At 46.4% G+C, this 142,923-nt stretch overlaps 5 protein-coding genes across 7 annotated transcripts in view; 3 read left to right on the top strand and 2 right to left on the bottom strand.

Annotated features, from left to right (window-relative positions):
* The window catches only part of LOC114594752 (transmembrane protein 247-like), a 6,614-nt gene extending 1,917 nt beyond the window's left edge, over nucleotides 1-4,697 (top strand). The window contains exons 2-3 of the mRNA XM_028724839.2: nucleotides 1-91; nucleotides 4,252-4,697. The exon at nucleotides 1-91 is cut by the window's left edge and continues 302 nt beyond it. Coding sequence (XP_028580672.1) covers nucleotides 1-91; nucleotides 4,252-4,434 — 274 coding nt within the window. The 3' untranslated portion in view covers nucleotides 4,435-4,697. The remainder of the gene's footprint in view (nucleotides 92-4,251) is intronic.
* A 25,505-nt stretch (nucleotides 4,698-30,202) lies between these two features.
* On the top strand, nucleotides 30,203-65,846 carry RHOQ (ras homolog family member Q). 2 transcript variants are annotated; one of them, XM_028724843.2, is made up of 5 exons: nucleotides 30,203-31,265; nucleotides 32,313-32,371; nucleotides 57,481-57,645; nucleotides 61,994-62,089; nucleotides 64,870-65,846. In XM_028724843.2, exons 1-5 carry the CDS (start codon nucleotides 31,118-31,120, stop codon nucleotides 64,900-64,902), a joined length of 501 nt encoding a protein of 166 aa, XP_028580676.2. In that variant the 5' UTR covers nucleotides 30,203-31,117; the 3' UTR covers nucleotides 64,903-65,846. The 2 variants fall into 2 exon arrangements, with proteins under 2 accessions (XP_028580676.2, XP_028580675.1); XM_028724842.2 differs by having other exon boundaries at nucleotides 30,212-31,265; nucleotides 64,866-65,846.
* PIGF (phosphatidylinositol glycan anchor biosynthesis class F) lies at nucleotides 65,215-99,633 on the bottom strand. Of its 2 annotated transcripts, none has more exons than XM_028724841.2 (6): nucleotides 99,496-99,633; nucleotides 97,495-97,752; nucleotides 95,804-95,895; nucleotides 94,798-94,914; nucleotides 78,740-78,848; nucleotides 65,215-65,592 (listed from the first exon to the last, which is right to left on the bottom strand). In XM_028724841.2, the coding sequence occupies exons 2-6, from the start codon at nucleotides 97,720-97,722 to the stop codon at nucleotides 65,479-65,481; spliced, it is 660 nt and encodes a 219-aa protein (XP_028580674.1). In that variant the 5' UTR covers nucleotides 97,723-97,752; nucleotides 99,496-99,633; the 3' UTR covers nucleotides 65,215-65,478. The 2 variants fall into 2 exon arrangements, with proteins under 2 accessions (XP_028580674.1, XP_077781647.1); XM_077925521.1 differs by having other exon boundaries at nucleotides 99,238-99,585.
* Nucleotides 99,634-99,706: 73 nt separating this feature from the next.
* CRIPT (CXXC repeat containing interactor of PDZ3 domain) lies at nucleotides 99,707-106,128 on the top strand. The gene is made up of 5 exons (XM_028724844.2): nucleotides 99,707-99,853; nucleotides 101,186-101,251; nucleotides 102,332-102,386; nucleotides 103,750-103,853; nucleotides 103,965-106,128. The coding sequence occupies exons 1-5, from the start codon at nucleotides 99,838-99,840 to the stop codon at nucleotides 104,027-104,029; spliced, it is 306 nt and encodes a 101-aa protein (XP_028580677.1). The 5' UTR covers nucleotides 99,707-99,837; the 3' UTR covers nucleotides 104,030-106,128.
* LOC114594756 (GTP cyclohydrolase 1-like) lies at nucleotides 105,858-123,919 on the bottom strand. Its single transcript, XM_028724846.2, has 6 exons — nucleotides 122,136-123,919; nucleotides 117,233-117,342; nucleotides 115,547-115,602; nucleotides 113,606-113,637; nucleotides 111,617-111,701; nucleotides 105,858-109,187 (listed from the first exon to the last, which is right to left on the bottom strand). The coding sequence occupies exons 1-6, from the start codon at nucleotides 122,473-122,475 to the stop codon at nucleotides 109,061-109,063; spliced, it is 750 nt and encodes a 249-aa protein (XP_028580679.2). The 5' UTR covers nucleotides 122,476-123,919; the 3' UTR covers nucleotides 105,858-109,060.
* Nucleotides 123,920-142,923: the final 19,004 nt, after the last annotated feature.

Below are 142,923 nucleotides of genomic sequence, written 5' to 3'. Positions count from 1 at the left end.
GACCAGGTACCGCTACGAAGACAAGGAGAAGCAGCGGCAGCATGAGGAGAAGATGGAAGCCATGCGCCAGCAGGCACTGTCAACGGCACAGGTAAGGGCTGGCAGGTGGAGGTGAGAAAAGCAGAGGAAGAAGACGGAAGAAAAGATACAGGCCACAATTCAACTTGCATTTTCTGTACAGTGGTACCTCGGGTTACATACGCTTCAGGTTACAGACTCAGCTAGCCCAGAAATAGTACTTCAGGTTAAGAACTTTGCTTCAGGATGAGAACAGAAATCGTGCTACTGCGGCGTGGCGGCAGCAGGAGGCCGCATTAGCTAAAGTGGTGCTTCAGGTTAAGAACAGTTTCAGTTTAAGAACGGACCTCCAGAACGAATTAAGTACTTAACCCGAGGTACCACTGTAGGGTTGTTGTTGTTTTTTTTTAAAAAAAAAACACAACCTTTTTTTTTACCATTTCTGTGTTGTATTTTCTGTGGCAGGTACAAAGCAGTGCAGGGCTTTCAGCGCATTTAATAGCTATGTCTCCTGAAGGGACGCGAGTGGCGCTGTGGGTTAAACCACAGAGCCTAGGACTTGCCGATCAGAAGGTTGGCGGTTCAAATCCCCGCGACGGGGTGAGCTCCCGTTGCTCGGTCCCAGCTCCTGCCAACCTAGAAGTTCGAAATCACGTCAAAGTGCAAGTAGATAAATAGGTACTGCTCTGGCAGGAAGGTAAATGGCATTTCCGTGCACTGCTCTAGTTCACCAGAAGCGGCTTAGTCATGCTGGCCACATGACCCGGAAGCTGTACGCCGGCTCCCTCGGCCTACAGAGTGAGATGAGCACTGCAACCCCAGAGTCGTCTGCGACTGGACCTAATGGTCAGGGGTCCCTTTACCTTTACTAACCCCTGCTGAAGTTTCCTTTTCTATATACAGTGGTACCTCGGGTTACATACACTTCAGGTTACATACGCTTCAGGTTACAGACTCTGCTCGCCCAGAAATAGTGCTTCAGGTTAAGAACTTTGCTTCAGGATGAGAACAGAAATCGTGCTCGGCCAGCGCAGCAGCAGCAGCAGGAGGCCCCATTAGCTAAAGTGGTGCTTCAGGTTAAGAACAGTTTCAGGTTAAGTACGGACCTCCGGAACGAATTAAGTACTTAACCCGAGGTACCACTGTAAAGGTGCCACAGCCCTGTCCTCTTATGAGATTCTACCCTACTTCCACAGCCAGGAACAGGGCCCACCTGGCTGTTCTGAAGAAGTTGAAGTGATGGCCAAACTGCGTTTCGCAAAGGGACCATAATCTCTTGACACTTTAAGAAACAACAACCCCAAAAACCTAAAAGGCAGCCAGGGAGATGGGGGTAGGATGCGAAATTGCTCACAGCAGCATGGAAAGATTTCTTTCTCCTCCCCTGAGGTCTTTTCCTGATCAAAATTCCCTCCCAAGGCTGCTCTTTGCTGTACTGTATTTGTAGCATTTTTCCTTCCCAGGGAAACCACAGTTGGGGAGGGGGGGGGCAATAGTTTGATCAAGTAAACAGCAAAGGGAAAGTGTTCAACATCCTTCTCTGCTGCTAGCAACTCGCTAGTTTCGGTTTTTGAGAGAGAATTCCAGTAACAGATCTCATGCAACATGTAAATTTGACCCTTAGTAGGGACGCGGGTGGCGATGGGATGCGGGTGGCACTGTGGGTAAAAGCCTCAGCCCCTAGGGCTTGCCGATCGAAAGGTCGGCGGTTCGAATCCCCGTGGCGGGGTGCACTCCCGTTGTTCGGTCCCAGCGCCTGCCAACCTAGCAGTTCGAAAGCACCCCCGGGTGCAAGTAGATAAATAGGGACCGCTTACTAGCGGGAAGGTAAACGGCGTTTCCGTGTGCTGCGCTGGCTCGCCAGATGCAGCTTTGTCACGCTGGCCACGTGACCCGGAAGTGTCTGCGGACAGCGCTGGCCCCTGGCCTCTTGAGTGAGATGGGCGCACAACCCCAGAGTCTGTCAAGACTGGCCCGTACGGGCAGGGGTACCTTTACCTTTACCTTTAGCTTCTTTCTCCCGCTGCTGCTTCCAGAGATTGAATTCCTCATAGACTCCAGTCACTCACCACCAAGTTCCCAATTCAGTTTGAGAACTGAGAAACTACAGGAAAACGGAGCCACTTGGTTGGCCAGCAGATAGAGCAGGAATGATTCTGGCTACTGCCCTTCACAATCCCAGAACAAGCAAATAAGAATAAAGTCACAGCCCACCCCTGCACCCCAAAAAACCCACACAGAGGCTGGTGCATTTCCTGTTTGTCAACTCACAAGGCCACTGCCAGTGACTTCATATAATCAAAACTTTGCCAGCCTGACTGATATCAAATGACTCAGCTGGTGAAAGGGGCCACCCTTGAAATAATTAAGTAGAAAAGTGCTCTGAACTTGAACAGATGGAAAGACATCGTTGGCTTGGTAAGCTCTCGGGAAGAGTAATTTGTAATACTGCTCAGGGACTGAAGGCAGATAATGGTTAATTTCTTCCTGAGAGCAGAACACATTGATCATTATGCAATGTTCCTGTAGGACATAGGTGTCCCATTCCTGTGAAAGAGGCTGGAAACCAGAATGACTGGAAAAGGTTTCCTCATGGTCAGGACCCAGGCATGCCAGTTTCATCTTTTGTTAAGATAATCACAGGCAAATGGTCCAAAATGGGTAGGAAATAGTTGCATCATTTGGAGAAGGCAATTTGTCCCACCCACTTCCAACAGCATGGGCTGGGTGTTGACTTGAGGTCCGTATGTGAAGGCAGGAAACGACAGGAGAACTCCTGAACAGAGAAACCAAAAGCAGATCCACACTAGCCATTCAAAGACCACGACTTCCCCCAAAGAATCATGGGAACTGTAGTTTGATAAGGGCACTGGAAATGATGGATCTTTGAGGGGGAACTGCAGTCCCCAGGATTCTTTGCGGGAAGCCTTGTGCTTCCAATGCGCACTGAATAGGCTTTAATGCATAGCGTGAAGGATTCAGAATGAGGATTGTGCTATCGGGGAAGAACTAGATGCAGGGCAAAGACAAGGGTGTGTTGCAGTGGAGATTTGGTGAGTGGATTCAGCTCGGAAACTATGAATCAGAATATAATGCAAACTACATTGAACATAAACCCAAATTCTGCAGCCATAGAGAGCACATTCTGCTATTGGGATAAATTCTGCAAGTCAAGCGGCTGGCTGAGGCATAATAATAATAATAATAATAATAATAATAATAATTTATTTATTATTTATACCCTGCCCATCTGGCTGGGTTTCCCCAGCCACTCTGGGCGGCTTCCAACACAATATTAAAATACAGTAATGCATCAAACATTAAAAGCTTCCCTAAACAGGGCTGCCTTCAGATGTCGTCTAAAAGTCTGGTAGTTGTTGTTCTCTTTGACATCTGGTGGGAGGGCGTTCCACAGGGCAGGTGCGACTACCGAGAAGGCCCTTTGCCTGGTTCCCTGTAACTTGGCTTCTCGCAGCGAGGGAACCGAAAGAAGGCCTTCGGTGCTGGACCTCAGTGTCCGGGTAGAATGATGGGGGTGGAGACTCTCCTTCAGATATACTGGACCGAGGCCGTTTAGGGCTTTAAAGGTCAGCACCAACACTTTGAATTGTGCTCGGAAACGTACTGGGAGACAATGTAGGTCTTTCAAGACTGGTGTTATGTGGTCTCAGCAGCCGCTCCCAGTCACCAGTCTAGCTGCCGCATTCTGGATTAGTTGTAGTTTCCGGGTCACCTTCAAAGGTAGACCCACATAGAGCGCATTGCAGTAGTCCAAGCAGGAGATAACCAGAGCATGCACCACTCTGGCAAGAAAGTCTGCAGGCAGGTAGGGACTCAGCCTGCGTACCAGATGGAGCTGGTAAACAGCTGCTCTGGACTCAGAATTGACCTGTGCCTCCATGGACAGCTGTGAGTCCAAAATGATTCCCAGGCTGCGCACTTGGTCCTTCAGGGGTACAGTTACCCCATTCAGGACCAGGGAGTCCTCCACCCCCTCCCGCTTCCTCTCCCCCAAAACTAGTACTTCTGTCTTGTCAGGATTCAACCTCAATCTGTTAGCCGCCATCCATCCTCCAATACACAACGCAGGAGGGTTTCACTATGGAAGTGTAATGTGGGAATTACTGGCGCTTGCAAAGGAGAAAGAGAGTGCATCTTTGTTCAGCGAGCCTTTTGGTGACCTGCAACAACATGGCTGGAACTTCACACCTTTTCCCTTTGCTCTCTCCACAGCCTTCTGGGGGAAGCCACCATTTCCTTTTACCTCAGGACCAGTTCACCTTGTTCCTGTACTGCTTCATCTTCATACACGTCATCTACATAGCGAAGGAACTGGTGTTCTTCTTCATTAAGAAGCACGAGATGTTCGCCATCGGTGTCATCCTCATATGTGCCATTAAAATATTCTGGAAGTAAGAGTCTTTGGCATGTATGGCTCACAGGGCCCCGGCAGTGCACCCAGAACCAGCATTTTCACAGACTTTATTTAATGCAACCTTCCTCTTTGCAGCCCTGTCAATACCCACAACACATGCACAAAATGTAAGCCTACCCCATGCACCGCAAAAAAAACCCAGTTCTGTCAATCTTTCTCTGCCCCTACTTTACACACATGTGCGACACAATAAAGCATGCAGACGAAGCACCCTGATGTACTTTTAATTGAGTTTTAATAAATTATTTTAATAACAGAGTTAAAAAAAATTCTCGTTGCTGAATTTGCTTAGCACCGCATGGAGTGGGGATCCTTACCTCTCCCTTCTTCTTCCCCAGGAAGTTCACTAACTTCCTAAAGGGTCCACAAATATGGTTTTCATTTTTAAAAAATGACCCCATTTTTATATCCTTTGAAGCCTAAAAGTCTGTAAACGGAGGAAGTAAACAGATTCCTGACAGGGAGACAAAGAGACTGGACAAAGCTGCAGCTGCTAAGTTGGTTTGCAGTGCTCCTTTGCACATGGTCTAGCTTGTCAATACCCTTCTTAAATTGTGGTGCCCAGAACTGAACACAGTATTCCAGGTGCGGTCTGACCAAGGTAGAATAGGGTGGTACTATGATTTCCCTTGATCTGGACCATGGATAGGCAAACTAAGGCCCAGGGGCCAGATCCGGCCCAATTGCCTTCTCAATCCGGCCCGCAGACGGTCCGGGAGTCAGTGTATTTTTACATGAATAGAATGTGTGCTTTTATTTAAAATGCATCTCTGGATTATTTGTGGGGCATATGGGTTTATTGTTGTTTCCCCCCAAAATATAGTCCGCCCCCCCCCCACAAGGTCTGAGGGACAGTGGACTGGCCCCCTGCTGAAAAAGTTTGCTGACCCCTGATCTGGACACTAGACTTCTGTTGATGCAGCCTAGAATAGCCTTAGCATTTTTGCCGCTGTATCACACTCTGGGCTCATGTTAAGATTGTGGTCTACTGAGACCCCTGGATCCTTTTCACACATATTACTAGCAGTCCAGGTGTTCCCTGTTTTATATTTGTGCAGCTGGTTCCTCCCACCTAAGTGTAAAACCTGAGATTTGTCCCCTATTGAAACTCATTTTGTTAGGGCCCAGCTCTCCGATCTGCATCTTGAATCCCGAATCTGTCTTCTGCAGCATTTGCTAGCCATCCCAGTTTAGTGTCATCTGCAGATTTGATGAGCATTCCTTCATCCCATCAATTAACATCTTCATAAATGACTTGAATGAAGGAATTGAGGGGATGCTCATCAAACTTGCCAGGGGGCGGGGGCAGGTAGCAGTACATGTGAATTACTAGCAGTACATGTGGAAAGGATCTGGGGGTCTTAGTGGACCACAAGCTTAACAGGAGTCAACAGTGTGGTGCAGCAGGGGGGGAAAGACTAATGCTATTCTAGGTAGCATCAACAGAAGTACAGTGGTACCTCGGGTTACATACGCTTCAGGTTACCATACGCTTCAGGTTACAGACTCCGCTAACCCAGAAATATTACCTTGGGTTAAGAACTTTGCTTCAAGATGAGAACAGAAATTGTGCTCCGGCGGCACGGCGGCAGCAGGAGGCCCCATTAGCTAAAGTGGTGCTTCAGGTTAAGAACAGTTTCAGTTTAAGAACGGACCTCCGGAACGAATTAAGTACTTAACCTGAGGTACCACTGTATAGTCAGACCACACTTGGAATTCTGTGTCCAATTCTGGGCACCACAATTTAAGAAGGATGTTGACAACCTGGAATGTGTGCAGAGGAGGGAAACCAAGATGATCAAGGCTCTGGAAACTAAGCCTTATGAGGAACGGTTGAAGGATCTGGGTATGTTTAGCCTGGAAAAGAGGAGACTGAGAGGAGATATGATAGCCATCTTCAAATATCTTAAGGGCTGTCACATGGAGGAGGGCGCATGCTTGTTTTCCCCTGCTCTGGAGGGTAGGATTTGAACCAATGGCTTCAAGATGCAAGAAAGGAGATTCCAACTAAACATTTGAAAAAACCTTCTGACAGTAAAAGCTGTTCAGCAGTAGAACAGACTCCCATGAGAGGTGATGGACTCTCCTTCCTTGGAGGTTTTTAATCAGAGATTGGGTGGCCATCTGTCATGGATGCTTTAGCTGAGATTCCTGCATTGCAGGGGGTTGGACTAGATGATCCTTGGGGTCCCTTCCAACTCTAAGATTCTGTGATTCTATGAATTGAAAACATTTTGATCAACTACTTCGGTAGTCTTGATTCAGATGGTGAAATATCATATAATTAAAAATATTGTATTTTTTAAAAAAGTACAAGGACTTAAAAATATGCAAAGAGAGCATGAGGTGATACTTTAGACTAAGCATGGGTAGGCGGACGGTCCAGGAATCAGCGTGTTTTTACATGAGTAGAATGTGTCCTTTTATTTAAAATGCATCTCTGGGTTATTTGTGGGGCATAGGAATCCGTTCATATTTCCCCCCCTTCAAAATATAGTCCGTCCCCCACAAGGTCTGAGGGACAGTGGACTGGCCCCCTGCTGAAAAAGTTTGCTGACCCCTGGTTTAGAAGTACGTATGTAAGATAATGCATGAAGAAGGGCGTGGAGCGTTTCTCCCTCTTTCTCATCGCATTGGAATTGAGGGCTGAATGAAGCTTTCGGTATTACGCGCTTTGACTTGGGGCTGAGGGGGAAAGTTGCTGTTTGCTGCTCCACCTCAGCCAGAAGACACGTCTTGGGCTGAAAAGAGCCTCTTTGCAAATGTGCAGAAATCTGCCCCCCCCCTTTTTTTTCTGCCTTTCACAAAGCTTCCGAAAACAAAAATAGCAGCCAGCAGGCGCAGCTCTCTCTTCACAAACACACACACAGACACACGCTTTTGTGAAGTTGAGGGTTCCCAGCGCAAGCCTCGCCTCCGGGAGCCCCCGACAAAACTTGGCGGGGGCGCGGGAGAGAGGGAGGCGAGAGACGCGAGACGTGCCACGTGAGGCGCCCGGGCTGCTGCTGCTGCTGCGGAGCCTCCTTTGGTACGTGCAGACTGGGCCTTCCGCTTCCTGAGGCCTCGGTCGCTCCTGCGGCTCGTACGTGATGCGAGGCAGCCGCTCAGGCGCATGAATTATGGACGGGCTCCGTGCGTCCCCGGACACGAGGCGCGGAGACTTTCCACATGTACTGCTAGTGATTCAAATGCACTGCTGCCGCCGCCCCCGCCCCCCAGTTTGATGAGCATCCCCTCAATTCCTTCATTCAAGTCATTTATAAAGATGTTAATTGATGAAGGAATGCTCATCAGATCTGCACATGACACCAAACTGGGGTGCAGAAGAGTCGGGATTCAAGAGGCAGATTGGAGAGCAGTGCATGTGAAAAGGATCTAGGGGTCTTGGTGGACCACGAGATTAACAGGAGTCAATAGTGTGATGCAGCAAAAAAGGAAAAAAAGAGCTGCTATTCTAGGTAGCATCAACAAAAGTATAGTCAGACCACACGCTCCCCACCCTCAACTCCACTTCTGAATAATAATAAATAATAATAATAATAAATTTTATTTATATCCCACCCTCCCCAGCCGAAGCTGGGCTCAGGGCGGCTAACAACAATCAAAATAATCCGACATTCTAAAACATTCATTATAAAATTCATTAAATCAAATTAAAATCAAATTAATGGCAACCATCAAGCCAAATTCTGTGCAGATTGCCGATTGCCAGAGGAGGGGGTCAGGCTGCGCCCTGACCAAAGGCCTGGTGGAACAGCTCTGTCTTGCAGGCCCTGCGGAAGGATGTCAGGTCCTGCAGGGCCCTAGTCTCTTGTGACAGAGTGTTCCACCAGATTGGAGCCGCGACCGAGAAGGCCCTGGCTCTAGTTGAGGCCAGCCTAACCTCTTTGTGGCCTGGGATCTTTAGGATGTTTTTATTTGCAGACCGTAGATTTCTCTGTGGGGCATACCAGGAGAGGCGGTCCCGTAGAGCAAATAAGATTGCTCTGCACAGTCACTCCTGTTGCTGCTGTTCTCTCTCTCTCTCTCTCTCTCTCACACACACACACACACACACTGCATAAATAGTGCCTGCTGCTACTGGAGAAATGAAAAACATGCCTACCAGGCTCTCCGTGTGTGCGTACTCCAGAGTTGCCAACTGATCAGGCAAAAGCCCCTGGCCTGCTGCTCCTCTGCCTATGAGATTAAAGGTAAAGGACCCCTGGATGGTTAAGTCCAGTCAAAGGCGACTATGGGGTTGCGGCGCTCATCTCGCTTTCAGGCCGAGGGAGTCAGCGTTTGTCCGCAGACAGCTTTCCGGGTCGTGTGGCCAGCAGGACTAAACCGCTTCTGTGACGGAAACCAGAGCGCACGGAAACTCCGTTTACCTTCCCACCGCATCAGTACCTATTTATCTACTCACACTGGTGTGCTTTCAAACTGCTAGGTTGGCAGGAGCTGGGACAGAGCAACAGGAGCTCACCCCGCCGTGGGGATTCGAACTGCCGACCTTCTGATCGGTAAGTCCTAGGCTCTGTGGTTTAGACCACAATGTCACCCGCGTCCCTTTCCCCCTGCCTATGAACACAGGCTTGAACAACAAAAAGGGGGCCTCTACGGCACCCCTCCTCCTCATGCAAGCGTCGCAGCTGAGAGATGTCCTCATCTCTACATTCTGACTTGCAGAATCAGAGTTGCAGAAAATCCAGGCCTACTGCATCCCAAATAGATGGCTGTCCTATTGAGAATCAAGCCTACTCCTTTCTGCATTGCCCTACCCTAGGTTCTGTCTTTGGATCACGCCTGGAGTCAGCAACCTAAGGCCCGTGGGCCGGAAGTGGCCTGCAGAGGTCGTTTGACCAGCCCATGAGCCACCCCCGAACTGAGCCGCCCGCTCTCACGCTGTGCTAAACTGGTGCAGTGTGGCGCGGGGACTCGCTTCCGCGGAGCTGAAAAGTGTGTTTGCGCAGACACCAAAAATCACATCTACGCATACGCTGAAAATCGCGGGGGCGCACGCTCATGTGCGCACAAAATCCAGCCCATGGAGGGATTTCCGTGGGACCAATCCGGCTGAGGCAAGATAAACTTTGCTGACCCCTGGATCACGCTATAGCATGACAGGATACTAGGAACTGGCTTACTCCTTCCAACAGAAGACTTGGCTCATGAGTGCTGCCATCTGCCAGAATTTATATAGCCAAAACAACAGGAAAAAAGAGGGAGGTATTAGCAGCCTAGGGATGCGGGTGGCGCTGTGGGTTAAACCACAGAGCCTAGGACTTGCCGATCAGAAGGTTGGCGGTTCGAATCCCCACAACGGGGTGAGCTCCCGTTGCTCGGTCCCAGCTCCTGCCAACCTAGCAGTTTGAAAGCACTTCAAAGTGCAAGTAGATAAATAGGTACCACTCTGGCGGGGAGGTCAAAGGCGTTTCCGTGTGCTGCTCTGGTTCGCCAGAAGAGGCTTAGTCATGCTAGCCACATGATCCGGAAGCTGTACGTCTGCTCCCTCAGCGAAATAAGCGAGATGAGTGCCGCAACCCCAGAGTTGGCCACGACTGGACCTAATTGTCAGGGGTCCCTTTACTTTTATTAGCATCCTTGGGGGGAAATCTAGCTTTTGCAGCTGTACAAAAGCACTTTAGAGGGGAAACCTAAGAAGGTAAAATGGCAATAGAAAAACAGCTGAGTAAGGACTAAGCATGCCAGTTGCCACCGACTGCTAAGTGCCTGTTGGGGTGGGGGAGTGGAAACCCAAGGAATGAAGCACTCTGCACACTGCAACATTTTGTTGCAGGTCTCCCTTGTTTAATAATGTTGCAGGGATGCCAGGGTTCTCTGCCACGTGAGATTTATGCTGGGCAACACAACTTAGCATTCAGGAAGTACCGTGCTGCTGTTGTTGGCAAAACCTCTGTGTTTTCACGGGTGGAAGAAGGAGATGTGCCCAGGGAGATGCTGCAGAGCTCAGGATGCTGAAACAGCGGTGGGAGATGACCCAGCGGGTTCTTGGATGTGTCTCCATAAAACAGATTAATGGGTGAGAGACTCTGATGGGCGATTGGCTGCTCAGTTATATCAGGCTCTCTTATATATACGGAAATCAGGCCAAATAATGTCTAGTTTCAGTCTGGGGGAAAGGGTCCCTATTGCAGTAAGAGGTGATACAGCTTACCGTATGGTTTCCTGAGCGTCTGGGTCATTAATGACTCCTTGATAAGTGCATTTGTGAAGATGCCTTTTGGAGTGTTTGTTCCTGAGCCGTGGAAACCACAATGCACAACAGCACCTCTTAGCTCCCCCCCCCCCCCATGATGCAAATGATGACTAGGATTGCCAGATTATGAATATGTCCTTGTCGATGTCCCTTCAATAGCGGTTTGCTCTAGCAGTTGGCAGCGGGTCCCGCTTGGCGGTTTTCCCCCATGCTAAGCATCGCTTGCTGAGGTCTGCGGATCAAATCGGGAACAGGAATGGCTTTGAGGTGTGCGGTTTGTCCTAGCCAGTTGGCAACCCTTCGTGATGCTGATGTAGATTTGAGCACTTGGGTACCTGAGAATTTTTTTTAAAAAATATGCCACGTTGCTGTATGTGGCAGATGCTTTGAAAACAAAAACTAAGGCTGCTATGCTCCATGCACAAGATTTCGTTGCTTTCATAGAAAGGTGTATTACGGCTCACATGTGCAGTGGACAATGGTCTCGTGTATACACGTAACATCATAAAATTGTAGAGTTGGAAGGGACCACAAGAGTCATCTAGTCTAACCTCTAAAATGCAGGAATCCTTTGCCCAATATGGGGTTTGAAGCCACAAACCTAAGATTAAGAGTCTGTCCAAGTGTGTTATCCTGACTATCTCAGTATCATTAAGCTTATAAAAGGTGAAGGGACCCCTGACCATTAGGTCCAGTCGTGACCGACTCTGGGGTTGCAGCGCTCATCTCGCTTTATTGGCCGAGGGAGCCGGTGTTCAGCTCATGTGGCCAGCATGACTAAGCTGCATCTGGTGAACCAGAGCAGCGCACGGAAACGCCGTTTACCTTCCCGCCGGAGCGGTACCTATTTATCTACTTGCACTTTGACGTGCTTTCAAATGGCTAGGTGGGCAGGAGCAGGGACTGAGCAACAGGAGCTCACCCCGTCGCGGGGATTCGAACCGCCGACCTTCTGATCAGCAAGTCCTAGGCTCTGTGGTTTAACCCACAGCGCCACCCGCGTCCCTTTCATTAAGCTTATATGTGTGTGCTTTTCCAGATAATGCGCAAAGCAGCTCACAAGAACAGTAAACAATATATAGGTGTAACAGAAACATAGGCACAAATATACAATAATATATCCTGTAATAAGCATAATCTATCCAAACCTCCAGTTTTAACACCACAAACTTAGAAGAGCTTAACTACATGAACCTTGCAAAAACTGCTTGTCTCTAAGGAAGACACTAGGGGTCCCCAGTAGACAAATGTTGCGATTCTTACAAGAACTACAATTCCCAAGGCTTCCTGGAGAAAAAAGGAACAATTGCTGTCAAGGTGGTGGTGATGTTGTAAAGCGTAGCTGAGGCTAATGATTTATGGCTCTGTTTTGGCTTTTCCTTCCATAGGAGTGAAAGAACTAAGCAGTGATAAATGTAAAGGAAAGTCTCTTTTCTCTCGCAGCTGTTGACACTGTTCTAAACAACTAGCAGTAGAATATAAAACTTGTCTGTATGCCATCGTAGCCACAAGAATTTAAAGCCAGGAATAAGTCTGCCACCATTTTCCCTGGCAGGGCTCTGGTGCCTTTAACATCTAGATGAAATTCTGTGGATGCAGCTTCAACAGATACAGCTTCCCCCTTGTGGGAAGGGATGGAGGGGGTTCACCAACAGCTATCTGTCAAGCGAGGATTGGTGTTGTATGCTCAAACCGTCTTGTCCCAGTGAGCAACCTGGCTGCTGAATTCTGCACTAGCTGAAGTTTAATAATAATAACAATAATAATAATTTTATTATTTATACCCTGCCCATCTGGCTTGGTTTCTCCAGCCACTCTGGGCAGCTTACAACACACAGAAAACCACAGAAAAACAACCATTAAAAACTTTCCCATACAGGGCTGCCTTCAGATGTCTTCTAAAAGTCGTGTAGTTGTTTATCTCTTTGACATTGGTCAGGAGGGCATTCCACAGAGAGGGTTTCCGAACCGTTTTCAGAGGCAGTGTCACGTATACAGTGGTACCTCGGGTTACGGATGCTTCAGGTTACAGATGCTTCGGGTTACAGACTCCACTAACCCGGAAGTAGTACCTTGGGTTAAGAACTTTGCTTCAGGATGAGAACAGAAATTGCATGGTAGCAGCGGTGTGGCGGCAGCGGGAGGCCCCATTAGCTAAAGTGGTACCTCAGGTTAAGAACAGTTTCAGGTTAAGAACAGACCTCCAGAATGAATTACCATATTTTTTGCTCTATAAGACTCACTTTTTCCCTCCTAAAAAGTAAGGGGAAATGTGTGTGCGTCTTATGGAGCGAATGCAGGCTGCACAGCTATCACAGAAGCCAGAACAGCAAGAGGGATTGCTGCTTTCACTGTGCAGCGATCCCTCTTGCTGTTCTGGCTTCTGAGATTCAGAATATTTTTTTTTCTTGTTTTCCTGCTCCAAAAACTAGGTGCGTCTTGTGGTCTGGTGCGTCTTATAGAGCGAAAAATACGGTAAGTTCTTAACCCAAGGTACCACTGTAATGTGGACTGCAAGAAGATCAAATCTATCCATTCTTAAGGAAATCAGCCCTGAGTGCTCACTGGAAGGACAGATCGTGAAGCTGAGGCTCCAATACTTTGGCCACCTCACGAGAAGAGAAGACTCCCTGGAAAAGACCCTGATGTTGGGAAAGATGGAGGGCACAAGGAGAAGGGGACGACAGAGGACGAGATGGTTGGACAGTGTACTTGAAGCTACCAACATGAGCTTGACCAAACTGCAGGAGGCAGTGGAAGACAGGAGTGCCTGGTGTGCTCTGGTCCATGGGGTCATGAAGAGGCGGACATGACTAAACGACTAAACAACAACAACAAATCTAACATAGAGATACAATTTACCACTTGTGTTTCTCTAACTTGCCCTGGGATCATAGGGTGAAGGCAGGGGCGTCTTACTCATAGAGGCTAGTGGCGCAGGGCGCCAGGGCGCCAAGTTCTGGGGGGTGCCAGGGAAGAGGCAGAGGCTGGACGTGGCGCCTCCCGGCATCAGCTCACTCCCCTCGCCCACCTCCGCCATGCCACGCTGAAGCAGCGCTGCGCCCAGAACCTTTGTCTGACATGGCCACCGTGGCACAAAGCGGCCAGCTGAGCTGGGAGGAGCCGCGTCCAGCCTCCGCCTCTTCCCTGCCGGAGGAGCTGCCCTCCAGCTGCTGCCCGCCTCCTCCAGCCCCGCCGGCAGTGCCATTCTCCTTAAAAATACTCTGGGAAATGGGGGGGGGGGCAGAGGGGGCTTTGCACCATGGTGCTGGATATGCTTAAGACGGCCCTGGTGAAGGGTAGCTAAAAAATCTAAATGATGATGATGATGTTAATAATAATAATAATAATGGCATAGGGTTCTTCTTCATCCCTCCACACAAAAAAAGTAGCGACCAGATTTGAGGTAGAATCTTATATAGTGGTACCTCAGGTTAAGAACTTAATTCGTTCTCGAGGTCCGTTCTTAACTTGAAGCACCACTTTAGCTAATGTGGCCTCCCGCTGCCGCCGCCACGTGATTTCTGTTCTCATCCTGAAGCAAAGTTCTTAACCCGAATTGCTATTTCTGGTTTAGCAGAGTCTGTAACCTGAAGCGTCTGTAACCTGAGGTACCACTGTATTTTAAATGCCTGCTGGAACGAAGTCCTTACACATAACTCAATAGATGTGTTTCAAACAGATGCATACTATACTCCTTTTAGAATTACAGAATGCGATGCAAAATGTTTATTTTTTACTAAAAGTACACAAAGAAGCGGCTTTGTAAAGAACCAGTTTCCTGCTTCAGTGAGAGCATTCTCCTTGGGAAATCCTTGGCTTTTATGTGTTAATTTTACGTTAATCTTTTCCGAGCCATCTTGCCGTGGCCTGCATTTTGTAACAGGGTGCGCCTCCGAATGATTTTAATATTCTCCATTTGGTGGTTTGCAAATCTTGCTCCTAATCTCCTGACTCGTTGAAAACAAATCCTTGTATCTTAAATTAAGCCTCTCCATTAGGATTATGCATTCAGTTCTCGATGCTACATCCCCCAAAGTATCGCTTTCCTATAATCCTCAATTGTGCATCTCAGATTCGCAAGGCCATCTTAGGGGACAGTGATTGCTCTGGGACCTCACTTAGACTCTGAAGTCCAAATGGGAACACTTGGCTGTGGAAGGAGTGCAGGAAAAGGGCAGATCCACTGTTTGCTTAGATCCACTTCACATGTTACTGCAAAAACACCACTCTGTGTTTTTCTACCCATATAGGATATTTTTCTACCCACATAAGCCTAGCTAAGGAACTGATCTTTGAAATAAGCCTATGTTTCCAAAAATGACAATGCTATTAGAATGCTGGAGCCTCACCCCTGCACCGGAAATAGAAAGGTCCTTTGTTGCTGTGTAATGTGTGAAACAGAATAATAATAATAATAATAATAATAATAATAATAATAATAATAATAAAATTTATACCCCGCCCATCTGGCTGGGTTTCCCCAGCCACTTTGGGTGGCTCCCAACAGAATATTAAAGACACAATAAAACATCAAACATTAAAAACTTCCCTAAATAGGGCTGCCTTCTGATGTCTTCTAAAAGTCAGATAGTTGTTTATTTCCTTGACACCTGAAGGGCAGGTGCCACTACCGAGAAGGCCCTCTGCCTGGTTCCCTGTTACCTCAGTTCTCACAGTGAGGGAACCGGAGCTGGACCTCAGTGTCCGGGCTGAACGATGGGGACAGAGACATTCCTTCAGGTATACTGGGCCTCCTTCAGGAGGACTGCAGCCTCCCCACTTCCCCTGGATTGCAGTATTTAATATCGGCCAACGGCATCCTCTTGATCATACAATCCATGCAGCCACCACATTGTAATAGCATAAAGGCTGCCCCCCACTACTGTGGGACACCCTTACCCTGCAGACTTGCCAAAGTCCAAGTCTGGGCATTTTCCAGCTGCACATTTATCTTGGCAGCTCTTGAGCACAAGTTAAGCAGGTCAGGGACAATTATAATTAGGACTGAGGTATTCAGTTTTGTTTTCTATGAGATAACAGCACACTTCGGGTTTTGGCACACCTGTCTAACATTTCTTGGCGAGTGGCACGAAATTAGCTGAGCCGGGAGGGATAAGGGAGGAGCAGCATATGGCCCTCTTTTAAATGATGAACTTATCTTCAAGCAGGCATCTTAGCCTTCCAAGCCTTAACAGCATGCTCCTAACCATCTCTGCTGAGAAGTAAGCCTCATTGGAAATCAGTGGCGTTTCCTTCTAGCTAAGTTCTCCACACCCTAAAAGGACCATTGTCTCCTGGCGACGCACATGGTTTTAAAATTATTATTATTATTATTATTATTATTATTATTATTATTATTATTATTATTTTGTGGTGCTTTATATTTTTTATATAAATGATTTTTATTGGTTTTCCATATAATAACATTACGTAACATCATACCCTCTTATTTTATCTCTTTGGCTCCACTGAGCCTAACAACTTCCCTCCCTCCCGTCCGATGGTTTACAAAATTAAACTTTACATCTTTACATTTCGCTTATTTCCTATCCTTGTTATATCATTACCTAAAATATTATATTGCTCAACCTGGATAGGTAGCAATTTCATGTTACAAATCTTCAGTTAACCCTGCTAATGATGTTAATTGCTTACAGTTGTCTTTCAAATACTATGTAGGCAGCCCATGGAACATACGGTGACAGCTCTTTTTCAACTTTCTGATGCTACTTCCCAGCTTCTGTTGCCTGAAGCAGTCACCTCACTCTGCCCAATGGTAGTGCTGAGCCAGCAGACACATGAACAAACATAAAAGGTAAAGGTAGAGGGACCCCTGACCATTAGGTCCAGTCGCAGACGACTCTGGGGTTGCGGCGCTCATCTCGCTTTACTGGCCGAGGGAGCCGGCATACAGCTTCCGGGTCATGTGACCAGCATGACTAAGCCGCTTCTGGCGAACCAGAGCCATTTACCTTCCTGCCAGAGCGGTACCTATTTATCTACTTGCACTTTGACGCACTTTCGAACTGCTAGGTTGGCAGGAGCAGGGACCGAGCAACAGGAGCTCACCTCGTCGTGGGGATTCAAACCGCCGACCTTTTGATCAGCAAGCCCTAGGCTCTGTGGTTTAACCCACAGTGCCACCCGCATCCCATATATGAACAAACAGAGCTGCCCCCTAATTGTGTTTAGTTTGACCCTAAGAACTGGGCTTGCATCTCAGACCCTCCAAGTGTCCCTATTTTCCAGGGGCGTCCCTGATTTAAAGAAGCTGTCTGGGTTTCTGATTTGATCCTGGAATGTCCCGCTCTTCCTTAGGACACCCCTGTTTTCATTGGAGAAATGTTGGAGGGTATGGAGTTATCCAACCCCCAAGTCGTCTGAAGGCATTCCTGTATAGGAAAGGGTTTTTTTTCTTTTTTTCATGTTAGATGTTTTATTATGTTTCTATATATGTTGGAAGCTGCCCAGAGTTCTTGGGCAACCCAATAAGGTGCGTGGGGTATAAATAGTAAAATTATCATTATGGAATGGGACGTCCTTATTTTCAGCAGAGAAATGTTGGAGGGTATGGCACCTTCCAAGCTTGCATTTCCACTTGAAGCAACTTCCAAACTTGTATCATTCCTCTTTCTGCTCACTTAAATCCTCTCTTCCCAGCACTCCTTCCTGCACGGGACTTGGAGAGAGAAAACAGAAGTATGAGGTCATATACTGGTCATATGGCAGCTGCAGAGTCCACCAACAGAGCTACAATTACTAGGGCACAACTGTGCGTTTATGACATTCAAGCATGCAAAAAGAAGTCTCTCCCCCCCCCTTCAGCCTGTGAGCCTTTTCTGGACTTAGGGATCGTCATAAAAATTACTTAAGCAATGAGCAAGACACAGTTCCTTAAGACTAAATTCCATTTTGTAAATGTTCAATGATTTCCAAAAGTGTTCTCTTAGCAAACATGGTTTCCACTGAAATGGAAATGATAGATTTCTCTCTGTGTGTGTCTATTTCTTTCTTTCTTTCTTTCTTTCTTTCTTTCTTTCTTTCTTTCTTTCTTTCTTTCTTTCTCTCTCTCTCTCCCTCCCTCTCTCTCTCTCTCCTTTCTTGATGAAACAATACATGAACTAAAGCATTGCTATCCTGCAAAAATTGCACTTCCTCAAATCTTGCAGTGCAGTTCTCCAGCTGAGGTATGTGTACAAGAATGCATATCTTAGGGTAAAGCATGCACATCAATGCTTCTATTAGTAAAAATAGCAGACATCTATGCTTTATAATGGACGCGGGTGGCGCTGTGGGTAAAAGCCTCAGCGCCTAGGGCTTGCCGATCGAAAGGTCAGCGGTTCGAATCCCTGCGGCGGGGTGCACTCCTGTTGCTCGGTCCCAGCGCCTGCCAACCTAGCAGTTCGAAAGCACCCCCGGGTGCAAGTAGATAAATAGGGACCGCTTACTAGCGGAAAGGTAAACGGCGTTTCCGTGTGCAGCTCTGGCTCGCCAGAGCGGCGATGTCACGCTGGCCACGTGACCCGGAAGTGTCTCTGGACAGCGCTGGCCCAGGCCTCTTGAGTGAGATGGGCGCACAACCCTAGAGTCTGTCAAGACTGGCCCGTACGGGCAGGGGTACCTTTACCTTTATGCTTTATAATAGGGGAAATTGCAGACAAGGATGTCTGTATTAGGAGAATTTGACGCTAAGGTGCTGATTAATTTGCATGAGGTTGTTGTTTTTTTTAATTAAAAAAAAATCACAAGCTGATGTTGAAATGCGAAGAGCTGGACTGCATAGCTGTCAACTTTCAGATTTGAAAATAAGGGATCAGCAACCTGGAAAATAAGGGAATCAGCAGCCTCACCTGTCCCGGGGACAGTCTATGGGATATCTGACAATCTGGGATACCAGCAGGGAGCAGTGGGAAACGGCGATGGAATAAGGGAATTTCCCGCAAAAAAAGAGAAGGTTGACAGCTATGCTGGACTGGAAAGCTGGACTGGAAAACAAGAAACCGAAATGGACATATTAGCCCATCCCTGCTTCTGAGTAAACATGTTTAGGATGGTCCTGTGAGGTTTCAGTTCCACCAAATCTGCATTAGCACTGTGACTTGCATCAAAAGAAGAAGCAGGTCTGTATTATTACAAACAAGGGGGTGTAGAGCATTCTGTGCGCTGTGCTTCCTTAACTTTCTTTTTTTAAAAAAAAAAAATCAGAACAGCAATCATGCAGCAAAGTGACAAGCAGGCACTGCAGTGGGTGACAAAAAAAATGCCTTTTCTCTCGTAACACTTTCCTTCGCGCCTTCTAACAAAGTGCAAATTAATGCAGAAAGAGGAAATCCTGAGACTGTGAGGAACACTTACAGGAGGACAGGAAAACCTACAATGGTTATAGTCACAGAGGGTCCCGTCCCCCCTCTTTTTTTGTCTGTTGGTGGTGAAAACGTGTTTCAGGACAAGATTACCACCAGCACAACTCTCAGAAAACTGCATCAGTCCCCATCTGCAGGAGATTCAAGGTTTTGCTCCTGTATTAGAGACTCATTTCTCTCCATGTTCCTACCCCTTTTATAACAGCCACTTGATCTGCAGTTGCAAGTAGAGGCTAATGCTTATATCAACGTTGCAATCTTCAAATAGTGCTAAGAAGCCGGGGGTAGCCTACGGATGGCCTCCAGGTGTTGTGGACTACAATTCCCATCAGCCCCAGCCCATAGGGATGATGGGAGCTGTAGTCCCCAACATCTGGGTAACATCGCATTGGCCGCCTTAAAGTCCCAAGGCATGTTAGGCTTTGTGTACTAGTACTTACACCTTGGATTGGGCCAAGCAGCTCACTGGCAGTGCAGTTCTTTAAGGATCAGGGCTGTACGATCCTCTCTCATTGCTCCACGCAACAGCCAGGCAAGCGTCATTCTGCACCAGCTGAAGCTCCCATGCCGTTTCCAAGGGTAGCCCCACCAATAGTGCCTTGCAGTTGTCTAGCCAAGGAGGGTATCCATGCTCTATGGATAGCCAAGGTCAGGCTATTTCAGTCCAGGAACAGGCGTGACTGTTATGTCAGCTAACCCAATTCCAAATTTCAGGTTTAACTGAAAAGGAGAACGACACCGAACAGGATTTGCTTAAACTTCATACAGCCTGGAGTGAAATAAAACTGGACAGAAAGATACATTGTCAAACTGTCATTGCCCTGGAGGTGGAACAGCTAACTTACCAGACACAGAGCCAAACTGGACTTGGTGGGAGCAGCTGTATTTATTCCTCATGTGTCCATCACATTCTTTCATAAAAGCAGGGGAGGCGGAATGCCAAGAGCTGCTGTATTTATGTGAAGCTTCTGCATACGGCGAGCCATTGAATGACAGGTGGCAAGTGAAGAACCTTCAGACGGCGGACTGACTCTGCCCACCTAGGCTGGCCCTTGGAAACTCCAGGAAGAGGTAGAAGAAGGCTGAGCTATGAACTTGAGTGACATGGGGCTCCTGAGCTGGGTCATGTTTGTGTGATTCTTCCAGACCCTCCAGGTGTCCTTATTTTCCAGGATTTGCATTTCTGTGACCCTCGAACCAAGGAGATAAGTAACAGTACAACCTTTAGAAGACATCTGAAGGCAGCCCTGTACAGTGGTTCCTCTGGTTATATACTTAATTCGTACCAGAGGTCCATTCTTAACCTGAAACTGTTCTTAACCTGAAGCACCACTTTAGCTAATGGGGCCTCCCGCTGCTGCCACGCCGCACGATTTCTGTTCTCATCCTGAAGCAAAGTTCTTAACCCAAGGTACTATTTCTGGGTTAGCGGAGTCTGTAACCTGAAGCGTATGTAACCTGAAGCGTCTGTAACCCGAGGTACCACTGTATAGAGAACTTCTTAAATGGTTAACGTTTTACTATGTTTTTATATATGTTTGGAAGCCACTCAGAGTAGCTGGGGCAACCCAGTCAGATGGATGGGGTATAAATATTATTATTATTAATATTATTAAATAGGATGTCCATATTTTCATTGGAGAAAAGTTAGAGGGTATGTTATTCTTCCATGCTGATGTCTGGCTTGTCCACAAATTCTGATGCATGCTGAAAATCTAAACCTTAGCTAGGGAGAAGCCCCAATGAACTCAAACGGACTTACTTCTGAGTAGACGTGGCTAGAATTGCACTGTCACTCCTCAGTCCCCTGACTGCTGCTCATGGGCCAGGCCTGACAGGATGTGGGCAGCTGAATCTTCCCACATGGTTATCTTCCCATATTGCATCATTTCAAGCTCCTTTTTCTTAGCGCTGAGCCGGGGTTGAATACAGCGAGACTTCTTCCCAACTGTGCTGGCCACTTCTGGAAAACTGTTACTTCACTGGGGCATGATTTATCAGGTGATTTCCAGCAGGAAGATGGCATGGGGGGGGGAGGATTTAAACCCCTCTCCCCCAGGGCAGCAGTCCTGATCTGGATGTGCAGATTCCCACAGCTGTGATTTGCAAAAGGACAAAACATACCACATGCCATGTGGAGGGCCAGGCATGAGTCTTCTGCATAATGTCACAACTTAATCACACCTCCCTCCCTCCCTCCCTCCCTCCCTCCCTCCCTCTCTCTCTCTCTCTCTCTCTCTCCCCCCAGGAATCCTGGGACTTGTAGATGGCTTATACTGAATCAGACCATTGGTCCATCTAGCTTTGTTGTTGTTGTTTAGTCGTGCCCGACTCTTCGTGACCCCATGGACCAGAGCACGCCAGGCACTTCTGTTTTCCACTGCCTCCCGTAGTTTGGTCAAACTCATGCTGGTAGCTTTGAAGACACTATCCAACCGTCTCGTCCTCTGTCGTCCCCTTCTCCTTGTGCCCTCCATCTTTCCCAACATCAGGGTCTTTTCCAGGGAGTCTTCTCTTCTCATGAGGTGGCCAAAGTATTGGAGCCTCAGCTTCAGGATCTGTCCTTCCAGTGAGCACTCAGGGCTGATTTCCTTCAGAATGGATAGGTTTGATCTTCTTGCAGTCCATGGGACTCTCAAGAGTCTCCTCCAGCACCATAATTCAAAAGCATCAATTCTTCGACATCTAGCTTAGTACTGTCTATAATAATAATAATAATAATTTATTATTTATACCCCGCCCATCTGGCTGGGTTTCCCCAGCCACTCTGGGCGGCTTCCAACACAATATTAAAATACAGTAATGCATCAAACATTAAAAGCTTCCCTAAACAGGGCTGCCTTCAGATGTTGTCTAAAAGTCTGGTAGTTGTTGTTCTCTTTGACATCTGGTGGGAGGGCGTTCCACAGGGTGGGCGCCACTACCGAGAAGGCCCTCTGCCTGGTTCCCTGTAACTTGACTTCTCGCAGTGAGGGAACTGCCAGAAGGCCCTCAGTGTCCGGGCAGAACAATGGGGGTGGAGATGCTCCTTCAGATATACTGGACCGAGGCTGTTTAGGGCTTTAAAGGTCAGCACCACCCCCGCCCGCCTCCTGTTCCCCCAAAACAGTACTTCTGTCTTGTCAGGATTCAACCTCAATCTGTTAGCCACCATCCATCTGCCAACCGCCTCCAGACACTCACACAGGACCTTCACCGCCTTAACTGGTTCTGATTTGAAAGAGAGGTAGAGCTGGGTATCATCTGCATATTGATGGACCCCCAGCCTAAACCCCCTGATGATCTCTCCCAGGGCCTGCATGTATATCTCGAAAAGCATGTCTACACTGACTGACAGCAGATTTCTGGGGTTTTAGGCAGGAGACACCCCCAGACCTACCAGGAGCTGCCAGGGATTGAACCTGAGTGAGGCAGTTTCCAAAGTTCCTATGTTCCGCGCTACTGGCACAAATGAAAACACTACACGTTGTAGTTAAGTGCTACTGCTGTTGTTGTTGCCATTTATAATAAAATATAATTTCTCCTTTCCTCTTTTGTGCAGGATTATGTAATGCAGAATATGATTATAATTTACAGCTCCATATAGCAGAAAGGAATGGTGCACCAGACATGACACCAAGCAAACTGTCTGGCTACAGAGCCCCACTTGATCACCAACATTTATTCTGTTAAGTAAGATCCTGGCAACACTTCCCTGAACTTCGCATCCCTTCTCCCCTTGCAACAGAATGCCTTCCACGCTGGGCTTGCTTATCCCACCAAGCATGACCTCAGGGTATATTCTGATATCACAGTGCAGCAGCAACCGCCGTGAAACCATGTGACAAACCAAATTCAAAACAACCCAAGACAAGAGATGATGAGATACATTAGCTCATGTCCAGTAATCATCACCCCTGCCAGAAAATCTCTTATCCTTTTGTCCTGAGCTTTCCAGTCATCTTCCATTTCACCCCAAAAGGAGTAGCTGGAAATACTTGCTGCTTTTGGGTACCCAGATGATTAGACATAGCCATCCCAGTGCAGGGGGGGGAGCTCACTGCTGCTACTTTCCCTGCCCCCCTTTTTTTCCTTGCTCAACATTTTGAGCAGTGGCAGGAGGAGGCTGAATTTCCCACAATGCCCCTGGCCAACAGTTGCTGTGGGGCACCGTGGGAAATTCAAGGGTGGGTACATCCGGGCACCCAGTCCGCCAGGGACTCCTGACAAAGGAGGGGCCTCTCCTGGGGTCACCTAGCCCATGGCTGTGCATTCCCTTGACATCAGAAACTTGGACTGTCTCAACCAAGTGGAACCACGTAGCACCTGTTCTGAAGAACCTGCATCTGCTATATGCTATCAAGCCCAATTCAAGAAGTTAGCACGGACGTAAAAGGTCCTAAACAATAATGTAAGACTCAGATATCTGAAGGAACTTCAGTCTCAACAACAATTGATCGAGGTATTTCATGTTTTCCTTGGAGTACACCACATTTGATAGAATCTAGTGCAGGGGTCAGTAAACTTTTTCAGCAGGGGGACAGACCACTGTCCCTCAGACCTTGTGGGGGGCTGGACTATATTGGGGGGGGGAATGAACAAATTCCTATGCCCCACAAATAACCCAGAGATGCATTTTAAATAAAAGGACACATTCTACTCATGTAAAAACACGCTGATTCCCGGACCGTCCACGGGCCGGATTTAGAAGGTGATTGGGCCGGATCCGACCCCCGGGCTTTAGTTTGCCTACCCATGATCTAGTGCTATGCTCAATTTTTCTTCATTCCCCGCCCTTCACCATTCTCCATAAATGAGAAAAGAAATTACTTTTTAAAACTATGAAACAGGAGAGAAAATGTCAGAGGTGCAGGGAGTGCAGCCTTGTTATTGTCCTTACCTTACTTTTGAGGCGAGGGGTGCCTTTCCTTTCTTTCACTCTGCCAATCATCTCACTGGTGGTCTGCACTCTGCAGCCTTCCTAGGTGCCTGCAGTTCAAAGAAGCATTGTTGGGTGACTCCTCCTATTAGTTCCCACGCAGATGAGGAATTGTGGGCAGCCGGGTAGGCTGCAGAGTGTTGGGTAAATGTTTCAGGGGAAGAAAAAATACACACCAATTTGGCCACCTTGCAGTGAAAGGATAACCTCTCTGCACTCACAAAAATCCTAAAGAAAGAGGCCTGAGAATGATGCATTTTTTTAAAAAAACACCTCCCAGCATTAAATACACAGTAATTTCAAATTAAATAACTAACAATTGCTTTGCCTGTGTGTTTGGGCTATTATTTATTCAATTGCAGTCCTGGGCTCATTGAATTCACCTAGGACACCTTCCTCAATAATGTTCTTGTCTTCTCTTCGATGCACCTTTTGAAAACACTGGGCATTTCCTGACTCGCTGTCATGCATCACTCTCCTTTATTGATTTAACGCTCAAGCTCCTTTTATAGAATGGAAGCATTTTGGCTACCTCTGGAATATAGCTCATTCTCAATATATGCTTTGTGCTCTTCTCTCTGTCTTCCAGTTTGCATGAAGGTAGCAAGGGGCAGTGGTAATACAGTGAAAGTTGTAACATGTCCCAAGTAATATTATTATTTCATTCTTGTAGGCTTCAGAGCTGCAGGAAAACAGCATGAAATATTTCAAATGAATATAAACAGGGGGAAAGAAAATGAAAGGCCACTCCTATGTGAGTTTACTCAGAAACCACTCCCACTGAGTTTTATTTGACTTACATGTTAATTTTTGGAGACTTATAGCCTTGAAATCAGAATTTTCCACCCTCAGTAAATTTCTGTCACCTCAAGAAAGTTTAGTTTAAAAATAGGCTTATAATCCTCAATGCAATCATCTCTTATTATCTTTTGCTCATGCCAGGCTAATAGGAGGTTCTGGCCGGTACAGATATACTTCTTAAAATGATTTTTAAATGCAAGACATTTTTCTTCCATATATCGTGCACTGATTTCTAGGTTCCTTTGTGGCACGTGTTGAGAGTCCGCTACCACAGTTCAGTAATTGTGTAAACTCTGTAGAAAGTATTTCCACAATAACCTAGTGAAAGGCCACTATTTTGCACAAGGGTAATTGCACCTAAGGGACGCAGATGGTGCTGTGGTCTAAACTACTGAGCCTAGGGCTTGCCAATAGGAAGGTCGGCAGTTCAAATCCCCACAACGGGGTGAGCTCCCATTACTCAGTCCCTGCTCCTGCCCACCTAGCAGTTCAAAAGCACATCAAAGTGCAAGTAGATTAATACTGTAGGTATTCCTCTGCTTAGCTTATTTGGAAGATTTTCCCTCTGAGAAAAGCCATTTGGCATATAGAGGATTGGCAGATAGTGCCCCAGGAGATGACATCATAGTCGCTGCTGCGAAAGAAGTGGTGATGCCCATCCCTGTTCCACTACAGGAGGGATAGGGGAGCAATTTGATTCAGATTGCATTAAAAGGCAAATCTGCCCAATTCACACTTTCTGAAATGATACATGAACTGAAGCACAGCCAGTCCTTTGAAATTTGCATTTCTCTGGATTTTGAGCTGCAGTTTTCCAGAGAAGTAATGTGTGCATTTCATAGGGTAAAGTGTGCATAGAAATGCACATATTCGTAACAACGATATACATGATTATTTATTTATTGCATTTCTATCCCACCTTTCCTCCAAGGATCTCAAGATGGTGTGCATTTCTGAAGCAGTTTGCAGGCTTTTCTTTTTTAAAAAAAAAACCCTTACGAAAATGCATCAGCATTTTAGCGATAATTTCTCCCAATAGAGACATTTTTATACGCAGTTTTGGCAAATATACACATTTTTTTGCAAACACTTTCCACTAATTTAATGCGACTGTGTTTGTTGTTTTCACATAGGTGCATTCACACGCACACTTCCGAACCCTGATAAATATATTTTAGTACATGTTCCTCGGCTGGAGAAACACATTGCAAAATTCAGGAAAGTGCAAACTTGTAAGAATGGGGGTGTTTGGTTCATACACTGTTAAAGAAATTGTGGATTTGGTAGCCTTTAAATGTGAACTGAATCTAATTGCTCCCTTATCCCCTCTCCCAGCAATAGCAAGAGATGTTGGGGATTGAACCTAGGACCCTCTGTACACAAGGCAGATTCTCTACCACTGAGCTATGGCACTTCCACAAATTAATGCTGCTCCCACCACCATGACTTTATAGTGCTTCAATCTGTCACACATGCACACCATAACCAACCTCTGTTTCGACACTCATTGCTTCTTGTGTAATACTGGTGTCAAGATCCTCTGCTGCTGCCTTTGGGGCATTTTGCTAGTTAATAAATATAACTGAAAGCACTGATTAATTCATTGGTACAATTTTATGGTTAGTAATCATGGATATTAAAGTGATTTGTGAACAGGCTTTAATCAGGGCTGTTTGGCTTTGGAACGGATACACAGTGCTGATGAGTTTTCGGCAAACAGTCTCTCGATTCGGGAGTTTCATAGGTTTTAATTCCATGCTGCCTTCCTACCCCAAAATGATACATGATAGCTCAAAAGAATATCTTCATTGGTTAACCTTAAAAAAAAAAGATTACCTGGATGGAGACATTGTGTATTAGTAGCAACGACAACAATTATAACCCAAGCAGGTTATAGCCAAAAAGCAGAAAATAAAAGAGGTAAACAAACGATCAAGGGGTGCGGGTGGCGCTGTGGGTTAAACCACAGAGCTTAGGACTTGCTGATCAGAAGGTTTGAATCCCCGCGAGGGGGTGAGCTCCCGTTGCTCGGTCCCTGCTCCTGCCAACCTAGCAGTTCAAAAGCACCTCAAAGTGCAAGTCGATAAATAGGTACCGCTCCAGCGGGAAGGTAAACGGCATTTCTGTGCGCTGTTCTGGTTTGCCAGAAGCGGCTTAGTCATGCTGGCCACATGACCCGGAAGCTGTACGCCGGCTCCCTCGGCCAATAAAGCGAGATGAGCGCCGCAACCCCAGAGTCTGTCATGACTGGACCTAATGGTCAGGGGTCCCTTTACGTTTACCTAAACAAGCAATCTCGGAAGCATATTAAGTGTAATAGTGCTAATTTTCTTTCAAAGATTAGCTCTTTGAAAGCTCACCACAGCCAATCACAAATGAACAACCACACCCTAGGCCAGCGGTTCTCAACCTGTGGGTCCCCAGATGTTGTTGGACTACAGCTCCCATCATCCCTGAGCTCTAGCCTTGCTAGCTAGGGGTGATGGGAGTTGTAGTTCAGCAACATCTGGGGACCCACAGGTTGAGAAAGGCTGCCCTAGGCCAACCCCAACCTCTCTCACCACCAAAGGAACACAAGCGAATAGCAGAGAAGCTGCACAAGCAATGCTGACACAAAACCCCACATATATATTAAGTAAAACAGAAACATTGCCACCTGACCCCCACCCCCACTCACCTTTCCCCCCTCCACCTCTTCCCCCTTTTCTTCCTAATATAACACTAATGTCTCAACAAATGAAACTGATCTGTAAAAATGTTACGTGGGGGGGGGGGGAAAGAGAGAGACATTGCTCATACTTTTGTAAACCAATAAAATCTTTAATAATCATAATAATAGATTAGCTTGTGTGGCGTCACAGTTCTAAACATACAGTAGTGGTCATGATCCCAAGGAAAGGGAGTTGAGTGCAAATGAATGCTGCACTCAAGTTTTCCATAGGGGGCAGGGAATCAGATCCCAGAGCTGGGATTGTGTCCAGTTATCTCTGTTACATGGATCGTCTGCTTTTGGGTAAAGAAGAAAGATGCCAATGGTTGGGTTCAGCTCCCCATCCCTAATTCCAGATTCACTTTGGAAGAGGCGCCAATCAGCACCATTTAAGAGAATCTTACTGCAGTTGTTTGATCACAGTTCAAGCCCATGCACCATAATCTATGCATTAGAATTTGTACATTTAATGCAGCTCTTGTGTCTTCTTATCATTCTTTTTAGTGATGGGTTTTCCATATTTTTGGAGACGAGTAAGCGGCCACCTCAGAAATGAAGGAAGAGGAGGATGTGGAGAAGACAGCAGGATTACAAGGCAGCAAAATGACAACGGTCACTGAATAGAAGAAACCAAAATGGTAACAGAAAACAATTGAAGTCTGGGTTGTATTCAGCCAAGTCCTACTCAGAATAGAACCAATGAAATAAATCAACCTAACTTAGTCATATCTGTTAGCTTAAATGTTAGGACTAACATTGACTACCAATGTTTGTGGTAGGAAGGGCCCAATAGCTACATAGAAATTGCCAGTCCAAATGCAAGAAATTGTGTGGTGTGTGCGTAGAGGTGCAGGGGAGCAAAGTTTTATTTGAAACACCTCCTTAAATTTAAAATTAGCAAACTGGTGTGTTATGTTCCCATGACGGATTGTTTTCTTTTCGTGCAATCCATAGGGGAAAGAACTTGCAGACTAAGGAAGAAAAGTTCCAGGAGGAAGTCAAACACACAATTAGCAGAGAGATTGATGATGGTCTCTAATCTGCCAGCTCCCATTCCTTGGGAAGGGAAACGCACAGTTTGGTTTAAAAGTGATCTGGGAAACATTTGCGAAGAGATCGTATTGGATGCACCGCCAGAGCCATTTTAGCACTTAGACTAAGGTTGTTCCCAATACTTCTGTGATGAAACATGTGGATTGGACTGGAACTTAAATGCTAAAGAAATGTTTTGAGGGTGGAGCTCTATTGGCAGACGCACGAATGTCTTTTAGCCTGGAATGCATCACCTGTGAAGGCTGCTAAGGCGGGATAGCCATCACAGTAGCACAGTGGACAGAGCTGGGCATGGACTGGAGAGGAGAGGTCTGGTTTCATATCCTCCTACTCAGCTGTGAAGCCAACTGAGCGACCTTGGCCCAGTGACATTTTTTGAACCCAATCTACCTTCTAGGGCCGTTGTGAGGATAAAATGGGATTCTTCTTCTTCTTCTTTGGCTAGTAGCCAAGTAAGATTGTCTTCCATAAACACGGTTTTAAAAGTGAGTCTGTAAGTGAGTCTATAAGTTTTAAAAGTGAGTCTGTAAGTGACTGTGGAGCCCAATTCTGGATCCACACGTCCTTCCACAGTGGAGCATAGATTTCCAGGTGGGAGTTGATCATGGTGAGAGTTTGCCAAAGGTGCCTTCCTCTTAGCACGTTTCTCCCTTTCGTCCTGAGTTTGAGCATCTTCAAAACCCATGACACCTTTGGTAAAGGCTGTTCTCCAATTGGAGCATTCGCAGGCCAGTGCTTCCCAGTTGTCAATGTTTATACTACATTTTTTAAGATTTGCCTTGAGAGAGTCTTTGAACCTCTTTTGTTGACCACCAGCATTACACTTACCATTTTTAAGTTCGGAATAGAGTAGTTGCTTTGGAAGACGATCATCAGGCATCCGCACAACATGACCAGTTCAACAAAGTTGATGCTGAAGAATCATTGCTTTGACCAATTTGTACTGACTTGTCAGACCAGCCAAGGTGTGTTGCTTGTGTGTAGTTATTAATTCTAGTATTATAAATAATTATACTGTGCGGGGAGGGTTATTGTTTTCATTTATCATTACGGTATGTATTTTTGTGTTTTCATATTGTAAAGTGCCCTGTGATCTTTGGATGAAGGACGGTATAGAAAATAAACAAACAAAATAAAATAAGTAAGTCTGAAAAGCTGGAAAATATATCTGATACTTTAGCTAATGTCACCTTAACTTAAGAAAACTGAGGGGCAGTTTAACATTTTGATATTCTAGTCCTACATTCCACTTGACAGCCTTCTCCCGCTTACTTTTAAGAGGGTTTTTAATAATAATAATAATGTTTCCAAATATATTCCTTTTTTATTGTACTACACCTGCGCATAGGGGGGGGGGGGACCAGCAGTACCAAAAAATCCTTATCCTCCCAAACTCTAAAATGTTTCCTTAACGGCCAGCGTAAAAAAATAATAATGATAATAATAAAAAAGTGGAAGAGACACAGCACAGCCAAAAACCGGAACAGATTGCGGCAGCCTTAACTTAGTGTCCTCCAGCTGCTTCCCACAGCTGGCCTAGGCTGCTGGGAGTTGTAGTGCCAAAGCATCTGGACGAGGGCGCCCGGTTGGGGGAGGCTGCGTGGAAGTTCCGAGGATTTATCGATTACATCATCGCCGGGGAAAGCGCGTTGCAAAAAAAAAAAAAAAAGGGAAAGGGAAAACTGTGGACGCTTCTCGGCGCTGTCGGCTCTTTGGAGAGGAACCCTCAGCCGCTCTCCGGCAGCGATTCGGCATCGCTCCTCCTTTCTCCGCTCCAGCTAGTCGGAGGTGGCGGCGGCAGCAGCAGCAGCAGCAATAGGACGGCGGGCGGGCGGGCTCGTTCATTTCCCCTTTATTTATTTATTTTTCGGAGAAGTGGCGTTTGCAGCCCGGGGCGGGGAGGGAGGAGTGTGTGCGTAAAGATCCGGCCGCTCCGGAAAGTCAAAGTGGGCTCAGCGCAGTTCCTCTCTCCGGGAAAAGGGGAGAGCGGGCCTTCCCTCCGCCGAAGGAGGAGGAGGAGGGCGGCTCGGCTGTTGTTTCGCCGCCGCGCGTTTTTTGTTTTACGCGGCGCCAGGGAAGCCCCCCTCGCCCTCGCCATCGGGGCGCAGCGCCGCGGAGACCCGGCGCTGCGGTGCGGATTGTGCACGCAGGGCGCCCAACTAGTTCCTCTTTCCGCCGGGCAGCCGCCGCCGCCGCCGGAGACACTCGGTCATCGTGCCCGCCGGAGGAGGAAAATCCCTGCCAGCCAAGTTTGGCACCGGCGGGGAGGGCGACGGCGAGGCGGCGCAGGGAAGGAGGGAGGAGGGCGAGCCGAGAAGAAATGCCAGCGCCCGTGATTTGTGGCTGAGCTGCTCCCCGGCTGCCAGCCAAGCCGCCCGCTTCGCCCACCGCTCGCCCTGGCACCGATGCGCCCCCCCGAGGGTCGTCTCCTGCGCCCTTCGTTGCGCGGCGCCCTGTGATCTTCGCGCCTCGACGGCGTCGTTCTTCGCCCCGCTCAACGCACTTTTATCCTTATTATTATTATTATTGGAAAGGGGGAGTCTCTTTTTTTGCCTCGCCGAGTGTTCCCCCTCCTTCCTAAAATGACGATCGGTTTGGGAAGCTCCTTCTCATCATCATGGCCAACGGGACGGGGGCGGCGACGGTCATGCTGAAATGCGTGGTGGTGGGCGACGGGGCAGTGGGCAAAACCTGCCTGCTGATGAGCTACGCCAACGACGCCTTCCCGGAGGAATACGTGCCCACCGTCTTTGACCATTACGCAGGTAAACGCGCGTCTCGCCGGGAAGTGCTGAGTAAGGGCGCTCCAGCTCCGCCACCCTCTTCTCCGCTTCCCACCCCCCACCCCAGTTTCCAGCACCCCAGAAACAGCAGCAACAGAGCCTAGAAACTTCAGCAAAAACTTTTCCCTTTCCCTAATTCTGCTTTCCTATCCCCCCTCCCTCCCTTTCCCCCCTTTTTTCTCCTGCCTTCTTGTAAAGCAGAGGCTGCGTTTATTTTTATTTCTTTGTGGGGGGGACGACGACTCGTGTTTGCAGTCCCGGGGATCCCCGACGACCCCCTTTTTTGCAAAAGGAAAGCAGCTCAAAATGACTCCTCTAAAGCGCACTCCTCTTCTCCCCCCTCCCTCAATTGGAGGGGTCTGGTTGTGGAACAAGGGGAAAGGGGGAAGGATGGTTTGGGACTGCAGATGCCTGACCACTCCAAAAATGTCGCATTATATATATATATGGGTAAAGGTAAAGGGACTGGACCATAAATATATAGTATTTAATTGGTGGGGGCGGAATAGGATGGCGAATTGCCGTTATGACGGGAGCAAGGATTTAATCCATGCCTGATAGGACCTTGATAGACTGCAACTGAAAGTTGGGGAGCAAATGGGACAGAGGTTAAATGCGGGGGACGACCCAATACCATCTCACTAGCCTTTGAAGTCCTGTTATGAGCACATGATGTGTGTGTATTGACACACACACACACACACACACACACACACACACACACGAGGACACCTTTTTGTAGGCTGCAGCCTGTTAATGGGGAGTCTAGTTCTGTTTTGCTCCATCACAAAAGTGCTTCGAAAGTGTATATCTGGGCAGAGACAGGGATCATTGCTATTTTTAAAAGGTGGCCTACCCATTTGAGATGCCTGTACTTTTTTAAAAAAAATATTTTTTTGAGTTTGGGAGAGAAATTGAATCCACTTGTTTGCTCCTTGGTCTAGAGAGGAAAGAGAGAGCTTGAGAGAGAGTGTGGTTTTGTGTGTTGCTCTAGGGCCCCTGCCTGATATTCTCTTTCTCTCTTTGCAGTCAGTGTGACAGTCGGTGGCAAGCAGTATCTTCTGGGGCTGTATGACACTGCAGGACAGGTAAGGGCTCCCCCCCCCCCCCGACCCAGCAGCTTCAAAGCAACAGGGCGGATTGCTTTTTAAAAGGGGGGAAATAAAAAGTGATCAGCATATGGTGTTTTCCAAAGCTTGAGCTCTGTTCATGCTTACTTGCACACGCTGAATTATTCAAGGACTGCTGTTTATGTTGAGGTGTCTCAATACAGCAGCTTATAATAATTGCCTCATTTACTGCCTTGTCGCAGATCTTTGGAGAATGGATCGCCCTTCCCACCCACCCGCCCCCAGTATTTTAAAATACGATTATTTTAAAAATCAATAATTGCAAGCAGCTGATTTCGTGATCCCAACTCCTATCACCCAGGGAAAAACAACCAGCCTTCTGAGATACTTTATTTTTAGTTCCAAATGGCTGGGTCCTCTTTTGAGTTCTGCCTTGCTTCTCATTGGTGGACGGGCAACATGAGCCTCTGGCTCTGATTGGAGAATAATGGCATCATCTAATGTTATGGGAAGGCATTTTGTCTGATTGTGTTTATTATGGCCCCAGGGACACATTGCTTCCCATCCTGAAATCATTCCTTTGAGTCAAAACATTTGCAAGGAATGACTGAATAGTTTTGGAGCACAGCAGAGAGAGGAGGTTTCTCCCTCTGTTTCAAATTTGTCTGTGCAGGAGAAGGAAAACAACAAGAAGAGATCCCAAACTACAGCTTTTGCATCCAGATCAAATATGAGGAATAGTACTGTTGCCAGTTTGCAAGTGCTTGTTGGTTTGCATTCTTTTAGCCGTAATGGGCTGGATGCAGACTTTCCTCTACTTAAAAGTAGACATCCTCATGGGACTTAAGGTCAAGTCCTATTCATTTCAGTTCTCCATTCTGGGGCTGGGCGATATATCAATATATCATCCAAAACTGGTTTGAAGTCCATGTTGTGATACTGGTTTCATAATTTTTGACCTGGTAATATATTGTGAATCATATGTGTGTGTGGTATGCAGGAAATCATGATGCAGGAGAACCCGTGAAGCTGGTCAATGCCTCTACAGTACAGTGGTACCTCGGGTTACAGACACCGCTAACCCAGAAATAGTACTTTTAAGAACTTTGCTTCAGGATAATAACAGAAATGGCGCAGCGGTGGCAACAGTGGGAGGCCCCATTAGCTAAAGTGGTGCTTCAGGTTAAGAACAGTTTCAGGTTAAGAACGGACCTCCGGAACGAATTAAGTACTTGACCCAAGGTACCACTATACATAGGAATTGGTGTGAGATCAAGTCTGAAAGCAGTCCTTAGAACAAAAACTTTAATTTTTCCTGTCATATCCAAGTTCTAAGTTCTTAACCTGAGGTACCACTGTACATAGGTCCATCCTTATTTCATACATCATGATATATCAGTATATCGTGACGTTTAAGCTGGTGATATATCACAATATTGAAAACCAGATATCACCCAACCCGACTCCATTCTCAGCATGACTAAGGCTGCAATCCTAACCCATTTACCTGGGAACTCCTTCATAGTAGACGTGGTTAAGATAACAGCCTCCTTAATTCAGCCCATAGGTACTCATCTTCTGTGGTATCGAACCAGTAAAGTAACTTGATGTTGTGCCTTCATGCTTTGAATGTAGATGTTCTGATCGAAAATGTCTCTAGGCCCCAAAAGAGTGGCCAAAATATGTTTAGAAATCAGTTATATGCAGTCTGTGATGACCCTCTTTCGTATTTCTGTACATCATTTCTGTATATCCACATCACTGTGTGGCACCATAAAAAGGTAAAGGTACCCCTGCCCGTATGGGCCAGTCTTGACAGACTCTAGGGTTGTGCGCCCATCTCACTCTAGAGGCTGGGGGCCAGCGCTGTCCGGAGACACTTCCGGGTCACGTGGCCAGAGTGACAAAGCTGCATCTGGCGAGCCAGAGCCGCACACGGAAACGCCGTTTACCTTCCCGCTGGTAAGCGGTCCCTATTTATCTACTTGCACCCGGGGGTGCTTTCGAACTGCTAGGTTGGCAGGCGCTGGGACCGAACGACGGGAGCGCACCCCGCCGCGGGGATTCGAACCGCCGACCATGCGATCGGCAAGTCCTAGGTGCTGAGGTTTTACCCACAGCGCCACCCGTGTGGCACCATATACAATTCATAAGAACATAAAATGAAACACTCCTGGATCAGGTCACTGAGGATAACATACAAAGAGGCTGCTGGATCAGGCCAGTGGCTCATGTGGTCCAGCATCATTTCTCCCAGTGGCCAACCAGATGTCTGGTGGAACCCACAAGCAGAAACGGAGCAGAAGATCATTCTCGGTCCTTGCGGTTTCCAGTAACTGGCATACAGAAGCATTCTGTAGAGGTAGCTTCTGCATGTGGAGTAGTAGAGCATAGCTTCCACCATGGCTCGTAGTCACCTCCATAAATTTATCCAATCCTCTTTTAAAGCCGTCCAGGTTGGTGGCTATTGCTGCCTCCTGCAGGGGTGAGTTCCACAGTTGTAACTATGCGCTAGGTGAAAGAGACCCCATTTCCCACAGCGGCCAAGCAGGTGCCTTGTGGAATCCCATAAGCAGGACATGACAGCAATAGCTTGCATGCTATCTTCTCCAGCATGCTGCCTCAGAACTTGCCCCCAGTGGCCGACTTTGGGCCTTCAAGTTTCAGCTACGCTTTACGTGATGCCAAAATTTGGCATCTTCCGTTTGTAGTGATTGTTGCAGCACCCTCTCGGCTCAGCTCCCAGTATGGGAAAACCGGTTGCACTCCCCTAAGTCTGCCTCTGCTGCCACCATGACTAGTAGTAAAGGTAAAGGAACCCCTGACCATTAGGTCCAGTCGTAACCGACTCTGGGGTTGCGGCGCTCATCTCGCTTTATTGGCCGAGGGAGCCGGCGTACAGCTTCTGGGTCATGTGGCCAGCATGACTAAGCCGCTTCTGGCGAACCAGAGCAGCGCACAGAAACGCCGTTTACCTTCCCGCCAGAGTGGTACCTATTTATCTACTTGCACTTTGATGTGTTTTCGAACTGCTAGGTAGTAGCCAGAGATAAATTTTTCTGCCACAAATTTGTCTTGATTCCATTTTTAAAGTTGCCTAAGCCAGCAGCCATTGCCACATATTGGGTCAATTACTCAAATTAAATGATTTAACCGTGGAAGCTGCCTTATACCGAGTCAGATGATTGGTTCATTCTAGACCGTCTCCATGCAAAACAGATGTTCTACTACTGATCTACACCAGATGAAAGTTCTACCTAGTTTTTCTGAATATCGTGGGGGTGAGAAGGACGGGTTCTCCAAAATTTATGGATAACCAGGAATTTGAATACGTAATTAGAATTGCTCTGTAGGAGCTGCTGTCATGCAAAGGTGGACTTGAACTGTCAGAAGGTAATGATTTGGATTGATAAGGTTTTATCTTTTAAAAAGTAAAGGATTTATGTACGTGGGACTAGGCATTTGGCTAGAAACTCAGAAGCAATAAAACAATGATGGCGTTGGTTTAAGCCGCCTAGATTTTAATGGCACACACTGCAGCTATGCCATCAACAACTTTTCTCTAGAGCCGCGCTTGCTATAAAACTTTCACAGTTTCAGCAGCTGGAACATTAAGTAAATGTCTGAAAAAGAAGGGAGGACCTTCTGTAAAATTGCAAGAGGCTGCGGTTCTTAATTAGGAACTCCAGGGGAGCAATATGAGATGGCAGACCCTTAGAAGAACATTTTTTAAAAAGAAAAGAGAAGAAAAAGAGAGAGGACGAGAAGTCGGACAAAACTTCTAAAATGGCATTGGTATGACTTGGAAGTGTTCAGGAGAGTGGTGGTATTTAGAGCAGTAATGGGAATCCTGTGGTCCTTCAGGTGTTGAACTACAGCTCCCATAATTCCTGGCCATTGGCCATGATGGTTGGGGTTGATGGGTACTGGAATCCAACAACATCTGGAGGGCTACAGGGTCTCCACTCCTGTTTTGGAGGCACAGGTTCCCAGGTTCAGAATCTCCAGTTAAAAAGAAAGTTGGATGGTAGAGACAAAAAAGTCCGAGACCTTCAAGATGTGCTGCTAGTGAGAATAACACAGGGCTTAGATGAGCCATAGGTCTGATTCAGCATGAGACAGCTTCACATGTTCATTGCTGGGAGAGATCATCAGTGGCGTTGGGCTGGGTGTTCAACAATATGCAAATGATACCCAGCTCTATCTATCGGTTAAATTTAAGCCTGTGAAGGCGATGAATGTCCTGTGTGAGTGTCTGGAGGCGGTTGGAGGATGGATGGCAGCCAATGGATTGAGGTTGAATCCTGACAAAACCGAAGTGCTGTTTCTGGGAGACGGGTAGGCAGGGGTGGGGGGTCTCCCTGGTCCTGAATGGGGCAACTGTGCCCCTGAAGGACCAGATTCACAGCCTGGTGGTCATTTTGGACGCACAGCTGTCCATGGAGGCGCAGGTCAATTCTGAGTCCAGGGCAGCTGTCTACCTGCTCCCTCTAGTACGCAGGCTGAGACCCTACCTGCCTGCAGACTGTCTCGCCAGAGTGGTACATGCTCTGGTTATCTCCCGCTTGGACTGCTGCCATGCATTCTACATGTGGCTATTTTTGAAGGTGACCCGGAAACTACAACTAATCTAGAATGTGGTAGCTAGACAGGTGACAGGAAGTGGCCATCGGGACCATATAACACCGGACCTAAAGGATATTCACTGGCTGCCAGTACGTTTCTGAGCACAATTCAAAGTGTTGGTGCTGACTTTTAAAGCCCTAAACAGCCTCGGCCCAGTATACCTGAAGGAGCGTATTCAGGTACTGAGGTCTAGCGCTGAGGGCCTTCTGGTGGTTCCCTCACTGCAAGAAGTGAGGTTACAGGGAACCAGGCAGAGGGCCTTCTTGGTAGTGGTGCCCGCCCTGTGGAGCACCATCCCATCAGATGTCAAAGAGATAAACAACTACCAGACTTTTAGAAGATATCTGAAGGCAGCCCTGTATCAGGAAGTTTCTAATGTTTGATGTTTTGTTATTTTTTAATATTTTGTTGGAATCTGCACAGAGTAGCTGTGGTAGCCCAGTCAGATGGGTGGGGTATAAGTAATAAATTATTATTATCATCACAGTTCTTTCCTTAGTAAAAAAAAGAAAAAAGAAAGAGGTTTGCTGGTATTTGTAGACCCGCAGACAAGAATGAATGGGCTGGAGCTAGCATTGTAGACCTGGGGTCTCATTCCCCTTTGGGGAGCCACATACGATTGGTGGGTGGGGCCAGAGGCAAAGGTGGGTGGAGACAGAACCAAAAGTAGGTGGCGTAATGGATGAGACTCTTGCCTTTTTACAGCTGGCTACATTCTAGCCACACAAAAGTCAGATTTCACAAACGCACACCTCTCTCTGTCTTCTACCTCTGCAAGCAAGAGACGTCATCGCAGATCAAGGCCGCATCTCAGCCAGGCAGAAGCACTTTAGGAGGGCATGGATCAGGGCCAGCATAGACTCTCTGGGGTCGTATCCAGCCTTACTTCATTCTTCCTTTAAAGTCTTACCAGTACACGATGAGCAGCAGTGGAGGAAACTGATATTTTCATTTTTAATAGTGGGGAAGAGAAAGTGATAGGTCTATTATATCAGCCTTGGCCAATTCCGGTGCCCTGTAGATGGTGTTGGACTATGACTCCCATCATGGGAGCCGATGGGAGTTGTAGTCCAACAACATCTTGAGGGCACCAGATTGGCAAAGGCAGTAAGACCTGAGGTGTTAGGAGCTCCATGCTCCTAACAGATAATGAAAAATAACAGACAGTAGCAGATAATGTGACGTTGTGAAGCTTTACTTGACGAAATCTGGAGGTGGTGGTGTTTGCTGCTGCTGTTGATAATAATACTTACTTCTTTTTAAAAGCATATTTCACGTGCAAGGCCTTTAAATGGCTTGTCCTGCAACGGAAAGGAAATCCAAACCTCTGAGGTTAAGTGATCTGTAAGGTCACAAGGCAAGCTGAAATCCTGTCTTTTGACCATCAGGGCAGGCTTCCTGTACATTTTTAGATTGCTTCTCAGCCGCTGTTCCGTCATAAGGTTCCACTGGCTTGAAGCCAAGCTGAGGCCAGGGACTTTCCCCCGCTTCTTCTACCCATATTCTGAGTGTGAGCTGTGAGCACTGGCCTTCCTGCTCCCTCTCGCATCAGACCCAGGGATTTTTCCATACAAGCCTGCGTTTGGCAGTTGGCATGAAGTCTGCATCTGCAGTTAATCACATGCCTTGGGGAAGTAGTTCTTCCCTGAAGGGAAGTCGCTTGCCAGGCCTTCTGCTAAAGCTGGCCCACAACACACGAGTTCGTGCGGGAAGACGGGCTGGTAACACTTCTTTGTCTGTTGGGCAGGTGTTTGTACTTCTCTGATTAAGGCAAAGCAATTCTGCTGCAGTCTTTGAGCTAAAGTATGTCTGGCCTTGCCAATGGCGTTTTGAGTTTGCACTTTAGTATTGCAACCTGTGCATATGCTTGGGATTGCATTGTTCAGCCCGGACACTGAGATCCAGCGCCGAGGGCCTTCTGGCGGTTCCCCCATTGCAAGAAGTGAGGTTACAGGGAACCAGACAGAGGGCCTTCTCGGTAGTGGCGCCACCCTGTGGAACGCCCTCCCATCAGATGTGAAGGAAATAAGCAGCTATCTTATCTTTAAAAGACATCTGAAGGCAGCCCTGTTTAGGGAAGTTTTTAATATTTAATGCTGTATTGTTTTTAACACTTGATTGGGAGCCGCCCAGGGTGGCTGGGGAAACTCGGCCAGATGGGCGGGGTATAAATAATAAATTATTATTATTATTATTATTATTATTATTATTAAACTGAAAACAGTGCTTCCAAGTAACATTTTTCTCCCAAACTTCCTTAAATGCTATTTCCCTTTTGTTTTGTCTTTTAAGTTGTTGGTGGCTGTTATTTCCCCTACAGCTGCCGTGGCTGTGCCCGTTTCTCTCGCCCTGTCTCAGGCCTGAACACCTTTTTCCTCACTAGAGAGATCCCAGCCAACCAGAGACCATGGACTGAATGTCAGAGGTGGATTTAAGGGAGCGCAACTGGTTCGTCCGGACTAGGTGCTGAGCCGAGAGGGTGCTATGGGGATTGCCATAACAGTGGCTTAGAACAGAAGGGGAGAGGTGGGGACAGGCGCCAAATTTTGGCATTGCACAAGGTGCCACTGAAAGCCCAGTGTTAAGTTGTGGGCGAACATACCAGATGACACAGCGATTCTTCCAAAGCAGCTCTTTATTTGTAAGCTGGAACAGAACTAACTGAGGAGCTCAATCAGCCTGCTTATATAGAGCTCCAGAACAATTGTAACTGTTGCAACTTTCTAAAACTATCCAATCACAGAACGTCACTTTTCGATCCTTCATTTGCATACAAACTATCCAATCACTGAACGTTACTTTCGATCCTTCATTTGCATAACTATCTACAGTATCCCCCTGCTGGCCCAGGGTGAGAACATCAGTACATAACACCCAATGTGATGGTTCGGGAATGCTGTGTCGCCAACTAGAAAGGGCTATGTGCTCAGGCACTCATCACAGTGTCCTGTTGCGCCAGAAGCGGTTTAGTCATGCTGGCCACATGACCTGGAAAGCTGTCTGTGGACAGACGCCGGCTCCCTCGGCCTCAAAAGCTAGATGAGCAACCCCATAGTCGCCTTGGTCCTTTTTCACCTTTTACCTTATATGTTCATCTCACTAATGGCAAACAAAGTCAATGATCAGTTAGGTTCCCATAGTGAACATAATGACACCATCAAGGACAAATGAAATCTTGTCAGAACGACACATTTTGAGTAGGTGGACAACCCCAAAGAAAAGGGGGACTGAATGTTGGTTAAAATCTCTGAAAATCTACACACATACCTCCTCTAATTTCAACCTTAGGAAAGAGCATCTCAGCGTTCGTTGACTCAGAGATAGAATTCATATTTTCTCCATCTGTAGCTCTGACACTTTCAAGAATGCCCTGAATGAGGTTTCCATTTGATTTCTGCCATGTTTCTGAGGAAGCCTTAAAGCAGGGGAGGCCAGCTGCTTTATTCTCAAGAGTCCCTTCCTTCTCCAGGCAGCCATATGGAGCTTTAAAAGTGTAAAAAGGTAAAGGTACCCCTGACCGTTAGGCCCAGTCATGAACGACTCTGGGGTTGCGGCGCTCATCTCGCTTTATAGGCCGAGGAAGCCGGTGTACAGCTTCCGGGTCATGTGGCCAGCATGACTAAGCCGCTTCTGGCGAACCAGAGCAGCGTGCGGAAACGCCGTTTACCTTCCCGCTGGAGCGGTACCTATTTATCTACTTGCATTTTGACGTGTTTTCGAACTGCTAGGTGGGCAAGAGCTGAGCAACGGGAGCTCACCCCATCACGGGGATTCGAACTGCCAACCTTCTGATCGGCAAGCCCTAGACTCAGTGGTTTAGACCACAGCGCCACCCGCGTCCCTCTTAAAGGTTTATTTTGTCATAAATGCAGACCCTCCTCATGGAGAATCAGAGAATCTATAACAGCATTCCCAAACCAGGTGCCCTCTAGATTTTTTGGATTAAAACTGGCATCCCTGTTATCAGCAAGGATATGCTGGTGGTTCCTGTCTTCTAGCCACAGGTTCAGTGCCTTATGTGTCTTCACCAGGGCCTCGTCCCGCACGGGGCTTCGCTACCACTGCTGCCCAAATTGCCTTCTCCCATACAGTGGTACCTCGCAAGACGGAAAACCCGCAAGACGAAAGGGTTTTTGGTTTTTTGAGCTGCTTCGCAAGACGATTTTCCCTATGGGCTTGCTTCGCAAGACGGAAACGTCTTGCAAGTTTGTTTCCTTTTTCTTAACACCGTTAATACAGTTGCGACTTGACTTCGAGGAGCAACTCATAGAACGCGGTGTGGTAGCCTTTTTTGAGATTTTTGAATACTTTGGTGATTTTTGAAGCTTTTCCAAAACTTTCCCGACACCGTGCTTCGCAAGACGAAAAAAATCGCAAGACGACAAAACTCGCGGAATGAATTAATTTCGTCTTGCGAGGCACCACTGTATCTTAGTGGCATGTATGCTGGACTTATTCCTGCCACACTTGCATGCCATAGCACACACAGCCATGCCATCTTGTAAACCATGGGTAGGCAAACTAAGGCCCGGGGGCCGGATCCGGCCCAGTCGCCTTCTAAATCCGGCCCACGGATGGCCCAGGAATCAGCGTGTTTTTACATGAGTAGAATGTGTCCTTTTATTTTAAATGCATCTCTGGGTTATTTGTGGGGCATAGGAATCCGTTCATATATTTTTTTCAAAATATAGTCTGGCCCCCCACAAGGTCTGAGGGACAGTGGACCGGCCCCCTGCTGAAAAAGTTTGCTGACCTCTGTTGTAAACAGTTCGGCAATTCCAGTTTCTCCAGCATGGGCACCACTCGCTCCAGCTGTTTTTGTCTAGCAGGATCAGTGGTCAGGGATAATGGGAACCGTAGTCCTGAAACAGCTGGAGACCCAAGTTTAGGAAACCGTTTTTTAGTGTTTGACTCAACTCCTTGCCCCTTAGAAGCAGAATAAATTTTGCAAACTGCTTTCTCCCCGCATCCCTTGCTAGAAAGCAGAATGAATTGGGGGTAATTTGTGTGACTTATAATGGCAGCAGGATTCAGCTACCCTTGTCTGAGAATATGTTTCATGTTGGCATCATTATTATTATTTTAGCTCCCAGAGCTCTGCCTCCTGTATGTCTTGCTCCCCTCTTTAGGGTTTCTTTAGCCTCTGACTTTTCCTTTATTTATGTAGCAGCCTTGGAAGCACTGTGCTATTTTGGTTTTCAAATGCAGAAGATTATACTCTCGCTCTCTCTTTCCCCCCAAAAGAGAAGCAAACAATCTGCGGCAGGAACTTTCCTCAGCACCTTGAAAGATAACTTTGAAACTCCAGCTCGGGGCCGGGGAGGGAGATTAGGGAGGGCGATTTGTCTTGCCTGAGGATTTTGCAGGCTCTCATTAGTGAGCGCTGTTGTGGGAAGAGATTATAAAGTGGATCTGTAACTGGGAGTCTAGCCTTCTCCAGCAGCCAACCTCGAGTACACACGAACTCTTCCCACATACCCTTTTTAGCAGCGCTAATGGCTACCCTTCGCAACATGAAGGTTGGCTTCCTTCGGCAGCTCTGACCGATATCTATTTTTGGTTCCTCTTCTAAAAACAGATGGTTCTGATTGAGAGGCTTCTCTTAGGACTCCTGCCCATAAGCTGTAAAGAGCAACAGATGGTTCGCAGTGTGGCGATTACAGAACCTAGAGTGGGTCTTCCAGAGCGTTTGATCTCTGGTGATCTCAATTGCATTTCCTTGCCCCAACTTTTAGCTCCCTGGGGCTCCTCCAGACAAACAGTTTACTGAGCATTCGTCCCAAAAAACTTGCACAGATCCTACTAGACTGTGTCCGGTCTACATTGATATTGGATTTGTTCCCTGGGCAGTTATATGACAAGGAGCATTCATCCTGGTTTGCTTGCAGGGTATTTTTTGGCTTCCTGTTAACTGTTTGTACGTTTCTGAGCACAATTCAAAGTGCTGGTGCTGACCTTTAAAGCCCTAAACAGCCTCGGCCCAGTATACCTGAAAGAGCGTCTCCACCCCCATCATCCAGCCCGGACACTGAGGTCCAGCGCCAAGGGCCTTCTGGTGGTTCCCTCATTGCGAGAAGCAAAGCTACAGGGAACCAGGCAGAGGGCCTTCTCGGTAGTGGCGCCCACCCTGTAGAACACCCTCCCATCGGATGTCAAAGCGATAAACAACTACTTGACATTCAGAAGACATCTTAAAGCAGCCCTGTTCAGGGAAGTTTTTAATGTGTGATATTTTAGTGTATTTTTGGCCGCCCAGAGTGGCTGGGGAAACCCAGCCAGATGAGCGGGGTACAAATAATAAATTATTATTATTATTATTATTATTTGTTTATCCCGCACAGTTCAGTGCTTTTCTTCACCATCACTTTATTTTCCTTTTCTTTTTTTAAGTGAATTTGTTGCACTAGGCAACGATGTGCTTTACATTACAGTCAAACCTTGGTTTGTAATTTGATATTGATAGAATGTGGTGGTCATTGGATTTTAATAATTGAAAATTAATTAAAAATTCATGTGGAAAACCCCAAAAACCCTCAGTTTTCAAACGTCTCAACTGCCGAACATTTCGGAAGCCGAATGCCGAAAACCCAGAAGGGAATTCTTCCGTTTTCGAACACGCCTCAGAAGTCAAACGGCTTCTGAGGTGCGTTTCTCCATTTTTCTCAAAGAAACTTGCTAGAGCCCTTTGATCAAACAGACGTCCAGAACGGAATTCATTCGAAAACCAACGCTCCACTGTACTTCAATTGCAGAAACCTGAATTTTCAGTATGCACATAGAATAATAGAATCCTAAAAATATATACTAACAAAGCTGTATTCGACGGATGAAAGTACATGATGTTTGATATGATTGAGAATCGTGGACTCAGGGATGGAGAATTATAAAGCGTCAAAATCGAGATGTGGAAAATATGGAAACAATGAGGAGAGGCAGGACTGAGATGTGGAGATATGCTTCAGAGATCCAGACTGTGGAGAGCTCCAAAAAATTAATAATTCTAATTTGGACTATAATTTGGACTTTTTTATTTTAGTTTTTTATTTTAATTGGAGTATTATGATTGGATATATTAATTGGATGCTTTTTATTGGAAAATCAATAAAAATGATTTTAAAAAAAGAATAATAGAATCAGGAAATCAGCCCTGAGTGCTCACTGGAAGGACAGATCGTGAAGTTGAGGCTCCAGTACTTTGGCCACCTCATGAGAAGAGAAGACTCCCTGGAGAAGACCCTGATGCTGGGAAAGATGGAGGGCACAAGGGGAAGGGGACGACAGAGGACGAGATGGTTGGACAGTGTTCTCAAAGCTACCAGCATGAGTTTGACCAAACTGCGGGAGGCAGTGGAAGACAGGAGTGCCTGGCGTGCTCTGGTCCATGGGTCACGAAGAGTTGGACACAACTAAACAGAGTTGGATGGGACCTGCAAGGGCCATCTAGTCCAAACCCCTGCAATGCAGGAATCTCAACTAAAGCATCCATGACAGATGGGCATCCAATTACATCAGGAATTAAACTCAAGATTCTAGTTTCTACAGCTTTATCGACAGACACTGAGGTGTGAGATGGGTATAAGTTTTGCCGTTTTACTCCCAGTCTCAACAGATGCTGAAGATGGGGATGGGGGGGGGGATCTGTAGTATCTTCCTTAGCCAAATGAAATGAGTCACTGAGTAGTTGGATGAACCTTGTTTCTCAGCTCTCAATGGGAGATGTTGCCCTTTTCTCATAGGAATAATCAGAGAAAATCACAGTGAAGTTTGTGTGTGTGTGTGTTGTTTTATTTTAAAAATGGTATTTGCACAGTGTGATGAATGGCCATAAGGTTGCCGGAACCCCTGTAGCGCTGTGTGTATTTTGTCCAAGCTGGCATTTGAAGATGGGAGGCAGCTTTTAAAAGTAGGCACTTAAAACATTTCTGGATGGATCTTCCGTAATTAAAAGGCAAATGTGGACCAAAGAAACCGACTTGTATTCTAATAAGACAATCTGCCGTCCCCGTTTAGATGCTATTAAAGGCACTTTATTTTTAAAAAAGGCTGCAGATCACTTAATCAGAAAACTCTCCAAGCACTGTATATAATATTTCACCCGTGTTTTAGTGATCATTATATTATCAGTAAGACACAGGTAAGCTCAGCAAAGCTTTTAAAAAGTGTACATAAAATAATTATAAATAAAATACACTTGAAGTCAACTGGAAAGAAAAACACAAATGTACATAAGTAAATTAGATATCTGAGCAGGGCCTTCTCGGTGGTGGCACCCTCCCTGTGGAATGCCCTCCCATCAGATGTCAAGGAAATAAACAACTATCTGACTTCTGGAAGACATCTGAAGGCCGCCTTGTTTCGGGAAGTTTTTAATGTTTGACGTTTTATTGCGTTTTTAATATTGTGTTGGGAGCTGCCCAGAGTGGCTAGGGAAACCCATCCAGATGGGTGGGGGTATAAATAATAAATTAATAATAATAATAATAATAATAATAATAATAATAATAATAATGGCTTCAGCTGGTATCTAAAACAATGTAGTGAAGATGTTTCTCTAATGCCAATAGGCATGAAGTTTTGCAGTTTACTTGCTGCCACACAAAGAGATTCGCAGCTTGCAAATGTGGAACATACACACGTTCTATGGATGCCTTTTTCAGAATACTTAAAGAAATATTACAGTATGATGGACTTGGGAGCAAGATTTGAGCCGTGAGCGACAGAAGTAATTAGATTATAAGATTGTGGGTATGATTTAACAGATAGAAGTTAGGGTGCAGCAGAAGGGGAAAAACAACAACTCCATAGAAAACGGGGTGGGAAGTCGACAAAAATAAGAGCATGTAGTTGTGTATTGACTGTATATGTTGAAACTTACTCTGCAGAAAAAAGCAGCTGAATAGGCACATATGGGGGGAAATGGCATCTGGGGTAAGCTGGTTCCAAGCATTTAAGAGTTTTCTATACCAATAGTTAGAGACGCGGGTGGCACTGTGGTCTAAACCACTGAGCCTCTTGGGCTTGCCGATCAGAAGGTTGGTGGTTCGAATCCCCGCGACGGGGTGGGGTCCCGTTATTCTGTCCCAGCTCCTGCCAACCTAGCAGTTCAAAAGCACACCAAAAAAAGTGCAAATAGATTTATACCGCTCCGGCAGGAAGGTAAACGGCGTTTCCATGCGCTGCTTTGGTTTCGCCAGAAGCGGCTTAGTCATGCTGGCCACATGACCCGGAAAAACTGTCTGTGGACAAACGCCAGCTCCCTCGGCCAGTAGAGCGAGATGAGCGCCAGAACCCCAGAGTCGTCCGCGACTGGACTTAACTGTCAGGGGTCCTTTACCTTTACCTTTTATGTTGTTGTTGTTGTTGTTTAGTCGTTTAGTCGTGTCCGACTCTTCGTGACCCCATGGACCAGAGCACGCCAGGCACCTCTGTCCTCCACTACCTCCCGCAGTTTGGTCAAACTCATGCTGGTAACCTCGAAAACACTATCCAACCATCTCGTCCTCTGTCGCCCCCTTCTCCTTGTGCCCTCCATCTTTCCCAGCATCAGTGTCTTCTCCAGGGAGTCTTCTCTTCTCATGAGGTGGCCAAAGTACTGGAGCCTCAGCTTCACGACCTGTCCTTCCAGTGAGCACTCAGGTCTGATTTCCTTAAGAATGGATGCGTTTGATCTTCTTGCAGTCCATGGGACTCTCAAGAGTCTTCTCCAGCACCATAATTCAAAAGCATCAATTCTTTGGCGATCAGCCTTCTTTATGGTCCAGCTCTCACTTCCATACATCACTATTGGGAAAACCATGGCTTTAACTATACGGACCTTTGTTGGCAAGGTGACTGGAGTGGCTTGCCGGTTCCTCCTCCAGGTGGATCACATTTGGTCAAAACTCTCCACTATGACCTGTTCATCTTGTGTGCCCTGCTCGGGGTAGTTCATAGCTTCTCTGAGTTCTTCAAGCCCCTTCGCCACAGCAAGGCAGTGATCCATGAAGGGGTTACCTTTTATACCAACAACAAAACCTTAAATTTGACCCAGCAGCAAATAGGCAGACAGTGCAGATCTCTGAATACGGGTGCAATTTCCTAAAACCAGCTCACTTCTGTCTGTAGCTGTGCTGCAACATTCTGCAACTCCAGACCAACTTCAAGGGAAGCCCCACACAGAGTGCATTGCAGCAATCCAGAAGTGAAGTTGCTAATAATAATAATAATAATAATAATAATAATAATAATAATAATAATAAATAATTATTATTTCTACCCCGTCCATCTGGAGTACTGTGGTCAAGCAGTACTAGTGCAGCCATGGCCACAGCTGCCGTACCAGCTGAAGCTGATAAAAAGTGCTACTAGCGACAGAAGCCATCTGGGCGTCCAGAAACAAAAGCTGGATTCAGTAGGTCAGTTTCTCAAGCATGAGAACCATTCTCCAACAGAGCCCATTTATTTTTTTTCACCCAGCCCACCACTGCAACCAGGCACCGGTCCAGGGCCAGCACAGTCTCTCCCGATTTAGATACAGTGAAGAAATAGAGCTGGGCGTCATCAGCATGCTGATGGCAACTTGCCCCGAATCTCATGGCCACTCCCGGTGGCTTCATATAGAGGTCAAATAGCATTGAGGGTACAATAGTGCCCTGTTAGCACTACCAGGGGGCTGAAAACATGGGACTTTGGCCCATGGGTCAGACTGCAACCCACAGCTTTCTGAGTCATGTGGCCAGCAGGACTAAACCGCTTCTGGCACAACGGAACACCTGTGACGGAAACCAGAGCACACAGAAACACTGTTTACCTTCCCACTGCAGAGGTACCTATTTATCTACTTGCACTGGTGTGCTTTCAAACTGCTAGGTTGACAGGAGCTGGGACAGAGCAATGGGAGCTCACCCCTCGTGGGGATTCGAACCACCGACCTTCTGATCGGCAAGCCCAAGAGGCTCGGTGGTTTAGACCAGTGTTTCCCAAACGTTTTTGGGCAACGGCACACCTGTTTACCGGAAAAAAATCTCGCGGCACACCACCATTAAAGCCCCGCCCCGTGACGTCAGCGCGCAGCGTCACGCCGGGAGGGACGCACAAAAGTGAAAGTTTTTTCCCTCCCCCTTGCCGGGGTGGGAGGAGGCAGCAGAGCGAGGGACTGAGGGACGGCGGCAGCTGAGGCGGCCACCCCTCGACGCCGTCCCAAAAGCCGCCAAAAAGCCCTAAAAAAAGAGGAGCAGCACAAAAAACACACCACACACGGGGGGCGTGTTCTAATTTGCTTCTAACTCCGGGTTAGAGCGCAGCACGTGGAGGATGGGTGGGGAAAGAGAGAGGAGGCGCACTGATAGAACGCCAGGCACGGGGGCCGCCAGGGAGAGCCAGCGCGCGCCCCACCCCGGACGCTCGCGGCCACCGCCATCCCTCCCTCCCAGGGAAGGCGGGATTAGAGCAAGCGCCCGGGCAGCAAGAAGCGCGCGCGCGCCGGCCCTGCCCTGGATCCCTCAGAACCGCCAGTCTCTGGGAAAGTGGGCTTGGCTTCAGAACTCTCAGGCAGCAGCACCCGCCGCCCGGCAAGGCTTCCCATTGGGAGGCGCGAATGCTTTAGTGGGCGGGGATTGGTGCAAATATAGGCAGGGCGGGCTGAGAGGAGGAGCCGCCGCCGAGGAGCAGCGACACCAGCAGCGTTTCCTCTCCCCCCTCCCCTCCCGTGTCAACAAGCGGGGCGCCTGCGCCGGGGGTTTGCGCGTCAGGCAGGCAGCCAGGCAGGCAGACGGCGAGAGCCCCGCGCTGGGCAGCCGCTGCTCGCCGCCGCCGCCCCGCGTCTCGCCGCCCGACTCGCCCGCCTCCCTCCCACGGCACACCAGCCGATGTCTCACGGCACAGTAGTGTGCCGCGGAACACCGGTTGGGAAACACTGGTTTAGACCACAGCGCCACCCCAAGTTACCCATTTGATGGAGCCTGTCCAGCAGGATCCTGTGGACGATGGTCTCAAAAGCCACAGAGAGATCGAGAAGAAGGAGCAAGGTTGCACTCTCTCAGACCCGTTCTCAATAAAGGCCCTCCATCAAGGCAACTGGCAGGGACTGGCAGGGCAAGAGTGCACTGGGGGAGTGGGGCTGGAGTCTGTCTCAGGAGAGGGTCACGGTGGTTTGTGGGGTCCTGCACTAGCCAGGAGGCAAGAGGCAGAGGCAGGGGAAAGTTCAGAGCTGGAGGAAGAGGGGGACCAGGCAAGGGAAGGGTTGCTTGCTTCCCCATCCTCTCTTGCACCACTGTTTCCCAGAACCAGGAGAGGATTGAAAAGGGATGAGCAGAGACATAGTCTCCAGCTGCATGTGCCCAGCATGTCAGGGGAAGGTACATCAACTGGTGTAGTGGGAGGGGTCCCCTGTTGCTCCATAGGGCACGGACCTGGGAATAGCTTGTTAGATGCTAGGCATCTAGAGCTGTAGACGCAACTGTGTTATTGTTGACAATAAAAGGCCTTCTCAGTAGTGGCACCCACCCTGTGGAACACCCTCCCATCAGATGTCAAAGTGATAAACAACTATCTGACGTTTGGAAGACATCTGAAGGCAGCCCTGTTTAGGGAAGTTTTTAATGACTGATGTTTTAATGTATTTTGAATCTTTGTTGGAAGCCGCCCAGAGTGGCTGAGGAAACCCAGCCAGATGGGCGGGGTAATAATAATAATAATAATAATAATAATAATAATAATAATAATAATAATAATAATAATGTGAACTCTGCCATGTGCATTCCTTTGGCTGGGAATTGCCTTTCACAAAAACCAAGGCTGAATCAGGCCCATGACCAGGCCTAAACCCAGACTGGGAATAGCTCCTGTTTATACAGAAGACTGGGAATGAGTCTTCTGTCTAAGGTCTGCTGTTGGCACGCCAGAATTTTTTCCACGCCTTTCCCTGGAAAAGGGGTGTTGTGACTGGCTGGTAGATAGTCCAAACCAATGGGATTGGAGTCTGCCTTTTTTGGAGTAGCCAGAGAACCATCTCCTTTAAGGTTGCAGGGACCACCCCTCCCTGCAGTGAAGAATTATTAACCACCTTCTGGTCCATCAACCCTCCTATGTTAGATTTCACAAGCGAAGAGGGAAAGGGGTCAACTCAACATGGTCCAGTAGGAAGCTGCAGGCACCTTGCGCACATCGCCAGGCTGCATAAACTGAAAGTGATTCGCAATAGACTGCAGTTGGAACTGCAACAGGCACAAAACTGAGGTCTCTCTGAAGTTGAGCAACGTCGTCCTGGAAAGGTGCAGCCTGGTTGGTCACAGCAGAGTTTTGAGAGCGCTAGGGGTGCTTCGCCTAGTGCAGCCTTTCTCAACCTGTGGGTCCCCAGATGTTGTTGAACTACAACTCCCATCACCCCTAGCTAGCAAGGCCAGAGCTCAGGGATGATGGGAGTTGTAGTCCAACAACATCTGGGGACCCACAGGTTGAGAACCGCTGGCCTAGTGGGAGTCATCAGCCTGTCAACCACCAGAAAGAGCTCTGCTGGCTGGTTGTTGGAGGATCCCTTGCGAGATGCAAAATGTGCCGCCTTAATTCTGCAGTAGTTCTGGTCTCCCTGTTGTTTGATAGTTCAGAGTTCACATAGGTACAGAAGTTCATTACGTAAGTGCCAAACAGCTAGCTGTCCCTGTTCCCTGCCCTCTTCTAAGCCCTGAGGCTCAAGTTCCCAGCCTCAGCTCCTCTCAGGTTGCCACTGCAGAGCTCAACAATCTCCTGTCTCTCCTATGTGGTTTTTGGCGGCGTGTGTCCCATTTGACTTCACTGGCACCGCCTGTTTGCAAAACGAAGCAGAAGTCGTTGCTGTGCATCCTAGAATCATAGGATTGCTTTGTTCTTTCCTCCAGCTCTGTTTATTTTATTTTTAAAATTTATTATATCTTTATTGTTTTAAAATAGATACATTTATGCCAGGAAAGCAAACAAGCCAACAAACCAACATACAATCAAATAAACAAACAAACTATAAATTGAGAAACAAACAATAGCAGTATACGAAACAACACAATTCTTATAACTAACATCATTTTTACTCCCAATGATGTGAACGATTATAGAACTTATAAAACAAGAAATTAAAAATGACTTCCAATTAGTCTCGCTGTACTTTATCTGTTGATTATCTTATACCGCACAGTTACATATTTCTTATAGTTTCTGTTAACTTCCCTACAAACTTATATTTATACAATGCAAGGTTCAGTCTAATTCTGCCAAGAAGTTTCCTTTTATACCATAATTTTTAAAGTATTCTTTAAAAATTCTCCAATCCCTATAGACTATTTGTTTTGCTTGGCCTCTTATCCTTCCCGTTGTCTTTGCTAGCTGCAGGTATTCTACCATTAGGATTTGCCAATCTGCCGTGTTAGGTATTGCTGTATTTTTCCAATTTCTTGCTACTAAGATTCTGGCCAGTGTTATCCTATACATGAACAATGTTCTTTTCAATTTCTCTATTTCTTTTGGCTGCTCCAGCTCTGTTTAGTAGGGTCAGTGGAGGGAAGTGGAGCTCGCGGATGAGGACCCTGTGGCCTTACAGATGTTACCGGACTACAACTCCCATCATCCCTGACCATCCCGGATGGGGCTGATGAGACTTGGAGTCCAGCAAAGCACCAAGAGGGCATTCAAGAGTCTGCTCTTCTCTTGCCTAGGTAGAGGAAGGTAGCATTCTGTAGCCTCCAATCTCTCAGCCAGCGTTACTGACACACTTTGCAGTTGCTGGAGGGTGGCAGGAGGGCGCATAGTGACACGGAGCCTAATCCACTGGTTGGAAACCACCATTTATTTATTTTTTAGAGACTCCTCACACAGTTACAAGCTTGTCACACAATTTCTAGACAGCTAGCTTGTGGCTTCCGATTGCCGGGATCCAAGCTTTGCATCAGCGCAAACAGCTCCAGAGATGACACTATACAGTCATACCTCGGGTTACAGCTGCTTCAGGTTGCATTTTTTCGGGTTGCGGACCACCGAAACCCAGAAGTACCGGAACGGGTTACTTCCAGGTTTCGGCGGTTGCACATGCGCAGAAGCGCTAAATTGCTCATGCGCAGAATCACAGAATCACAACCCACACGTGTGCAGACATGGGTTGCTAACGTGCACCCCACATTCGCAACCCAAGCGTCCGCTGTATTGTGTTTACCTGAGGTCAGGTTTATACAGCAGAAGGGTGCCGATATGCGGTAGTTCCCAGCTGTTTGGGACTATAGCTCTCGGCTGTGCTGGCTGGGAGTTGTAGTCCAATGCATTTGGAGAGCAGCGGGTTGATAGCTGCTCCCGGTTCAGATTCCTTGTGCGTATATTTCAGAAATCGCAACCTGATGTGAAGCTATGTGCAAACTGCTGCTTCTCTCTCTCTCTCTCTCTCTCTCTCTCTCTCTCTCTCTCTCTCTCTCTCTCCTGCATCCTTTCCAGCCAGTGCAGAAAGGCAGCCTTTGAAGCTGTTTCTGTGTCTCGTTTTTGAGAGCTTTTGCTCTCGCTCCTTTTTCTAAGGCTGCTTCTCCAGCAGGACCCCTCCGTTTCCCAGCCAAAGGAATACGTGGGTGGGTGCTTCAAACATGACTTCATCCCCTTTCGCTTCTTCCCCGTGTGCGCAACATATTCCACTCAAGTTCTTCTAATATTTTTCATGCCTCAAGAAGCCCACTCCCTCCTCCTCCGAGCTAGAAAGTCAGTCGAATGAATCTCTCTGTGTGTGCAAATGCGGTTGGGGTTTTATTGGGGATTGCTTCCTGGTTCGGGGCCTGGTTTGAACGCCTGAGAACCTGAATGTGTCGGAGGAGCTGTGTGCATTTATTTATCCGTTGGAAGGTAGCTCATGGTTAACCTCCAGATATTATTTGGCTGCAAGTCCTGGCAGCTCAGCCAGGGATTATGGGAGTTGTAGTCCAATAGTTGGTAGAGCATGAGACTCTTAATCTCAGGGTTGTGGGTTCGAGCTCCACGTTAGGCCGAAGACTCCTGCATCATCATCATCATCATCATCATTTATTATTATTATTTATACCCCGCCCATCTGGCTGAGCTTCCCCAGCCACTCTGGGCGGCTTCCAACAAAATATTAAAATACAGTAATGCATCAGACATTAAAAGCTTCCCTAAACAGGGCTGCCTTCAGATGTCTTCTAAATGTCTGGTGGTTGTTGTTCTCTTTGACATCTGGTGGGAGGGCCTTCCACAGGGCGGGTGCCACTACTGAGAAGGCCCTCTGCCTGGTTCCCTGTAACTCGCAGTGAGGGAACAGCCAGAAGGCCCTTGGCGCTGGACCTCAGTGTCTGGGCAGAACGATGGGGGCTAGATGAACCTCAGGGTCCCTTCCAGCTGTATGATTCTGTGAGCATCTGGAGAGCACCATGTTGGCCATTCCTGTTGTAGCCTGACTTGTGCTCCCACCCCAGGCTACATGAACACCATGATTATGAGGGACGTTGGACAACACAAGGAATCTGGTATTAAATGATGGCTCCCAATCCAGTGTTCTCCATAGATTGGCTTTCTGGTTTAAAAAGAGAGTGCTGTGTTTGTAGCCCTTCTGGCTAAGTTAAGATTTGTTTGAAAGTGTGTGGGCAACCCTTGCTGAAATCTCAAAAGTCAGAAGGGCATTGGGATAAGATTTTCAGTGATTTGGGGTGGGGGGTGGAGTTTCAGCTAACCCCTTGCCTCTCTCTCTGATTAGCAGCATCGAGATAAATGATGCAAAATTGTTTTGAGAAAGAGAATAAAGTACAGTGGTACCTCAGGTTACAGACGCTTCAGGTTACAGACTCCGCTAACCCAGAAATATTACCTCGAGTTAAGAACTTTGCTTCAGGATGAGAACAGAAATTGTGCTCCAGCGGCGCGGCAGCAGCAGGAGGCCCCATTAGCTAAAGTGGTGCTTCAGGTTAAGAACAGTTTCAGGTTAACAACGGACCTCCAGAACGAATTAAGTTCTTAACCCAAGGCACCACTGTATATATAAAAAGAGAGAGAAAGGTCTTCAGCGAGTGGCCTTAAAAACAAGTTTTTGCATGACCGGACAACATTTAGCTTGGTAAGACCATGTTTGGTGAAGAAGCACATAAAGGGCTTTCAGAAAACTAAATATTTTTAATTTTACCTTCTGGTAAAGGTCAGGTAGTGTTAAGTAATAGATAGTTGCAAGCACTTGGCAATCATTTTTAACGATTGCCATGCAATGTTACACACCTTTTACCAAGCAATACTAAATTATATTAATTTGACCAAAATATATTTTGAATTCCCAAGTCATGTTCCAACTTTTTAGCACTCCTGATTTGGGGAATTTGAACGTTGACAAATTCAGTACGCCCTACTGGCTTATCTAGCCCAGCATCCTGTACTCACAGTGGCCAACCTGTGGGAAAGCAGGGAGCAGGGAGAATTTCTCTCTCCATCCACTTTCTCTACACCATAGATAATGTTGTAATCTTCTATCATGTCATCTCGTACTTGCCTTTTCTCTAAACTAAAAAGTCCCAAATGCTGCAACCTTCTTTCATAGGGGAGTTGCCCCCCCCCCCCCCGATCATTTTGGTGGCCTTTTTCTGAACCTTTTCCAACTCTAAAATATCCTTTTGTTTACGACGCCACCAGAACTGTATACGGTACAGCGGTACCTCGGGTTAAGTACTTACCGTATTTTTCGCTCTATAACACGCACCTGACCATAACATGCACGTAGTTTTTAGAGGAGGAAAACAAGAAAAAAAATATTCTAAACGAAACAGTGGATGTATGATTTTTGTGGTTCATGCTCTGGCCACAGACATGTGATCTGACAGTGAGTTTGGAGTAGTCCAATGCAAAAATCCTGAGGATCCATGTGGATCCATGCTTTGTAACCATGTTTTTGCACCACTGCGGCCCCAGGCAACACTGGGTGCGTGATTTTTTTGGTGCAAGATGTAGCCATGGACATGCTATGTGATCTGATGGTGAATTTGGGGTGACCCAGTGCAAAAATCCTGAGGATCCATGTGGATCCGTGCTTTGTAACCACGTTTTAAGTGGGGAGGGAAGGAAAAGCACTCAAGGGACAAGGAGCACGCGTGGGGTGTGTGGAGAAGGATGCTGCTAATAATGCAGAAGATGGGTTTAAGGGGAGAAGGAACACGCGTGGGGTGGGTGGAGAAGGATGCTGCTAATAATGAAGAAGAGGGGTATAAGGGGAGAAGGCTCCTCTCCCACTTTGTTCCTTTAAAGCAAGCAGGCTCTGCTTTTCTCTCTCCTCCCCGCTCATCCCCGGCTTAGGGAGCTGAAAAACTTTGCTGCTATGTAGCGAGCTGAGTGGGGAGGAGAGAGGGACAGAGAGCCTGCTTGCTTTAAAGGAACCAACCGGACAGGAGCTGCTTACACTCGTGTAAGCGGCTCCTCTCCTCTCCCGCTTTGCTCCTTTAAAGAAGCAGGCTCTCTGTCCCTCTCTCCTCCCCACTCAGCGGTTCTTCTCCCGCTTTGCTGTTTCAAAGCGAGCCACGGAGGAGGGAAGGAAGGGGAACCATGGATCCTCTGCTCACGACTGCAGCAGATCCCCCCGCCACCCGTAGGCATTCCCTCCATAACACGCACAGACATTTCCCCTTACTTTCTAGGAGGAAAAAAGTGAGTGTTATGGTGCAAAAAATACGGTAATTTGTTCCGGAGGTCTGTTCTTAACCTGAAACTGTTCTTAACCTGAAGCACCACTTTAGCTAATGGGGCCTCCTGCTGCTGCCGCGCCGCCGGAGCCCGATTTCTGTTATTATCCTGAAGCAAAGTTCTTAACCTGAAGCACTATTTCTGGGTTAGTGGAGTCTGTAACCTGAAGCGTATGTAACCTGAAGTGTATGTAACCCGAGGTACCACTGTACTCGAAATGCATTCGCACTGCAGATTTGTATCAATGACATTATGATTTGGGCAAATTTGTTTTCAGTTCCTCTCCTAATGAACCCCAGCATGGATTTTGCCACTGCGTACTTATTTTGTTTATTTCATTTTCGTGTATTGCCATGTTTTTATTATGTATTATGGTGAAGGGCTTCAAATGCTGGAGCTAGAACCGGCCTCTCTGGACCTCTGAGAGGGCCTGGCCTGATCAAACAGGTTTTGCTCTTGTATTCTTTCAAAAACCTGCCAAACCTATTTGCTCAGAGGTGAAAGAGGGACAAAAGAACAATATATGTATACCCAGGTAGTGCTGCCCCTCTCAGATCACTCTTAGCTCTCTCATAAACCAATGTCTTCAGTCTTACAACAATCTGAAGACTGTATGTTTTGTTAAGAAACCTAATTTGTAGTTGGAAGGTTACTTTTAGATTTTCCTGTGTTCTCCACCCATTATTCTGGCTTTTGCCAGTATAATGACTGGGGGTAGAAAGAACTAAGGCATGCAAAATAGGGATTATCATGTGCTGTGTGTCACAAGTTAGGTTTACTGTCTTTTTTACATGAAAGTTTGTATCTCTAGTTGTTAATGGCCAGTGACCTCCATGAGCCAACACTACTAATTTTTTTTAAGCCATCACAATATCCAGTAGAATTGAGGTAATTCAGTAGATGACCTCAGAAAGTACTGTATTTCGGAAGAAACATTAACAATGTTCTTCCCTCAGCTTTGTTCTCTACCAGACATAAAGATGGCTAAAGGTGGAGGCAGACGGTCTTGTGTCGAAATGAGCAGGTCCATCACAGCCCTTCTGTCTACACACAGCAAGTGCAAAGCTGTAGAACAGGTTAAGGCCAGAAACCTGCCTAAGAGGGCAGTGTGGTATAATGGTTAAAGTGTCAGCCTGGGGCTGGGTAAGCACAGATTTAAAGGGCCATAAAGCTCGCTTAAATGAACTGTGTTTCAGCATGCGCCATCTTTAACGGAGGGTAAAATGGGGAAAGAACTCCATAGCTTTGTGAAATGGCCGTAGCTGCATAGTAAACCCATCAGGTTCAATCCCAGGCAACTCCGGGTAGGGCTGGGAGAGATCTCTTGGCTGAAAACCTGAAGAGCAGCTGCCAGCCAGTGCAAACAATATTGAGCTAAAGGGGCCAATGGTCTGACTCAGTAGAAAGCATCTTACTACTGTATTTTTCGCTCTATAAGACGCACCAGACCACAAGACGCACCTAGTTTTTCGAGGAGGAAAACAAGAAAAAAAATATTCTGAATCCCAGAAGCCAGAACAGCAAGAGGGATTGCTGTGCAGTGAAAGCAGCAATCCCTCTTGCTGTTCTGGCTTCTGGGATAGCTGTGCAGCCTGCATTCACTCCATAAGACGCACACACATCTCCCCTTACTTTTTAGGAGGGAAAAAGTCTTAAAGAGCAAAAAATACAATATATGTTCACACACACAGACACTGCCTTGAGCTGCTTGGAGGAAAGATGTGATTTTTTGGTATTTAGTTTATTTGACCAAATGGATTTACCACTAACAGCAAAGCAGATATCAAAGAGGCCCAAACATAAGGTACTGTTGGAGAAACGATGAATTTCTAAAAACATCCTTCTGTTGCCAGGAAGACTATGATCGCCTGAGGCCGCTGTCGTACCCCATGACTGACGTCTTCCTCATCTGCTTCTCGGTGGTGAATCCAGCTTCCTTTCAGAATGTGAAGGAGGAGTGGGTGCCGGAATTGAAGGAATATGCGCCGAATGTACCCTATTTGTTAGTCGGAACCCAGGTAGGTCTGGATGTTGCGTGTTTTATGTGAACGAATGCAGATAAACACCCCCACCCTGTTCTGTTATACTCAGCCCAGATCCCTCTCTCCGAATCTTTTCCAGACCACGACCCACATTCCCTGCCAGTGTGATGGGCAGGACCAGAGGCAAATGGGCAGAGCACTGAATGTGACTGTTGCCTTCGTACATAAGACTCGTTTCTGCACACACACAACCAATAGCCCGTCTCTGTCGTCCACGCAGGCAAACAAGAAGCATTACCAGAATTCGCAGGCACGTTCCAGCCAGGCAAAAACACTAGAAGAGGGCAAAGCAGGGCTGGTAGCGGGTTTAGCTTGGGCGAGTGTTTGGTCCAGGGTGGTGGTTCCCACACTTCCCTAGGCTGAACTGACACCCCTAGGCTCGTGCCTGACCCTTCCCTTCTTCACTGTCAGCCTGGCTTACATTCCCTCCTTGGTCATGTTTCTTCATAGCATCCCTTCTCCGCCGCAGTTCAGCTGTGGCTCAGCCGTAGAGCAATCTGCTTTGAGCGCATGTCTTGCCAAATGCAAGGTGGTTCTTTTAAAAGGAGATTCAGAAGCAATACAAAAGTGAAAAGATTAAATATTTTATACCAAGCAGGCACTTCAATCTGCCACTTGGAAGCCCTCAAGATGCGGCAAAGTGACTCCCCCAGGTAGCTTCAGTTTGCACGGCCCCGCGGCTGATCAGTCCGTGCACGAGCTTCTCAAAAACTGCCCACAACCATCCGATTTACAGCTAGCTAGCCTGTGTGGCTCGCCTGACTGGGTACATGCAGATTATTCATTAGCCACCTCCTCCTAATGCCTCATTTTCTCAAAACAATGTCCAGCATCAAAGAAGGTACCTAGCACTATCACTTCCTCCCAGCTGATCATTAAAGCCTGTTCTCCACGCCATCGAAGAACTTAGCAAGAGACAGGGAGGGGGAAGGAACAGGCAGGTAACCATGTCAGATCACTAACTCCTTGAAATGCAATTTATCTTCCGGATTGCCCATACAGTGCAGAAGGTCCTAGGTTAAATTCTGGGCATCTCCAAGTAGGATCCAGACAGATTCTTGTCTGAAATCTTGGGTAGCAGTTGCTAGGCAATGTGGACAGCTCTGAGCTGGCTGGACCAATGGCCTGACTTAGTAGAAAGGCGGATTCCATTTTTCTAGCCTGGCTCAAGCCACTCCCCCTTTGACCCAGCCCCGTTGTTCCATTTCATTCATTGATTTCACTTAATTAGTCGCTTGTCACTCAAAGGTCTCCAAGTGACTTACAGCACTTGTGTGCGCGCACACACACAAACCTATTACCATAGTTTCTTGCTTCTGCCATGTATACAGACTTTCCTTGCTGTATACAGTGGTACCTCAGTGTTACAGACGCTTCAGGTTACATACTCTTCAGGTTACAGACTCCGCTAACCCAGAAATAGTACCTTGGGTTAAGAACTTTACCTCAGGATGAGAACAGAAATTGCGCACCAGCGGTGTGGCGGCAGTGAGACGCCCCATTAGCTAAAGTGGTACCCAGTGGCGTAGCGTGGGGGGTGCAGGGGGGGCCGGGCGCAACATCTGGGGTTAGGGCAAATCCATGGGTTAGGGGGCACAAATCCATGGGTTAGGGGGCGCAAATTACTTGCCTTGCCCCGGGTGCTGACAACCCACGCTACGCCGCTGGTGGTACCTCAGGTTAAGAACAGTTTCAGGTTAAGAACGGACCTCCAGAACGAATTAAGTTCTTAACCCAAGGTACCATTGTATTTCTAGTCTGCAACAAATAGAGCAGGGGGTTATTCAAGAATAATCACATTTTAGAGGTGATAAGAGTCCTCTATTCCTTGTGTGATCAGCGCACAACAATGAAACCAGGGAACGGAGGAACTGCCCTGAGGAGGAATTCAGAATTGTGTTGCAAGCCATGCTCTTGAGTTGGATGAACCTCCTTTGTACATGAGACCCCCCCCCCACGCCCCCAGCTAAAGTTAAGACCGATGCCAAAATTTAGGATGCAAGCAAAGATCTGCATCTTGGATGTGCTCTGCGTATTGAACACTGGGTGATAAAAGCAGCAGTTGTGGGATGCAGGCTGGTGACTCAGGCAAGGCTCTGTATCACATCCTGCGAGAGATGGAAATAAGATCCTCGTGGTCATCGGCCAATCTTTGTTGTCGCTGGGGGAGGGGGGGAAAATCCAAGCCTCTTGTGTGAGGTGGACAGAATAAGTTCAGGCCTATCAGACGGAAGGCAGACCTGCGGGGGGGGGGGGGATCCACCTTCTTTCTTCTGAGATACTTTGCATTTATATATACTTGAGTGGTCGCTGCGGCACTGTAAGGTCCAGCTCTTACAAAGTTCTTTTCGGCGGACGATTGGAAAAAGAAACTGAATTGCAGGTCTTACTGTTTTTATTATTTTCCGTATTGAAAAGGGAAGTGTGAAACTGCTTTTAGAGTCAGGATGGAATGACACAATAGGATGGAAAACACACATTTCCAAAATATGGGTTTGCTTAATAGTAGCAATGCAGGGACGTGGGTGGCGCTGTGGTGTAAACCACTGAGCCTAGGGCTTGCCGATCGGAAGGTCAGCAGTTCGAATCCCTGCGACAGGGTGAGCTCCCGTTGCTCGGTCCCAGCTCCTGCCAACCTAGCAGTTTGAAAGCACGTCATAGTGCAAGTGGATAAATAGGTACCGTTCTGGCAGGAAGGTAAACTGCGTTTCCGTGCGCTGCTCTGGTTTCGCCAGAAGTGGCTTAGTCATGCTGGCCACATGACTCGGAAAAACTGCCTGCGGACAAACGTCAGCTCACTCGGCCAATAAAGCAAGATGAACACTGCAACCCCAGAGTCGTCTACGACTGGACTTAACTGTCAGGGGTCCTTTACCTTTTAGCAATGCAGGGGAGAAATGACTGAGGGCCCTACCTCTAGGTGTTTTCCTTCTCAGCTCTTTCTGAACTTGGAGCTGGCTGGGCTCGCTCTCTCTCCCCCCCCCCCCCAAGTATAAACACACAGCCAGGGAGTTAACCCCCCATCTCTCTTCCCACTAATTCTCCCCTACAAATGCATAGGGTTCCCAGGCACTGTCCCATCAGAGAGATGTTTAGATCCAGACCTGCTTAGCTATAACACAGGGGTAGGCAACCTCAGGCCTGGGGGCCGGATGCAGTCCAATCGCCTTCTCAGTCCGGCCCACGGAATCAGCGTGTTTTTACATGAGTAGAATGTGTCCTTTTATTTAAAATGCATCTCTGGGTTATTTGTGGGGCACAGGAATTATCATCCTGCAGCAGACACTGTCCTGGGCTTAGGAAACTCTTATGTTTCCATATGTGTTGGAAGCTGCCCAGAGTGGCTGGGCAACCTGACTAAATGAGGGGGATATAATTTTTTTTAAAAAAAATTATTATTATTATTATTATTATTATTGTTGTTATTGCAACTTCTAATTGCATCTGCAGAAAGGTATGTTCTCCACCCGTTTCCACTCAGAACATAGCATAGCTACGTGGGGCTACCTTTGAAGGTGACCCGGAAACTACAACTAATCCAGAATGCGGCAGCTAGACTGGTGACTGGGAGCGGCCGCCGAGACCATATAACACCGGTCTTGAAAGACCTACATTGGCTCCCAGTACGTTTCCGAGCACAATTCAAAGTGTTGGTGCTGACCTTTAAAGCCCTAAACGGCCTTGGTCCAGTATATCTGAAGGAGCGTCTCCTCCCCCATCGTTCTGCCCGGACACTGAGGTCCAGCTCCGAGGGCCTTCTGGCAGTTCCCTCACTGCGAGAGGCCAAGTTACAGGGAACAAGGCAGAGGCCCTTCTCGGTAGTGGCGCCCGCCATGTGGAACGCCCTCGCATCAGATGTCAAAGCGATAAACCTGACATTCAGAAGACATCTGAAGGCAGCCCTGTTCAGGGAAGTTTTTAATATGTGAAATTTTAGTGTATCTTTCATCTTTGTTGGAAGCCGCCCAGAGTGGCTGGGGAAACCCAGCCAGATGGGCAGGGTACAAATAATAAATTATTATTATTATTATTATTATTATTATTATTATTATTATTATTATTATAGCTAAGAGAGAACCCCTTTTTACTCTCAGGTCTTGCCAATTTAACTCTCAGAATATGGGTTGGGTCCAACCTAAGTTAGTTGCACTTCAGACCCCTAGTATTTAATGCGAAGTTAGTAATGACTGACTCAAAGTCCCATTCATTTCCCTGGGACCTAAGTGGATTCAATCCTATGTGTCTGGTTTTTGTTTTGTTTTTAAATATCTAAAGTGGATTCTGAAGTGAACATAAGAAAGTGTGCACATTTATTTCCTAACAGATCGATCTCCGTGATGACCCCAAAACTTTAGCAAGGCTGAATGACATGAAGGAGAAACCAATTTGTATGGAGCAGGGACAGAAATTGGCAAAAGAGGTAAGCTGGCCATTTAGAGATTTGGAGGCATCTGGTCTGGAGTTTCCTCCTCTGTTGCGTGCTGTATTCTCTCCTTCCCTCTTCTCTTCACCCTTTCTCTCTCACTTTTTAAAAAAAGTGTACCAGCCTTTAACATTTATTTTATTCTTGCCGATGCATCCAAAAGGATCTGCAAGGTGCTTAACGTCAGTATAAAATCAAGACATATAAAAACATAAGGAAACAGCAACACTGTCACAACACCACCAGCAGCAAAACAGAGCTGAATAAGGACATGAAGACAACTTGTTTTCTGTTTTCCCCAAATGCCCTCCAAACTGACACGGCTCTCTTAACCCCATTTGTGAGGGAGGCTAGGAGGTGCCATCACTGAGAAGGCCCTGTAGTTCCGCAAATGCAATGTAATTGTGTGTGCCTACCTAGATGGCATTATATGACAGCATTGGTCAATACTGATAACACTTGGAATTTGCATTTCACTTTGAGGTGGGGTACCAGAAATAAACCTTTCAGCGCAAAGCCACGGGGGAGTGTTATCCCAAGCCCTTGCAAATAGTTGTCCTTTGCCAATTGAGTGACAGATAGATAGATGCCCTGTCAACCAATTATTTGCATTTGTCATGTGGCACTGATTGAAAAACTAGGAAAATAATTGTGCCTGTTTGTTTGGTTTTTTTTAAAAAAATTGCCTTGTTTCTGAAACAATTTTTAAAATTGCATCTGAGAACGGGAGGTGAGCTCATGACAGCACAGGCACCAGCCAATCAGTGCTGTCGCATGCCAGTTTCCACTGTAAGCTTTCTGTTTTTGCAGAGCCTGATCTTGGCGAGCAAATGGTTTGGGCAATAATGTCGCAGAGAGTGCATTTTCATGATGACCCCAGTGCTCAACTTCATTCTGGATGGAGTGTGAATTCTCTAATCAACAAAAATGTCAAATGGCACAATTCTTCTTTTCAGACTTATTTAGTGGAAAACCTTTCCGCAGAAAACAGCAGTGACCGGAGGTTGCTGTATTTGGTGCACACGGAGATAGCCGAATTAGTGAGCACAGCACAATATTAGCCGTTAATGAAGCCGGTTTGCTCATGAATAAAACATAGCCTTAATATTCCTGACGAGGGTGGCCCATTTAATACTTTTCTAATAATTAGAAAACAACTCTTCACAACAGAAAGCAATAAAACACATTAATGAAGCGAGCCATTGAGACTTAAAATGTTTAGCCTTACCTTTAGGGCATTCCAAAATGAATATTACTTAAAATATCGGTCGAGGTGATGCCACGTTACCACAGCTACTTTTGTTTATCGGCTTATTCCTGCTGGAGAGTTTAATCTCTACAAAATTGAGATCTAAGTCGGATGCTTCCTTCCAGCTGCTGTGCAAACCACCATGGCCCTTGTCCTAAATAATAATAATACCCCACTGATCTGACTGACTCTGGGTGGCTTCCATTATATATAGAAACATAATAAAATACCAAAACATTGAAAACCTCTCTATACAGGGCTGCCTTCAGATGTCTTCTAAAAGTTGTATACAGTGGCACCTTGGTTCTCAAACGTAATCCGTTCTGGGAATCCATTCGACTCCTGAAACGGTTCGAAAACCAAGGTGTGGCTTCTGATTGGCTGCAGGAGCTTCCTGCACTCAAGCAGAAGCTGCGTTGGATGGTTGGCTTCTGAAAAACGTTCACAAACCAGAACACTTCTGGGTTTGCGGCGTCCGGGAGCCGATTTGTTCAACAACTAAGCCGTTCAGGAACCAAGGTAGTTACTTATCTCTTTGACACCTGATGGGACAGTGTTCCACAGGGCAGGGGCCACTACCGAGAAGGCCCTCTGCCTGTTTCCCTATAACCTTAGTTCTCACAGTGAGGGAATTGCCAGAAGACCCTCGGAGCTGGAGCTCAGCGTCCGGGGCTGAACGATGGGGATGGAAATTCTCCTTCAGGTGTACAGTGGTACCTCGGGTTAAGTACTTAATTCGTTCCGGAGGTCCGTTCTTAACCTGAAACTGTTCTTAACCTGAAGCACCACTTTAGCTAATGGGGCCTCCTGCTGCCGCCGTGCCGCCGGAGCACGATTTCTGTTCTCATCCTGAAGCAAAGTTCTTAACCCGAGGTACTGTTTCTGGGTTAGCAGAGTCTGTAACCTGAAGCGTCTGTAGCCCGAGGTACCACTGTACAAGGTTGAGGCTGCTTACATCGGAGCTCCAGTGTTGATAGAGACCAATTGGAGAGTGGGGAAGTTTCTCAGAACATGATCCAAACCCTTCGCAGGCCCCCGGCACACTGACAAACCGGGGGGAGGGGGGGAACTATGGCAGCCATGGAGCTTTCCAATGGGAGGGAAATGGTTGAAGAGGGAGAAAAATCCCAGAAAATGACGAAGGGGCGTAAGAGTGCTATTCTGCCCTTTTCTCTGTTTTGCCCATGCAAGTCCAGCAGGGCGTTGGATGTGGCGATCTGGCCTCCTTTCGTTTCTTCTCCCTCCTCCTGCCCCCTTTAGGAGTGCAGCCTTAACGTGTTTCCTTCAGAAACTGCACCTAATGAAAAGAATTCTAAATCTGTCACCGAAAGACAAAGTGAAGGCGTAGCCTCTTTTCCTGGAGGGTTAGAACAGTAGGAGGTTTTTCACAGGGCAAAGACAAAACAAACCTTGATGTGTTCCATAAAAACAAAGGCGCCCCCAAGCTGGCAAATGGAGTTTGGGGAGGAGGGCTGTATCTCTGCGTGCCGGTGCAGCTATTAAAGACATTTGTTTTCTTGACAGATAGGAGCCTACTGCTATGTGGAGTGCTCGGCTTTAACCCAGAAAGGACTGAAGACGGTTTTCGATGAAGCTATCATAGCCATTTTAACTCCAAAGAAACACACGGTGAAAAAACGGATAGGCTCCAGGTGCATTAATTGCTGCCTGATCACGTGAGACCCGCCGGGACGATGGCCACACATACTGTGAAATATCCAATACCGTGCAGACATACACTTAACAACAACAACAACAACGCTCTATCCACAGATCCGAGATCAATTGGGAAGCTGATTTTAGGAAACTGGCATCGGGCAAAATCCAGAATGTGTGGGAGGGAAATCCCAAATCAGTGAAGGAGTAAGCAGCATCTGTTACAAACACTTTATTCAGGCTGGAAGGAAAAGTACGATCTCTCAGGGGTAACATAATTTAGGACAAGCGACAGATGCACCATCATGTTGCCACAGCATGCAAAACGTGCTGTGAGGAGGAGGAGGAGGAGGAGGAGGAGGAAGGCCTGACGATGCTCCCCAAGTGTTTCGATCGCCTTCTGCTTTGACCGTGGTCTCTGCGCAGTCACGACGCCAGGAATCAGCACAGCAACAAAAAACGCCTTCTCTCTTTGCGCCAGCTATCTGCTTTTGTACGTAAGCTGCTTCCTGTTCCAGTATATCCACAAAGGTGCAATAAGGAGACCGGCCACGTAGCCAAAGGTCGCTCCGAGCGAACAGGAAATGGGCCACACCTGAAGGAAGAGAATTGCCACGTGGAGAGAGGAGAGAAAGGAAGAGGTCAGACCCTCGACGTACTTTTAGGAGCACAAGTTTCCCGTGCAATCGAATGAAAAAACCAAAACGCGGTACAGGATCCATTGCAGAGCTCGACCTGCTTTCTCAGAGAATGCCAAAAGTGTTAGCGGTTCATCACGCATCTATAACGTGAACACTAAATGTTGTACAGTTTTTAAACATGTGTGCATTAAAATGTAACTAGGCTTTCTGGCTATTGCAGATGACACTTGATAATTCCCAGAACGTGGAGCGTTTTAACCCGCCAGTTTTGGGGCCTGGGCTGCTGAGGTGCTCCTGCTTTGCTATTATTATTATTATTATTATTATTATTATTATTATTATTATTTCTTCTGTAATAGTGGATTGTTAATATAGCCTGTATTTCTTCCTCCCTGCTCCCTGCCCCCCAAAGTCATGGCAGATTTTAATTGCTGAAAAGCTGTGACAAAGCGTTTAGCCTCAAAGCACAATTTGAATGAAGCATTACTAAGGAAGACCATAGACAGAAAGTAGATTGAGATCCACTAGCAGACTTCTGGGTGCTTACCAGTAGATCACAAAGGATTTCTGACTCCCAATTGTTTAACAAGGCCACAACTCTGCAGCCAAATTAAGCCTAGGAATGGATAACTCTGTGAAAGGGCTGTGAGATGAGTTCTGGCCTTGAAATGAATTCTTAAGCTGAGATAGAGCCCTTAATTCTTTGTTCACATCTATTTCTGAGCTACTCTTCTTCACTTGGTGCTTGCTGGTGGACACCTGGGGATTCTAGAAGTAGAGGGAGAGGGGAAAGACCCCAAAGTAGATCTGCAAGCTTGAACTAACTCCATCTCTGCCATACACCACGAGGAAAGCAAAATTCGGTTGACGACAAATTGTCACGCTCTGCTTGAGTGGTTGCTAACCGTTGGGGGAGGAAGTCTCTGCAAAACCGGCCTCTGCCTCCCTGCCAGGAAGCACATTGTCTTCCCAGCATCTTTGGGGTTTGCTAACTCTCCCCTCGCCCCTGTACCCCACAAGTGCTTTTCTCCATTGAAAAGGCTGCAAGTGCCTGAAAGTTGGTGAATGAGGCCCAACAAAATTAGTCAGGGAGCCAAAAGGGGAAGAGGCTTCAGAGATCAGAAGCAGAAACACACATATAAACACGGCCAACAAGCTTAATTCAGATTTTGAAAACAAAGTAGGAACTGTCTGATTAATCAGACAGGGTTCCATTCTAATCCCAGCATCCTAAGTAGTGGCAAAGAAGAAGCCACTAATTAGAATCTGACAAGCTGCACTACAAAGTAGTCCTAGTTTTTACTCACGAACAGCTACTGTCCTGTGATGTTAGAAGCCACAGCAGGCAGCATTTTAGATGAGGGATTCCCTCCGGTGTGAGAGGAGAGAGGCCCCCGTCTAAGATTTTACCTGCCGCTTCAGTTTTTATAATGTCTTGCATAAAAATTAAATTAACATAAAAGCCAGCTAGTTGCCAAGTTAAATAGTGGGTTTTTTAAAATATAAAAATCATCTTTAAAAATGGGTGCATTGCAAGTGAAGTCATGGCTGACTTAAGTCCCAAAATAAATGTAAGAGATAAATGTATGTGCAAAGGCTTAAGAACCCCAAAGTGTTTGGCGTAAACTAACTCTGCTCAAATTCTGACTTCGTAAAGTATCAAACTAATCAAAGATTTAAATATCTGCACAGATATAGAGGAGCAAAACTGAAGATAAAATAGGTTCACTGAAATGTCCCCATGCATTTAAACGCTTTGTAGCTCCTAGCAAAAAGGCTCTTCGCCTGTAATTGCAAACTAGTGACACACTACTTGGTTGTGTTCCCTCGGCAGTCCTCCACAACCATGAAAACTACAACCTTTCTACTTCTAAAGTCTCCCGAGATCATGAAATCTGTGCCAGGGAACCAAATTTGCACTCGCACACTGCACAAGTGTGGAATACAAATAATCCCGGGTGCAAGACTGATGTATTCCCTGCCCAAGCAAGCATCAAAGGAACAATTGTATCTAGTAGTGTGCAGTGTCCCCCAACCTTGCAGTTATTATGCCGGAGCAGTCATTGCTGTAGATTAAAACATAATGGCATCATTGTGTGCACTGATGGCGAACTGATGCCAAATGCTGATACTGTCCCAGTGGTTCAACAGTGGCCCACATTTGTTCTATGATGCTGAAGCCCTATGCAAATATTCTAAACAAGCGCACTGTCTTGGCTCCCTGCCCTGACAGTCAGGTGCTTGGAGTCACATTCAAATCAAGGCTGTTGCATGAAGAGCCCAATGGGCATCGCTCTGATCTGCACAACTCGTGCCCCTCACAAGTGTTTGTGCGCATACAGCGACCACACAGAAAGCATCTTCATGAGTCGGGCTCTATCTACTGTGTGTTAGTATCAAGCAATGCCTAAGCAGACATCCCAGGCATGGGACACAGGGTGAGGCTATCCCAATCCATGCATAGGGACGGCGTTCGAATGAACATTTAAGAACTCTGGAGTGGTGGGAAAGTGGTCCTTGCAAGTGAATGCTGCAAGCACCAACATGCAGGCAGCTAGCTGGGCAATGAGCAATTATTCCAAGTAATAGGTTAGAAAACGTTCTTGGTGCCAATGATTCATTCCGACCTTGACTTGAATATTCTGGCAAAACAGAAGGCTGATTTTCAACAGTGAGTGAAAGAAGTAAATGATAGACTCCCCCACTTTTGAAACCTGATTGCCTCCATCACAACATAAAAGGCCAACTTTTATTAACTTAAAAGCCGCAGGTTGTCGAGAGGCGAGGGAGCAAAATACTGTGCTGCAGTCCACGTTCTGCTGTTTTATTGCATACTCTGGGTACAGACCATCCTCACTGTGCATTGTTTTTCTGAGACGAATATATGCTACATTACATTCATCTTTACAACAGGCACAATTTGTTCTCCTCGTTTCTCCCGTTCTCCCATCTCCTGGACAGCAAACAAAGTGCAACCCAGGCATGTGAGAAAATGGGCTTTCGTTCTCCAGCTTTTCGCTTCTGCCCCAAGCTTGCATTGCACAAACTCCAGGACGGAAGTATTTGAGGTGAGGAGGCAGGGGAAAGAGCTGGTGGCTTCCACTTCCGCAATTTATTTCTTCTAGCCGTTAATCTTTTCCTCACGACATGTTAATAAAACCTTTATTTTTGCTACCCGGAATTGACGGCGATGCGGTCTTCCTGCACTTAAGCATCACATTCCTCGGCTTGCGTGTTTAGTATAATGGAGCATTATTTGGAGGTCTTTAGGAGTGTAGTGAAGATGACAGCAATCATCTTTTCATGAGGTGCCTTAGGTACTCTTTATTGACCTTGCTTCCGTTTTTCTAGTCCTGGTTTCAGAAAAAGCTCATGGGTTCTCTTGCAATTGCTTTTCAAACCAAAGATGTGCTTGCTCCCGTGCATTAACAATGGTGCCGCGTATTTTTTTGCAGGAGACTTATACGTAAGCCAATGCATATTCAACGCTAGTATGTTGTGTTCTGTGGCCTAATGAAGGCTGTAACTCCACTGGACATTTTCATTCAAAATAAAACTTAATTTCAACAGGAATTGACTAATCGTGATTAGAGGATAATCTGGGCACTGATATGCTGGTTTTTATGAAATATTGAGTTATCTTCCGGTGCCATTTATTGTCCAATGGTCAAGGCGGGGGGAGACTGTGTATTTGAACCTAACCATGCACCCTTCTCTTAATATGAGCGATGGATTGATGCATTCCTAGATATCACCACTGCTGGGTTAAATCCACTCCTATCTGTCCATTGGGAAAGACCAGGGCAAATGGAACAGCTCTGATCTTGTAGGCTCAACTCAGAGGGCAGATTAAGGTCATGGGAAATGTATATTTCCTCCACCCGCTGCTATCCATGCTTAAGGGAGATGTTGGCACATTGGCCAAGGCTGGTCTAGTCCCCTGCTTGACCAGGATTCGTAACCCACTTGGCTAAGTTTGTTCAATGCTCGATTAGGCAAGGAAAGGGAATTTGCCGAAGGAAGAAGAGGCAGGTATAGTTTTTAGATCCTGCAGCCTTCTCTTAGTTGTTACTTAAGAGATGGAATCCTGTACCTGTGCATTAATCCAAAGAGCTTAGCAATACACTAGAACAGCTGTCGCCAATCCAGTGCCCTCTAGATATTTTTGGCCTACAACTCCCAGCAGCCCCAGCAAGCACGTACTGGCTGAGGCTGCTGGGAGTTGTAGGCCAAAGCCTCTGGAGGCCACCAGAATGGTGAAGACTGCAGCAGAAGACTAGCAATGCGTAGGAAGGTTTTCGGAAAATTGGAGTCTTTATGGCTTCTCTTTTATGAACCAATTGTCTTGGGGCATACTTGCTATTTCATCAATGTGCGCTTCAAAACAAAAACTGGAGCTGCCAAGTGCTACCGTGATGATTTCTGGAGGGTATAGCTTTTTTCTTTTTTGCCCCTCTTGCTGGAAAAAGTGCTTTCCGAACCAGAAAAATAAAAATAACTCCCCCATCTTTTCATATGCTACAGTCATCGTTTTTACATTCACCCACATCTTGCTCAGTTATAAATGCCAGAGGCATTGTAATAGGAACAGAGCCTGGTCTTTGGGCGATAAGCTTAGGAATGTCCTTTGACAAGCCAGTTCCAAAAAAACAGCGGCATAGCTTGTTCAGTAAATAAATCTTGGCATAAACTACTGCTTCCTTTTGTTTTGCACTATTTTGGGCAGGGGGAGATGGGATGGCCAGGCGCCACAGACCTACACAACTTGTGTGCATGCCCAACATGGATTTCCCATACGAGCTTCAGAGGTGGCATGGGGAGAAGACAATTAATTGATAAATTAAATATTTTTAAACCTGGTGGGGGCACACACAAACTCTTGAGCCTATAAGTAGCTTTTTGGATCCCGGGCACCAGCTAAGTGGTACCACTAGACATTTTCTCAGGATTGCTCTGCCCGTTTCAGTTATCACAAACTATGCCTATAACATTCACCCATGAATCCCAAACTTGGCTCCATTTCTCTCTCTGGCTACAGCCACCCTGTACATTCAAAGCATGCTTATACCCTTTAAACAATCATAGCACCCCACTCCCAAAAAATATTGGGATCTGTAGTTTGTTAAAGCTGCTGGGAATCATAGCTCTGCGAGAAGCTCTCCTACCAACTCTCAGCACCTTTAACAACCCATAGTTCCCAGGATTCTTTGGGGGAAGCCATGACAGTTAAAGTGCTTTAAAGTGTATGATGTGATTGGGACTGCAGTCTCATCCATGCTCATACACTGATTCCCTGTGGTGTGTTGAGCACATAGGATTATCAGAGCCACAGGAGGTTTTCCTACCAATTGTGTCACCACTACAGCCGGCCCCATCTGCATCAGGTTGCGAGATTCACCCATGCTCTCTGCTACTGGAGACTCTTGTTCCCACATCATGGGGGGGGGGGGTCTTTACCACCAAGCAACGTTAAACCAGAAAAGCTTACTTGGCCCGGTATACAACACTGAGCTGTCACTGTTTTTAAAGGTTTCAGAAGCTCTCCCCATCACACAGATAGGTCAGAAAGACTAAATCTGCAATCCTCATTATGGAGAAGTTCAAGTGCTTTCCAGTTGCACTCAGCTGTTTGCCAGGATGTCAAAAGCAGGCGTGGAGCTTTTGAAGATGACATAAAACAGATTTGGTGGGCAACGTCAAGCGCACGGCATGCAGGCAGCCTCCACGTTTTACCTTTCATATACTTTGTGTTTATGCAAGACTTGGTAAGCTCTTCTCCTGTAATGAAGGCGGCTGCCTCATGCAAATAAATCAATTTATATTTATTGAACTTTGCAATTTTTAAAGAAAATCTATTGATGCCTTCTTTAACTGTCTGCCCCAAATTACCCTTAATAATGCCATTCTTGGTTCCAACTGAATTAATGCCATATTTTTGTCCACAACTTTACAAGCTATAGCCTTAGCTGAGGACTTCGCTAGCTCCCTTTCAACTCTAGGATTCCAGAGGAGCACACAATAATTTTTTACTAAACTTTGACATCTTTTTATGTTGTGAACCGCCCCGAGATCGACGGATGAAGGGTGGTATACAAATTAAATAAATAAATAAAAACACATTTTCCCATTTCACAAAATAGAAGAATGGGATTTTTTCACTTGCCATCGGCTTACTGAGGTTTGCAAGCGTTGCATTTGGTGAAGAGACGAGGTCTCCTTTTCATGGAATGCACTGAAACATTTGTCTAGTTACTGAATAAAATGTGTCATTACACTAAGTGGTTTCACATCCTGGAATGGACAGTATTTGCATGTAATGGGCAATTCAGGTTGAAGACTACAAAGAGACATTTGACAGTTTTGAGATTTTTTTTAAAGAAAAAACTTGATAGGATTCTGTTCAACAGCAACTAGAAGTAGAATAAACTATAGAAATGTCACAGTCTGGTTGGATTTGCAAGCGGCAAGGGCAAATGTTTAGCTTTTTCTTGGATATGACAGGAAAAATTAAAGTTTTTATTCTAAGGGCTGCCTTCAGACTTGATCTCACACCAATTCCTATGTACAATACACACACACACACAATTATTATTATTATTATTTATACCCCGGCCATCTGGCTGGGTTTCCCAAGCATCTCTGGGCGGCTTTAAACGTATCTCAAAACGTAATAAAAACATCAATCCTTTAAAACTCCCCTAAATATTAAAAACTTCCCTGAAGTTGTCTTCTAAAAGTCAGTTGTTTATCTCTTTGACATCTGATGCGGGGAGTGGGCACCACCACCGAGAAGGCCCTCTGCCTGGTTCCCTGTAACTTCGCTTCTCACAGTGAAGGAACCAGAAGACCCTCGGAGGAGGACCTCAGTGTCTGGGCTGAGTGATGGGGGTGGAGATGCTCCTTCAGGTATACTGGGCTGAGGCCGTTTAGGGCTTTAAAGGTCAGCACCAACACTTGATTTGTGCTTGGAAATGTACTGAGAGCTAGTGAAGGTCCTTTAGGACCGGTGTTATATGGTCAGTCACCAGTCTAGCTGCCACATTCTGGATTAGTTGTAGTTTCAGAGTCACCTTGCAAGGTAGCCCCACATAGAGTGCAACTGTAGTAGTCCAAGCGGGAGATAAGCAGAGCATGCACCACTCTGGTGAGACAGTCTGCAGGCAGGTGGGGTCTCAGCTTGCGTACCAGATGGAGCTGATAAACAGCTGCCCTGGACACAGAATTGACCTGCACCTCCATAGACAGCTGTGAGTCCAAAATGACTCCCAGGCTGCGCACCTGGTCCTTCAGGGACCAGAAAGTCCTCCATACAAGCCTGCCCCCTGTCCCCCAAGAACAGTACTTCTGTCTTGTCAGGATTCAACCTCAATCCATTGGCCGCCATCCATCCTCCAACCGCTTCCAGGCACTCACACAGGACCTTCACTGGTTCAGGAATTAAATGAGAGGTAGAGCTGGGTATCATCTGCATACTGGTAGACACCCAGCCCAAACCCCTGATTATCTCTCCCAGTGGCTTCATATAGATATTAAAAAGCATGGGGGAGATGACGGAACCCTGAGGCACCCCACAAGTGAGAGCCCAGGGGTCCAAACATTCATCCCCCCCTCACTTTCTGGACACAGCCCAGGAGGAAGGTGCAGAACCACTGTATAACAGTGCCCCCAGCTCCCAGTCCCTATAGAAGGTCCAGAAGGATGTCATGGTTGATGGTATCAAAGGCCGCTTAGAGATCCAACAGAACTAGGAAGCAGCTTTCACCTTTGTCCCTAGCCCGCCAGAGATCATCGACCAGTGCGACCAAGGCAGTTTCAGTCCCATGATGAGGCCTGAATCCCAACTAGATGGGATCCAAATGGTTTGCATCTTCCAGGCGTGCCTGGAGTTGTTCAGCAACCACTCGCTCAATCACCTTGCCCAAGAATGGAAGATTTGAGACTGGGCGATAGTTGGCCATATTGGCTGGGTCCATTCACCACCCCACGGAGTCCATCGCTTTTATGAGCCAGGATGGGCATGGATCAAGGAGAAAGGTGGCTGGTTTCACTCGTCCAAGCAGCAAATACAAATCACAGAAGCAGAGAATTGTAGAAGAACCTCAAGGGTCATCTAGTCAAACCCCCTGAAATACAGGAACCCCACTTTTTAGTATCTTTAATAAAGTTTCCATTCACATGCATCTTGTAGGTTTAAAAAACTAGCCTTTGGCCATGGATTTCTGAGCGGTGCAATGTATGTATTTTGTACTCAGTTTGTTTGTGAGCAAAAAATAGCATTTGAGGCAGCCCTGAAACGAAAGACTAGAAAGTCTGTGAAATTAGAGTTGGTGTAGCACAGTGGCTAAAAGTCTGGGGCTCAGATCTCGCATCTGCCAGGAACTTGCTAAGCAGCCTCAAGCAAACTCTTCTCCATTAACCACAGCTGCCTTCATTACAGGAGGAAAAGAGTTTACCAAGAAAGTAATTTTAGGGGCGGGGGGCGGAATGCCATTGATTATGTAGATAGGTTTTGGTTTTGAGTTGTAATCATGGGCCTTACAGAAATTTCATAAAGTTAAAAGAGCAACGTCTTTTCAAAAGACTGTAAACATTATTTTAGAAGAAAAAGGAGGGATTCGAGACAGCAATCTATTTTTGGAAAACATATTAAGTGATACTTAGCATGACACATATTTATGAGGCCTAACGATTTCTATTTTCAGCCCATTTAATTTTATTTTCACTTTAATTTCATAGCTCATATTGCGTTATAAATACTCCCCTCTGCAGGAGCCAAATTTTGCTGAAAGCAGCAGTTTTTATGTCCGCATTTGAGGAAACAGGTTGATTTGTGGGTGCGGGAAGTTACCTGACTAACACAAATCTTTCTTTGTTTCATGAAATTTACTGCTTGGTTGCAAGAAAGGAAAAGGGAAAAAAAACCACTCAAAAGTGTTGAGGAAAACCCCCAAACAAATCACTAAAGGGGGAAGTGAAAAGTAAGGGTGGATTCAACTCACCAGTCACATCAGTGGAAGTCTTGCCTAAGCACTTCTGTTTGTGCAATGGGTGCTTTTGCACCTCCCCCTGAAATTGGGGTGGTGGTGGGAGACACTCCCCCCCCCCCCCAGAACAGTGTGCGGAGGGGGGAACAGGGGGGTCATTCCACCTGGCAAGTTGCAACACTTGCAGAGATGGAATGGTGAGGAAAATGTGAGATTTCAGTAGCCTTTCAGGCAAACTCTTTTATTGCCCCTTTTTTGATGAACTGACATCAACTGTTGGGAAGGAAGTGTTTCAAAAATGAAGCTGGGCAAGCATCTTTGCAAGGTCCTTTAGAGCGGGGTGGGTGGGGGTCCCTTTTTCAGCCAAGGGCCACATTACCCTGGCAGAAAACAAATGACATTTTGCAAGGAAGAAGAGCAGAGAACAGCAGCGAGCTACCACCGTTAATTTCTACAGTAGAGTCCCATCTCTCGGAATGGTCTCCCCAGAGAGGACCGCCTGGTGCCCTCTTTGTCATTGTATCGAGCAAAGCACCTGGGGGCAGGTTGCAGAGGGAAACAATGCGTGAATCCATTAAAACCTAAACCTTTTCTTGTAACTGGAACATGAAGTGCCATAAGTTCACAAGGAAGCCCTCCAGACCTGTGTCATTTGGGCACGGAATGACAACACTTGCTGTTTTTGACACGGCTTACATCTCAAATCCGCCTGAGCCATTTAGGGGTATCTCCAAATGTCCTCACACTTCTCTCTGGATTCACAGGCAACGTATTTTTGGGAAGCCTCAGATCTCCCAAAAAGGCAAACTGCCGCAACCAGTATTTCTTTTGAGTTCTGAAAGTCTGTCATTGATACAAGTTTGGCTTTTCCCAATAAAATTTTCCACTCCAGTGGCTCCCCATCTATTGCATCGCCTTGGTCTAGTACAATACCAAGACGAAGGCTCATTTACAAGCTGCTTTTGCATCGTAAAAAAAGAAGAAGACATTCTTTCTATTTCCTCTATAAAAGAGGATAATAAAGAAAACAAAGCAATAACTTTCACAGGGGGAGCCGTGTTGGGTCTGCTGCAGCAAAACCAGTGATGTGGCTCCTTCAAGACTAAGAAATGCTATTATGGAATATGATTTTGTGGACAGAGCCCACTTCACAACTGCACGCGGGGAAGAAACCAGAATTACATTTGGTAGTGATGAACATGGAGCGATTAAACGTGTTGGGAACCAGCGCAGCCCCTTCCAAAATCTTGGGTGGGGTGGGGGAGAGGGAGCTGGTCTTATAGGAAAATATAAAGGTAAAGGGACCCCTGACCATTAGGTCCAGTCGCGTACGACTCTGGGGTTGCAGCGCTCATCTCACTTTATTGGCCGAAGGAGCCGGCGTACAGCTTCCGGGTCATGTGGCCAGCATGACTAAGCCGTTTCTGGCGAACCAGAGCAGGGCACGGAAACACTGTTTACTTTCCCACCAGAGCGGTACCTATTTATCTACTTGCACTTTGACGTGCTTTCAAACTGCTGGGTTGGCAGGAGCCATGAGGGGGGGGAGCTCACCCCTCGTGGGAATTCAAACCGCCGACCTTCTGATCGGCAAGTCCTAGGCTACCCGCATCCCTAGGAAAATATAAGTGTCATGCAATTTCCTAAAACAGCAAAGAGTTTTGCAGGACCTCAAAGACTAACCTATTTATTGAGGCATAATCTTTCATGGACTAAACCCCCCTTTGTCAGGTACACAAAGTGGTCTTAAACCAACGACTTCATGTTACGAGAAAGGCGATTCCGACTAAACATCAGGAAGAACTTTCTGGCAGTAAGAGCTGTTCGTGACAGTGAAACAGTCTCCCTTGAGAGGTTGTGGACTTTCCTTCCTTGGAGGTTTTTAATCAGGGGTTGGATGGCCATCTGCCATGGATGCTTTAGTTGAGATTCCTGCATTGCAAGGGGTTGGACTAGATGACCCTTGTACATTCCTCCCAACTCTACAATTCTATGACTTTGGTGCCCAAAGCCTTTCAAATGCTGCAAGACTCGTAAGAGCCCTGCTGGATCAGGCCAAAGGCCTTTTGAGTTCAGCGATGAACCAAATGCTTGCGGGAAGCCTGCCAGCAGAACCTGGGTCCAAGAACACTCTCTCCACTTGTGACGGTCCGCAGCTGGCATTTGGAGACGTATGGAGGAGGTTGAACCCCTCACAATTGTTCTTGCTGCAATGGACTAACAGGACTAGCTCTCTGGAGACTGCTTCCGAGGTCCCTAAGGGAGCCTCCCATCTACTTCTCTCTGAAGCTCTCCACCAGCAGTAGAAAAGTTTCTCATATTTCAGCCCATATGCTGTGCAGTGCAAACTGTGCCACCCGATTGCCACCCCTTCTGCTTGCAGACCAGGCTTAGTGTCCATTCCAGGTCCCGCTTCCTGCCCATCAGCTGATTTCCAGTTTGCTTTGTATTTAGATGCACACAGCCCCATGTATATGCATCCTCTCCCGGTATGCCCCATGGAGGACCTTAAGGTCCATAAATAGCAACACCCTAGAGGTCCCAGGCCCTAAGGAAGTTAGATTAGCCTCAACCAGAGCCAGGGCTTTTTCAACTCTGGCTCCGGCCTGGTGGAACACTCTGCCTCATGAGACCAGCGCCCTGCAGGATCTGATTTCTTTCTGCAGGGCCTGTAAGACAGAGTTGTTCTGCCTGGCCTTTGGCTTGGAGCCAATTTGATTCCCTCCCCCTCTTTCTTTTTTCCTTTCTCCTCCTGTGATGAGGCTACATTTTAATGTTTTTAATGTTTTAATGTTGTATTTTAATCTTGTTTTTAAGTTGTTTTTATTATTGGTTGTTAGCCGCCCTGGGGTATAACGGGGTATAAATAATAAATTATTATTATTATCATCATCATCATCATCATCATCATCATCATCATCATCATCCTAGCAAGGGTGAAGAGTGTGGAGGTGTAGAATTAGACCTGGGCCTCTTTAAAAGGCTTGAAAGCAGTAACTCAATCCTCCTCTACTAGCTACTTTGGAATTTTCTAAAGATACTTGTGTGTGCCCTTTACACTTGGAAGGGTGTGTGTGTGTGTGTGCGTGTGCGTGTGTGTGTGCACTGTGCTTATGTATTCATAGAAAGGGAGACATTAGAATCAGCTCAGGTTTATTTTAATCTGAAATAAAGTCTGCGTTAATGCCACTAAGAGATCTAAGTTGCAATATGGCTAAAATAAATTCCTTCCCTGTGGTTGGAGCCGGGAGAACAGGTTCATCCATTTTCACGGACTATTCCCTCTCCCCTCCGCTTGCGAAAGGAGAAAGAAACTGCTTTAGATTGGTTTTAAAGTCAGAAAGCTCTTGAACTGACCTGCAGGGGTTATGCAACTCTGAAAATGGCATCAATTGCCAGTAGCCGCTCAGCCAGCTGCCTTTACAGCTTTCCTGCAAGCGTCACATTTTCCTCACCAGCAGCAAAGCTTGCCAGGGCTCTGCTTTTTCGAAAACTGCAAAGTATTGTTTTCGGGCACAGGGCTTGGCCACGCCACTTTTGCAGATCAATTTGGCGCCAATAGCCTGCTCCAGATGCATCTTGTTAAGTGCTTTTAATGGGGGGAAGCTGCAGCAGTGCAGGCCACGTTCTCAGATGGCAGAAAAAACACGTGGCCCCCCTGAGACATCAAGGGAGCAGCGCTGAGAGGTCACGTGGACTGAACTCCAACAATGACATTCCTGGACCATTAACAAAGCAACCTGGAGGATAAATCTATCAATGGCCATTTTTCCAAAAGAGGTAAATCTCCAGGTTCAGGGACAGAATACACCAGGGGCTTGAGGTATAGCAACAGGGAAGGCCACCACTTTCATGCCCTGCTTCCAAGTTTCTCAAAGGGGGTACGGCCGCTCTTGGAAACGACACAGAAGACTTAGAGGCACCTTGGTCTGATCAACCAACGTTCATTCACTAATAATAAAAATAATAAATTTTATTTATACCCCGCCCTCCCTGGCCAGAGCCGGGCTCAGGGAGGCCAACACCAGTAAAATTACAGTAAAAACATAATAGGGGGGGGGGACCCATTTAAAATACAGGTTAAAATGCAATTTTAAATGCAGATGAAGAAACCAACCTGCCACGGCCGATCCCAATCCAGTGGAATAGGAAATGCTCCAAGCCACGCCCCCACCACGCTGCACATTGCGGTAATCTGTAGACTGCTATCCCAGATGGACATTGCCCTGGGGGAGAAATGTAAAAAAAAAGCTCAGTGACTTTAGCGGGGAGGGGGGCAGAGAATGCATGCATTAGCCTGGGGAAGAGGAAACTGAGAGGAGATACGATAGCCACCTTCAAGCATCTAAAGGGCTGTTGCGTGGGAGATAGAGCAAGCTGGTTTCTCCTGTTCCACAGGGCAGGACCCAAACCAACAGCGTCATGTTACAGGAAAGGAGATTCCAACTAAACACTAGGAAAAACTTTCTGGCAGTAAGAGCTGTCCGGCAGTGGAACGCACTCCCTCGGGAGTCTGCAGACTCTCCTTCCTCGGAGGTTTTTAAGCAGAAGTTTGACGGCCATCCGTCATGGAAGCTTTAGTTGAGATTCCTGCATAGCAAGGGGTTGGGCTGGATGACCCATGGGGTCCCTTCCAATTCTCCAATTCTAGGATTTGCAGCGTTGAACCGGTCTAGCCAAGGCTGCAACCCCAAAGGTAAAGGTAAAGGGACCCCTGATCATTAGGTCCAGTCACGGATGACTCCGGGGTTGCAGCGCTCATCTCGTTTTATTGGCCGAGGGAGCTGGCGTACAGCTGGTCATGTGGCCAGCATGACTAAGCTGCTTCTGGTGAAACCAGAGCAGCGCACGGAAACGCCGTTTACCTTCCCGCCAGAGTGGTACCTATTTATCTACTTGCACTTTGACGTGCTTTTGAACTGCTAGGTTGGCAGGAGCAGGGACCGAGCAATGGGAGCTCACCCTGTTGCAGGGATTTGAACCACTGACCTTCTGATCAGCAAGTCCTAGGCTCTGTGGTTTAAATCCCAAAGACAGGATCGCAGAATTGTAGAAGGGGAAGGGGTCCCATGGGTCATGTAGTCCAACGCCCTGCATTGCAGGAATCTGTTCGCCCAACGTGGGGCGCAAACGTATCACCCAGAGATAGAGTCTCATGCTGTACCAGCTGAGCTGTCTGAGTGTGCTATCCTAGTAAACATGCTTACTAGGAAACAGGTCCCACCAGCTAAGTGAAATGTACAGGGTCAAGCTGCAAAACTGCAGGCGTACGTACTAAAAAATAATAATAACAGTCGCACTCGATTTACACACTACCAGTGGTCCCTCTCATACGTCAAGCCGTGGGGTTTAAAGTGAATTCCTTTTAAAGCCAGACATCGTCTGGATCCTACATAACTAAAGAATACTGAGAGTGTCTTCCTGATTATAAAAGTAATCACAGTAGAACTTCTTAAAGGATCCTTTGCCCAAGGGGGGAATCATTTAGTGATTATCTTCTCAGCAGTGCTCTCAACGCTGTGGATTTCGCTCTCTTTCTCAAGGCCCATCTTTACTGCGTTAAAAGCAGCTTATGAAAACACTGCCATTTTGAGAGGCATTTGGAACATATGCTTTGCGTACAGTTTTACTTGGTTAATGCTGATTTATATAGCTACTGAGGGTTGTAACCGCAACATTGCTAATACCTACAGAGATCAGTGGCTTTAATATTACCGCCAAAGTTCTTTGTTTAAATTTCTGATGTTTCATTTCTGCTTAAAATAGTTTGTATACAGTCGTACCTCAGCTGCCGAAGGCCTTGGGAGTCGAACGTTCCGGCTCCTGAACAATCGAAAACCAGAATTGAGTGCTCCGGTTTTCAAACATTATTTTGGAAGCCGAACGTCCAATGGGGCTTCCGATTGGCTGCAGGAGCTTCCCACAGCCAATCACAAGCCGTGCTTCGGTTTCTGAACGTTTTGGAACTCAAACGGACTTCTGGAACGGATTCCATTCCATACTGTATATGCCTAATGTTGTTAGCATACCCTCCAACATTCCTCCAATGAAAACAGGGACGTCCAATTCCATAATAAAAAGTAATTTTATTATTTATACACCGCCCATCAGACTGGGTTGCCCCAGTCGCTCTGCACAGCTTCCAACATATATAAAAACATAATAAAACATTTTTAGAACTTCCTACACAGGGCTGCCTTCAGATGTTTTCTAAAGGTTGAATAGTTACTGATCTCCTTGGCTCAGGGGGTCACATAACTCCATACCCTCCAACATTTCCCTGATGAAAATAGGGAAGTCCTAAGGAAAACTGGGACATTCTGGAATCAAATCAGAAACCGGGATAGCTTCTGTAAATCTGTGACTGTCCCTGGAATACAGGGACACTTGGAGGGTCTGTTGTAAGCTGCTTTGAGACCCAGGTGGTGAAAAGCAGGATATAGGTTTTAAAAATACATAAATATTGGCTGCGCACATTTGCCTCTGCCTCACCTGCAAAGCAGTACTGAAAGCTCATCAGATGGTTAGAGTCCAGAAAGCCCCACAGCTGAAACAGCCTAGGGGCAACTCTGCATCGTGGGATGTGGGCAGAGTGAACTGCAGATCAAATCAATGGGGGCAAAGCCTCACCCCTTTCAGCAAAGTAACAATAAAATTTCACCAGCATTGGTACCCTTCTGGGACTCCGTGTGGCACCAGGGGCTTTGTCGAACCCTCGTGATTCTCTGTTCAGATGCTGCCATTCCTCCCACTGTGCAAGCTTTTTAATTAAGTTCAGCGGGGTATCAAAGGCTCCTGGCTGAGGAATTCTAGTCACATTGGAGGGAAATCTAATTCAAATCGTTGGCATTTAATTAGATGTAAATCAAGATTCTTGCATTGTTGTCATCCAAGTCCTGATAGAGACTTATGCGCAAGAACCACAAGGGACTGCCACTTCCTGGAGCTAGACCCAGATGTCTATCCACACGAGTCTGATGAGATTTACGTTTACTTACATCGGGAATCGGATTTCACTTAAAATTGGTTTGGTTTCTTTCCGCCCCCGCTGAGAAAATTGCTGCTTATGTAACCATAGGATTTGGGGGGGGGGGGGGTGAGAGAAAGTTTTCAAGTTGTCAGCTATCTAGATGGCGCTGACAAAGGTGCATGGCATCTCATGCAATGGCATCCCATTCTAAACTGACATTCTGCACCCTCTCTTTGCTTGACAGCAGGATCCTGTGACCATCCACATGTTGGCGGACTCCACCTCCCATCAGGCTCAGTCAGCAGAGCCAATGGGAGTTAAGAGTCCAACAGCTGGAGAGTCACAGAATTCTCCATCCCTGCCTGACATATGGAAATGCAAGACACTCTTCTATCCTTGCACCTGGAGCCGGATCATTTGCAAAAATGGACCAGCACCCCCCAAAATATCCTGCCGATTATCTCCAATCAGTTGGCAAAGCTCTTTTGCACATTGCACACTGAAGTGTGGGTGGTGGGAGCACATGAAACAGCTTTCCCTGTCGAGGCCCTCTATCCATCGAACTGTGTGCCCCCATTTGGACCCCACCCTGCTGGTTAAAAACTTTTGGGTTCTGGCTGGCCTATGGTTTCTGCAGTTCTTGATCATCCCCCCCCCCAGCTCCCTCAGTTCCTGTCATGGATTTGCTTGGATGCAGAGGAATGGTGGGAGGTACCAGCTGGGGAACCCCCCAAGGGAACCCCCAGGGAAAGATGGCTCAGAGCCAGGAGACTGGTGGTGGGATGACCATGAGTGCAGAGAGGAGAGAGCAGACTGGGAGGAGGAGGTGTTGGAAGCAGAAAAGGGAACAGGGTTTGGTGAGCAGGATGAGACGGTGACAGAGGGCAGTTCAGATTCAGAGGCAGAAGAGGAGGAGGGGCCAGAAGACAGAGGCCGGCTGCTGAAAAAGCCATGAAGTCTCCCTCTCCTGCTGCGACCAGCTCCCTTCTTTCCTGGTCTCCTAGAACACGCGGAGAATTGAAGAGAGCAGAGCAGAGGGAGGTTGTGTGCAAGCGCAGTATGCGACTGCTTGGGAAAGACCCTGGAGAGGAGGAGTCTTAGGAAGTACAGTGGTACCTCGGGTTACAGACGCTTCAGGTTACAGACTCCACTAACCCAGAAATAGTACCTCGGGTTAAGAACTTTGCTTCAGGATGAGAGCAGAAATTGTGTTCTGGCGGCGCGGCGGCAGCGGGAGGCCCCATTAGCTAAAGTGGTGCTTCAGGTTAAGAACAGTTTCAGGTTCAGAATGGACCTCCAGAACGAATTAAGTTCTTAACCTGAGGTACCACTGTAGTGGGAAGATGGGGAACTTCAGTCCTCGCAACTGCCTTGTTGGAGCAAGACCTACTGGGAAGAGTTGATGGGATCACTAGGCCTGCACTGTTTTGGTTCCTCAAATAAAGAGTTAACTTGTGTTTCTTTTATTGCTGACCGACGCTTGACTGCAGCTCCAGAGGTTTTATTTACTGCTCCTGTCCATTTTGGTCTAATATTGTTTTCAATCATGCTTGGGTTTTTTAAAATATATATATAGCTGTTTCCAACTATAGGCATTTTGCAAGAAATGGGAAGGAAACGACATTTTATTTTTAAGCACATAATTCACAGATGAGTGCACATGTGTATGCACACAGAAATGTAACATAGGGAATGAGCTGCACTTTAGACAGCCAATGTTTTGGACACATCTCTTAGGGAACACTGTAAACCGCGGACTGCAGATACCAATTTGGGGGAGGGCCATAGAAGAAGAAGAAGAGTTTGGATTTGATATCCCGCCTTTCACTCCCTTTAAGGAGTCTCAAAGCGGCTAACATTCTCCTTTCCCTTCCTCCCCCACAACAAACACTCTGTGAGGTGAGTGGGGCTGAGACTTCAGAGAAGTGTGACCAGCCCAAGGTCACCCATCAGCTGCATGTGGAGGACTGGAGACGCGAACCCAGTTCACCAGATTACGAGTCCACCACTCGTAACCACTACACCACACCTAACTCAGAAGCAGACCATCAGCTCTGCAAGCACAAGTCGGCTGGCTCAATCCTGAGCATCTCCGGGTTGGGGATGAAAATGTCCAAAACCCTGGAGACCTACTGACAGCCAGTGAAGACGATATTGAGCTAGATGGATCAATATTCTGACTAGGTATAAGGCAACTTCCTATGTCTGAAAACACAGGGCGATAGATATCCTTAGAAGGCTCTTTAATCCAGCTTGTACCAATTTTAAAGTAGTAAATAAAAGTAACCACAATGACTCTTAGCTGTCACAGAAAGGGCATCGTTGGAGCCTTCAGCGCTCAGTGTTTACAGACACTTTGCCATCTGGCTGCAACATTATTACCCAGGCTGTATGCACAGAAAGAGGGAAGATCCAACTTTTCTCCTAGCTCAAAAGCATTCGCGGCAGACACAAAATAAGCCCAAATCACCAGGCTGGAATAACACTTCAAATTCCTTAAGTACAGCGGCGCCTGCAAAATCAGCTCCAGCATAAACAAACACTTCTGCGCAGACGGCAAGAGAATATCTCCTGCTTAGTCTGAAGCTGAATTTATCGCATTAGAGGCTTTGCTTAGACATGGTATCTGCGCTAACAACCGACTTTGGCCAAGGAAGAGAGAAGCAACCTAAGCAAAATGTCTCATTGTTATTTTTTTTATACGTCAGACGTACACTGCAAAAGCCTTGCAGCATTTATAGCTCAGGTCCTGAAATACTTATTGCTTGCTTAGGTTTATGCACCTTTTTCATGACTAGACAACTGGCCAAAGCACATTCTCTCTCTCTCTCTCTCTCTCTCTCTCTCTCTCTCTCTCTCTGTGTGTGTGTGTGTGTGTGTGTGTGTGTGAGATACATATGGTCAATTTCTATAATGGAGAGAACTAGCAACAACAGTCTGAGGATCTGAGCTGCAAAAAAGTGTCAAGGCAGCTAAATGTGCAGATGACACAGAAACAAATCACAACAGCTAAAAATCCGCAACAGATTGCGAGGAGCTGCAGAAAGCTTTCATAACACAGTGTGTGGGCAAAGAAACAGCAGATGATACTCCAGGTGGTAATGGGGCGGGGGAAAGACACACAAAATACATACACAGATTCCCCACCCCAAGTTTTAGCCTCTGAATTAGCAATTGCCACTCAGGAAAGAAATCCTGAAGTCATTGTGAATCACCCGGCACGCTAAGGAAAGTCTTCTGCAGCAAAAGAGGGAGAATAACCTCGGATTTAACAGCAATGAAGACACCACAAAATGTGACTCCGTAGATATCAGTGATGCATCCAAATCCTAACTACCGCGTCTAAGGCCACATTTACGCCATACATTTAAAGCGCTAAGATGCCACTTCAGACAGCTGTGGCTTTCTCCCAAAGAAATATGGAAGCTGCTGTTTGTTAAGGGTGCTGAGAATTCTTTGGAGACTATTCCCCTCAAGCGGATGGCGCTGTGGGTTAAACCACAGAGCCTAGGACTCGCTGATCAGAAGGTCGGTGGTTCGAATCCCCACGACGGGGTGAGCTCCCGTTGCTCAGTCCCTGCTCCTGCCAACCTAGCAGTTCGAAAGCACGTCAAAGTGCAAGTAGATAAATAGGTACCGCTCCAGCGGAAAGGTAAACGGCATTTCCATGCACTGCTCTGGTTCGCCAGAAGCGGCTTAGTCATGCTGGCCACATGACCCAGAAGCTGTATGCCGGCTCCCTTGGCCAATAAAGCGAGATGAGCGCCGCAACCCCAGAGTCGGCCACGATTGGACCTTAATGGTCAGGGGTCTCTTTACCTTTACTATTCCCCTCACAGAGCTACAATTCACCAGTTCCCTGGGAACAGCATTCAAAATTTGCCAGGCGCATTTTGCACCTGTCTGTCAGTCGCTTGCGACCAAGTGAAGATGCCCAAAAGCCGGGATGGCACCTGATGTCTCCACCACCTGGAGATCATTGGATCTGAACTGTTTTCACACACCCACAACATGTCCTGTAGAATTCTATCTGTTATATTTTATCTGCACAATCAGAATGAATTTCAGGAACCAAAAAGTCATGTTGAAAAGCTGGCCCTAGGAAGCTGTCATATGCAGAGTCAGACCCCTGATCCGTACTGTCTGGGCTGAGAGGCAACAACTCTCCAGGGTTTTGGAGTGCAGACATTCCCAGTCTTAGCTGGAGACGCCAGGGATTGACCCCAAGACCATCGACATGCAAAGAAGACACTGCTACCGAGCTGTGCCCATTCCCCATGCCAAGGAGAAGCAAGGGCAAGCACTCCACTTTTCTCATTTTTATTTATTTTTTGGCTCAGGAAGCAGCCAGTCATGCAAGTCCTCCCCTGCAGTCTGGAGGGATAGAGCCCAGACACAGATTTACCACTTCACTGCAAACTAGACCATAATTACAAGGAGGGAAAGAAATACTACAAAAGACCCTAAGGACAAAAAAAGAGAGAAAGGAAGAAATGTAAAAAAAGATATACATCTCACAGAGAAGCAAGAGATAGTACAGATTTAGGATCCCAGTCTAGTTTGCACAAGCACACCTGGCATCAACGATGCAACTAAATGGAAACGCAAGACAAGCGCTTGGCATTGTCTCTCACCTCCACACAATATTGCTGAATTAGGATAGGGGAGACTTACTGGGATTTTAAAAGGCATGGGAGGGAGACGAAGGGTTGGAAATTTGATGATCAACAATGGTCAACTATGGTTCAGCTAGCTTCAGCTAAGCCAGGCATAGGTAAACTCCGGCCCTCCAGATGTTTGGGACTACAATTCCCATCATCCCTGACCACTGGACCTGTTAGCTAGGGATGATGAGAATTGTAGTCCCAAACATCTGGAGGGCCGGAATTTGCCTATGTCTGAGCTAAGCCGACTGAGTCACAGCTGAGTCAGTATGAGAAAGTTACGCAGCCTTATCTTTGACCAAGACGGAGTTGGGGACTTAACACTGGATGAGTTGGGAATCAGCAGACTGAGCCAGAGATCCACTGACTCCTAAACCAATCATCCTAGTGGAACCCGCCATAAGTGGAACTGCCTGCTAGGTAAGCGTTTATTGCTTTGAGTCATGCCGCCTGGGTCACCATGGGGAAAGGGGGGTTTCTTTAAATGGGGTTGGAGCAACTGTGCCTTTTCTTTGCTGTATTCCTTTGTTTAAAAAAGATAAAAAATAATTATAAAACAAAACAAAAAGTGGGCAGCTAGCCCAGGCAGGGGGTTGGAGGGAGGTAAGAGGTGAGAAAGGCAAAGAAGGATTCAAATAGCAGCAGTAACAAAATCGCCAATTGTATGTAAGACAAGCAAGGGCTTTTTGTGCAGCCTGCTATTTTCGCCAACAATGCTTGAGCAGTTTTTCAAAGAGGTTTCCCCTCCTGCCTCCATCAGCCCTGACAATCTCTTCGCAGCGTTTCTTCCCCGCTCTGGGCTTGTGACAGCTGGCCATTAGCTTAGTGACACCGGTTACAATACAGAGATGTCAGAGCACAAAGCAAAGTCCAGGAGTGGCGAGCCGAAGGCGTCTTGTTCCTCGCAGACAGAACTACAGGAGACAGGAGCCGTGAGGAGCAATTATTTAAAGCACAGGATGTGGCTTATTTATATATAATTCTCTTCGTGTGCGTGCACAACACACTCAGAAAGACTGCACCAAACAATGAAAACTCTTAGCATTCTCTGCGCACACTCCATGCACCCACTGCAAAAAAAAGGGTGGGGGTTTATTTTTAAACGTTTGAGTTCCCTGGGACAGCTGGCGACTTTGATGACATGGAGTATGTGTGCAAAATGTCCTTTCCACACTACCAAACCACCCCCATAATACTTGTGCCAACATGGTGCCCTGCAGACACTATTGCCAAGCGTGCCTTCCTCTTAGGACGTTTCTCCCTTTCGTCCTGAGTTCGAGTGTCTTCAAAGCCCATGCCACCTTTGGTAAAGGCTGTTCTCCAACTGGAGCACTCGCAGGCAAGTGTTTCCCAGTTGTCAGTGTTTATACTACATTTTTTAAGATTTGCCTTGAGACAGTCTTTAAACCTCTTTTGTTGACCACCAGCATTACGCTTTCCATTTTTAGGTTTGGAATAGAGTAATTGCTTTGGAAGACGATCATCAGCCATCCGCACAACATGACCAGTCCAACGAAGTTGATGTTGAAGAATCATTGCTTCGACACTGGTGAAGGAAGTAACTTACCTAAGACAACAGTAGGGTCTGAGTCCACAACACGGGTACCCAGTACATACCCCACCACTGTTGGTTTTCCCTCTGCTTTCTCATCCCATAAAAGAGTAAGAATTACAAGAGTTAGAACTCAGCTGCAGAGCACATACGTGGAAGGCAAAACATCGCTGGGTCAATCTTTGGCATCTCTAGATAGTGCTAGGAAAGACTCCTTGAAGAAACCCTGAAGAATCACTGCCAGTCAGATTATGCAGAGTAAGCTAGACTGGCCAAAGATGACTTGGCATATGGCATAAGGCAGCTTCCAATGAGAAAACCCCCAGTTTCTCTCCATCATCCATTAGAGTTATCTCCCCTTAAGACTTATTCCAGTAGCACCTGAATTCTTCATATAAAAAATCAGTGTAAGGAGACAAAAGGTACTTGGATACAGAAACTTGGGTCATTGACTAATCAGCCCATCTACTTCCCCTACCACCACCACCCCTTCCTCACTCCATGCTGCCCAAGCTTATCACCTGTAGAAGCAGGCAAATCCATTTTTACACCTGCAAACATGTGCCAGCATCACCAGTCACGGAGCCTTTTTGAGTGCATGCCAACTGTGCAAATGTTTAAGGAAAACCTCGTCATTTTTGCCCTTAAAGTGGTGGTCATGCTGAATTGAGATGACGTGGGTGGGTGCACATTAAGACATAGTGCTTTAGTACACCAGCATACGTCCCAACAGGCCAAATCCAAATGCTCAATTGACTGAATAGTTCATCCACTAGAGACTTCCAACAAAATGCCCATACAGCTGGCTGGGGAACAGAGAATTCAGATTGTTCAGCATGTTCTGGCCAATGCCTTTTTATGCTTAATAGGGAGTTTCCAAATTGAGTGTTTTTCAGAATGCATTAAAAAGAACACCGCAAAATCATTTCACTCCCCAACTATTATTTGCCACTGAAACATTATAGACTTTTAAGGGGGCAGTGGGAATTAAAGGTAATGGGTTGTAGTCCAACAGGTGTTCCATTAGCACAAGGACTTTCACCTGCACAATGAACATCTCCTTCCTCTCCTCTCCCTGCCCTGACCCAATCTGTTCTGAGGTCTCCCCCAACCTACTGGAGCAGAGAGGGGTTACACAGGAAATGGAAGTTTATGGGATGACTTTGTTGAATACAACCCGAGAAATATTTTATTTTTTTTGCAAAGAAAACAAAAATCAGTTAAAGTTGAAGACTGTCAGTGAAACACTAAATATCTTGGGATAATTAGATTTAGTATAATAGAATGCTACCTCGGTATAATGCCAACTCTTACATAAATGTACAACGAAATAATAATTATATGCAAACTAATTTCTGGGTTCCAGTTCCTGCTCCTCCCTCCTTCTTTGGAATGGCCAAGAGTTTTGCAGACACTTTTGCTTCTGTTTTAAACTAACCAGAACTTGTCATGCCATTGAAGCTGGACAAATTATGGTTAATCTTAACTACGGTTACAGAAAACAAAGCAACTTCAAACTGTACTTTATGAAGCTTGCTTGTTTTCACTAACGACAGTGTAGGGTCAGGACATAAGACTAAACTGGCTAATCTACATCAGAAACGGAAGCATCCAAGCTCTTCTTGGCAGCTGCACCGGAGGGGGACAGGGCTAGCACATGATCCTCACCCTCGTAACTTTAAACCATGTATCACCGTTATGTGCAAACTGGGACTCTTGAGTCTCACTAATGTCATACTCTAACATGGCCAGGGAATGGCGATTGGATGGGGCTAGCAAAGAGCTAGGCAGAGAGGCAGAAGCTCAAAGTCACCTTCACCCGAATAAGTTCTAAGAGACTCAGTGAACAGAGTAAGCTGGGGCCACTAGAATCAGACACCAAATAATCACCAAACATTTTCAGACACCAAATAATCACAACCATGTATTGACTTGCTGGAAACATGAGCATGCCTTGCACCAAGTCATGTACAAGGTATTATTTCTGGTTGCCTTTAGTAACACAGTTCCTATCTCAGAGCCTTCAGTGGTAGGTAGGTCCCTGCCCTATTGCTCTTGTAGCACCTTGTACCTGCAGGTTAATTTCCAGCTAACTTCCCTGTAAAGACATAGTCAACTCTATTGCTAAGCGGTCTTCACTTTGAAGATAGAAGAGGCTACGCACAATGACTTATACGTTGCATCTTCTGCCATGGGAGAGTTGAGGGTCTTTGTTATTTGCTATGGGTGTCCTATCAAAAGAATTGATGCTTTTGAATTATGGTGCTGGAGAAGACTCTTGAGAGTCCCATGGACTGCAAGAAGATCAAACGCATCCATTCTTAAGGAAATCAGCCCTGAGTGCTCACTGGAAGGACAGATCATGAAGCTGAGGCTCCAGTACTTTGCACTCCTTCTGTCACAGAAGTTTGCACTCCTTCTGTCACAGAAGAGCCTTCTGCTAGCGTTTCTTGAGATGACAGATGACTTGTTAACAAAAGCACTTGCTAACAGTGATTTTGACAGGACCAAACCACGTGTGAGGCGGGAGACAAGGGGAATATCTCACCACTTTTCCACCACTCTAATGCAGCTGCCAGGAGGGGCGGGACAGAAGGGAACCTCCAGATTTTATCACAGCAGCTGTAGGAGCAGACAGAGATGATTCCTTCTCCTCAGGCAGTTTGCCTAATTCAAAGCAAACACTTCAAGGAGACGTTGGGGGTGGGGGCGGGAGAGCCATAGCAGGAGGGAAAGGTTAAGCAGCCAGTGATGGGAGTTTCCTAGAAAATTCTGAAGTGGAACATTTTCTGGAAAATTATTCCATGTAAATTTGTGTAGGGCAAATTTTCTTTCTTTCTTTTTCCCAAAAATTATTTATTTGGTTTTTCAGATAAAAATTTTACAGTTACATATCAAACATAAATAATAAAAACAAGATTCCAAGGAATTTCCTGGGCTTCCATCCTCTCCTTTGTGAGTCCTATTATTAATAATTCCTCCTGCATCTTTCATGATGATCCAAATCTTTTACATCTCCGTTGTGTCCAGAATCCACCATTAAACCACAAGTGATATTCCAACCCTACTAACGATTTTAACTGTTTACAATGGTCTTTAAGATAAGTTATAAATCAGGAAGACCAATATTTTAATAAGGAATGGGGGAAATTGCTTAGGGCAAATTTTCAGTGTGAACTGGATTTTATTCTGACTCCCTAGAGCAGCTGAGGGGCAACAGGCCTGTGGGCCTCCCCTTTTGAACTGGGAGAGCAAGCTATGCCTACTTTCTCTACATGTGATGTCATATGCGGTATTAGGTGTAGGGCAGATGAAGACATTGCTGAGCTGAAAGGGGGCTGGCAGGAGCCGCCAATCAGGTGACCAGTGGTGCCTGCAAAGCGCTGTCTGCCTGGCTTTTTAGAGACTCCGGCAGCCAGCTGATTGTCAGATTTTGCAGAGTGCTACACCCCAGGGCTTGGCAAGGCCTAACAATGAGTTGATTGTCAGCATCCTGTGGGTTGTGCCTTTGCCTGCAGAGTTTGATTTCAAAGTGTGGGGATGAAAGCCGGCCCCCCGATGTCATTGTGATATCAGGCAATTGGCAAGTGGGTGGCTCCGCTCACCTGTCAAACGTGACTCACGCACAGTGTGGGGACATAAGGATCCGGCCCACTGGCAGCATACCCCCCCCCCACCTTAGCATGAAAACTTCCCTGTTTTGCAAAGGCCTTCAGAACTCAAGAAGGAGGGATAAAAGAGGTTTGCAAGATAGGATTTCAAATTGTCTGGGGAAAGGTTTTTATTGTATTTCTTGTCCTAAGCTACTGGAAAGTCTGATGGGGTCAATTTAAGCAGGGTGTAATTTAAAACAAGAAGAACATCAACAACAAAACCCGGCACGCTCGTGTTCAGTCCCTCTTTCCACCTGATCAGCCATGCGACCAAAGCAGTCTGCAATCTTTCCTAAAAACATTTCTTCCAGGCTCTTTTCCATGCCAATATTGAAACCCTATTCAAATGTCATAGATGGAATACTTCGGCAAAATAATAACCTGTTATTTCCTTGTATTTGTCGCCTGCCTTACTTCCATCTTGAACCCCAAGGTGGCACAGATGTAGTTCCCAGGCAATAACCATTCAGGCAATAACCAGACCCAATAGACTTTTCAGACTGCATCAATTTACTCCCCCTCCCCTTTCTTAAAGAGCACACAAGATCCAGAAAATAAAGCTAAACATTCACCAAAAGTGTCGAGGCATTGGGGTAGGGGTGAGAACTGCTTTCTTGTTGCTGTTTGCCACTTTAAAAATAAGAAAGAGAGTTTGAAATCCCATGCTAAAGTTATACAGGGTCTGTCTATGTTTGCATCTCCCTATTAACAATAGACCAGTAGTGATGTATGGAAGTGAGAGCTGGACCATAAAGAAGGCTGATCGTCGAAGAATTAATGGTTTTGAATTATGGTGCTGGAGGAGACTCTTGAGAGTCCCATGGACTGCAAGAAGATCAAACCTCTCCATTCTTAAGGAAATCAGCCCTGAGTGCTCACTGGAAGGACAGATCCTGAAGCTGAGGCTCCAATACTTTGGCCACCTCACGAGAAGAGAAGACTCCCTGGAAAAGACCCTGATGTTGGGAAAGATGGAGGGCACAAGGAGAAGGGGATGACAGAGGACGAGATGGTTGGACAGTGTTCTCGAAGCTACCAGCATGAGTTTGACCAAACTGCGGGAGGCAGTGGAAGACAGGAGTGCCTGGTGTGCTCTGGTCCATGGGGTCACGAAGAGTTGGACACGACTAAACGACGAAACAACAACAATAATTAACAATAGAATAAGCACAGGCACAAAATGAAGCAGACTCAGTGGATCACATCTGAGGAGGAAAGGCTGTAGCTCAGTGGTAGAGTATCCGATTTGTATGCAGATGGTCCCAGGTTCAGTCCTTGGCATCTCAAGGCAGGGCTGGGAGAAACCCTTGTCTGAAACCCCAGAGAGTTGCTGCCGGCCAGTGAAGGCAGTACTGAGCGAGATGAACCCCTGGTCTGACTTGGTATGTGGCAGGTTCCTATCAGAAATATCACTGATCACAAGACTGTGACGTGCTGCCTGATTCAGCTCAATAGCAAGCCTAGCTTTCCAAAACGATGTGATAATTTTAGCAATAATTACAGCCCTTTCATGTTTTGGCCTTCAGGGATGCAAGGACTCCCTTTTATCCACGTCAATACACACACTGAAGAATGTAAAGGAAACAAGGCAAACTGTGAGAAAAGCAAGCTTGATCTCACACTTTCCGGTTTGATTCCAATCCTTGAATTTCTATTTAAATGTTTCAAGCTCCCCATCCCTGCTCAAAATGAGTTTTCAAACTAACATGTACCACATTTCTCCAGTTTTCCAAACAACAACAAAATCCAACAATGGACGTTTTAATAAATTTAGACACTGTTTTTACTAAACCGATCACCCTTAGTGAATACAGTGGTACCTCGCAAGACGAATGCCTCGCAAGACAGAAAACTCGCTAGACGAAAGGGTTTTTTGTTTTTTGAGCTGCTTCACAAGACGATTTTCCCTATGGGCTTGCTTCGCAAGACGCAAATGTCTTGCAAGTTTGTTTCCTTTTTCTTAACACCGTTAATACAGTTGCGACTTGACTTCGAGGAGCAACTCATAGCACACGGTGTGGTAGCCTCTTTTGGGGGTTTTCAAGACTTTGGTGATTTTTGAAGTTTTTCCGAAACTTTTCCGACACCGTGCTTTGCAAGACGAAAAAAATCGCAAGACGACAAAACTCGCGGAACGAATTAATTTCGTCTTGCGAGGCACCACTGTAATCTGCTGTGCCTTTTCCACCCGTTCACATGTGGTCCTTCCTTCAGAAGGTTATAATCATACGAGACTGCTTTGAGGATAATGATTGGGTGTTGAGATGTTAGCTACACTCAGCTTGTTTCAATCTTAGTATTTAATTGGTTTTAGTAGGGTTTCCTAAACATAAAAGAAATACACTCGTGGTAATGTAAAATTAGGAAACGGGCTCATTGGTATTTAACTCCTGCGAAATTATTCAGAACATATAAAGGCATTCCAAATGTTTGCTGGAAGTGTGAAAAATATGAAGGGAGATTTTGCCATGCTTGGTGGACACATGAAAAAGCTAAGAAATATTGGATACAAATCATACAGAAGATTACAGAAGATTTCAACTGAAGCCAGAACTTTTCCTTTTAGGACCAATAGATATACAATTAGAAAAGGATTATGGAAGATTATTTCATTAAATGATTACAGTGGTGAGACGTTTATATGCACAAAGATGGAAAGATTTATCATTACCTACTATGGGGGAATGGTTGCTGAAATTACTGGACTTGGCTGACATGGAGAAGTTGACATGTTTAATTAGAGAAAAATCATTGTTGATATTTATTAATGACTGGAAACCCATTATGGAATTTTTGCACAAAAAAGAAAGTGAACTTATGGTATCTGGATTTGAGGATTGAAGAAAACGCCGTTTTATAGAAAGTAGAATAGTTGCAGTGAATGTTTTGAATGCTTTTTTTACATGGCTGACAGTCAAAGAATCAGAAGCCCTATTTTCCCCCTTTCGCTTTCTTTGTTTTTACTTTTTTATCTTTTAGTGTTGCAAAAGATATGTTGTATTTAATATTAATCTTTGTACAGTGGACGCTCGGGTTGTGAACGTGATCCATGTGGGATGCACATTCGCAACCCGCAGCGTTCGCGACCCGTTTCTGTGTGTCTGCGCACGCACGGGTTGCGATTCAGCGCTTCTGCGCAAAGCGTGATTTAGCGCTTCTGCGCATGCGCGACTGCCAAAACCTGGAAGTAACCCGTTCTGGGTTTCGGCAGTCTACAACCCAAAAAAACGCAACCTGAAGTGGACGCAACATGAGGTATGACTGTATATCTTCTTTTAAGCTTTAATAAAATCTATGGAGGAAAATAGTAAAATTAGGATCCTGCATGCAACTTACCCGTTTTTACTGAACACCCTGAGCCACATGTGAATGTTTGGCCCCAGCAAACACAAGCAGTGCAGTGTAGTAAATGTGGACAGAAGAACTGCAAATAGGAAGGTCTCCAGTACTGACCTGGAAAAAAGGGAGGCAACAGCATATGGGTCAGTGAAGCTCTCTTCCAAGGTCTGCCTTGGCAAACTCAACAGAAAGGATTCTTCAATGTGGATTTCAATTTCCTAAGTTCTGTAATAGACAGAGGACCACACTCCATCGTGGACCACCTTCCAAGGACCATAGTAGTGATTGGGTCCAGAGCCAAAAGCAGACAGAGTAACAAATGTTTCTTTTACCTTTACACAGGAGACTATAGACAAACACACACACATTCATTCATCCATACAAGCAAGAGGCATCGTCACCCACTCATAACAACAGCCGTGCTGGATCAGGCCAAGGATCCACCTAGTCTAGCATCCTGTTCCCACACTGGTCAATGAGAGGATCTCAGCACAAGAGTATTCTGCTCTCCTTCAGTTTCCAGCAACTGGTATTCAGAAGAATATTGCCTCTGCCAGTGGAGATGGAACATAGCCATTATGGTTAGTTGCCACTGGTGGCATTGTCTTCCATGCATTTGTCTAATCCTTCCAAGCTGGTAGCCAAATTCCATAGTCTAATTATGTGCTGTCTGAAGTACTTATCCACTTTCTCCTCACCAGGCATAATTCTGAACACCTCTATAATGTAGCCTCTAACTCCCCTATTTCCAAAACTAAGAAGTCCCAAACGCTGCAGCCTTTCCACCTAGGGGAGTTGCTCCATCCCCTCGACCATTTTGTTGGCCTTTTTCTGAACCTTTCCAACTCCACAATATCCTTTTTAAGGAGAGGTGACCAGGCCAGTACACAATACTCCAAGCAAATGCCTGGGTCTACTATGAAGTATGCAAACTTGGGCAGTACAGTACAGGACATTTGGCTTTGTGCTTTATGATGTGTGTGTTTTATATAAAACAACTTACTCTATCAGCGGCGCTCCATAAAGAACAATTATTCCATGAAATAGGATGCAAGACATGAAGAAGTATACACAGCATCTTAGAAACCTTGCCACCTTTGAAAGAAAGAAAGAAGGAAAGAAATTATTTATATAGTGCCAATGGCACACATGACACTTTATACAAGCAGGGGAGGACAAGTCCCTGCCCCAAGAAGTTTACAATCTAAAATTTGACACAGGGCACAACAACATAGGAGGGAGAAGCAGGGGTAAACAATACCCAGCTGTTTCAGCTGCATGTGCTTAAGCCTTGTAGTATTATTGACATCGGGCTGCATTCAGCCAAGTTCTGCTCAGGTTAGATCCACTGGAATTAATGGGTGTGACTAATTTAGGTTCAATAACTCCCAACTGGTCCTGCTAGTTATGTCCGTTAATTTCAGTGGGTCTTGCCTGAATAGAACTTAGTTAGATGAGAACGCTTTCTGGGCCCCACAATTTAAGAATGATACTGACAAGCCAAAACATGTTCAGAGGAGAACGACCAAGATATTATCAAGGGTCTGGAAACCAAGCCCTATGAGGAACAGTTCAGGGAGTTGGGTATGTTTCGCCTGGAAAAGAGGAGACTGAGAGGAGACATGAGAGTCACCTTCAGATATCGAAAGGGCTGCCACATGAAAGATGGAGCAAGCTTATGGTTCTTCTGCTCTGGAAAGTAGGACACAAACCAATGGATTCAAGCTACATGAAAGGAGATCCCGACGCAACATCAGGAAGAACTTTCTAACAATAAAAGCTGTTCGACAGTAGAACAGATTCCCTCGGGAGGTTGTGGACTCTCCTTCCTTGGAGGTTTTTTAAGCAGAGATTGGATGACCATCTGTCATGGATGCTTTAGTTAAGATTCCTGCATTGCAGGAGGTTGGACTAGATGTCCCTTTGGGATCCGTTCCAACTGTATGATTCTATGAATTCTATGAAGATGCACAGGAACTACTTTTGTTCATTTTGCAAACAGGCATGTGCCAGTGAAGTCAAATGGAACACACATCAGCAAAAACCACACAGGAGAGAATGGAAATTATTGAGATCAAACAGGGATTGGCCCTAGCCTGAGATCAGGCATAGGCAAACTCGGCCCTCCAGATGTTTTGGGACTACAATTCCCATCATCCCTGACCACTGCCCCGTTAGCTAGGGATGATGGGAGTTGTAGTCCCAAAACATCTAGAGGGCCGAGTTTGCCTATGCCCGCCTTAGATCTATAACCTTTTTGATAACTGAAAAGTCAAAGAATGCAACACGGGAGTAAAAAATGTCAAATATTATCACTGTAGTCCTAGACCTGAGATTAGGACCATGAAGCAAAGAGCCTTGTGTTGTCCTAACCTTGTCAGAGTCCTAACTTTGGGACTTCAAAGTGCCCAATCACCTGATGTCTGTCCATCTGTCAAATTTGGCCCATGAGTTTAGGCCTGCAAAGCCAAAAAGATTCCCCAGAAGTACTCAGTTCAAAATCTGATCTCAGCCATGAACTTATCAGGTAGCTGGCACTAAAGCTCTACTCTCCCATCTGGCATACCTTACTGGACTGTCTGAAGGACTGCAACAAAAAATGTATGAGATGCATATTTAAAAGATGTGAAAGGTACTAAGTGTTACTATTATACGACATTCCAAACATTATGTTTTACCAAGATTAAAACTTACCTTATGGGCAAGTGAAGTTCTTCTATTAGATGGATTTGGTTTAAGAATGAAATATAAGACTATATTTACAGTGCCAACACTTGCTGAACAGATGCATAACCAAGTCAGGTGTGTTCCCAAGATTGAGAAGTTTTCCAAAAACAGAGAAGGAATGACAGTTGCTACAATAATGGAGAATATACAGATAACATTGGCAGACAGCAGTCTTTTTATTTCAGTTTCTTTCATGGTGCCTTTAGTCCTCTCTTCAATTTCCACCTGTTGAGAAGCAAATTAAGGAAGTTATATTCTTATACAAACAAACGGAAATTCTCTTTCTGCAATAAAACATGGCACTGAAAATGTTGCATCTTATCAAGGTTGCCTCTAAATCTACAGACATTTCTACAATCACCTTTAGCTCAGATTTAGGTTCACACAAGAGTCCTGGAGATAGCGACAGTAGCAGCAACAGTAGATGAGAACCATACAAGGTGAAGGAAGGGCTAGGTAGAATAAGAGAAACTAGATGCAGGATGAGGAAGAATAATAATCACAGAGGGCTACGGGCTCCACAAAGGAAAATTGGCTCTGTGGTCCCAGTTAAGCTGATTCACATGAAAAAGATCATAATGGTTCGAAATGATTGGTCACTACTGCTTCTCAGACCCTGTTAAAAGAGTAGCTGCCAGAACAGTGACTCAACCCATTTCTAACCACCCTATGCTTTGGGGTGGATTAATTCCAACAAGACCTTTGCCTTGGGCAGGATTGGAGCAGACAACCACTTCGGATGCAGAGTCACAATAGAGTAGCTTGCTCTTAGGAGGATGCAAGTCACTGGTGCAGGCTATGTGTATGCACATGTTAATAATCATTATGCCCTGGCTTTCAATTGAGTGCTTTTAATTTGATTATGTATTTTGTGGCTTTATATTTTGATTTTGTTCTGTGAACTGCCCTGAGACCTCTGGGTATAGGGCAGTAAAGTAAAGGTAAAGGGACCCCTGACCATTAGGTCCAGTCGTGGCCAACTCTGGGGTCGCGACGCTCATCTCGCTTTATTGGCCGAGGGAGCCAGCTTACAGCTTCCAGGTCATGTGGCCAGCATGACTAAGCTGCTTCTGGCGAACCAGAGCAGCGTATGGAAATGCCGTTTACCTTCCCGCCAGAGTGGTACCTATTTATCTTTAATGTGCTTTCGAACTGCTAGGTTGGCAGGAGCAGGGACCGAGCAACGGGAGCTCACATCGTTGCGGGGATTCGAACCACCAACCTTCTGATCGACAAGTCCTAGGCTCTGTGGTTTAACCCACAGCACAATCCGGGTCCCTATAGGGTGGTATATAAATTCAATAAATCATAATCATAATCCTCCCCTTACAAAGACTCACCTGCACTACCAGGGGTTCCTTTGTGAAACTTATCAAGGGTTTTCCAACAAGGCAGAGGAACAAACAAGGAGACGCAAGCCTTCCTGGCAGTTCCTTCACTCCTCCCTTCCCTTCACATACAACTGAAGGGAAGTAACTGGGTGTGTTCTTGGGCAAGCCTGGGCCGACCTTAATGGCAACCTACTGGCGGATCCATGGGAGATTTGCAGTCAGATTGACAAATCTTACAACTGAATTTTGATGTCAGTAGAAAGGTTGTCCATAGAAAACAAAACACGACTCTCCTACTTGGCTGGCTTTGCGTCTCTGGCTAGTTTTTAGAATCAAAATCCTGCCCCTGTGGCGACTCAGAGTGCATGACGTACCGTACCTGGACCTGTGCATACAGGTTCATCCCAAGACACGGCTCCCAAATCCCGTGTTTCCCATTGGCAGCCCTTGGGGTTCTAGCAGGAAGGGAAGCAAAGCCGGTCCTGCAAGCCTTGAGCTCGCCCACGTCTGTCCTCTAGGGAGGGAACTGCGTAGAAGAGGCGAAGGGGGCTCGTCGCCGTCCACAACCCCGGAGACAGGGAACTGGGTTTCGGAGGAGAGGAGCCGGGGTGGGGGTCTTCACCTGCGTCCGCCTTACCTGGCCGTCCCCCCCAAAGGAGCCAGTGGGCGGGGCTTCGCAAAGACGGCCCTCCGTCACCAGGAAAAGGGCTCCATCCTCCTCCAGCCGGCAGCGCTAAGCGCCTCCCGTCGTGTTCTCTGTGACGTCACAACAAGCGGTCCGCCCCTTTTCATCCATCTCGACCAATAGGCGTGCGAAAGGGAGGGAGGAAATGGGAGAGAGCGGCGGTTGAACCCGGAAGAGGAAGTGCCGACGCTGAGGCGACTGCCGGAAGTTGAAAGGACCCGACTCGGTTTGTTTTGGTGGCAGCTGACGGGGACGGCGCTTCTGTTCCGCAGGCTTCGTCGCGGGTGGTTCGCCATGGTGTGCGAGAAGTGTGAGTTTGTTCGGGGAGGGGGCTGAAGGAACGGTGGGGCGGCGGTTAGCGGAGAATGTGACGTCACGGGGGCTACGTTTTGAACGGCCGTTGTTTTGAACGGCGGAGCCTCCGCGCGAGAGACCCATAGAGCGACGCTTCTCAGAGAGATGGTATAAGGAGGCAGTTCTGGAGTCTTGTGTGCCCCCCCCCTCAAGGCATCGCCCTACAGAGGAGGAGGAGGAGGCGTCTCTGTATGAGTCACCGTTCTGGCTTTCCTCCCTTCGAAACATAAGTTAGAGCCCTGCTGGATCAGGCCCTAAGGCAGGCATGTCCAAAGTCCGTTTCGGGGGGGCCTAATACGGCCCCTGTGGCAGTTTATTTCCTGGGGTAAAATCCTTAAAAAACCCCAACAACTTCAACCCTAAAAAAATAAGCTCAACAACTTCAATCCTAAAATAAGTTTAACAACCTCAATCCTAAAATAAGCTCAACAATTTTGGGGTAAAATCCTAAAAAAAAGTTAACAACTTCAATCCTAAATAAAGGTCAGCAACTTTGGTCAGCCCTCAGGGCCCTTCACTTCATCAAATCTGGCCCACTTTGAAAAAAGTTTGGACACCATTGCCCTAAGGCTTGCCTGCTCCAGTATCCCATTTATTTACAGGGACCAACCTACTTGGCCCTCTGCATCAGTAACTCATGCAGAACCACAAGTGGATTGGCTGCTGATGGGCAAGTGGTTTCTTAACTCATTTACACACTGAAGCAAAACATTTTGGGGCTAAAGAGTGAGGTGTGCCTCCAACTTCTATTCAGTAAAAGCATGGGGGTGGGGTAGGAGTTAACGGTGAAATCATGATGAGGTGCATCATGCTATTGGTGTTCTGAGAATTCATTGTTCATTTATTAGGCAGGCTGGATGCATTGACATCTAACATGCAAGGCTAAAGCTATCAGTGGCTACTAACAATGAGGTATGCCTCTGAATACCAGTTGCTGGGGCACAGCAGTGGGACAGGGCTCTTGTTTTCATATCCCACTTCCATGGGAAATAGAGTGCTGAACTAGTTGGTCTTTGGTTGGATCTGGAAGGGTCCTTTGTATGTTCGTTGATGATGACCACTCAGCCTGGTAGGCCTGCATGAGCTTTGTTTATCAGCTATGGATGTCTACTTTTCAAAGGGATTAGTAATAGTAGTGGATTAATAGTATTACCTATACTGTATTACCCATGTTCAAATAGTTGAACTAATTTGAAGGTGGGCCTAATGAAATATGTGGTGTGTTCTCAAAAGACTTCCAAAACATAGATTGGTATATCACAGCCTTTGCATTTCTGTTTTTCCATAGGTGAGAGAAAACTTGGTACTGTAATTACACCTGATACATGGAAAGATGGTGCAAGAAACACCACAGGTATTTCTAAATACTATCTAATCACTTCAGTAGATATTCTTTCTAACATTTATTGATAAGCAAACCTTGAAATGTGAGTAGATTACCTTCAAGGTGCATTATTTTTTGCAATCTTATTTCAGATGCTTATATGCAAGTGTTTGTCTCATTTATGTTATGGTCCAGAGATGCAATTTGCTACAGATCTGTTATTTTGATGCCAGTAGCAATTTATTTAGGCTTAGGCAGAGTAACAAATAGAAAAAAATGCCTCCCTCATGCACCCACACACCCCACACCACTGTGAGCACTGCAGACTCCTATCCAATATATACTGCTTTGGCTCTTTGGGCCAGGAAAGATGGCCCATACAGCTGCCAGGAGCAGTGCAAGAGTGTGCTTACAAACTGAGATAAGCCGTAGGACTTGGGAGAGACAGCTGGTTTTGTGGTGAGGCTTAGGAAAGAGAGAGAAGGGGATGGTGAGAAATGCAGTTATACAGTATAGGCAGTGGGAAATGGAGAAAAGTGGGCAAGTAGGACATACTTACGACTTGAAAGTTTTTTTTACAGTAGCACAGAATTTGGATGATTCTTTAAAGTTCTTTTTAGAACTTCCATCAATTTTCTCATTCATTGGGTATTACTCATTCACTCATTTTATTTTATCAACTCCAGTGGCAGAGATCCCACTGCCCATCTCCAGGCTCAAAACAAGGGTAGGAAAACTCCTTGTTTTCCTGGAAAACCTCAACAGGAATCCTGGGTTTGGTACCAAGTAACCTGGGAGTTTTAAAAAATCTGTCTGTTAAACTTTAATTGATTTAATTAGTTCAGTTATTCAAAGAACACTGAAGTACTAATCAGAACTAAATTTGTGAAATGTTCTGATTGAATCATCTGTATAAAGGCAGCATATTTCTGTAAACGTAGTACATCATATAGAAAAACTGGGCACCTTGCACACATGTATTCCCCCTACCTCTTTTTTGGTTGTATTCTTGGAAAATAAGGGATGTGTGGATGTGTGAGCATGGGTCTTAATTTATAATAGTTTTGCAAATTATGTATATCAAGCAATAAACTTATTTGTTCTTTTTAGAAAGTGGTGGGAGAAAACTAAATGAAAACAAGGCATTGACATCAAAGAAGGCAAGGTAACTGAAGTATTAAATTATCATCATCATTATCATTACCCACTCTTCACATGCAGTTCCTAGGGCAGCTTGCAGAAATTAAAATTCAGAATGAAAACAGTTAAAACAAATTAGGGTCACAGAAATAGAGTGGGTCCAGAAAAGACACATCTCAGTTGTCCAAAGGCCTGGATAAAGAGGTGCATCTTCAGGACTTCCTTGAAACCTGCATAGTGAAGGTGCCAGATGCACCTCTGTGAGGAGGGAAAACAAAGACTTAAGGGCTGCCACAGAGAATGCCCTCTCTTGGGCCACCACTACCACCCAAATCTCAAAGGGTGCTGTAACTACCAAGAGGGCTTCCTTTGTTGATCATAACAGGTTAGAGGATCTTGTCAGGAAGGTGGTCTCTCAGATATTTGGGGCTTAATTTGTTTACGGCTTTAGTAACTAGCGTGCGCACCTTGAATTGAGTCTGGAAACAAGCTGGCAGCCATTGCAGCTGTTTTAAAAGGTGGGTTTTGTGAGGTTTATAAGCATCCTCAGTCACTAATCTGGCTGCTGCATTTTAGACCAGCTGAAGTTTCCAAGTCATTTTCAAGGGTAGCGCCACATGGAGCACATTGCAATAATTCAATATTGAAGTTACCAAAGCATGGAGTACAATGGCCAAGTCATTTCTGTCCAAAAGGGGCTGTAGCTTTCCCCCCTTTCCTCTGCACACATACACATATCACCTTACTTTATGCCACCTTTGCAGCCAGCTATTATGGCTGCCATTGCTTCCTCTTTGTGGGCTCCAGAGATGTAGCTAGAACAGCTGCCAGAGCAAAGATGAAACAGATGAACGATGAAAGTGCCATGAGACTCTGGGGAAATGAAAGACTGATTGGGAAAGACCCATTGTGTCCTTTTTGAAACCAGTTTTCAATCTTTTCTTCTCTGCCTCATGGTCCTCCAAGCTGGAGCGTGGCAGAAGTGAAATGCAGCATTAGCAGTTGACTGTTATACCTCAATTACATAGCACTTGACTTTCAAACCATTTTCCAGTATCAATTATGCAAAAAATCCTCTGGGCAGGTTTACCTGTTTTGTGCAAGAGGTGTGGTAAGAAACTTTTTGAAAAACATGTCAAGCATACCTACATAGTTTAAAGATGTTGATGTGCAAACTAGTCTACATTTGATAAAGCTGAAGTGAAGAACTGCGTCTGATCAGCTTTGTAACTGGGAAGTTGCTTTTGAAGATTTTGTTATCAGCCAATTCTGTCTTCTCTCTTGTCTACCTTCCCCCATCCTCATCTGCTCCCAGCTGTATGAAAGTATGTTGGAAAACTTTCTATGAATAGGCAATTCAGTTACTCTCCCCCCCCCCCTCTTTCTAGGTTTGATCCTTATGGTAAAAACAAATTTGCAGTATGCCGAATTTGCAAAAGTTCAGTTCATCAGCCAGGCTCCCACTACTGCCAGGGATGTGCATACAAAAAGGGTGAGACATTTGGCATCAATTCTTCTCTTGTTCAGTTGTTTTTGTACTTTTGGACTAAAAGAAAATGTTTCATTCTCACTGTTCTTCTCATTCTGTTCTTCTCATTAATAGGCATCTGCGCAATGTGCGGGAAGAAAGTGTTGGATACAAAAAACTACAAGCAAACATCCGTTTAATTATATACTACGAACTTTTTCTTGACCAGCTTTACTTTAAAAACAGTTATCAACGTTGGGGGAAAATGTAAAAGATGACAGACACCGTCAGAATTTGCATGGACCTTTAGTTGCACTTTGTTAGCGCTGATTGTAAACCTGGATCAATGGTCCAATTCATACCTGTATAAATTTATAATAAGAAAACTGGTGTGTTGGCAACTTGATATGGTCACAATTGCCATTTGGCGTTTTGATCTAGTGATATTAATAGTGATCTGCTAGTGAGACTTAATGGTATAAATAGAAAAAATGTTTCAATTCAACTCATTAGGCTAGTTTTGAAGAAAAACTCAAAAAAGCCAGCAGATCAACTTTTTTCTTTACCCCACTGCTATAACAAGAATTTGTAGATTGCAAGTCTACCAGCAGAGGGATTGCCGAAATAAAACTGGCATAAAATAATTTGTTTTTTAATGTAGGTTTACTTGCAAATGTATGAAATGTTGCACAACTTGGAACCCACCAAGCCAACCACCAGCTCTGTAAGCTTCCCGGTTTTGTTGCCTGCCTATAAGTGCAAAAACAAAATGTTCTCAAGAAGCTGTCAGGTTAAAATACATGGTTGGTTGGCTTCATTCAACTAGGTGAGTCCAACATTCTTAGAACCTGGTATATAACAAGTGTGCTATCGTTGCCAGCATTATTTCCTTTAATCTGGTTTTGTTGGGGTGAAGCTTGAAGTTGAATGAAGAAACCTAGCATAAATTAGCCTTTAACTTCATGATTCAAAATTGGCGTTGGGGCATTATTTGTGCATGGATGAAAAATTGTATATAAAGTGTTTCCATTTTGTTGTGCTTAAAAAAAGAGGTGACTGCCATATAATCTTGGTTGAGGGTGGTATTAGGGTGTTCTTGTATGTTATTTTTGTTTCTTAGTGTGTTATTCTTTGATCTGTTTGATAGTTAATACATCCCTTGCATATTGGTGTTGCCATGCTGTAGTGTAGAGAATAGAAGTAAAAATAATCCAGGATTTGATTCTGAAGGAGAAAAGCCACCTTGGTTTGGCTAGATGTGGCAGCAGGACATACCACTTGCCCTCTTGCCTGCCCATATGTTGGAGTTCGCTTCAGAGGCTATTCTCTGGGAGTCATCCACCTTCTGAGGTTAGAGAGGTGATGGCTGAAGAGAGGGCCTTTTCAGTAGTCTCACTCCAACTCTAGTATACAGTCACCAAGAAAGCTTGCCCTAGCACCTACTTTCACTGCCAGGCAAATATATTTTCTTTTTCAAGGTTCTCAGCACCTTCTGCATATATATTTATTTTATCTTTCTGCTTTAATAATCCTTGGAATTTCAGTTCCTGGTTTAATTTCTGCTTGAGATGTAAATGTAAACGACAGAACTCAGATGGCAGAAGACTTGGACCAGCTCCATGCAAACAAGTTTCAGAGCTCATGTGAAAGTTATTCTGTGGAGCCGGAACACCAACTTATTTGTAAAATGTTTTCAAAATAAGCACTTTGACCTGAATGCCATGTTGATTAGGGAACTTGGAATCAAAACTGTTACTTGGATGAATATCAGTTATTTCATGGACAAGGTGCGTAAGTGCAGTGTGAACCACAACTTGCTATCTCAAACTTTGTCCTTCCTGGCTTGTAACACCTAGCAGGAGAAATTGGCAGGCCTGGTGGACATGATAGTCAGTGCACTTTTTGTAGCAGGATTCCTGTTGGTGTTCTCTGAAAGTCATTGGGCCCCTCAATAAAAAATCCTCCCCTGTCCCTGCTGATCTGGGCAAGACTATGTGGCGGGGGTTTATGATCAGAGATTCCTATGTCCCCCCCTCCCTATTACTTTTGAAGACTTTAAATATCTTTATTTTCTTATGCTTTTGGTGGTTGAATTTTGGTTCTTGCTGTCTACTGATTTCACTGGTTGTTCCATTATGTTGTTTTATTGATGAAGCAGTTTGTACATTTTTATAAATTTATTTAAAAAATGTAACTGCAAGGCAACATTCCTAAACACTGGATTGAAGTGTTCCGGAGTTTAAATGATGTATTTGTAAAAAAATAAATGCTGGCCAAAAATGCTAAATGTGATTGTAAAGCAGTTTGTGAATTGTGTGAGTTTGTAGCTCCATCCAGTGGTCCAAACAAAATGGCTGCCACAGGTTCTCTGCTTGTACCCATGCAATGCTAGTAGGTCTTTTGTCCAAATTGTGCAAATATGCTTGCCATCCTTTCCTTTGCTCTTGGCACGGTTGCTTTGCCCTTCTTTACAAAGGCAATTCAAGGATTTCTTCACTGATTACGGTAGGTTAGTTTGTGCCCAGTGCTGACTCCAAAGCATACATTACTTGGACAAAAAACTACTATTACAATTCATTCAGTCTTAAATTTCTTGCATGGCATTAAGGGGTAATGGAGATACTAAAATACAAGGAAATACAGTACAATATGCAAACCTAAATATGAAGCATGCAATATGGCTATTTTTAATATTTTTGGTACAATAAAACTCTTCAATCTTTTCAGTACAATAATAGAGTTGGAATGCCAAACTATTACTCTGCATTATAAAGCATTTAATAAACCCAGCAGTAACACAACTTTTTCAGTTAGTATACATTTTAGCACCACTTTTACGCAGCTATTTTCTCTTACTAAATATAAAAATCAAACGATTAGTTAAGAGGAAAAGGAGATAGCCTCACACTGCTAGAGAGTTCAAAGTTTCTGCTGCTGGTGTGTGAATGGGCAGGTTCCCAATGTGTTCCTATACAAAGAGCCACTCGGACAACATGCAGGTCAGCGCAACCCTGTTTTCCTCTTAAGCACCTGATTTAAGTGAACTGTGTGTATACATAGTATGTATGACATAACAAAGGAATATTCTTCAGGAAATGCCAGCACTTTCTGTGTTGTCTCAAGTCTCTAGATCACAGGGCACATCTCAAGTTTTGTTGTACAGTACAGATTTGATTGTGTTTACAATACTTTGTATAACATAAAAAGCCACAGCCCCCCCCAAATGCGGTCATAATGGGCCATGAAACACTTAGCAACAATTCTAGCTAAAGAGAACCGATGGAAAGAATCCCCACTTAAAACAAGTTTTCAAGAATAGCGCAATGCCGTATGTCTTACTCAGAAGGGAGTCCTGCCACGCGGTGTGGCAGGAGGGATTGGCAAGTGTGGTAGGAAGTCTCGAGGACAATCAAAGAAACATTTAAACATTTCAGCGTAGTGTAGTATAGAATCATTTTTTTAAAAAATTAGTTGTGTTCTGTGTTATAAATCAAGCCCTGCTAGCAGCTGTTTCTTTTAGTTTTCCAATGTACTACCAATAAAAAAATTCAGTGTGTCGCAAGCAAATTTTTATTCTGAAAGTGTGGCCCGGAGAAAAAAGTTTGAGAACCAATCCTACTGTATCTAGTGGGACTTGTTCCCTGGTAGGTGTGCACAGGATTGACGTCTCGAGAGTAAAGATTCCTCATCCCCTTTTTATTTGTGCCAAGGCACAAATCCCAGTTAGAAAACTGGCAACAGTAATTGGCTTGGTATCACGCACTGGAAAGCCTTTTGTGGACATATCTGCATTGTACGTGTGCAAACATGGGCGTAGCCAGTATTTTTGTTGGGGGGGGGCAGGACTCTTGTTATGGGAGGACAGAACCGACATGATTGGTCAATTATGGTAGTTAAGTATTTCTATTGTTTTACTTGATTGTGCTACAAGAGGGGCAGCTGCCCCCTTCCCAATCTAATTCACTCAGCCAAGTCATTGCGCAAGCAGAACAACTATAGCTTTCACAAGTGCAATAGAATGTCTCTTCCTCCCAGAAACCCTGGGCCAGATTTGGCTGTTGCAAGGGGAAGAGAGAGAGGGGACATTCTGTTGCACCTCTAAACATCATTCCAGCCATGCAACGACTTAGCAGGATACAACCCTGGCTCCGAAGCAAACATGCAAAGGTTTGCCACCATGAACTAGTTAACCAGCAATTTATGTTCCCTGGACAATCCCAGGGGAGAATGGATTGACATGTTATCTTTTAACATAATTCTCAGCACCCTAACCAAACTATCATTCCCAGGATCCCTTAGAGCAGGCACAGGCAAACTCGGCCCTCCAGATGTTTTGGGACTACAACTCCTATCATCCCTAGCTAACGGGACCAGTGGCCAGGGATGATGGGAAGTGTAGTCCCAAAACATCTGGAGGGCCGAGTTTGCCTGTGCCTGCCTGAGAGTAAGCAAAAACGAGTCAGTCAATATTAAACCAATAAAAGTTTGTAAGGTAGATGTATTTTGAGTGGTATTTGTGCTTTTTTCTTCTTTTTTTAAGTGAGGCTCTCATGCCACAAAGGCAAAAGTACCTAAGGAAGACACAGAGCGGGACCAGTAAGGAGTAGGGCCAGGGGTAAGGGGCCTGGCAGGCTTCCTAGAACCAGAAATACGAGACCTAGGGGGCCACATTTGGGCCTGAGGCTCCCCCTACCTGCACTAGAACAGGCCACCCCTGGACCATCCACTGAGCGTACTGATGAAGAGAACTGCAGCCAATCCTAAATGCACCTACACAACACACCTTTGCAAATAAGCCTATCTTGCATTCACATTTTATGTGCTCAAATGTGCGACTCTTGTGATGCATGAAAACTCACGGGAGAGGATGGATCGCTTGCTTTGTTCTCAAAGGGTTAGAAGATGCAGGGTGCAAAGAGGCCCTTGGCTCACCATGTCACAAGACGCTGCCTTATCAGGGATACCCGATTGCTTTGCTGCAAAATGGGAGTTCGGTGCTTGTGCTGCCTAGCTAATGTTTAACGACACTCTTAAGGTGTTACCCAGAAGCGAGAACAAAGCTGTGGTGCAGTTATTTATTTTCTTCTCTTTTTTTGCTTTCACCTTTTTTTTGGTCTTCTTCTTCTTCTTCTTTTATGGCACAGATTCTGGCTCACAGAAGGCAATTATGTCTTGGCAACTGGTTTCGAGTGTGGGATCCAAACCCACAGAGAGCCGCAAGCTGCTGTCGTTTAATTCTTGATCAAGGCGAGAAACTCCTCCCTGGTTTTGGGATCTTCCCGCAGGACTCCAAGCATGGCGCTCGTAACGGTTTTGCTGCTCATCTTCTGAACTCCCCTCATGATCATGCACATGTGCCTGCCAGGGGACATTCAAAGAGGCATTTTTAGTATCAAATTAGCAGCAGGAATCGCTAACACCCATGCCATTGTGGTTTATTTTCCACGGTGAACGATGTCCAAAGCAGCTGACAACCTCAGAAGGTCAAGAACCACATAATAAAATAACAGTCAGATTGCAAAGATTAATTCAGAGCTTGCTACACATTTTTGTAAAAAATAAATAAATGCTGAGTTACATAAACTGCAAAATCACATGGCGCTATACCACTGCAGGGGTGTGTATGAATTTTAAAATTTTGCCCACAGACATACAATGCCTCCCAAGCTACTTTACAGTGCAACCCCATAAATATCTACTCAGAACTCAGTCCAGTTATGGTTATGTACGCATTTTACACTGTTTTACACTTTACACTGGCTCTCGTGCACTTCCATCGGTGGTGTCCGATGCCGTGTACACGTGACATCAGCCACAATCCCTACCTTTCCTGTACAGTGGTACCTCTCGTTGCGAAAGGGATCCGTTCCGGAGACCTGTTCGCAACCTGAAAAGAATGCAACCTGCTTCTGTGCACATGCAGGTCACAATTCGCTGCTTCTGCGCATGCGCGTGACGTCATTTTGCGCATCTGCACATGCACGAGTGGCGAAACCCGGAAGTAACCCTTTCCGGTACTTCCGGGTCGCTGCAGGACGCAACCTGAAAATGCGCAACCTAAAGCAAACGTAACATGAGGTATGACTAGTTCAGGGGTCAGCAAACATTTTCAGGAGAGGGCCAGTCTACGGTCCCTCAGACCTTGTGGGGGGCCGGACCCCCCTTCCCGTAAGGACCCCCCCCACTCATGCTCCCGCTGCCTCACCTTTGGCGGTGTCGTCATCGTCCTCTGCCTCTGCCAGAGGTCCACAGGGCACAGAGCCCATACCGCTGGCCTGGGTGGCGGAGACAGCCTCCCCGCCGCCGCCGCTTCCTCCCGCTCGGCTCTTGGCCATATGCGGCCGCCTCAGGGGGAAGGAAGGGGTGCCGCCCAGAGGCGTCCGCGGCTTCAGATTGACAGCAGTAGCTTCCTGCAGCCAATCCAAAACTGCGTCAGTGTCACTGCCCACCCAAAGGCGTCCACGGCTTCGGATTGGCAGCGGGAGCTTCCTGCAGCCAATTTGAAGCCGTGCCAGCACAGCGGAAGTCAGTTCCCGCACGGCGAGGCCTCCGTGCTGGTTTAGCGCAGGGACTGACCGAGTGGGCGACAGGGTCCGTGGACCGGATTTACGAGCCCGGTGGGCCATATCTGGCCCCCAGGCCTTAGTTTGCCGACCCCTGCTGTAGTTTCTTGAGAAACACAGCTGTTTGCGGCCGCTTTGAAAATAAAAACCACTTCCCCTTCACAGTTATGCTGAGGTGTGTGCCATTGGGACAGCTGCTGCACGTGCTCAGAAGGCAGCTTCACCAATAGGAGTTCAGTGGGGAGATGAACAGGAGATAACATCCCTACCCCCTCTCTGGTGTAGAATCATAGAGTTGGAAGGAATCCCAAGTTTCATCTAGTCCAACCCTCTACAATGCAGGAATCTCAGCTAAAGCATCCATGACAGACAGCTGAAGAATATTGGGAAATGATATATAATGAGATGAAGAAAAAGTTTAAAACAACTTTCCCCAAAAAAACCGGATGCATTTCTGTTAGGAATTGTTAATACAGAGGTTTCCAGGAGTCGGGGGGTGAGTTATTTAGGTATGCAACAACAGCGGCTCAGATTTTAGCTCCAAAATGGAAAATGAGTGAAGTCCTTAGTAAAGGAAGACTGACAACTGAAGATGATATAATATGCAGAATTAGCAGGTCTAACAAGTAGAATAAGAGACTAAGAAGAAAATGTATTTAAAAGAGGAATGGAAAATTCTCGTCTAATATTTTGAAAATAATTGTGTACAGCTGAAAACGCTGGCAGTATTAAAGTAATATTCAACAATATAACATATGTTGAAGAGATTCAAGATAGGAAAACAGAATTAGATGGGTATATTAAAATAAGCAGGAATGATGGATATATTAAATGTACCTTGTAAGGGGAGGGAGGAAAGTCAATGAATGTATGGTTTAATAGGTGTTTGATTTGAAATGTAAAATTTGAAAAGTAAAAAAGAAATAAAAAAAGAAAAAAAAAGCATCCATGATAGGTGGTCATTCAACCTGTTTTGTGTACAGCAACGTGCAACTAAGCAAGATTGTAATCCTATCGCTCACCTTTGAGTGAGCCGTACTGAGATTAATGGCACTTCCTGAGTATAGGATCATGCTGGGTTTCTTACATTGTTTATAGTGTGTGCTTTTAATAGTGATCATATGCAAACTCACCCGCCCCCAGCAAAAGAGGGAAATGGGGAAAATGCAATGAAGGTGTATATGATGCAACAGTTCCAAGCTGGACAGGGCATGCTGAACTTACGATGCTTCAATGACCACAGCCACTCCAACAGGCTTCAGGGCTTCAGTAATTGCCAGGGCAATCTGCTTGGTAAGCCGCTCCTGGACTGGAAAAATAATGGTGCTTTGTGAGGAGAAAAAAAGGGCTATTGGTTGGCAACTTCAAATACACGCTCACTGTTATTTTACGGATATATGCTTTGGTTAACTTTTGAATACATTCTTTTCTTTAATACAGTGGTACCTCGGGTTACAGACACTTCAGTACCAGAAATAATACCTCAGGTTGAGAACTTTACCTCAGGATGAGAATAGAAATCGTGCTCTGGTGGCACGGCGGCGGCAGGAGGCCCCATTAGCTAAAGTGATACCTCGGGTTAAGAACAGTTTCAGGTTAAGAACGGACCTCCGGAACGAATTAAGTTCTTAACCAGAGGTACCACTATAAATTGCTAACTTTGGAATAAATGAACTTACTGACTTCTGAATCAATTTGGTCCGAGCCAATTGTTCTCAAAAGAGAACTTTCAGCTAAGCTGGGGGAAAGGGGCTTTCACAGGCAAATGGGGGAAAGACTGTCTCCCTCCTGACATGTGTGTGTGTGTGTGTGTGTGTGTGTGTGTGTGTGTGTGTGTGTGAAATATTGAGTGAAAAGGACAAAACTCACTAGCACTCCCAGAGGTGGAGATAGCTGCTCTGGCACAAGCTGCGCACCTGAGGGCAGAGCGAGCCACCCCTGGCAGGCTGCTTCCTGGGCAAGAGGGGAGGGAACCGCGCCGCTTTGCCAGCAGCCTTCCTCCCTTCCCTCTTCCTTTTGACAGCATGGGGGAGCTCCTCCCCCCCACAGGAAGCAGTCCAGGAGCAGGGGGCAATGGCGCACCGCCCACCCGCAACTCCCAAACCTCTCCTAAGCTGTCAAAACGAAGGAGGAAGGGGGAAAGGCCACCTGCAAGGCAGCACAGCTCCGCCCCTTCCCCCGATGGCTCAGGGTAGGCTTGGGAGTCGAGAGCAGGCGCCGTGCCAAATGTCACCCCCCTCAGTGATGGCACCCCAGGCAAACTGCCCCCACCGCCCCCTTCCTCTGCCCCTGAGCGCTCCCCTCTGACTTAGAATTAAGGAGAACAATTCCTCTGAGGAGCTACTCAGCCCAGGAATTTGCTTTCCGCACTCAACGTGAGTTCCCAGTGACAGACTTTTTCTAACTATCTTTTTTTGTTTTTCATTTGAAGATTAAAAACCTTTGCCACTCTGCTGCAGATCAAACAGAGACTGACCAACTTGTCCTGATCTGCACATTCCTGTCTTGGAAGATTTGACTGGCGGGGCTGCCATCTTCCCATCCTGCTGCTCCTGCCACTGCATGCACACTGTGCTGACCTCCCACTGCCTTTCCCCTCCAGCTCTCAGGATGAAGCGGATATGGGGGGCATTTGGAGGACCAGAGAGCAAAGCAGCCCTGCTGGCAGTTATTGGGGATGGGGAACCTGTGGTCCTCCAGGTGCTGTAGGGCTACAACTCCCTTAGTACTGGCTATACTGGATAATAAGACCAATGGGATTTGGAATTCCACAATATCCAGAGGCCCGCAGGATTCTTAAAGTAATTTTGTTTCTCACAGCACACTCAGGGAAATTCATGCCCCTGAGAAGGGGTGCCTAGCTACTGCCCCTCCAGGTGGTGTCAGACACCAACTCCCAACAGCCCCAGCTAGCACGGCCAACAGTCTGGGAGTTATAGTTCAAGAAGGTCTAGATCAGGGTTTCCCCAAACTTGTGTCTTCTGCTGTTGTTGGACTAAAACTCCCATCATCCCTGCCTAGCAGGACCAGTGGTCAGGGATGATGGGAAATGTAGTCCAAAACAGCTGAAGACAAAAGTTTGGGAACCCCTGGTCAAGATGGCCACAGGTTAGCCACTCTTGCCCTAGAGTGACTCCTAGGGGTGGCATTAGATGAACATAGGGGAGTTAGCAAGAAGGCAGAGCTGCACCCTATTGCAGAAGGGATACAAACCTTGAAGCCTTCGGCTGAATATTTCAACGATTCTGGAGGGAGAAAAGATAACAGTGTGAGAAAATAAATGGCATGGTGTCAAGAAACAGATGAGCAAATAGAATGCAAAACGGGAACAAGCAAGACTCACTCTCAGGCTGCAGTTGTCAAGGTTTTACCTTTGGAGTACAGTCGTACCTTGAATCACGAACGCCCCAAACATTTTGTCTCCTGAACATCGCAAACCCGGAAGTGATTGTTCCGGTTTGCAAACGTTCTTTTAGAACCTGAAGATCCAACCGGGCTTCTGAGGCTTCTGATTGGCTGCAGGAGCTTACTGCAGCGAATCAGAAGCCGCAATTTGGTTTTCAAATGTTTTGGAAGTCAAACGGACTTCCAGAACGGATTCCATTCGACTTCCAAGGTAAAACTGTACTCATGCTTTCAAATAAAAACATGAGGTAATCACTTTTCTTGAGGGTGGGGCAAGGTAAAAACACATCAGCACCAACAGCTTCTCCCAACTTGAGACTGCCATTTGCGGTCCCCAGAATTCCTCAGAACAATAATATGTAGGAACTTAAGAAAAGCCCTGCTGGATCAAGTTAAAGACCCATCTAGTTCAGCTCTCAGATGCCTCTGCGAAGCCTGCCAGCAGGACCCGGAGTGCAACAGCTCTCTGCCTACTTGTGTTTCCCTCAACAATGTCTAGGCAACGGGATGACCATATACATACGTAATAGACAATCTTTAAAATCATAAAAGGTTCAAATAATGCAGTGACTACATTATTACATGAGCACTGTTCCACAGAATTTGATATTTTCATTTATATACATTCATTCGAAATAAGATGGGTTTATGAAGCAATTCTATATCCTCCCACCACGCTGATGAAGAATTCTACGAAACAGTAGTCAATATCCGAATTACCGTTCAGTGTTGGACATCATCGTTGAATACACAAAGCTTCACAGCTCGTCTTCCAGCGTACAAAGTTTGCTACCTCGCTTCATTTAAAGATTTTCAGAGACTTTGAGACTAAAGATTTCATTTTGAACTTTTTGTGATTTGAAGGAATTCTATAAATATTGTCTATTACGTATGTATATGGTCATCGTGTTGCCTAGACATTGTTGACATTCTCTTTGCAACACAGGAGTTTGTTTGGATACTTGTGTTTCCCAGCCACTAGCCTCCCGCAGCAGAGGGTGGATGTCCTCAGACCGCCTGCAGTACAGAAATCTGGAGCAGTACAGAAATCTGGAGGCAGCAGAGTCCGATTCAATCTGCACCACTGGACTGTTGCAAAAAAGAAAAGAAAAAGAAAAGGGATAACTCCCATGTGTGTGGTCCTGAGCTCAGCAGCTTAGGAGGCACCCGTGGCCAATAAACGAATCATCTCACTTATCAGTGTTAACATCCCAGATCGCATGTAACTTCTAATTTCACATACACACAAAATGCACACAACTGTACATTCACGCATGCTTCAAAAGCCTAAGAAGAGTCATGATGGATCAGACACAAGGTCGAGTTGGAAGGGATCCCAAGGGTCATGTAGTTTAACCCCCTGCAATGCAGGAATCCTGCCCACAGCCGTCCCTGGGTGGGCTCGAACCACCAACCTTCCGGTTAACAGCCGGACGCATTGGCCCATTGCACCACAGAGAGAGCAGGTTGGTCCACCGGGTGCAACACCCCATTTCCCCATAGCGGGCAAGCGTGGTCTGAAGACAACGCTGTCTTGTTATTGCTCTCCAGCAAGTCTTATTCAGTGATAAGCTGCTACTGAACCTGGAGGTTCTGAATGGCCATGCTGGCTAAGTGCCACTGGCACAACCTCTCCTCCACAAATTTGTCTTAATTCCCGTACAAAGCCACCTGAGACAGCAGCCATCGGTACACGTTGCACAGGTGAATTCCATAAACAGACAAGAACGTAAGTTGTATAATAAGAACCTTGCAAGTTTGCTTAAGCCAACCACTTTCTTCCTCGGTAAGTATCCAATGTGCACCTGCAGATTCAAACGGAGAGGGGAGAATGATTAATACTGGATTCACAAGTGGAGTCTATCCCCACCGCAACACACCAGTTATGTTGCAGGGAATAGGTTTCTCCAACACACTCTCTGCTCTAGTCACTAATGCTGAGATTCTGAAATCTTGCTAATGCACAATTCGTTCCAAAGGGATTTGTGGATTTGCCTTGTTGGTCTGCGTTACAGCGGCCTGTCTGATCTGACTGGCAAGGGCAAGTAAAATCAAAATAATCCTCTTCCCCAAGGCAATTGAGGATACTTCCCCCAAATCTCTGTCAGTGATTCAAACTCACAAGTCTTCAGTGCTATTGGCTTTGATACAGCGGTTCTCAACCTGTGGGGCCCCAGATGTTGTTGGACTACAACTCCCATCACCCCTAGCTAGCAAGGCCAGAGCTCAGGGATGATGGGAGTTGTAGTCCAACAACATCTTGGGACTCACAGGTTGAGAACTGCTGGCTTAGAAGCAAACGTTATCCCATTGGCATAACGAGCAGGATGCTGGGGGGGGGGGACACACAAAACAGGCATCCCTACAGAGACCCCCATCACCTGGCAGTGAGGGCTGGGTGAGTGCGGAGGGTGAAGAGACCCTCTGCGTCTTGCCCAGCACAGGAGCATCCGCCCCAGGTGCTGGCGGACAGCGATACACCCCTGCATCATCCCCTTAAAAGAAAAGCAAGATAGCACATCTAACAGGGAGGAGGGAATAGGGTTTTTTTTTTTTAATAAATAAAAAATATGCCATGCTTGTAGTGCAACACAGCAGTGTGTCAGGGACAGGGCAGAGGAGGAATGGTGCAGACAACCTCCCCAGCCTGATCCTTCCAGAGAAGAAGGAGACAGTTCAGAATTACAACAGGGGCTTGAGGGAGAGGCAGATGAGGGGAAAGAGCCAGCGTGGTGTAGCGGTTAAGAGCGGTGGACTCGTAATCTGGTGAACCAGGTTCGCTTCCCCGCTCCTCCACGTGCAGCTGCTGGGTGACCTTGGGCCAGTCACATTTCTCTGAAGTCTCTCAGCCCCACTCACCTCACAGAGTGTTTGTTGTGGGGGAGGAAGGGAAAGGAGATTGTGAGCCGCTTTGAGACTCCTTCGGGTAGTGATAAAGCGGAATATCAAATCCAAACCCTTCTTCTTCAAATAATGGGAGAGGAGGAGGAAGCAGCACCAGAGGGGGGACAGCTGACACACTCAAATGTCTTTAGAAAGCATTCCAGACCCGCCCCCTCCCAGAACCTGGCAGGCATTGAAAGTAGGAGAGCAGAAAGCTCAGAGGCAGAAGGCACAGCTCAGCCACCGTAGGGATGACGCATAATGGGAGAGACGGAGGGGGTGGGGTTTGACTCAGAGCAATGCCATTGCTCCAAGTCGATGCGTTTCTAAGCCTCTCTCTGTGAATACTAAATAAAAGCAGATGGTAAGGACTTCCCCTTGTCTTGTCCATTCCTGGCAGCCTGCTGTGGGGGCTAGTTCCTCTGCTGCCTGACACAGTGCAAACTAAAGGTCACCCAAAGAACTCTGAGCCCATCTGGCTGGGTTTCCCCAGTCGCTCCAGCAGGGGGCCAACACTGGTTTAGACCACAAAGCGTTTCAGGTAACCAGTACCTTGCCGAAGAAAGGTACCAAGTGATGTTCGCAGAGGGAAAACATATCAATGTCCTTCACGATCACCATCTCGTCATGGTCCTCATCGAAAACTGCATCGTTGAGTATGTCTGAAAAGAAACAGAAGCTTTTCATGGAATAGTGGGAAAGTGCACTTTGTTCTATCTACCAGTTCTGGCCTTGAATAAAGAATAATTAGTAATACTGGGATGTGGATAGATGCTAGGAGAGGATGTATTTATTAGATATTATCCTTCCTTCCTCACGTTTGTGAGTTCAGCAGGGTGCCACCCATTTGCCAGCTTAAAAGGGGAGCTTAGTATTAGAGGTTACCGCCCACACACTTCCGCTGCGCTTTTCTGCTTGTGTGGTGGCACCTCGGTAAACCCACTTCTTACTGTTTGTAGCAGAGTTTTCCCCGGAGGCAGAGGACAAGAACAGGAGTCATACTCAAATTCACAGTCAATAGCTTCTTTATTGCTTGACTGGTTGCACAAGCATTTCTATTACTATTATATACAGTGTTACCTCAGGTTAAGAACTTAATTCATTCTGGAGGTCTGTTCTTAACCTGAACCTGTTCTTAACCTGAAGCACCATTTTAGCTAACGGGGTCTCCCGCTGCTGCCACGCTGCCGGAGCACGATTTCTGTTCTCATCCTGAAGCAAAGTTTTTAACCCGAGGTACTATTTCTGGGTTAGCGGAGTCTGTAACCTGAAGCATATGTAACCTGAGGTACCACTGTACAAGCTATTTACATTCTTTTTTTATCTCTCCAGCATGGTATAATCTCAGTCCAATAATTAACAATCCTGATGCAGCAAAACTCAGTTATCAGCAGCACACATTGTCTTACTTCCAACCTTGTTGTCAGTGTGCCTGCTGACAGTGTGTGTGTCTCTGTGTGTGCTTTCCTCGTGTGGAAATTGCACCCTGCAACTTCCTCCCTTTATTTGCACCTCCAGCTGACACCAATCAAGCCTGGAGTGCCACTCGTACACCCTAAAGTAAAAATCTGGAACCCTCTTTAAAGCTTGCAGGAACTTTTATCTGTTTCTTAAAGAATGTTTTCCTAACACCTAGATAGGTTAGTTTTAGCCTTTTAGCTTAAGGAATCCTGCATGCTTTAAGGCAGACTGGATTCTCCTGGTATTTCCCCCATTTCTCCCCCTTAAAACAATCACACAGTCTTGTAAAAGGTGAAAAATAACATTTGCTCACTCAGAACAGAGTAACAGAGATAACAGCTTTGTTCAGGCCGGCTTAAAATGGTAATTCAGCTACAAAGATGTGCTTTAGTCTAGTTTGAAATGGTGTCTGGGCATTGGACTTAGCAGATGCTCTCACATTTCTGGCTTGCTGATGAAGAGATGAAGGAGAGAGAGAAAAGAGAGGCTGTGCCCAGGCAGGTAAGTACCGGTAAGTAAGTATATATAGCTATGCCCTTCCTCTGTCAGGGCACAGTGGGAGTGTCTCTCACAGAGTTCTTTCTAGCAGACTTACAGGGAAACTCTGTGAGCTTCAGTTCCTATTATGTGCCTATCTAGCAAAACATGAATTGTTCGTTTGACTGCATTTTAAATACCCCACAAGTAACAGACCAAGAATGTTTAGGTCAAACTAGATAGGCAAGCCTAGAAAAATATTTCACATTCCTAGCAGCCGCGTGCTGCAGCAAACTGTAAAAATGTTCTCTCTTCCATTCATTTCAATTTCTTTTCATTCCACATTTCCACAAAAGTGATCTAAACATCAAAACGATGAAAACCAAAGTATTAAAAACCAGTAAAAATGAGTCTAAAAATTGCATTTAAAAGCTATCAGTGGCCCTAGAAAGAGCATAAAACAGTTTTTGTTGTTGTTGTTGTTTAGTCGTGTCCGACTCTTCGTGACCCAAATAAAACCTGTCAACAAGTGGGAGAAGCTTATTTCTCCAGGGAATGGCTTTCATTAGTCCGGCGGCACCATCACTGAAAAGGCCCTGTTCCTAGTACAGTGGTACCTCGGGTTACAGGCGCTTCAGGTTACAGACTCCACTAACACAGAAATAGTACCTTAGGTTAAGAACTTTGCTTCAGGAGGAAAACAGAAATCGCATGGCGGCAACGCGACGGCGACAGGAGGCCCCATTAGCTAAAGTGGTACCTCAGGTTAAGAACAGTTTCAGGTTAAGAACGGACCTCCAGAACAAATTAAGTTCTTAACTCGAGGTACCACTGCACCTGCCAATCACATTTCCAGTGAGAATGAGCTGAAGGAGCAAAGCCTCCTTCAGGGCCCAGGCAGGTTTAGATGGGTAAAGATGGTCCCTAAAGTACAGTGGAACGTCAGGTTGCGGATGTAATCCGTGACAGAGGCACTTCCACAACCTGTAGCGTTCATAACCTGCAACGCTGTGTCTGTGCACGCGCGTGACGTGATTTGGCGCTCCTGCGCATGCGGTGAAACCCAGAAGTAACCCTTTCCGGTACTTCCGGGTTTCCCGCGGTCCGCAACCTGAAAACATGTAACCCAAAGCATTTGTAACCCAAGGTACCACTGTAACCTGGTCCTCAGCAAGGAAATTGCTAAGTGCCAGTGTCACATTTTTAGTTGTCTGCTGGCATGGTGCCTTCAGATTCTGGGGTTCTGCCTTGGGGATGGGAGCTATTTTAGTCAAAGTAGTACCCCAAATCCCACTGAACCACTAGTATGGGGAGTGTGCAATGCTCATGTAGGATCAGGGCTCCTGCTTCAGGATTCTCAGCCACGTTCTACAACAAGTCTTATCCCTTGAAACGAGAATTGTGTCTGTGTGTTCAGAGTTGCACATAGCTGTAAAGCAAATGCAAGTAAACTTTCAATGCTTACTGAGTTATAAACTTTATTCATTCATTCATTCATACACACCCTCAATTCCCAGATAGTGCTGAATGGCTACATTATAGAAATAATCCAGTAACCCTGGAACAAGGTTTAAGAGGATTGCTAATCAACTTGCTTCCAGGCAGCAAGAACCAAGGAGCTGATTGTTATAGCCAGAGATTAATGTGGCCCTGAAATGAAAATGACAAAAGTCTGTATACAGTATTTGCTATGTCCCTCAAGGGATGGCAGTAAAGAATAAAGAGATATGAAGTGTGTCAGCTATGGCAGAGAGAATGTGCATGTTTACAATTTTTTTGTTGATTTTTGTTATTTGTGAATTTACTGACACGTTCCGTATTTTGTATAATTGTATTTCCAAGTGTTCTCTATTTCGAGGTCTCTGAATGTTTGCTTTAAGTCAGGGCACAAGTTTGCTGCAGAAAAGCAGCATATAAGTAAAATCCATCCCAAGCAGCTCAGTATAGCATTACAGGCTTGCTGATATTTCAATATTTCCAGGTCAGGCCTATTATTACACAATTTATGGTTACCTATTCTCATGTATGTATAAAATCTGTTTTTTTATTATTTAAAATATCTACAGCTCCAAGCATGATCAGTGGTGAGGCAGGATGAGAATTGCTGCTGACTAAACCCACTTTTTAAAAGAAAGAAAGGCATGCGAAAGAGATCACACAGACGCAGTCTTCCAAGAGGAGGAACAATACTGGATACACTTAATAAAGTGATGACCAGATTGTTCAGTGCCAATACAAAAGAAAATGCCTTTAGCTCAGTTGGTAGAGCATGAGACTCCTAATCTCAAGGTCGTGAGTTCGAGCCTCACTTTGAGCAAAATATTCCTACATTGCAGAGGGTTGGGCTAGATGACCCCAGCATCTTGGGGTCCCTTGCAACTCTGCAATTCTATGATTTGATGAATATATCAGCAGCATTAGCAGAGACATCACATTGCCGACAAAGGTCCGTATAGTTAAAGCTATGGTTTCCCCAGCAGTGATGTATGGAAGTGAGAGCTGGACCATAAAGAAGGCTGATCGCCGAAGAATTGATGCTTTTGAATTATGGTGCTGGAGGAGACTCTTGAAAGTCCCATGGACTGCAAGAAGATCAAACCTCTCCATTCTGAAGGAAATCAGCCCTGAGTACTCACTGGAAGGACAGATCCTGAAGCTGAGGCTCCAATACTTTGGCCACCTCATGAGAAGAGAAGACTCCCTGGAAAAGACCCTGATGTTGGGAAAGATGGAGGGCACAAGGAGAAGGGGACGACAGAGGACGAGATGGTTGGACAGTGTTCTCAAAGCTACCAACATGAGTTTGACCAAACTGCGGGAGGCAGTGGAAGACAGGAGTGCCTGGCATGCTCTGGTCCAGGGGGTCACAAAGAGTCAGACATGACTAAACGACTAAACAACAACAATCAGCAGCACTGCAGATTATTTTTAGGGCCCATCCTATTCCCTGGATTGCAATTTGTTTTAACCAATTTCAATACTGCATTTTAAAATTACCGTTATCTTCCCCAACACCTCACGGCAAAAGGTGGGTAAGAAATCTAATATAGTAATATTTATTCATTCATTTAAAATATTTTTCTATCACAATTCATTTTTTAAAAAACACCAGAGTGGTTTACAACAAAGCTATATAATAAAAATGTGCAATATATTCTTTACAATAAAATAATATCTTTTATTGTAAATAAAATAAAAATAATAACAAAAGCCATGCAGTAAAAACATAAAAAGTTTTAAAATAAAGACATTATGGGAAGGTGAATTCTTAATTGCCTGCATTTTTAAAATCAGAAAATTGTGGGAAGGTGTACAGTATTCTGAATTGTTCCCGACGGAACAGAAGTGATTTTAGCAGGTCTTCAAAAGATGAAACGAGGAGAGACACTTATTTTTACGCCGCTGATCTTGCCCACGAAGGCTTACGACTTAATAAATATAGGAAGCCTTTAAGGTGCAACCAGACCACTGGCGGCTTTTGTCAAAACAAGAAAAGAAAGAAAGGCGGGCATCTCACCTCCGACGGTTTCGCGGTAGCCCTTGGTGAGGAACTGCATGGCCTTGACGGCCCGACGGGGCGTGAGCAGCAGCCCTTCCCGGGTGGGGTCCTCGCCCAGGCCCTCCAGGATGGTGGTGTACGCATCCTCCAGGGCAGGCAGCCCGTCCCTCTCTTCCCGCTCCTCGCCTTCCCGGGCCCGGCTGCCTTTGTCCGACGGCGGGCGCGGGAGCTTCGCCGCCGGCTTGCGGATCTCGCAGGGGTTGCTGCCAGCCGCCAGCTCGCTCAAGCCCCCGAGGAGGCGTCCGGGGTGGCAGTCCCCGTTTCGGTAGCACTGCGCCTCCAGCCGCGGGCGCTCCATGGCGCAGCACGTGCGAGGCGCTTCGGAGGAGGGGCGCAGGGGCGCAACCGACGGCACAGCCCAGGCTTCGAGGGCGAATTTACGAGGGAGATTTTCTAAGGCTGCGCCAAAGTGCCTGGCAAAGCTGCTGCTGCTGCGGCGGCGTTTGCAAGGGCAGCGCGCTGGTGCATGCCCAAGGGGAGATCTAAGGGTATCTGGAGAGGGCCCCGACGACGCTGGGAGCGGAGGTTTCTGCAGGGGACTTTGGGTCCCCACCTTTTGCAGAGGTGGAAGGGCCGCGGGGTCCAGAGGAGGGCTGCTTTACTGCGGAGCTGAGCTGCGGCGCGCCTTGCGCAAAGGAGTGGAGTGGACGGCTCGCCCGCGGCGTCAGGGTTGCGCCTGGTGAAGGGCTGCTTGCGCGCCGGCCATCTGGTATTTATCGCGCCGTTTTGCCACGGCAGCCCTCCTCTCCTCTGTCAGAAGGCGACGTCTTGGGACTGTCAGCTGGGCAAGCTGCACTGAGGCGCCCTTTGTCACCTGCCGTCCCTCCTCTTCCTCGCTTGTAATCGCAGGAAACAAGCTCGGGACACGAGTGTTATGCACGCTGCACGCGGCTAATGCGCGCAACGAACGGCAACAGCAAACTCGCCGCCTTTGCGCATACGATCGTATGGTAGAGTTGGAAAGGGCACCGAGGGTCATTCAGTCCAACCCCCTGCGATGCAGGAATCGGGTCCGCTTCCCTCTCCGCCACCGTGGCAGTATTCCTCCCTCCGAGCTCCGTCTCCCTGAGTCCTGCCTTTTCCAGATGCTCAGCTATGGACCTTCTCCAATCACTCAGCTACTGCCTCGCCCCAGAAGCAGAGACGGCGAAGCTGCGGGCCTCCAAGTTCTATTGGACTCCAACTCCCATCAGTCTCAGACAGTGTGGCCAATCTGAATAAAATATGGGGGTGGGGAGGTAAGCCCCACATAATTGATCACAAGACACGGTGCACACACACCATTTGAATGGAAATGCCCGTCAACTTTGGGGACACACACACACGCACACACACACACTCAAACATTTTATTGGGGGAGCAAAGGGATCTCAGCCCCTAGGAATTGGCTCCTATGATCTCAACTAATTGGATGTTGGGAGTTGTATTCCAAAGGGCAACCAGAGAATGCCAACTTCCTCATTCCTGCTCTATTCTGCCTTGGTCGGAACACACCAGGATCCCTGTGTCCAATTCTGGGTATCACAATTTAAGAAAGATATTGATAAGCTGTGCAAAGGAGGGCTCTTGCTTTCTGGCATCTGCCTACAGCCTGCTTCCAGCTCTCACACACCACTGCCCTCAATTATTGTCCTTCTAACAGCTAGTTGAAGGGAGGCAGGTGGCGCTGTGGGTTAAACCACTGAGCCTCTTGGGCTTGCTGATCAGAAGGTCGGCAGTTCAAATCCCCGCGACGGGTTGAGCTCCAATTGCTTGGTCCCTGCTCCTGCCAACCTAGCAGTTCGAAAGCACGTCAAAGTGCAAATAGATAAACAGGTACCGCTCCAGCGGGAAGGTAAACGGCGTTTCCGTGCTCTGCTCTGGTTCGCCAGAAGCGGCTTAGTCATGCTGACCACATGACCCGGAAGCTGTCTGCAGACAAATGCCGGCTCCCTCAGCCTCTACAGCGAGATGGGTGCTGCAACCCCAGAGTCATCCGCAAATGGACCTAAAGGTCAGGGGTCCCTTTACCTTTTAACTCCTGTCTAAACCACAGAGCCTAGGGCTTGCTGATCAGAAGGTCGGCGGTTCGAATCCCCACGACGGGGTGAGCTCCCGTTGCTTGGTCCCTGCTCCTGCCAACCTAGCAGTTCAAAAGCATGTCAAAGTGCAAGTAGATAAATAGGTACCGCTCCGGCGGAAAGGTAAATGGCATTTACATGCGCTGCTCTGGTTCGCCAGAAGCGGTTTAGTCATGCTGGCCACATGACCCAGAAGCTGTACGCTGACTCCCTCGGCCAATAAAGAGAGATGAGCGTCACAACCCCAGAGTCGGCCAGGACTGGACCTAATGGTCAGAAGTCCCTTTACCTTTTACCTAACAGCTAGTTGAGGGAGGGGCTCCCCCATTTGCCTTCTGGCACAGAGCAACTTCTTTTGTTATGCTAACCACAGTACTTAGGACCTTTGACTCACCAAAGAGTTGCCTAGCTAGCTCACCAAGAGAATCCCCCATTGGATTTTCACCCTGGATGGATCCAGGATCCTAGGAATTAGAAGGGACCCAAACATCATACAGACCTACCCCGCAAACACAGACAAACTCACAACAATACGTTTGAAAAGTTATTGCAGCAGCTGACACTCTTGTGGTCTGAGACCATATGAAAAGTGTTCCAGAGGATTTAAGAACCTTGTGTTGAGCTAGGCTGAATTCACCCTGTGTTTCATGCTTTCCAAATTGCAGTGGCACATCCTGATACTGGAATGTGGAATCCCATAAAAGCATCCTTGACTGGAACATCCATTAAATTGGCAGAAAGACACTCCACTCCCTAAAAAGGGAACATTCAAATTAAGTTCCAGTTCGAAGCTAGAAGCTATTATCTTCAATTAAAAAAAGAAAAGAAAAAGCCCATGCTTGTATAAGCATGTGAATGTAAATACTTTGCTTACTTTGTCTTTAGCTTATGGTTACCAGACGTCCCCATTTCCTAGGGACAGTCCCCAGATTTACAAATCTATCCCCGGACAAAATCCATCCAGGGAATGTCCCTAGATTTCATTTAATGTCTCCGGATTTATATTTTAAGTGTTATGGATTTATTAATAGGGAATGAATGTTGTGTGATTAGTTCAATGACACAAGACACATCATATGGGGACTTAAAGGTAAAGGTAAAGGGACTCCTGACCATTAGGTCCAGTTGTGACTGACTCTGGGGTTGCGGCGCTCATCTCGCTTTATTGGCCGAGGGAGCTGGCGTACAGCTTCCGGGTCATGTGGCCAGCATGACTAAGCTGCTTCTGGCGAACCAGAGCAGCGCACAGAAATGCCGTTTACCTTCCCGCCAGAGCAGTACCTATTTATCTACTTGCACTTCGTGCTTTTGAACTGCTAGGTTGTCAGGAGCAGGGACTGAGCAATGGGAGGTCACCCCGTAGCGGGGATTCGAACCGCCGACCTTCTGATTGACAAGTCCAGAGCCTAGGACTTGCCGATCAGAAGGTTGGGGGTTTAACCCACAATGCCACCCGCGTCCCTATATGGGGACTTACGGTGAGGCAAAATGGCGGGCGCCACGGCAGCTCCTGAAGTCAGCCAGAGCCAACTGCACTACCAGGCTGGCTCCAGGCTGCTGAGACTGCCACTGCCGAGGGGGGACCGGGGATGCCTGGCACGCTAACTGGGGGAACCGCTGACACACACCCCCATGACCCAAACTGAGCCGGGAGCAAGAGTGCCTGGCCACCTGGCCGACTGCCCAGCAGTGCTCCGGGGCCAGGAAAACCCCGGAGCCGACGCAGGGAGAAGGAGGAGAGAAGGAGAAGGAGGAAGGAGAATAAAGAGGGGAGCCTTGACCTTGCCACGCCACTGACACCGCCGCCGCTGAAGAGGAGAGGGCACTGGGATGGCAAGGACATGTGGCCGAGCCCAGGCCTGACTCAAGGTGCTCCAAGAGAGCAGGCTGGGGCCCAGAGGAAGGCTGCGTGACAGAGGAGACCACAGAAGAAAAGATATTACTTCTTTTTAAAATATGTATATAATTTTTTTTCTCTATTAAAAAAAAAGTGTCCCCCGACTCTTTGAAAAAAATCTGGTAACCTTCCTTTAGCTATATGTTCTTCAAGTAAAAGCTTTTGAACAAATGTTTGGACATTGTTTTAATTTCAAGAAAAGAGTTAGTATTGCAGAAGATTGGGCTTCCTAGCTGTGATTTAGCTACTCTGCCAACACAACACCTTCCTATCCGTCCTATGACAGTGTCATCAGTGATCCGCAAACAAAGGGGCACAGGAGGTTGAATCAGTCCTTGGCTTGATGCTTTTTGGCCTGAAATGCAGTGGAGGTGCTCTGCTTTGTGTTACCTTTGACTAAACATGTGAGCATGGGCTGCAGACACATGTGAGAAACATGAGCACGGGCCTGCGTAGATGACGTCCACGAGCCTTCTGCAAAATCGCACGATGCAGGCTGATCAAAAGATGAGGCTTGCCGTATCTCCCCAGACTGATGTGGCCTGAAATGGAACCATAATTGAGTTTGCTTTTCAGCACACTGCGTGTATATTTAAAATTAGTAAAATGTACGCTTCAGAAAAGCACATCTTAAACCCATCTTTCTGTGCGTAAATTAGATTGCGTGTCACTGAGTTCCTGCCCTGGCAACAGATTATAGGCATAGTATGCCAAAGATAAGCACTTTTCCACTGACTTCAGTCACAGTGGTCACAACTTTCTTGAATTCCTCTTTCAGTCAGTAAGACTGAAAAGTGCTTGACTTTGTGTGTATCTGAGGCACACAATCCATGGTAGTAATAAAACTATTATTATTTAAAAAATTTAAAATTGACATTTTGCTGCTCTTCAATAGAACCTCATAATGTAGCACCTGCCCTGTGATAGTCTGTGTGAGTGGATTGCACAAAAAGCTCTTTGGTACTTCAGAAAGGGAGCCATTCCAGCCACCAAATCGAAAGCATTCTTGCTTAGTTTTAGCTAGCAACAGTTCATGTATATAGTGCTGCTCAAGATTTGGCTGCTCAGTTGAGGGCATAGATTGGTAGTCCCTTCTCTGCACGAGATACATGATGTGGGTACCAGGAAAGGGACTTTTTAGTGGTGGCTCCTCGTGTGTGGAACTCCCTCCCAACTGAGGTGCATCTGGCCCTATCCCTCTGGGATAATTTGTGTGAAGACTGGGGATGAGGAAATCTGTCGATTTCAGTTTATATCTGCGTCTCGTTTTCCCCATCTTTCAAATCAGTTCTCCACATTGCCACGACTATTTGTGGTTTTTTGTTTTTGTTTAAAAAAACACAACCTAGTTTTTAAGAATACAAGTTGACATTGATTGGATGATGGCATTGTAGGGGTGCTCTCTAAAAAGCGAGTGAACAAAGAGCGGCAATTCCACATTAAACTCCCCTGTGTGGAAACACCCAGAGTTTGGAGATTCATGCTATACTGGTAAGGAGAATGAGGCAAACAAGCAAATCCAGTGAGTTTCAGTTGGTCATTCAGAACGTTAAACATTTTGTAGACATTCGTAGCCTTTGCTATATTTCTTGTTTTGTAGGCTTGCTGTAAAAAGGAAAAGGTACCCCTGCCCGTACGGGCCAGTCTTGACAGACTCTAGGGTTGTGCGCCCATCTCACTCAAGAGGCCGGGGGCCAGCGCTGTCCGGAGACACTTCCGGGTCACGTGGCCAGCGTGACAAAGCTGCATCTGGTGAGCCAGCGCACGGAAACGCCGTTTACCTTCCCGCCAGTAAGCAGTCCCTATTTATCTACTTGCACCCGGGGGTGCTTTCGAACTGCTAGATTGGCAGGCGCTGGGACCGAGCAACGGGAGCGCACCCCGCCGCAGGGATTCGAACTGCCGACCTTTCGATCGGCAAGCCCTAGGCGCTGAGGCTTTTACCCACAGCGCCACCCGCGTCCCTAGGCTTGCTGTAGGCATGTCCTAAAACTTTCCACAGAATACCAATAAGACATACCACAAGCCTACTGATGCTTTTACCCATAAAGACTCCTATTGATGGAGCAAAAGGCTATGAAAATGAGATTTCCTCTACCGTACACCCTCTACCAAAAAAAGAGAACTTTACGAGAACTTAAGGTTTGGTTACAGAATGGCATATAATGTGGTGCCTTTAAGCAACCTTCTCATTGAAGCCACTCTCAATTATTGCAAATGGGGGGTGAAAAGAAGCATGAAATGGTCCTGGTTTTATGAATTATTTCATTCAGAGACCAAACAGACCATGTCACACTCGTGAGGTCTATTCTCAAACTGCCGAAACTAAGTTGTAACCAACCTTCATGCATGTTGACGTATTAAAGATGGGTGGAAAGTTGGAGAGGGCCTTCCAGCAAAATTAGAATGAATCCACAGAATAAACCAGGAACATAGATGGAGAAAAGGTATTATCAGATTTATGTATACGTACTTCTTACACAAAATTTTTTGTTGGCATCCATCTGTTTCAAGAGACAATGGAGTGCACCTCAGGGGGTGAAGTCAACCAAACGACCTCTCTGGGGTGCAAGCCTGGGCAGTGTGTATGAAGGCTCTGGGCTGCTCAGAGAACAAGACACACACCCCTTGGCCTTGCCAAAGGAGAGCAGAGCAATACATTTGGCACCAGTCTGGCTGCAGGAGTTTCCAGAAGGAGGCGTACCAGGCACCATCCAAGCGTCTTAAGACTCCACTCCAGATTTGTGTAGGGTTTACTCCTTAGCCTTTTCTTCTTCTGAAGATATCTCCTGAAGATATCCTGCAGGACAGGATTTAGGAGGTTTAGGGCCAGAGTTTTCCTTCCCCTACATGGGCTACCTTAGCAGGTTGACAAGCCCCATCTCCCCCTCACTTCCACAGCGGTTCTCAACCTGTGGGTCCCCAGATGTTGTTGGACTACAACGCCCATCATCCCTGAGCTCTGGCCTTGCTAGCTAGGGGTGATGGGAGTTGTAGTCCAACAACATCTGGGGACCCACAGGTTGAGAAAGGCTGCTCTATAGCATGTGCAGAAAATGTCTTCTTGACCGTTGGACCCACTATTGGTCTCGTCCGCTCCATCTGCCAGAGTCTGCCTTGATATGCAGGGAAAGTCCAGGGGTGTGGCTACCGTCGCATCCTGACTCATCTCTGCCTCTTAGCCCCACTCCTCCCTTGCCTCTGAGTCTGAACCATTCTCTGCCACAGTATCTTCCTGCTCACTAAACCCAGTTGCCTCTTCAGCTTCTGACATCTCCTCCTCCCCAGTCTTCTCCCTCTGACCACTCATTGTCGTCCCAACACCAATCACCTGGTTCTGAGCCTTCTCTCCTTGGGGGTTCCCCACCAGGTGCCTCCCGCCATTCTTTTGCATCCAGCCAACCCATGGCATCTGGCTGAAAAAACATCCCACACCCTGGCTTAAAAGGCAGCAGCAGCAGCAGCATAATCAGATCACCTCCACCATTACTAAAATGTTGCATCCGTCCCCTCTCAGCAAAACTGAGGTGCAGGGAAGAAAGCAGGGAATGTGCGCAGCTCTTGGATAGCCAACACATTTTATCTGTTTACACCAACACTGAGCAACAACAGTTAAAGGCTCGGGTGTCCCACATGCCGAGATGAAGAGGGGAGCATCTTGTGACAGCTATTTGCAGGAACCCCGTTGCAAATACGCTTATACATGCTGTTGCATCCAAGAAGCGTAGTTCCATTTAATGTGGCTCTTTTCAATCCTTTCAAAATCCCTTTTCTTATAGCACTTACAGTCACACTGTGCAGTTAATGGACATCAAGCCAAGAGGTTTCAGGGCGATGAAGGCAAGGTAAAGGGGATTACATGCGTAAGAAACATAACAACATTTTATACTTGTCAAAGCATGGAAGGGGCAGGAATCACAAGGTCTTCCCATGATACTCTTTCTCTCAACCCTCCAGCAAAGCCCATTCATCTCCCGAGACTTTCCTTGGTCTGATAAGCTGATGGCTACACATTCCCCGATTAACATACAGAGTTACGCTTCTTTCATTTTGAAACCTTTTGGAAATACTCAGATGGAAAGTCTCTTAGGATCCAGAGTGATTTATGTGGCGTGGTTGCAAGAGACTCTTTGGTACATAGTAACGAAAAGCTTTCTCCTATGGAGTCAAATGTTCTCGGCTGAACTTCTCTGCTACATTTAATGCAAGGCACATGGGTTGCAAATTACTAGAGTGAACTGCACCGCTTCCATCCAGAAGGTATGGTGGTGAAGTGTAACAAACAGAAAAGCCAGAAAACTGGAATGCTGTTTTAAATTATACTTGTAGGCTGCAATCCAATAGCATAGGGTGGGATGCAACCCTAAGGTGGTTGCACACTGCCTTCTCCTGAACCATCCTTTAATAAAGAATAATAATAAATTTTTATTTATACCTCACTCCCCCCGGCCAAAGCCGGGCTCAGGGCGGCTAACACTAATAAAATTACAATTAAAACATAATGGGGGGGGATGACACACAAACAAACAAAAACCAGTTTATTAAAATACGGGTTGAAATACAATTTAAAATGCAGCCCCATTTTAATAGTAGCCCATAGATCAAAACCATAAGGGGAGGGAAACATAAGGGTCAGACTGAGTCCAAACCAAAGGCCAGGCAGAACAGCTCTGTCTTGCAGGCCCTGCAGAAAGATGTCAAGTCCTGCAGGGCCCTAGTCTCTTGTGACAGAGCATTCCACCAAGTCAGGGCCAGTACTGAAAAGGCCCTGGCCCTAGTTGAGACCAATCTAACCACCTTGTTATTTGTGGACCTTAAGGTCCTCTGTGGGGCATATCAGGAGAGGCGGTCCCATAGGTACGTGGGCCCTAGGCCGCATAGGGCTTTAAAGGTCAAAACCAGCACCTTAAACCTGACCCTGTACTCCACCGGGAGCCACTGCAGTTGGTAAAACACCGGATGAATGTGATCCCATGGCAAGGACCCTGTAAGGAGCCTCGCCGTGGCATTCTGCACCCGCTGGAGTTTCTGGGTCAGCTTCAAGGGCAGCCCCGCGTAGAGCGAGTTACAATAATCAAGCCTGGAGGTGACCGTCACATGGATCACTGTGGCCAGATCAGGGCGAGAAACCACATCCCCAACCAGATGTTTTGGATTAACCCTAGTTAGCAGGGGTGATGAGCCTTGTAATCCACAACAGCTGGAGGACACCAGATTGGGAAGGCTGCCTAGGTTGGCAGAGGATTTTTAGGTTGGCAAAAGCTGGGCTCATCAGCAGGGTGGGACAGAGGGCTTGCATTGCCATCAATTCCCAGGCATTTGAATGAGAATCAAACTCATCCATTTGTTAATAAATGAGATGTCCGAACCACAAGTGGCAAAGCTCTGCAATATATGCTTTGCCTATTGTCAGAGGAGGAATGGTGGAGACCTCCTCCCCATCCTGACCCTTCCAGGGAGGAGGAAGAGGAAGACAGTATAGATTTACAACAGAAGTTTGCGGGGTGAGCCAGTGTGGTGTAGTGGTTCAGAGCAGTGGACTTGTAATCTGGTGAACCGGGTTCGATTCTCCGCTCCTCCACATGCAGCTGCTGGGTGACCTTGGGCTAGTCACACTTCTCTGAAGTCTCTCAGCCTCACTCACCTCACAGAGTGTTTGTTGTGGGGGAGGAAGGGAAAGGAGGTTGTTAGCCGCTTTGAGACTCCTTCAGGTAGTGATAAAGCAGGATATCAAATCCAAACTCTTCTTCTCAATAATAATAATAATAATAATAAACACACACACACACAAAAACAGAAGTTTGCAGGAGGTCACAGCTCAAAGGCAGATGAGAGGGGAAGTTGGGAAATCATGGGAGAGCCAGAGCAACACCTGGCTGACACGTCATTAGAAAGCATTCCAGACCCTCCATCTCCCAGAACCCGGCAAGCCTTAAAAGTAGGAGAGCAAAGAGCTCAAGGACAGAGGCATGTAGCAGCAGCCATAGAGGAGATGATGAGAATGACGAATGAGGAAGTGGGAGAGACGGGGGGTAGAGTTTCACTTGGGACAACACCATTATCCAAGAGGCTGTCTTCTATGGCCTCTCTCTGTAAAGATTGAAATACAAAAGGACTGTAAGAAATTTTTCCTTGTCTTTATAATTTCTGATCAACCAGCCGGGAGCTGCTGACAGCATCCTGACACCTATATGAAGTCCTAGGAGTCTTGTTCCTGCCAGGGTGATGGATATAGGTGCCAACTCCCTGGGGTCCTGGATGCCCGAGCACCCACAAAATTCCCCATGAAGGGTCCGGGCACCCACAAAATTTGGTGCCAGGGCCATGCATGCTGCATGGCACCCACAGCCCATGGCAACCCATGGTCACAGGGCCAAGTTGGCACTCCTGGTGCTGGTTTTTATGGTATTTATGGGACCACCTCTCCTGGTATGCCCCACAGAGGACCTTAAGGTCCATGAATAATCATAGTTTAGAGGTCCCGGGCCCTAAGGAAGTCAGATTATCCTCCACCAAGACCAGGGCCTTCTCAGTGGTGGCTCCGACCTGGTGAAATGCTCTGTCCCATGAGACCAGGGCCCTACAGGATTTAACTTCCTTCCACAGGGCCTGTACGACAGAGCTATTCCACCTGGCTTTCAATTTGAACTTAGCCTGATCTTTTATTCCCCTTCCTTCCCTCTCCCTCCCCTTCCCCTTTTTATGAAGATTATCCGCTCTGGGATCCCACAGCTAATTCTCCCCTGGTCTCCTCGCTGGCTCAAATAGGACTAATTTAGCCAGCTAGCCCTGGTGATCATCTAAGGTTTATTGGATGGATTTCCCCCCTAAATTGATTTTTGAATTCTGAATTTATTGATATTCACGTTTTATACTGTATTTTAAGCTGGTTTTTGCTGCATCAATTAAGTGTTTTAAATTTGTTGTTAGCCGCCCTGAGCCTGGTTTTCTGAACCGGGAAGGGCGGGGTATAAATAAAAATATATTATTATTATTACTATTATTATTATTATTAGGATCTGGGGAACATGCCTGAAGGCAGCCTGTAACAGGAAGCCGATACAGCTGCAGGTACAGAACGATCTGTCACTTTAGGAGAGTGCAGGACCTTGGACAGCAACCAGGAACAACAGCCGGTTGAATCCTTACCACCCAGGAATGGCTTCCAGATTCTTTGGGAGGAGGCAGCTCAGCCCCCAGCCCCTGGGGTAAGGAATGCTTGTTGAGCTGGATTAGGCCCCTGGGCAGGCAGTTAGCCACTCCTCCCAGGCAGAACCACTGAGTGAATATCAGGAACCCAAGATACGGGAAGAATGGATTTTAAAGTTAATGGACTATGCCGACATTACCAAAAAAGGTAAAGGACCCCTGACAGTTAAGTCCAGTCGCAGACAACTCTGGGGTTGAGGTGCTCATCTCACTTTACAGGCCAAGGGAGCCAGCGTTTTTCCACAGACAGTTTTTCCAGGTCATGTGGCCAGCATGACTAAGCTGCTTCTGGCACAACGGAACACCAACACCAGAGCAGCGCACAGAAATGCCGTTTACCTTCCCGCCGGAGTGGTACCTATTTATCTACTTGCACTTTGACGTGCTTTCGAACTGCTAGGTTGGCAGGAGCAGGGACCGAGCAACGGGAGCTCACCCAGTCGCGGGGATTTGAACCGCCGACCTTCTGATCGGCAAGTCCTAGGCTCTGTGGTTTAACCCACAGCTCCACCCTCGTCCCTTGCCGACATGGCAAAGTTGACAGCAAAAATAAGAGAGCAAAAAGATTAGAACTTTGTTGAAGAGTGGAGGTTCTTTTCAGACTATTTGAGAGAGAGAAACTGTAGCCAAATGAAACTGCGAGCTGGATGTGAATAATAGGCAATGGGTCATTGGTTTGACTTGGCAGTTTCTTGAATCATTTGCTTTAGTGAGAGCTGGACCATAAAGAAGGCTGATCGCCGAAGAATTGATGCTTTTGAATTATGGTGCTGGAGAAGACTCTTGAGAGTCCCATGGACTGCAAGAAGATCAAACGCATCCATTCTTAAGGAAATCAGACCTGAGTGCTCACTGGAAGGACAGATCGTGAAGCTGAGGCTCCAATACTTTGGCCACCTCATGAGAAGAGAAGACTCCCTGGAGAAGACACTGATGCTGGGAAAGATGGAGGGCACAAGGAGAAGGGGGCGACAGAGGACGAGATGGTTGGATAGTGTTTTCGAGGTTACCAGCATGAGTTTGACCAAACTGCGGGAGGTAGTGGAGGACAGAGGTGCCTGGCGTGCTCTGGTCCATGGGGTCACGAAGAGTCGGACACGACTAAATGACTAAACAACAACAACAACATACGCGGCTGCTGAATTTGTATTCAAGAAGTTTGCTATGGGTGCTGAGAGGTGTTGGCAGGTGCCTATTCCCCCCACAGAGCTATAGTTCCCAAAGTTCCTGGGAAGAGGGATTGATTGTTCAACCACCCTGGGAATTCAAGCTTTGTGAGGGGGATAACTCTCAGCACCCTTAACAAACCACTGTTTCCAGAAACCACAGGGGGGAACCACAACTGTTTAAAGTGGCATTAACAGTGTTTTAAATGCATGATGCAGATGAGGCCTAAGTCCGGCCCATTTATTTCAATGGCTTTACTCTGCATAAAACTTAGCTGACTGCCACCCAAATATTAATAAAGATGTGGGTTTGTACTTGGGTCATTATTCTTATTCATCATTACTATTTAGGTGTATTAGTCGCTTGTTCCCAAGGTACGAATCCTTTCATAAGCTGGCATTTTAAGTTGCATTACGGCTATCACACGAAACATGGCATTCCTTTCCCACATTTTACGTGCTGGTGAAATAAAAGCTGGCTTTCCCATAATACAGTCATACCTTGGAAATCAAACAGAATCCATTCCGGAAGTCTGTTCGACTTCCAAAATGTTTGAAAACCAAATTGTGGCTTCTGATTGGCTGCGGGAATCTCCTGCAGCCAATCAGAAGCCATGGAAGCCCCATCAGACGTTCGGGTTCCAAAAGAACGTTCACAAACCGGAACAATCACTTCCAGTTTGCGGTGTTTGGGAGCCAAAACGTCCGAGTTCCAGGGCGTTCGGGATCCAAGGTACGACTGTACTCTGACTCTAAGTTTAGGAACAGGAAATCCGCCCTCTCCCTCTTTTGCCACACTGTTGTCTCAATGTGAACAAACCTGCCAGTGGAAAATATGTGGGCTTTCCTTAGAAGGAAAAACAAAATGGGGACAAACTGTTTTCCAGCAGAGGGAGGGAGCCTGTGATTCTCCTAAGTGTTGCCTGGACTACCACTCTCCTTACCCGTAACTACCCTATTTTTCACTCTATAGGACGCACTTTTTCCCCTCCAAAAATTAAGGGGAAATGTGTGTGCATCCTATAGAGCAAATGCAGGCTGTGTGGCTAAGCCCAAAGCCAGAACAGGGAGACGGAGCGCTGCGCAGCACTAAGTCTCGCTGTTCTAGCTTGTGGACGGCTGTGCAAAGCCTTCACCCCACTGCCCTGCGGAGGCTACGAAGGCTGTATGAAGGTGGGGGAAAGGCTGCAACGCTTCCCCCCACTGCCAGCCCCACAAGCTGAGCGCCACCTTCCCACTGCTCCCTGACCTGGTCTTTGGGGCTGGCGGTGGGGGAAAGCAGCGCTCTCCCCCCGCCAGCCCCAAAGAGCAGGTTGAAAGGAACCCAAAGCCAAAGCTTCGGGTGAACACAGCTTGAACGCACAGAACACACCTTGTTTTAGAGGGGGAGAACAAGAAAAAAAATATATTTTCCTGTTCTCCCCCTCCTATGGTCCGGTGCGTCCTATAGAGCGAAAAATATGGTATTTGCCATCCTGGCTGGGGCTGACAGGTTTTGGAGCCCAACAATATGTAGAAGGACCCAGGTTCCTGACACATTTGAGCACCTTGCCCAGAAACTGCCTGCCTCGCATCTCCTTCTCTTGCCTCTTTCACATGGGAATAATAATGGCAAAATGGGCTCACCTCCCACTTCCCTGCTTCCTCCCTTCCACGGCTGGAGAGTGTCATCTGCTGACCGAGAAGTTAACTGCGAGCATCACAGACAGTGTTAGAAACTCAGATAGATAAGCTAGCCAGCAAATGGCTCTTCAAACCAAGGTTACAGTCGGCCAAAACAGAATGTCTAGTTGCTCTAAAGTCTTATTTTTCAAATGATGGACTGACGCTGATTGATTTTTCAATTAAACATCTGGCAAGTTCAGATGACTACCTTGAGTTAGGTTAAGAGCTTTAAGAACTTAAAGAAGTTACTTGATCCAGGGACAGTCCACATATATATTGGCCTATTCCAGCCTCTTTTTTCTTAACGGCAACTGCTCCTGCTCAGGCTGCACAGAAAAAGCAATTTGGGTTCCGGAAATTAATTTTGAACACTGGTTACAGGTGTTAGAATTCCTGCTCCGTGATTGCAGTCATGGGATTGTTGTCTATCTATATGTCTATACGTTTTGACTCCACAGAGCGGGAAGTGATGGAGACAGGATGTTTGTGTTCCTGTGTTCCGTGAAGTGGGACTATTGTCCTTTGGTTTTTTTCTCTTTGCTGTCTGATGCTAGAGAGCGAGTGAGACATGTTGCAGTGCTCCGTGTGTGTTTATATGTAAATAAAGTAGATTAGCCAAAATGCTGAGTTGCTGGGGTCTGTTATGCATGATGCGCAAACTCTGCAGATCCCTGAGTGTGCCAATGTCTGTTGGCATCGGTCGCTGTGATGTTCGGGCTGAAGAAAGCTTTTGAAGCTCCCGAACGATTGACCAGGAGGGAGAGAACATGCCAGTCGGGCATGTGTCTCTACCAGGGTCCTACTCGAGTGTAGGCTGAGCTCCTGACAACAGGTGCAGTTCAAAGTGATGTGTCTGTTTATTTGAAGCAATTGTACTCAGCTCCTCATCCAGAGTGGCTTACATGCAATGAATTAAAACAGGACAGGCTTACAATATTTTTTTAAAATAAATAAATAAATACGACATACAAGGGGAAAGGAACAGGGAGGGGAGAGGAAAGAAATCAGAACTTTTCCACAATAAAATGCCCTGTATATAGAAAAATAATACATAGCACATTAGCACACATACACACGAATGGGCTGGACTCAACTGTTCTCCTTGTCACAACAGTCTTGTACTATGCGCAAGGAATCCATTTTAGATCTTACAAACAAAGCAGCCTCAAAGGGGTGCAGTGCAGGCCAGGAAAAACTTTTACCACTTGATCCTGCCAAATGTACAAAACCTAAATTCAAGCTTCACTGAAACAGGCATTTCAGGCTGTTGGGGGCAAGCAGGGGGCAGCTGTTGTTTCTGCTAAAGTCTCTCTCTTTGTATTAAAAATCAAGCATGTGTTTTTCGTAAGCATGATACGCCTAGCGGATGACTCAAGACCAAAACTCTGGCCCCTAAATAAACAGATCATTGTTTGCCGTACCGCTTAAATCCCAACGGGTTATTTTTATTCACAGCTTGGATCTCCCCGGAATATTTACAAGTTCGCACTATGCAAGCTGATTAACTATGTACACTTATTATAGGCCAGCACTTGAAAACAGGGAGCTCTTCCAAAGGACTGATTTAATTGCCTTTGGATAACTATTTGAGCCTTGCGGGACTCCAAAGTGCTTGCCCAGATCTCAAAATGAGCTGGTTATAGAATCTCTTGATGTCACCCCTTTTTGACCCTGAAAGAAGGCTGTTTGCTGATAAGCAATGCATGTTTCCTTAGTCAAATAAAAGAGATTTATTATTATTATTATTATTATTATTATTATTATTATTATTATTAAACAAACACTTGCAGAGTCAGATGTCAGGAACACTCGGTGGGACTGGAGTGGCCAAAAATGTAGGCATTTTTTACAAATGTTTCTGAGGTTGCTTCATTCGGAGACTGAGGCAAAGCTTGGCTTGACATTATCTTCATTTTCTGGGTGAAATAAAATTATACTGCATAGAACTCTCTGATGGCTCATCTCGCAGCTGCTCATATGAAAATGGTGTGCCGTTGAAAAGCTGTTGGAGCTTGCACTGTTCAGAGATGGTATATGACGGAATTTGGTATTTAGAAGAGTATGGATTTGGATTTGATATCCCACTTTATCACTATCCTAAGGTGTCTCAAACGGCTAACATTCTCCTTTCCCTTCCTCCCCCACAACAAACACTCTGTGAGGTGAGTGGGGCTGAGAGACTTCAGAGAAGTGTGACTAGCCCAAGGTCACCCAGCAGCTGCATGTGGAGGAGAGGAGATGCGAACCCGGTTCCCCAGATTACAAGTCTACTGCTCTTAACTACTACACCACACTGGTAGTATCTGACAGACTTACACGATGATGCAGCCTTTCCAGAGGTTAAATCCCACAGGACACTTCTGAAGCAGACTGGATGAAATTCGACACCCTCCAACATTTTTCCGATGCAAATAGGGGAATTCTATTCTGCATCAGAAAGATTCTCCCGTGTTTGATCTCGCCGCACACAATAGAAGTCATATACACATAGAAATCTGTCACCTTGAGCCAATTACAACCTCTCAGCCTAACCTACCTCACTGGATTGTTGTAAAGAAAAGAAATGTGTGAGGGAAGGGATCGTGTACAACACTTTCCACAGATAAACAGAATGGAACCTTGCCAGGGGGAAAGGAAGGAAATACTACTACTAATAATAATACTAATAATAATGGAAACTGTGAGAATGATCAGGAACATAGGTAAAGGTAAAGAAACCCCTGACCATTAGGTCCAGTCATGACTGACTCTGGGGTTGCGGCGCTCATCTCGCTTTATTGGCTGAGGGAGCCGGCGTACAGCTTCTGGGTCATGTGGTCAGCATGACAAAGCTGCTTCTGGTGAACCAGAGCAGCACACGGAAAACGCCGTTTACCTTCCCTCCGGAGTGGTACCTATTTATCTACTTGCACTTTGGTGTGCTTTCAAACTGCTAGGTTGGCAGGAGCTGGGACCGAGCAACAGGAGCTCACCCCGTTGTGGGGATTCAAACCGCCGACCTTCTGATCGGCAAGTCCTAGGCTCTGTGGTTTAACCCACAGCGCCACCCGCGTCCCATCTGATCAGGAACATACCAGAGAGTAAATCCTATTGAATTTAGTGGAACTTAGTTCTGAGTAGAAGTGCTTAGGATTGCAGTATAAGGCTCCACAGTCTTTACCTAGTTACCTGGGAGTAAGCTCCATTGAAAACAGTGGGACTTGCTTCTCAGTAGACAGCGTAAGACTCCATCTACACTCCATGTGTTTTCTTTAAAAATGGCTGGCTGCTGAAGTATTGCAATTAAGGAATTGAAAGTGAGTTGGTGATATTTTCTTTCAAAATTATAGGAAGGGTTTCCTATCCTATCCCAGCTTTACCATTTCCTTCATTTTTATTTTCAGTATAAACAGGACTCTTTGCACCTACACATATATGCGCCACTTTAAGTTCTTCTGCAAGATGTGGAGAGGAGGAAAACAGGGGCATTCCGGAATCAAATCAGAAACTGGGATGGCTTCTATAATTCCGAGACTGTCCCTGGAAAACAGGAACACTAGGGGGATATGAAATACCAGGACAGAGAAAAGAAAGAACTTTGTCAGACAACGGAATGTGCTCTGTGTAGACCCTGCGGCTAGAGGAGAATGCAGCAACTAGGCCGCTACAAGTAACACCTTTGTTGATGGATTTGCCCTGGCTGCTATTATGCTGCTGGGCCACATCTAAAGTTTCTGTGTTAGTATATAAAGCCCTTAACAACCTGATAGGGGGATTATGTTGCTGTTTGTATGGTACTGTATTGCCTTAAATGGAGGTGGGACAATGAGCTGGTTGCAAACGATGCTTTCTGCTGCCAGAGGTCGGTTTGTTTTTGTAGACTAGACATTTAGGGGCTTTCTCTCCCTCTCTCGTAACATTACAACTAATGGAAATAAAACAAAGCCGAATGTTGGAAGATTCAAGAGGGATAAAAGAAGGTGACCCGGAAACTACAACTAATCCAGAATGCGGCAGCTAGACTGGTGACTGGGAGCGGCTGCCGAGACCACATAACACCGGTCTTGAAAGACCTACACTGGCTCCCAGTACGTTTCCGAGCACAATTCAAAATGTTGGTGTTGACCTTTAAAGCCCTAAACGGCCTCAGTCCAGTATAACTGAAGGAGCGTCTCCACCCCCATCGTTCTGCCCGGACACTGAGGTCCAGCGCTGAGGGCGTTCTGGCGGTTCCCTCGCTGCGAAAAGCCAAGTTACAGGGAACCAGGCAGAGGGCCTTCTCGGTAGTGGCACCTGCCCTGTGGAACACCCTCCCACCAGATGTCAAAGAGAAAAATAACTACCAAACTTTTAGAAGACATCTAAAGGCAGCCCTGTTTAGGGAAGCTTTTAATGTTTAATAGGTTATTGTATTTTAGTGTTTTGTTGGAAGCCGCCCAGAGTGGCTGGGGAAGCCCAGCCAGATGGGCGGGGTATAAACAATATATTATTATTATTATTATTATTATTATTATTATTATTATTATTATTAGTGCTTCATGCAGTGCATAGTCAAATTATGGAGGTCGCTCCCACAGGAGGCAGTGATACCCACTAACTTAGCACTCTTACCCCTCTCTGCTTGTGCCAGACCAAGAAAATATGGATCTCAGCGGGTTTCTCACTTTCCAAGCATGGGTCTGAGTGGTTGTCCCCTAGCTCCACTCCTTTCCAAGGGAAAACCTGGGACAGATGGCAATCATTGTGGGGGACAGGACCCAAACTACCATTGGCTCTGATGGAGTGCTAAAGAGCCGTTTTCCCCAGGGGAAAGCAGCGAAGTATGGGTAAGCCCTTAAATGGCTTTAAAAGAAGATTGGAAAGATTTACGGTGGATAAGACTGCTAGCCACAAACGCGGTGTTCATTGCACGCTTTCTCCTCCCTAAATCCAGATTCCCTTTGCAATCGAAGTGGTTCTCCTATTTGGATTTCCAAAGCGTAGGGACTCTCTGGATTTAAGGAGGAGGAAGTACTGGACAACTGTAGTCGGAAGAGAATGCTGCAATGGTTGATGGGGAATTACCGTATTTTTTGCTCTATAAGACTCACTTTTTCCCTCCTAAAAAGTAAGGGGAAATGTGTGTGCGTCTTATGGAGCAAATGCAGGCAGCACAGCTATCCCAGAAGCAAGAACAGCAAGAGGGATCGCTGCTTTCACTGTGCAGCAATCACTCTTGCTGTTCTGGCTTCTGAGATTCAGAATATTTTTTTTCTTGTTTTCCTCCTCCAAAAACTAGGTGCCTCTTATGGTCTGGTGCGTCTTATAGAGCAAAAAATACAGTAAATCGGGTACAAGTGGTTCAGAATCCGCAGTAAGCCGAGGTATGGATGAGGCCAAAAGCTGTGTTGTGCACAGGCCTTGCTACCATATTGCAGGAGCGATTTGCATGGCTGAATCCCTGATGGAATTCTTTGGCCAAATACTGAAAGATGTTCTGCAACATTTGAATGTACCTTCCCAACGTCAAGCCCGAAGTGTGTTGCTTGTTTTGCCATCTCGTCATGCCTCCCTCTGAATCTTGGATCCAACAGAACTGTAGCAGCGTAAATTGGGTGGCAACAAAACTGAGTTGCTCTGAACTTCCTTGCACTCCTGGTCCTTTGAGGCCCAGTCAAGAGGACAGAAACAAAGGGGTCAATTGTTTTCTAGAACGAAGACTGCCTAGAATTCTTATTCAAAGAAATGCAGTCAACTTTGCTAATGAGTTTCAGTCCCTCAAAACCAAGTTGGCTCTTTTGCAGGAACATGAAGGCAAACTTCTCAACGTTTTCTTTGGAAAGGGAAGAGGAAATGAGCAAGCATATTTAATTTGAGTAAACGTCTTGAGAAAGGAGTGCCATGACCCAAAACACTCAGAGGTGCTGTCTGACTAAACTTTTACAATCCAATTGCTACTTCTAAAACAGAACAGTACTTAGCTGGGAAAGCTTGCTGGAATTTAATGAGAGGAACGTAAAGGCATTTCTAAAGGCAAATGAAGTTGACCCACAGGCAACTTGGCTGGCATTACCAGGATAACTGGATGGTACAAGGCACTGCATCAAGGTTGCAGTCTCAGTCCACAGCTGTGGGTTTGAATCCTGCTCCTGTCAGTTCCACCACTTGTCAGGATGACCCAATGGTCCTGGATGCTGTGTTTAGACAAGTCTCTCAAGGGGCGAGTTCAGATCCTGATAGTTCTGACGTCCTTCTCTTCTGGTGCAGAGTTGTGGAGAGCCAGTGTGGTGGGAGCACGTGGTGCTGTGGTCTAAACCACTGAGCCTCCTGGGCTTGGTGATTGGAAGGTCAGAGTTCAAATCCCTGCGACAGGGTGAGCTCCCATTGCTCTGTCCCAGCTTCTGCCAACCTAGCAGTTCAAAAACATACCAGTGCAAGTAAATAAATAGGTACCACTGCAACGGAAAGGTAAACGGCGTTTCTGTGTGCTCTGGCACTCGTCACAGTGTCCCATTGCACCAGAAGTGGTTGAGTCCTGCTGGCCACATGACCCAGAAAGCTGTCTGTGGACAAACGCGAGCTCCCTCAGCCTGAAAGCGAGATGAGCTCCACAACCCCATAGTCGCCTTTGATTGGACTCAACCATCCAGGGGTCCTTTACCTTTTTATAATAATAATAATAATAAATAAAAATAAATTTTATTTATACCCCACCCTCCCCAGCCAGAGCCAGGCTCAGGGTGGCTAACATCAGTAAAATTACAGTAAAATCATAATAGGGAGAAAAAACA

The sequence above is a fragment of the Podarcis muralis genome, chromosome 3 (assembly GCF_964188315.1).
Source record: "Podarcis muralis chromosome 3, rPodMur119.hap1.1, whole genome shotgun sequence".
Classification (NCBI taxonomy): Eukaryota; Metazoa; Chordata; class Lepidosauria; order Squamata; family Lacertidae; genus Podarcis; species Podarcis muralis.
This window is presented reverse-complemented; position numbering and strand designations above follow the sequence as displayed.

Coding starts and splice junctions, on each gene's coding strand:
- CRIPT (XM_028724844.2), top strand. Junction 101,252..102,331: donor TGGTGCAAGAAACACCACAG/GTATTTCTAAAT, acceptor TGTTCTTTTTAG/AAAGTGGTGGGAGAAAACTA. Junction 103,854..103,964: donor GGGATGTGCATACAAAAAGG/GTGAGACATTTG, acceptor TCTCATTAATAG/GCATCTGCGCAATGTGCGGG.
- LOC114594756 (XM_028724846.2), bottom strand. CDS start 122,475: ATGGAGCGCCCGCGGCTGGAGGCGCAGTGCTACCGAAACGGGGACTGC. Junction 117,343..122,135: donor CTACCGCGAAACCGTCGGAG/GTGAGATGCCCG, acceptor GTTTCTTTTCAG/ACATACTCAACGATGCAGTT. Junction 115,603..117,232: donor TGGTACCTTTCTTCGGCAAG/GTACTGGTTACC, acceptor TTGAATCTGCAG/GTGCACATTGGATACTTACC.
- PIGF (XM_077925521.1), bottom strand. CDS start 99,261: ATGAACCTGTATGCACAGGTCCAG. Junction 97,753..99,237: donor ACCTGTATGCACAGGTCCAG/GTACGGTACGTC, acceptor GCTTCTCAACAG/GTGGAAATTGAAGAGAGGAC. Junction 95,896..97,494: donor GAACTTCACTTGCCCATAAG/GTAAGTTTTAAT, acceptor TTTCTTTCAAAG/GTGGCAAGGTTTCTAAGATG.
- RHOQ (XM_028724842.2), top strand. CDS start 31,118: ATGGCCAACGGGACGGGGGCGGCGACGGTCATGCTGAAATGCGTGGTG. Junction 31,266..32,312: donor CGTCTTTGACCATTACGCAG/GTAAACGCGCGT, acceptor CTCTCTTTGCAG/TCAGTGTGACAGTCGGTGGC. Junction 32,372..57,480: donor TGTATGACACTGCAGGACAG/GTAAGGGCTCCC, acceptor TTCTGTTGCCAG/GAAGACTATGATCGCCTGAG.